The 144,179-nt window shown below is 37.9% G+C and overlaps 2 protein-coding genes, 1 long non-coding RNA gene and 1 pseudogene across 4 annotated transcripts; 3 read left to right on the top strand and 1 right to left on the bottom strand.

Annotated features, from left to right (window-relative positions):
• Positions 1-26,142: 26,142 nt before the first annotated feature.
• Positions 26,143-38,404, top strand: LOC140848029 (uncharacterized). 2 transcript variants are annotated; one of them, XR_012128476.1, is made up of 6 exons: positions 26,143-27,023; positions 31,665-31,810; positions 32,394-32,570; positions 33,790-33,959; positions 34,488-34,595; positions 38,142-38,404. It is a non-coding gene; the product is annotated as an uncharacterized lncRNA (long non-coding RNA). The 2 variants fall into 2 exon arrangements; XR_012128475.1 differs by having other exon boundaries at positions 28,676-31,810.
• An 899-nt stretch (positions 38,405-39,303) lies between these two features.
• LOC140848028 (sperm-associated antigen 1 pseudogene) lies at positions 39,304-49,073 on the bottom strand (annotated as a pseudogene).
• Positions 49,074-50,142: 1,069 nt separating this feature from the next.
• LOC140845710 (serine/threonine-protein kinase TAO1-like) lies at positions 50,143-106,521 on the top strand. Its single transcript, XM_073220533.1, has 14 exons — positions 50,143-51,372; positions 56,672-56,743; positions 59,333-59,434; positions 60,457-60,502; positions 61,059-61,155; positions 62,588-62,701; positions 73,635-73,671; positions 79,777-79,980; positions 83,443-83,679; positions 91,367-91,495; positions 93,998-94,201; positions 96,148-96,387; positions 100,687-100,869; positions 106,195-106,521. The coding sequence occupies exons 1-14, from the start codon at positions 51,241-51,243 to the stop codon at positions 106,519-106,521; spliced, it is 2,124 nt and encodes a 707-aa protein (XP_073076634.1). The 5' UTR covers positions 50,143-51,240.
• Positions 106,522-128,051: 21,530 nt separating this feature from the next.
• Positions 128,052-131,070, top strand: LOC140848025 (cullin-3-like). Its single transcript, XM_073230078.1, has 4 exons — positions 128,052-128,284; positions 128,860-129,036; positions 130,255-130,425; positions 130,948-131,070. Exons 1-3 carry the CDS (start codon positions 128,150-128,152, stop codon positions 130,420-130,422), a joined length of 480 nt encoding a protein of 159 aa, XP_073086179.1. The 5' UTR covers positions 128,052-128,149; the 3' UTR covers positions 130,423-130,425; positions 130,948-131,070.
• Positions 131,071-144,179: the final 13,109 nt, after the last annotated feature.

The following is a 144,179-nucleotide window of genomic DNA, read 5'->3' as shown; positions in this document are numbered from 1 at the left end:
TCTTACACCAAGTATTTAATATATTAGATAAATACTCAGATTCTACATCTCTGATGTATTCTCAGAGTGGCTGGAAAAGGGGCTCAGAAAAGCTTCCTCCACTAGCTTTTGGTGCTAAAGAAAGGTTTTGCTAAAATGGAAGTCACATTAACATAGCAATGCCTTCAGGGCCATGCAGGTAGTAAATGAGAGAATAAGAAGATTATTACAAGTGGCCAAGTCAATTCCCTGCTACAGGCATTCAAATTCAGTTGTTTGTTTGCTTATATCACTGACCAGTCAAATCAAACACAGCTAAGGGCCATCTTTGGTTGTGAGCTCAAGGGTTTGCAAACACCCTGCCCAGTGGTCTTTCAGGCAAGTGGAGTGTGCTGTGTTCCCCCCACGGGGATGTCCGTCAAGTCCTGAATCTACCTCCCAACTCAGGCCAGCACTGCCCTCTTGGTGACTTTGGACATTTGCCTTCCCCTCTGTGAGCCTAGGTCTCTTTCTTTGTGAAATGGAGTTAACACCCACCTCATAAACTCAGTGTGTAAGGGCTAGGTGAGGTTCTGCCCTGAGAGTGTTTGCCATCACACCTGGCACACATTTAGAAGCAGCAAAGAACCCACAAGCCACACTCACACATCAATCCCCCAATACAAAGCAGTTCTGGGCACCCAGGCAGGTTGAATCTAGAATGTTGGAGTTTTAGCTTGCACGCCTGTCTGGCTGCCCACCAGCCAATCTGTTTCTGGGTCTCCCAAATTCCAAACCCCTGCTTCCTCTCTCTCCTGGGTGCATAAGCCCTCCCAGACCCCAACTGCATGTTTAGCTTCTCTGGCTTGACTCTGGGGCTCTTTCCTGGAAGAAGGTTTACATACATCCTCCAGATGTGCCTAGAGGGACCTGAGCTGGCTCTGCAAGGGATATCTGGATGCAGTTAGTGGGATCCCTTATGTCTACGTTCTGAGGGGCCCAGTCTCCATCACCCATCGGTAGGGGAGAAGATTTTGAGATTGAGACCAGATGGAAGATTTGGTACAGACAGGCTCTGCTCACATGGCCCTTCTTGGGGTTCCAGCAGTGGCCAAATTCTCTACGACTTCCAAAGCCTGGCACAAGCTTTTTGCTTGCTCCCCTATTTTTCCTGACCAAATCCTACCCATATGAACAGTTTCGGCATATATATCCCTTTCTCAAGAAGCTGTTATGAGTCAAGCTTTGTATCCCCCCAAATTCATACTTTGAAGCCTTAACTCCCAAAGTGATGCTATTTGGAGGTGGGAACCTTTGTAAGGTAATTAGGTTTAATCTTCATGATAGGGTTAGTGCCCTTATAAGAAGAGAAAGAGACTAGAACCCTCCCTCCCTCTACCATGTGGACGGAAGACACATGACAAGACACAACAAAAAGGCAGCCTTGTATAAGCTAGTAAAAGGGCTCTCACCAGGCCCCGAATCTGCCAGCACCTTCATCTTGAACTTTCCAGCCGCCATAATTGTGAGAAATAAATGTTTATTGTTTAAGTCATTCAGTCTATGGTATTTTGTTATAATATCCAGTAGTAACTAAGGCTTCTGACTGACAATTATAAATTAGTGCTCCTCCAATTCTGTTCTCTCAGGAAAAGTTTTCTGTATGCTTCTTTCATTGCATTTATTATAATGTGCACTTATACATATTATAACTTGAGTGATGAATTGTTTGCTGTTTTCTCCCCTGTATTTATTAGGATGTGTCTATGAAACTCTAAATGGCTTAACAGAAGTTTTTTCTTGCTTGTGTATAAAACTTGGAGTTGGTGTGGCAGCTGTGCTCCAGTCACTAGTTTTGTCGTCCGTAGAGTGTCACCTCATTTGTATGGTTTGAAATAGCTCATCACAATATCCTCATTCTTGCCAGTGGAAGGAATAGAAGAGGAAGGGGGAGTCACACCTTTTCCCTTTAAGGGCTTGAGCCAAAAGTGGCATGTGTCACTTCCATTCAAATCCCGTTGGTCAGAACCTGGTACAATGACCACATGTGGCTATTAAATAAGCTGGGAAATACAATCTTTATTCTGGACATCTATTTACCCAGCTAACAATCAAGGATTCTGTTGCTGTACCTGAAGGATAAGTGGATGTTGAGGGACAATTAGCAGACTCTACTTACCACCCTCTCTAAATATAGGAAACATGAGAGCAGGGACTAGATTTCTGTCACAGTGTCAGGTCTAGCTTATGGTTAAGTGAGAGATGGGCTAGGTGGCAGAGTGGAAATACAGGGGAGTGGACAGGTTTGGGATATGAGTTAGAGGTGGGACCAGAAGGGTTTGCCCATAGGGACAAGACCAGTGTCTGCAGGAACAGTGGAAGGACACTGCCCAAATGTGAGTTTTCCTCTTGGGTGATTCAACTCCTTAAGCATTTATTCCTTAGCTATCCAACTAAATTCTACTTTTTCTAAGCTGGAAGCCCAGGTAGAATATAAACATGGGTTCAAATCTCATTTCTCCTATTGAACTAGCTGTAGGGACTTTAGCCTCAATCTTACTGTAAACTGAGGATTAAAATACCACATCAAGGATGAAACGGGCTAATGTACGTCAATGCTTAGCCCCATGCCTGATGTATATTGAGTACCCCAGAAATCAATTATGGCTGTTACACTGCTATGTAGTCCCTTACCCCTCCTAGAACCTAGCACAGGGGGTATCAGTCCCTGTTTGCTGGTGGATAGGCATGTAAATAGGGCAATATCTATGCTCTGAAAAAACCACTCAAGGTTTTCTGGAGAAGAGCTGGTGTCTGCTGGATCTCTACCTGGCTTCTGGCTCAAGGTGGGCTCCTCTTTCCCAGGAGGCAGCCTCTTCTTCCTGGATTGCACAGGCTGAGTTCTAAGGCAATGACCCGTGGCTGATTTTCAGAGCCCAGCACCCACACCCAATTCAAATGTCACCTCTTCTGTGAAGCCGTCCCTGAGCCTCTTCCTCCCATTGGCTTTGTGCCCAGGAAGGCCTGGAAGAATGAGTCACTTCCTCTGTACTCGTGCTGCTCTCTGCCCCTTGTGGCTCAAGCTTTTATACCAGTGGTAAGGGGGAGATCTCAAGCTGGCTGCATTTGGCATCACCCAGAAACAAGGCTGTGAGGCTTTCCCTTCTGCCCCTTAGCTGCTCAGAGCCTTGGGCCATGAAAAAGAAGGTTAGGTTAGTCGTAATGCCAAGTCCTGAGGGCACACATAGGTGCCACTTGTGCTGATTAACAGCGGACAGCATGCCGGTTGCTCATGAGAAGGGCAGATGCCAAGGAGAAGGACCAACAGGCAGCCACTGCTGTTCAGAGGCATAGGAAGGGCACAGGCTACAGCTGCTCATCAGGAATCAAGCTTCCGGGAAAGCCCCTGGCTCTGAGGTTGGATGATGTTTGCTGGAATGGAGACCAGCTGGTCCAGTGAATCCTGGCCCACACGGCTCCTTACATGGACCCTCTGGGTTGGGACCTTTCATCTGTAGCCCCACAGGCCCCACGGACCCCTCCTCCTCGGGGTGACCACAAAGACTCATTTCCAATCTCAGAAGCTTGACTCTATTTCCCTTTGTAATTTCTAAACCTCTAGAGTCTCAAGGACAGGCTTTCGTCAAAACACTCAAAACCTTTTCCTCTCCTACTGCTGGGCTCCTCTGTGGAGGCACAGATGCAGCATCAATCCAGTTCTGAAAGAAAAGGGGTCCCAAGGCAGCAAGGAGCACTAGCGGGTGCTTGGAGGATATATGGGTTAAGATTTCAAACATCTTCGGCTCCATCACACTGTCTTCTAATGGCGCCTCTCGTCTCCCCCATCAGACGCTCCCGGCAGGCTGAGACTGGGCATTACTGGTTTTGCTTTCAACACCTGCAATGGGCCACCTTTTTGGTAAGTATTTAGTAAGTGCGTGGCCATAAACATGTATGAGAATTCTTTGTTGGAAAATGATCGCAACCTACATTTGTAAACACTTTACAGATGTGTCTCCATTATTTTGTTTAATCTTTAAAATGATCTCAGTAAGGAAGGACAGGCATTATTATTTCTTACTTTATGGCAACCAGAAAATTAAGAGACTTGCCTGCAGTTCCCTTACTGGCTAAAAGCAGAGCTGAGACTGAGACCAAGGGCTGCTTGCGCAAGGTCCACGTTCTTTCTATTAGGAGGGAGAGCAGGAAAGGGTGAGGGAAAGGATGTGTCATTATCGGAACCCTGGACCCCTCTTTTCATGCTCAGCTGTCCTTTAAAGTCCCTTATTTCAGGGTCTTACTGAAGCCCAGAGTTGGAGAATAATCCAGAAAAGGATGCTAATGCTGGGTAATGGATCACTTGCTCACAGTGGCTAGTGGGACCTTTACATTAGCATAAAGCAGTTCTCCAACTTTTTGGTCCTTAAAATATTATTCTTAAAATTTATTGAGGACCTCAAAGAGCTTTTGTTTATATGTGTCATGCCTATCGATGTTCATAATAATTGAAATTAAAACTGAGGAATTTTAAAAATGTTTATTAATTAAAAAATACACATTTAGTGTAAAGATCATTTTATATTTCTATATTTTTAACATGAGAGATGCTTTTGTTGTTTTCAATAGATTAAAAAAAATTGTATCCAATAAGCAACATCATCTGCCTGTTCCTTCACGGGAAGTGGGTCCCAAGTAAAGGGGCCCAGTACCCCTTTAGGAGTTTGGGGCAGACACCTGGGAGGCCTTCAGTCTCAAGTTCCCCCAAACCCCCACTGAGTGTGAGTTATATTTAAAATATAACCAAGTAGATTTCATCTACTTGGCCAAAGTCCCCTAGGAGCAATAGAGAGTGTAGGAGTGCTGGAACCCCTGTGCTGGGACAATTAGAAGTTTGGAAACATCCCTGATCTCCTGGGAGCAGTTAGAGATTAGAGAGTGTTGCTCTCACCCCCAGGAGATGTTAGAAATTTGCCAGGGATAAGGGTTTGGGACCCTAGTTTTGGGAAAGAGTGAATAAGAGATTGAGGAAATAAGCTTCTCAGACAAGAGTTTTAAGTTAGCGGTGGCCAAGGCTGGTTGGGGCTTAGCTGTGCATTCAGCTGTGTGGATTAGTGGAAGACGGCTCGATTCTCCAGTTTGCCTCTGCGTTCAGTCTCTGTGCATTTCTCTCAGTTGAAGTATGCATAGAACGTCCAGCCTCTCACAGGTGAGTGGCAGGAAAAGTGAGGAAGATTTGGATATCCTCTTCAGATACTGTGGGGGCTCTTCCTCTGCTATTCCACAACACTCAACAAGAGGAAGTTTCCTAAAGATGAGATGCAGTGTGGAGTCAACCCGTATCAAAGAAGTGTTCATACTCTGTCATGCTAAAACCCATTAATTGATCTTACACTGTCGATGGTTTGATCCATGCTGATTTGTTCCATCATTTGTGGGTGGAAACTTAATTTCCTGAGATATCCAGCTCCTTTAAGTGTAAGCACATTTCTTGATGCAATTTCAAAAAACCCACACTGATGAATACACTGATATCATGGGAAAAGACTAAGTATTGGAAAGCTGTCCAGCTCACAGGTCAAATGAATTTTTTCCCTAAATTCTAATTCTCACTCAAAAGTTCAAATTTTATCATTAGCAACAAATATTGTCATTGCTTTTTCTTGTGTGACAGCCACACTTTGTTCGTTAGGAAAATGTCTGCCAAATACCAAAATCTGAATAACTACGGTTTGTCAGTCATTCAAGTAAAAATTATATTCCATGGAGGAAAAAAAAGAATGCAGCTCAGTGGCCAACTGCAGAAACATTTTTCTAAAAGACAGCCATCTGATTTTGGTATGCAGCAGAAATGCTTTTTGCATGGTTCCCATTTAATCACAACATTACTGTGAAAATCTTTTTCCCTCTGCAAGTGCATGGGGGTGAAGAATACAGTGACAACCAGTAGACTGGTGTCTGTGCCTTGATTCATGTGAAAGTATCAGCAGTTTTACCCACAGTTTTTGCTTTTGTACCATTAGTTAGAATATCAACACAGTGACAAGGCAAATAAGGTCTTAGTATTAAGGAAACCACGGACCATCCTTTGAGAACCACTGACCCCAAGCAATAACTGGTGGTGAAAATTCAGAGACAACTGGTAGAGGAGAATAATTGCGATTCTTAATATAAAGAGATTTATGTTCAGTCCCAACCCTTCTCTGGGTCCCAGTTTTATCTTCTGTAAAAGGGGGTAATAATATAATATCTTTCTTATGCAGTTGTTATGAGTGAGTCAGTCACGATGATGCCGTAAAAGCTCATTGCTGGTGTGAGGTGATATCCCATTGTGGTTTTAATTTGCATTTCTCTGATAACTAGCGATGTGGAGCATCTTTTCATGTGTCTATTGGCCATCTGAATTTCTTCTTTGGAGAACTGTCTGTTCAGCTCTTCTGCCCATTTTTTAATTGGATAAAGAAGATGTGGTACATATACACAATGGAATATTATTCAGCCATAAGAAGAAAACAAATCCTACAATTTGCAACAACATGGATGGAGCTGGAGAGTATTATGCTCAGTGAAATAAGCCAAGTGGAGAAAGACAAATACCAAATGATTTCACTCATCTGTGGAGTATAAGAACAAAGGAAAAACTGAAGGAACAAAACAGCAGCAGAATCACAGAACCCAAGAATGGACGAACAGTTACTAAAGGGAAAGAGACTAGGGAGAATGGGAGAGTAGAGAGGGATAAGGGCAGGGAAGAAATAAGGGGGTATTATGATTAGCATGTATAATGTGGGGGGTGGGGGAAAGGGAGGGCTGTGCAACACAGAGAAGATAAGTGGTGATTCTACAACATCTTGCTATGCTGATGGACAGTGACTGTAATCTGGTTTGTGGGGGGACTTGGGGTAGGGGAGAGCCTAGTAAACACAATGTTCTTCACGTAATTGTAGATTGATAACAAAATTTAAAAAATTAAAAAAAAATATTGAAAAAAAAAGCTCATTGCTGTGGATAAAGCTCTGGGTGAATAAAAAGACAACTCATTCGGGGTCTGTGAGTATTTCCCAAGGGAGGGAGAAACCTAGGCCTCTGTTCATATTGCCAAGATGACCATTTGCTGTGCCCATGTAGGTCAAGCTAGAAGGGCAGGGAGCTTCTACCATGTCGTGCCCCCTCCAGTGAGTAGCCACTGCCTTGAAGCCTCTTCCTTGTCCCATCCCCTTGCCACCCACCCTTGAGTCTCAGGTGGGCCTCAGTTCTGCCCAGAAACCCTGCCTTTCTGCAGTCAGCTTATTCTCCCACTTTCTAAAACAACTCTGGGAGAAACACCAGGGGCTCTAGGGCTAAGCAAAGAGTTCTTAGACTTGACACTGAAAGTACAATCCTGGTTTAAAAGGAAAAACCAGTAAATTAGAATTCATCAAACCTCTGAAATACTGTTAGGATGAAAAGACAAGCCACATACCAGGAGAAAATACGTGCAAGTCACTCAACTGACAAACAGCTTTGTCTAGAATATATTAAGAACTCTCAAAATTGAACAACAAAATGTTAGAAACTGAAAAACAGGAAATGAGCAAAACTCAAACATTGCATTGAAGAGGATACACAGATAGCAAAAACAACATAAGAAGCTGTTCTATGTCATTTCCATTAGGAAAATGCAAACTAAAGCCACCAGGAGCTGTCTGGATTGTGAGAGTGTACCCTAGTTTACAAGATGTTACAACTGGGGGAAAATGGGGAAAGTGTGCACAGGATTTCTCTGTATGATTCCTTACAGCTGCATGTGGATCTATAAGTTCTTGAGATAAAAAGCATAAATAAATAGATGACATCACAACCCTGCTCCAAACCTCCAAGCGTTTCTTACTGTGCTTAGAATAAATCATGCCTTTCAAGTCCTACAGAGTCTGGTCCCTACCTCCAATTTGATCTCCCACCACTCTCTGTCTCTCTCACTCACTCTTCTTGGATCTGGCCTTCTTGTGATCCCTTGACCATTCAAGAACATTCAAGGCCTTTGTATTTGAAGTCTCCCTTGCTGGGAACCCTCTCTCCTCAACCCTTTGCATGATTTTCCCTCATCACCCTGGTCTTCATCAAATATCATGTCTTAGGCCTATCTTGATCCCTCTCTCCAAACGCATCCCACTCTCTTGCTTCTCTCTCACATATTCTGATGGTCTATTTTGTATAGTATTTGCTTGTTTGTATATTGCCTGCCTCCCTAAAAATGGTAGGGAGGCTCACTGTGGGTAGGGTCCTTGCCTTTCATGGTTAGCGCTGCATCCCCACAAGCATGGTGCATGGTAGGTGCTCAATAAATATTGTTGGAATGAATGAATATCAAATGGCAAATTGATGTAGGTAAATGTTTGCTTTGACACATTACTCGGTACTAAGCTTTACATTCCTTGTAAAGCAAATCTTCTTAGGCATAGGAAAATATTCCAGAAAGACCTAGGTTTGAGTCCCACCTCTGACATTATACTGACTACGTGAATTTGAGCAAATCACATGAGCTTTTTGAGTGTCTAGTTCCTCGTCTGAAATAAGGTTTGGCCTAAAGAGCCTACGAGTCATAAGATATCAATATCTCTCCCTCCGTCCTGCTCCTCCTCCTGGTTCTCATCTCAGCACATGGCACCACCATCCACCCATGTGTCCCAGCCAGGGAACTGGATGGTTCTGTCTCTGTGCCGTCCTTCTTCACTGCCCCCAGACCCTATCAGTTGTCAGGTCTTCACAGTCTACTCAGAAGTCTCCCCGACATGTCTCTTCCACGTTTCCCTTTCACATACTCATCATCTCTTGCTCAAACCATTGCAATATCCTCCCTTATTGGTCTTTTCCACTTATCCACTTATCCATACCACACTGATGGATAATTTTTCTATTATGCAAATCTGATTATATCAGCACCTTACCCAAAACCCTTGAATTGTTCTCCATTGCTATCCAGATAAAGAGCAAATCCCTTACCTTGACCCTGATCTGGCCCCTGCTCGCCTCTTAGTCCCATTGTTTAACCCTCCCCAACACTTTCTGTAAACTCCAGCCACATGCTGAACCAAGTCACTCTCAGTCACCTCTCCCTAACCTTGCACATATTGATTGTTCCATCTGTCTGGATGCCCTTCTATGCTGCCTGACACCTACAAGATTGTGAAGGTTCAGTTCAGCCTCACCTGGCAGTACCTGTGTCCTTCTCTACATTTCCATCACAATCCATCTAACTATATCACAACACAGGGCTTAATGCATAAGGAGGCACTTAATCTTTATCAAATGAATTTGTTAAACATTAATAAGAATGTTAAACCTGCAGATTCTTGTACAAATAATGAGTTTGTAAGGGATTTTTTTTCCTTTTCTCTAGCACTTGAGTTTTTGTAATTTTCTGGAGATAGTTTGGCTTTGGCCCTGCCCAGGGGCAAAGGGAAGGACAAAGTGACCTCTGAAATCACCCGTTCTAGAGTTCTTCCAGCTCAGTGTGTGAGCTTGACTAGGGAGCCATGTCTGGATTCAGAGAAACATGGGTTTGAATCCCGACTCTAGTAGCTGAAGGACCTTCAGCCTTAACCTCAATAAGGAGAGTATTGGGACTTCTACAAACTGTTGTCATGAGGATTCATGAAATGATGCAGGGAAAGCACATATACTCTTGCTGGGCACATGCTAAGCATCCGGTAAGTTTTAGTATATCTCCACCTAGTGGCCTTGGCGCAAAAAAGAAAGGCAAATAGACCACTGAGGGGCAGGACTGTCTCCCTCAGGAGAGTGAAGATGGGTGAGGAGGAGCAGACAGTGTGAGCTTTGCAGGAAGACCTGCGGCTCCTTCAATCCAGAGCAAATGAAGTGGACACAGAAAGGCAAGCAGGGACGTGGGCAGGGAGGAGCTTGCTGGAGTAGCCCTCACTATAAACAACTAGAGCAGCCCGGGTTTAAAGGACTGAGAGGCTATTCCCAGAAAGCAGGTGGATCTGTAGGCGCTGAGGTATTTTCAGAAGAAAGAAAGAGGAGGCCTAGGCCCCCTCCCGCCTGTGGCAGTCATATCTAACAGCCATTCCCCTGCGCCCCATCTGCCAAAAGATCGCAAGCACCTAGTCAGCACTGAATCTTGGCTGCGCCAAAGGGTGGGCGCCAGGGTGGGGACTGAAAGGGAAATCCAAAATGGGCAGCCAGGGGAGCTGCAAGGGGCGCAGGCTTTGCAGGCTGAAAGGCCTGGGCTGCCCTCTGGGGGAGCCACACACCAGCTGTATGACATTGGCTGCATCATTTAACTGCCCTGGCCTCCAATTTCCTCATCCGTAAAATGGGGATAAACTACCTACTTTGAAATATTTTGGAGTATTAACTGAAATAAAGTTGCAAGCGTTTAGTACAAAATAGACAATCAAAATTGCGATTCCTTCCCTTTTATCCAAGTTGCTTGGCTTTCCCTTATCTTTAGCTTTTACGACCTAGTAGTTTCTAGAATTGTTACCAAGTCCAAGCTTGCTCTCCTCACCACACGACAGGCCAATGAGTAAAGATGAAATGTTGGGGCAAAGAAAGTGATTTTTTTCGGAAAGCCAGCAGACCAAGAAGATGGCAGACTCATGTCCCAAAGCCCTGTCTCAATGCAGTGTTGATTTCAAGCTTCTGTTATGCTAAGGAGAGGGGAGCAGAAGGGGACTGGGGTCGGGCGGTCATGGTGGACCTCAGACATCTGGATATCAGCGAGGGGCTGAGGAGGACTTCTTGTCCTTGGTTAGTCGACTCCAATCATTTTATTGACATGGATCTGGCGATGTTGCACCTATTAAGTCCTTTACAATCTGATCGCCATTCTTGGGCAACCTTCCTTATCTTTTGGGCAGAGGCTGGTTTCAGGTGATTGGTTGCATCAGTCTTAAACTGGGAGCCAAACTCCTTTCAATGATTAACATGCCTGTATGCAGGGCTGCAAGGCTGAGCAGAAACTTTTTGTTCCAAAGATTAAGGCAGCAGGTGGAGAAAGACAAATACCATAAGATTTCACTTATTTGTGGAATATAAACCAAAGCAAAACAGAGGGAATAGTAATAGACTCATAGTTACTGAGAAGTGACTAGTGGTTACCAAAGGGGAGTGGTTGGGGCAGGTGGAGAGAGAGAGTGAGGGGGGTCAAGGGGCACAATATTTCTCAATGACAATATAACTTGGTCCCAGGGATGGTAGTACAGCATGGAGAATGCATTCAGTGATTCTGTAACAACTATGTTGATAGTAACCGCACTAGAGGAGGTGAGGATTTAATAAAATGGGTAACTGTTAAATCACTGTGTTGTATATCTGAAACCAATATAAGATTGTATATCAATGATACCTTAATAGAAAAAGAAAAGGTTAAGGCAGGAGACAGACATAATACATGAAGGCAGAGATGCCAAACTTTGCCACTCTGTTACAGAATTTGCTTGTTTTTACTATTTTATGTGTCCCACCCTGGAACACGAATCTCCTGGGAGCAAAGCCTTTGTCTGGTGTCTTGTTTGCCACTAGAGTCTTGGCACTCAGCAGTGGCTGGTGGTATTAAAAAAATTGAACCAATAAATTCTGTTCAATTAACTTCCTCCACTAGAGTGTAAACTCCATAACAATAGGATTGTTTATCTGTTACCTATTGCTGCATAACTAATCACCCCCAAATTTAGTGGCTTAAAACAACAAGAACCATGGCATTTGGGGATCAGAATTTTGGAGTTGCTTAATAGGGCAGCTCTGGCTCCGAGCCTCTCGTGAGGTTGAATCTCAGATGCCAGCAGGGCTATTGTCACCTGAAGGCTGGATGGAGTCGGGAGCGTCCATTCACAAGGTGGCTCACTCACACTGCTCACGGTTGCTGACTCTGCATTTCCTCACCCCATGGATATTTGGTGGGACTGCATGGCCTATCTTTCTGCTATGGCAGATGGCTTCCCCTACAGCAAGCAATCCAAGAGACTGTGAAGGGAGCTGAAAAGACCTTTATGACTGAATGTTGCGATACAGGGCCTTGGAGTCATTACTCCCCCCATATTCTGTCAGTCATACAGTCCGATCTCGATTCAGGTGGGAGGAAACCATAAAAGGGCATGAAATGCCAAGAGTGCAGAGCAGTAGGAGCCATCCTGGAGGCTGGCTGCTGAAGGACAGTTTCTTATGGCTGTAACCCCAGTGCCTGGCACATAGTGGGCATTCAAAAGCATGTGCTGAGCTGTGAGTAAAGGTACATGTTATTGTACTAGGCATAGCAAGGGGCTCATGCCCTGCCTTCAAGGAGCTGGCCTTCTAGTGGATGAGACAGACGCATAAAGAAACAGTTATAATTCTGTGTCCTGTACCAGAAGATGGCTTACAAATTCCTGGGAGGCACATTCAGTCAGATGGAGGTAGAGATCAGGAAAGGGGATGACATCTGGGCTGAATTCAAAAGGGTGAGTTGAAGTAGCCAGGGGAGGAAAGAAAGGAAGTTATAAGGAAGGGGGAACAGCATATGCAAAGATCCAAAGAACAAGAGGGAGACATGGCCAAAGGGAAGGCGAAAAGGGGAGAAAAATCTGTGTCATCAGAGTCATGCTTATTTAACTTTTATATGCATCAACTTCTGTTAGTGCGTTTGTCTATTGTAATTTTAGTGTAATACATAATATATATGGTGATAATCAGTAATATAATAATAAAAATAATGAGGGAAGTACTGAAAAGAAAATCTGAAACGTGTTACTAAGTTGCACATCTCATAGTTGTTCTCATTCAACACGTATGGGGTATCTATCAGGGGCCAAGCTCTGTACAAAGGGCTGAGAATACAAAGAGTAGTAGCATAAATGGTCTTTCTTTGTAAGCAGCTAAGGATTTGAGGGGCTAAGGCTAAGGCATACACACAAATTGCTATAAGGAGACTCAGTAGCAGAGTCCCTGAGAGGGGTACACAACAAGGGCTCAGAAGGCCAAAGTGGGGCACTGATGCAGCCATCCGGAGGGACTACCGGCCACACACAGGGCCCTGAGAAATCTAAGAGACCAAGGCGATCTGAGGTCAACAAAGACAGTTCTTTGTAGAGACAGGTCCGGTCCTTCTCAACACCCTTCCTGCAGGTCTTGGTGAACCACCGAGAGGAAAGGGCAGTCCCTCTGTGTCCTTGCAAGCTCCAGGAGAGATGGCCTGGTGGGCAGCTCGTGGCAGGCCAGGGCAAAGCAGGCTGGACCATCATCCCGCTGGACTCCTTCAGTGTCAGGCATCCCCACGACCAGCTGGAGAAGCACAGCCACGCTCTCCATGCCCCAGTTCCCGACAGCCTGGGCTTAATTTATTGCTTAATGTTAGTCCTTCTCTGTTGAGCTTCTTTAGTCCTAAGGAAATGAAAATAGTTCTTACATGTCCACCCCCACCCCGGCACCCATTACCAAGGGCACTGCACAGAGGAGCGAGTTAACTGCACCATTTTAAAATGAAGGATGTTGAAGCCAGGAGGCAGTAGCAGACTTGGCCCAGCAGTGAATTAAGGTGTGAAGCTGGGCTTCTGACGCCAGAGAGAAAAGCCCTTCATAGATGGCCTGGGAATGGAATCCCAAAGGAGCAACCTGAGAAGGGACTGCAGGGATGGACCCCACCCGATGATGAATGCACTGTGAGGCCACAGGGCCTTAGGGGAGAGCCACAGCAGAGCCTGGACCCCGAGTCCCCATCTGGCACTTTCCACTGCATATCATGTGCTGGCTGTAGTCTTACAAGAGCCCGCTGAGAATTTGAGGACTTGAGAACCTAGAGGGCAGTGGCCAGTTCTTCCCACCTTTCTGTTGTCCCAGGTAAGCTACTCTTCAGGCTCTGAGGGTCTCCCTGGTCTCCAGGCCATGCCACAACCCAGGGGCCTCAGTGAGCCTCCAAAGCACATTCTAAGGGACGTTAAGTTCACACCCAATCATTATCGACCATACCATGGAACAGTGAGAAACACCCTCTCCAGGCAGCATGAAATAATGAGGCTGTAAGCATCCACAGTCACAGTATCCATAAAGCACTGGTGCAAGGAGAGGATTCATGATTCAGCCCCTGACCTCACCCGGTGAGGAGCAGGAGGCCTTCCCTCACCCAAAACCAGAGCAGGAAATAAAGAGCCCCCTGAAGTTCTTGGCTGCATCGGCCATTAAGAATGCTGGGTTTTCTGTAAATTAAACTTCAGTTACTAGCAAGGTCATAATCCATGTGCCTGGCTACAGTGAAGCCCAAGGGAAGAAGAGATCAGCTCTCCAAGGGGTGGGCACGGGAACAATCTGGACAGCTTCATTCAGAAAGTATCCTTTAAGTTGCATGGTGGGAGCTGTGTCTACCAGACAAGCTGGATGGGGAAGGCATCCTGGGAAAAGAAACAACTTGAACAAAATAGAGGAGCATGAGGCATGGGCACCTTTGAACAGTTATAGGCGGCTACACAAGACTCATCCCTTGGGGGGTGTCAGGGTGAAGCACAGCAAGTGACAACCTGGACAGAATGAGCCTGGGTCACAAGGACCTTGTGTCCAAGCTGAAAGTGTGCATTTTACCTTGAATATCATAATTTGGGGTCATTAAGTGTTGTAAACCAGAAGGTAACAATGGAGCATTTAATGGATGTGCGATGTGGAGAAAATGAAGGTTCCTATAGCCAGGATTCTCACTGGCCTGCTTGCTCACTACACACATGTGGGCAATATGTTGTTATTGACTCTATACAAAGAGCTCTGCCCAGGGCTCTGGGCCGCTGCAGCAGCTGCAGGAGAGCAGAGACTGGAGTGGTGGCAGTGCTGGGACAGAGACTGAGATGGTTGCAGGGGCGGAGAGACCCAGAGGCAGAGACCGGCTTGCTTCATGCAGACTTGCTTTGAGTGGACGGGACTCTAGTGACTGACCTGCCACTGTGGGAATAAAGTTGGGTATAAACCCTTTCACCCCAAGAATCTTCCACCGTCATTTTTTCAGTCTCATTGAATCTGTAGTGAAACTTGTCTGGGGCTGAAACCCACTGGCAAGACAGTGGCGAGGTACCTCTCTGCACTTCTTTCCTTAGCTGTGAAATGAGGATAATGAGAATATCATTTTCTGGAGCTTTTAGAGAGGTTTTTAAAAGAAATTATACATGTGAAGAGCTCAGCACGATGATTAATATACAGTAAATGCTCCACAAGTCATAAACTCTTATCATTAGTGCATTTTAGAAAGATTGCTCTAGCTAATAGGTGCAGAATAATGTAGAAGGAGCAAGAATAGATCAAGGGGACCACGTGCGAGGCCATTGCTATGGCCCAGGTGTGAAATGATGGGGGCCTAAATTGACATGGAGGCACTGGAGAAAGCACAGGACTAAATGGGAGACATTGAGAACAGAGAACCTTCTGGAATGAGTGGCCCTTGGGTAGTAGAGGTGGAGAAGTAAAAGCAGGAATGTAGATTTGCCTGCTAGTCATTGAGATAGAAAAGACAGCTTGGGAATGGCATAGTAGCTGTTGACATGTTCAGTTTAAGAATGTTGACTACCCAGCAGGAAGCAGTGAGTTGTACACGATATACCTCCACTGGAGAAAGGTCATCTGGGGACAGCCCTGAGGGCCAGCAGTGCACAGCCGGCTGTTGAAGCCATCAGGGAAGACAAAAGGGCTCAGGGACTGTGTGTGGCTCGGAGACAGCCTCTCCAAAATCTTTGAGGGAGTGGGCTGAGATGTTCTCTCTTCTGAAACCAGAGCAGAAAATAAAGAGCCCCATGAAGCTCTTGGCTGCATCGGCCATTAGGAATGCTGGGTTTTCTGTAAATTAAACTTCATCTTCCCTGCCCTAGAAGAGTTTGAAAATAGAAGTGGATAATGAACTCTTAGTGTGGACTATTTTCTAAATATCTTCATATCTTGGGTGTCAGGACTCTAACATTTGAAATTTGAAGCAGGACGTTGCCTGTGCCTTGGTTTTAACCCCGTGCCCTCTGCCTTCAAGGTCATCAGAGAAGCACTTCCCCTCTCTGCTGAGCCAGAGCCCACCTGTCTCTTCTGACCCACCACAAATGCCCCTCCTCTACCACTTCCTCTCCCACCCAAGGCAGCCAACATGGGAATAATTCTGACTTATGTCCCACAGCAAAAGCAATGAGATGTAACTTTGAGTAAAGCAAATCTCTCAATCTGTCTGCAAATCAGAATTATCTGTGGAGTTTAAAAAAGATACACCTGCCTGGGACCTTTTTTGAGGCTATTAGAATCCCTGAGGGGACTTGCTGTGAGGCCAGGATCAAGAGCCATCAGGAGCCAGTTTTCCTCATCTGAGTAGCCTGGTGACTGGTTACCGAGAGGGTGACAGCAACGAGACTTGGGTGGAGATGGGTAGTCCCAGCCGCACCCCCCCAGGTCCTGGGCCCTGGTCTCTGGGGAGAAGCTACTTTTCTGGCCCCAGACCTCATGACAGTAGCCCGCTCTAGCTCAGCGTGCCAGGCCCGAGGAAGTGGTGCTAGCCTCTCCACATCTTTTCCAGACCGCTGACATCTGACATGACGTGGGAAGGGCTGTGAGCTACAGTCTTGGCTCCTCCCTATCCCAGCTCATCTCCCCATGATGGAGTCTCAGAAAGATCCCTGGCTGGAGTTTCCCTTCAGTGATGTGCATCCGAGGAGCCTCTGGACAAGTGTCTCGTCACTTCCTTCTGCCCTGCGTGAAGGGCATCCTCATTCACACTGACGTTTGGGGCCGGGTCATTCTTTACTGTGGGGCTACCTTGCACACTGTACAGCAATTAGCAGCCCTTCTGGCCTCTGTCCACTAGATGCCAGCAGTAGGACCACCCCCTCCAGGTGGAACAACCAAAAATATCTCCAGACATGGCCAATGTCCCCAAGGGGTGCCAAATTGCACCTGCTTGAGAACCAGGGAGAATTCTCTGAGCATGGGATTCATATCTAGTTCAGCTCTGAGTTTCTTTCCATGCTTCACATAATGCCTGGCACTTGGTAAATGTCCCCTCGGGGATGGTGCTATGAACTCCTTTGGGGGATGGTACACGGGCAGAGACGTGATGATGACCTCAGTCAGAGGTGACATGTGAGTTTTCTGCTGGAGTCTCTCTTTCCTCCTCCCACTCAAGCATGCAGCAGGCCCTGCACGGAGACTAATGTCCAGACTCTTGTTTCCAAAAGTCCATTGAGGCAAACAGGGTCCGAGAGCAAAAGGATTTTCCTCTGGATTGAGAGCTTTCCAGAGACTTGGGCAAGAGATAACAGAAAGGTGGGTGGTTCCCAGGAGTCTCCCGAGGCTGTGGCTGGAAAGGATGCGCCAGAAGACATGGTCCTGGGCAGAGGCTCACAGACATGGCCAAGATCTTGGGTTCCAAGTGAGGCACACCAGCACAGAAACCTCCTGGGCTGACATATGGACTGCTGAGTAGATGGGGGATGAGAACCCACAGAGCTTTTCAGAAACCTTGGTATTATATAAGACCTCAGTCCCCTGGCACAAATCCTAAAAGATTTGGGGAGGACAAAACTCAAGAAAGACCAACGCAGTAGGAGGTTGGGGACCAAGTCAAGTTGATTTATTTAAATTAAAGAGATGCTAGTATTTCTGGCACACCTGAGTTTCTGGCTTGGATTCATACCACAGTAAGTACAAAGTGCCCAATTAATAATAGCTAGTATTTATTGTTTATTTTGTACCAGACAGTGTCCTTTCAGCTTTTGGTGAATCATCTCTTTTAATTTTCACAGTAGTCCTATTAGTAGGTCTCACTGTAATCACCAAGTTAGCGGTGAGGAATTGGAGACATATTCTAGCTGGATGACTTGTGAGGTCTTACAGCATCTAAGTGAAGAATACAGAGTGATAATAGCAAACACATAGACCACTTACTGAGCTGGGCACAGTATCATGGGCTTTACATGTATTAGTTTATTTAATCCTCACAACAAAACTATTAAAGTACGCATTATCACCATTCTCATTTTATAGAGCCACAAATGGAGGAACATATTAAATATTTTGTCCAAGTTTCCTGACCCATAGTTGGCAGACTTGGAATTTGGACTTGGAAAGCCTGGCTGCAATGCACATGCATTTAACCACTGGGCCATGCTTCTGAGACTCCAGGACCCAAGCTTTTAACCGTACTCTGCCGGATGGGCACCTGAATATTGGCAAGTGACTGAACAGTGAGACAGAACTGCAGTAGGGACCAAAGAGTGGTTAAAACCAAAATGGTCAGTTCACATTCTAAAGAGAACCAGGCAAAGCTTTGAGGTTTGGGCCCAGCTCTGGAATTTACAGCTAACACGGGGCTGAAGACCAGGTCATCCACCTGTGAAGCTATTTCTAAAATAAGGACATCAGTCCTGATGTGAAGGCTGATAATTGACGATAGCAACTCCTTATGTGTACCAGAGACATTAACCAACTGCAGCATGCTAAGAGGAGAAGAGTGGGAAGGAACCATGTCACGGGCAAACAATGGGAGGAATTGAGAATGTTCCACTTGGAGATGTCTGAAGGAAAATGCAGGTATTTTCAAGAACCCCAAGGCTCTGGGATCAAACCAACCAGGAACTAGTATATATGCTCGACTGTTTGCAACCCCCAAAGTGCTCTGGCCTCATGCTTTGTCAGTTCATGCTCTATTGCAGGCTCCCCACATAGAATCAATGGAAAATGTTTAAGCCCTCATCTGAACTAGTGGCACAGACAGTTGTTGGGGCTTTTTGTTGTTCTGCTTTGTTTTAAAGAACCAGACAAATATACATCTGGACTCCAGTATTTTGTAATATTAACAAAATAATGTTCTTCTTAATAGGTGTGATACTGACATTGGAGTTGTGCAACAAAATGCTCAGCCTCCCTACCTACTTTTTAAAAAACATGTATTTAAAAGTGAAGTTATTTATTATGTGGGATTTGCTTTAAAATACTTCTGAAAAAATAGTTGGGATAGATGAAACAAGTGTGGCAAAATGTTGATGGATGTTGAAGCTGGAGGAATGACCAGGTTATTGTCCTCTGTTTTTGTTTATGGATGGAATTTTTTATAATAAAAAGTAACAGATTTATTCATATGTAATTTTCATCCATAGTTATTTTGACAATTAAGAAATATAGAGGTTAGGTGGCTAAGTTTGACTCTGAGATTCCTGATACCTCGTGGAATAGAATCCAGTAGCCAAAACAAGCATTAAAGGGCAAGGGTCCCAGGCTCAGTCCCTCCTACATTCATTTCTACACTTGCTTAAGCCTCCCCTTCAGGCATCTTAATGAACACATTCCAGGCAAGTCAAGGAACATTCTCTAAAGGAATTTTCTGTGTCTCAGGCAAACAATCAAATACAATCAAATACATCCTCCTTCACGGTTCATGACAGCTTCTCAGCAGGCACATTTATGCCCAGAGACAAACGCTTCATCAGAGGCCAAATTTCGGGTGGCCCCAATCACACAGGAGAAGCCAGCCATAGGATTTGAAACTTTAACAATTTAGCATGGAGTCCAGGAATTATCTCCTGTATCAGTCTTTCCTCTCCACTGAAGGCAGACTCTTAGTGCCTGGCACAGAGCTTTGCATAGAGCAGCCACTCTGGTACTTCACTTACTACAGAGGGACAGGAATCTTGCCTTCCATGTGCACAACAGTATGCATGTAATGACAACTTCTGTGTAAAATGGTGTAGATACATATACATCAATATGCATATATAAACAGAGTTACTTATATTTTCAAAAAGCAGTAATGAAAGAATAGCCCCAAAACTAATGAAAGTGGCTATCATAGAGGGAGGCAGGCACAGGGAGGAGAGATGGAACTGAAATTTCTTTGACAGTACCAGCTATTCAGTATTATGTTTTGCAGGATTAAAAAGTAAAATTAAACTCAACAAAACAAAATAAAAACTACCTGGCTACCTATTTTGACTCTCAATGTAAAGGTTTTTATGTAAGTTTAAAGAATATTAAACAAGTAAAAAGCTATCTCTGAAATCTGAAAACCTCTGAAACAAGAGAACCTAGCTATACCCCAAGGTGGTGCAGAGTCATACAGGGAAAGGAGTAACTTCAAATGACCTCAAACTTGGTGTTTTGGCTGTCATGCTAAGGCAGTTGTCCGCCCACGGCAGTGGGGTCTCCCAGCCGGCATTTCACAGGGCCTGGTGTTTGTGGCCGTCACACCTCGAGGGTGGCTACTGGCTTCTAGCAGCAGGGAGAGCAGAGCCCACAGTGCACAGGGTGTTCCCACAACAAATAAATAAAGGAATTGTCTGTCCCAAAACGTAGGGTTGAGACTGAGAAGTCCTGCCCTAAAGGAGTATATTGTACAAACAAAAAGAACTAAAGGTATCTTCTCAAGATCACAAGCTCAATGTTCTGCTAGCAATCTGGACTTCTCTCTTGCTATTTGCAGCGTGTACAGGTATATTGTAAGATAAAGAGAATAAGTGGTTATATTAATATCATTAAGATTCAAGATTTTAAGCATAAGAGAAAGAGATACAAGAATAAAATCAGCGAAAAATCAAGTCAAAACTCTGTGATTCTCGGCGCTGCTGGGCCGGGTGTGCCAGGACTCCTCAGCCTTTCTCTCCAAGGGCACTTCATCGTCCAGGGCCTGCCCCTCCGGGCTGTGCCGGCTGCTTCCAGCACAGGGGTCCCGGGGTTTAGAGGAACTTCCTACACAGTATCCGGCTTCCGAGGCCGAAATCAAAGCCCCCAGGTAAGTTAAAGGCTGTGCCTGAATGGGGCACAGTGTCCCTTCCAGTGCATTCTATTAGTCAAAGTGGCTCCTAGGCCTGCCTGCCTTCACGGCGGCAAAACAGATGCTACTTCCGGAAGGTGGAGCGGCAAGGTCACAGTGCGGGAGAGTGTGAGGGGTGGGACCTACAGTGGGGTGCGGGACAGCCGCCTTCGGAAAACAGCCCACCACAGGGCGGTGGTGCATGAGCGGGGCGCAGGGCCCAGCCTTCCCACGCGGAGCCTCTGACTCCCCAAACAAGCAGGGCTTCTGACATGAGTAATACAAAATTCCCAGCCCAGTTTCCTCCGGACATTAGCTTACCAACCCTTTCAGATTTATCAAGACTCTTCCAGAACTTTGAGTTACTCCTGATTTCCAGACCCGTCTCAACTTCCCCCATGTGCAGTGTGGTTGAGTGGGCAGTACTGGGGACCCGAGGAGAAATCCACACAAGCCCTGCCCTGGGGGAGGCTGAGTGTAGACACGCCAGACCAGAAGAGGACCGGCTGTCTTCCTGACCTGCGGGCCAAGGGTGAGGGTGCCTCTGGGCTGCCAATGAAAGAAAACAGCTGGGCCAGGAACCTACCTCTTAAAACCACTCAGCGTCTGCACTGCCCTGCTCTGCTCTGCCTGTGGGCCCGCATCTGCCTTTCAGTCCTGCTGGGAAGGGAAGATGAGGCAAAACTGGACAGCTCGAGCATAACAGGTGCCTGAGGAACCTGTGGCAGGTGGTTGCAGGAGCTGGGACGGCGGCGGGGCATGATTTCAAAGGAACATAGGCTGTCCATGTGCTTTACTATCTGGCAGCTTCTCAACCACGTGGAGACCCACAGCTTTGTGGGTGCATGCTGCATATAAGACCGAATACAGAGGGAGGGGAAGAGCCAATTGGAGAAAGTGGGGTCGCGTGGGGCAGGAGAGGACTGTGGGCACAGAGAAGTGGGGTGCAGGCTGGCACACTCCCAGCTAGGCTGGTGTGGGAGGCACTGGCCTCTGCCCAACCCCATCCCCTCCAGGGGATTTAACTTTATCTCTGCTTGTTTTCTGCCAAGCTCAGCTCCTCTCTTTCTGCTCAGAGCCCAACTCCACGGCCCCGAACAGGGTAAGGACACTGGTATGAGAATGACTCTTTTGGAGAGGGAGGCAAAGAGAAAGAGGAGAAGAAGGAGGGAGGAGTTTGGTCCTCAGTTTCCTCTGGCTAGGGGCAGGACCAGGGGTGCGCCATGGGCAGGAACGTACCACACTCAGATGGACTGCCGTCAGTTTTGAAGAGCAAATAGCTTCTTTCTCTCCATGTGGTCTCTATCCTGGCCTGCCCTAGTTGTCTGAAGTAGCAGTGAACTCGTAGTAAGGGGCAGTTAAAAAGTATGGCCTGTGCTTTGGCACATCCTATTGAATAAAAGCAGAAGCAAGCATTACTTAGTAGTTCCACTGTCTTTACCAAGCCTTCCGGGTCCTGAAGAGCATTGCTGCCCTGCTGGTGGCCAGATGTCTTTGGTGTCTTTCACTTTTGCTTGCAGCACAACCTTCCCCTTTCATCAGAGAGCACCTCCCTTCATTTATTGGGAAGCTGACTCTTCTGACTTTGATGTGGTCCACGCTATGGTGGCTAAATGGCTCAGGCTAACCACAAAACTCCCTCTCTTGGGCATAAAGACTGCTTCAGGGTATACATGTGACATCACGGACCAATCAGGAAATTCCCTGAGATTTTCTATATTGTTGCTGGAAGAGATTGTGTATGTCCTCCTCTAAAATCAGAGCCTCTGTAAGTTTAGAACTGTTGGTGGGGCTTCCCCGAGTGAGGAAACGCCCAGAGCAGAGCACAGCTAAGAGACGGAGAGAGAGAACTAATCTGATGACACAGTTCGGGTCCTTAGGGGGTGATCTAAGGAGTTTTAGCAAAAACTAAGGCTTCATCCCCAAGCCTATCTCAAGCACTGCCACCCAGAGTTCTCTGCTAGATAGCAGCAACAGAGATGGAACTAAAGATGTGCCTCCCAGTGCAAGCCTGTTTGTTCAGATGGGCTCAAGACAACTGCTCTTACATTGACCCTGGGGCAGAGCATGGAGGTTTGTAAGTTACATTTTTAGGCTGACCTATGCCAACCAGATCTTGGCTATTTTTTTTTCTTTTTCACAGTAAATAGATCTGAAGCAAATAGACTTAAAGCCTACGTGCGGTTTCTTGGCCCAGGGAACTACAAGTCTAACCTGGCAAAGCCCTTAACACCAGGTGCAGATCTAGGCTCCAACCCCAGGCCTGCAGAGAGGGACTGTGAGAGCCCAGCAGCCCCCACCAGGCTCTCTGAATGCCACTTCAGATGAACAGGGAGGACCCTCCCAAAGGGAAAAGTCAAAGGCCATACAGCCTGTCAGTCATGGAGGGTTTGTTTCCCTGCGGTCAGGGGGCAGAACCGGGGTGACAGGCAGAACCGCCATGTGACTCACTCACTGACAGAGAGGTGAGCCTTTTCAGGTCCTGCCCAGTGGAATCTGATCTATTCTATGGCCCAGTAACTTAGGTTGTGTTTTCCTTTTCTCCCTTTCTGAAGGGGATTTTCTATTGCAGTTTTCCTGTTCCCATGAACCACTGGATATTGGTGGTGGAAGATGTGAGGGGGACCACTTGTTTCTTCCAGTTGTGGTACCACCAACCACCAGGAACCCCACCCTCCTGATTGCTTAGCACTCAAGAGTTCCTAGCTTTACATCTAAATCAAAGCATTTGAGATGGGGGACCTGTTCCCCTCCAGAGACAGGATAAACGTGTCTGCCTTGGAAGAGGAGTTCCCTTAAACACTTGGGGGCCAAAAGTGCCTGTTAGCACCCAGAGCTAGTGTTTCTCTTCTTTTAGGCTAATAAGACACTTGGATTTTTTTCTGGGCACTTGGCCAGGATATCTTCAACCTCCCTTGCTGCCAGGTGTGGCCAAGTGCCCAAATTAAAATGAACAGGAGTGAGGTAAATAACAGGCCCTTACAGGGAAGGGGCGCATCTGCCCCTTTGTTCTCCCTTTCCCGCCACTGTGCTGCTGGAGCTCAGATGGGCTTGGGAATCATTTGGACATGCAGCCTAGGATAACCCTGGGGACGGCGATGATTCTGTGTCTCAACTCCCAAACCTCCCAACCAGCTGGCCACAGGTTGTATTCTTTTCCTCTTTTGGCTTTGTAAGTCAGCAACTCGGTCTGGGAAGTATAGAAATCATGTACTACAAAAATTACGGTAATACTGGAAAGATATAAAGGTAGCAAATTTGGAAAACTGTAAAATTAAGAATGAGGTTTACAATGAAGAGAATAAAGAAGTTAAATTCATGTTATTAGTACTTTTATTACCAGTCTTAGCGGTTGAAGTGTATGCAGCTTACAGGTGGACTACATATTAGTGAAAACAGATTTCTCAGGCTCACGTTGGCCCTCCCTCTCTCTGCTAAGTTCCTGAGGGAATTAGCCACTGACCCAGATTGTGGTCACAAGTCTGAGGCCATCAAGACTTGGAGTAGCTAAGCACATGGATGGCACACCCCTTGGCCCCAGAGCTCTCAAAAGAAGTGTGCCCCTCTGGGAGTACAGCTGACCCTTGAACAAGATGGGGTTGAACTGCACGGGTCCTATACTTAAACATGGATTTTTTTCCTATAAATGTATTGGAAGTTTTTTTTTTTTGAGATTTGCAACAATTTGAAGAAACGTTTTCTTTTCCCTGGCTTACTTTATTGTACAAATGCAGTATGTAATACATCTAATATAAAAAACATGTATTAATCAACTGGGTTATCAGTAAGGCTTCCAGTCAACAGGAGGCTACCTGTCGTAGTTAAGCTTTAGAGGAGTCAAAAATTTTATGTGGATGTTTGACTGCAGGGGGTCGGTGCCCCTAACCTCTGAGTTGTTCAAAGATCAGCTGTACTGTCCTCCCAGTTGGGGACTGACAGAGCTAAGGGGCTCATTTCCAGGGTACCACAGCCTCTGCTGTGGGAATGTGTTGCTACAGGATTTTATCATTTCAGGAAGAACTTATGCCAACCATCCATGCACTTAATTCAAAGTAAGTTCACAGCCCACCTTCTAGCTGTTGAGCCACATGGCATCAGCAAGGCCCTGTCTCGCCCAGGAGGAGGAGACAACAATGTAGGTTCTCTGGCACCCGTGAGCTCTGTCCTCCCTCTGGCTTTCCAGCATGTCAGAAAACCATTTCCCCACAGTATAATCATTTCTGTCATCCAAGTTACATTCTGTGCATGTGTCGCCTGCTCTTAAGGGGCTTAGGGCATGTAAAAGAAAGACTTATTGGATTCATAGTTTTAATTATTTGTTTATATAAGAGCTTGATTACGAATTTGTAATCAATGTCTAAATGTCCGGGAAAATTTAATGTTAAGTGCTAAGTTTTTATGCTTTGGTTGATTATGTGCAAATAGTGAATAAATATTTAGAAATGGGAATGCTAAATATTGAAATGCTGTTTTAGAGATTGATGAGTTTGCACATTCACCAAATAGAAGGTGAGTTTTCTGTTTGAATAGCAACTCAGAATAGCTATGCTTAGACAAGAAGAAGTCTAAGATAAAAAAACTAGTTTATTAACCTCTTTGCATCTCAGTTTCCTTGTCTATGCAGACAAGGAGTTGGACTCATTCACTGCCAAGGCTTCATCCATCTCTAAGGATATTGGCTGTCATAAAAATTCAGGAACTCTTGCTCATATTTATCAGATTTTTGCCATCCTGGAACAATCAACCACACAGATAAATGGAAGTCATAGCCTCCATAACAACTTAGACCTCCAGCACACCTTTCATTCTTTGTACCACAGCTGCCTCTGGGTAAATAAGACTGTCCACATCTCAAGGCACAAGTATCATTGATAGGTTTGCCAGGCACGCTTATAACCAAAACTCAGCCCATCTCACAGATAATTACCAGCTTCAGCACACCTCAGTTGCGGTCACTCAACTTACTCTGTGCAGCAGCTTCCCACAGCAATGGAAAAAAATCTGAAATGACCACTGCTTATGACATTTCCATCACAATTTTACCAAGACTGCACATTTGAATAGTGCTTCACTGTTCAAATTTCCCTTTCTCACAATCACCCCTGTTTTATAGATGAAGGAACTAAACTCAGGCCAAATGACTCCTCAAAATCATACAGGTAGTAAGTGGCAGGGCAAGACTCAAACCTAGGTGTGTCTGACTTCAGGCTCGATGGCTTTTCCACAAAAATACTCCCAAAGGAGAGCAACATCTCTGTACCACATAGGGTTGGCATGAAAGTTGCTTTCCTGTTTGCTAACATTTTTATGCAGGTTTCCCAGTATTATAGAACCACTGAGTGACACTAATTCTAATACTTTCATTATATTAGCTCTAGCAAAGGTTGTTTTTAAAGGCTAGACAGGAAAAACAGAAAAACAAAACAAAAAACTGTGGGTTTAATTACAATATCAGTCAATAAAGACAGTAAAGAGGAATTCTGACATGTTGATGCTTTTCTGTCTGCTGTCTGTGCCGGGGGCTTAGCTCTGCTGTCAAGAGTATGATCAAGAGTGAATGTTTTCCTCCCAACTGTTTAACTGCCAACTGTTAACTGTTAACTGCCCCAGGTTGTGTCCCTGATGCCACGCCCAGCCATGTGACCTGCTTTGGCCAATGACATTGAGAAGTGAAATGTGCCATGTAACACAGAAGCTTTAAAGGGCCATTACATATTTCTTCTCTGTCTCCTTTCCCTCTGCATGAGGTTAGCATGTTTTGGATAGAAGCTGTTCTCACTAACTTGGTCCCATAAGGGTACTGCCCTGTGTCCCAGAGGGTGGCCCCCTGCAGGCTCCTAAGCCTTGGCCAGCAGCCCATCTGTCTTCACTCCATGACCAACTTGTGTTTACTCAGTTAGCTGGATGGTCTATTCTTTCCCGAAGGATTATTTGATAACCTCTGCCAAGTAACTATCACATGCTATACATGGCATTAATGAACTTAGAGATTAAAAAATATGTATGTCCCTTCAAATTGTGCAGAGCAGTATTTGTGACCCAGGTAGATACACCAGACGAAAATTATGAAGAGCCTTGAACCTGCTCTTTCCCACCAATTCAAGTTGGTGGTTTCCTTTTCACAACTGCCCTAAGTTATGGGCACTTGGGGCCTGGACTGTCAGACTAGCTTTTTAGCTGGCCTCTCTACATCCAGAAATTTCTACAACCTATTAGGATAACATCTTTCCTGATACTTTTCAGCAGCGCATCTGAAGTACCTCAAGCTGGTTCCCTATTACCAATAAAATCCATGTAGGGTCCTGATGCTGGAATCAAGGAAAGAGTGAGTTACCTGTTGGTAAGTGCTATAGAGATGTTAATTAAGCAATGTAATTAGATACTGTTGAAAGGTCTGAGCTATAAAACTTTATATGATAAAGAGGCTGCCTATTCAATGAAATGGGTACCTATAATTAGATGTAAAATTTCTCTTTCTGCTAACCCAAGCCCAAACCTACTGGTCCGGGTGTTTCTTTCATTTATTTATTTATTTTTGCTGCAGGCCCCCATATATTTGTGAAATGAAGGAACATATTGGGTTATTTCACTGCCACTACCTGGTAACTGGACTCATCCTTCATTTCATGTCAACTGCCTCCTGACCCAAGAAGCTATTGTTGAGCTTGACCCTCACATTGCACACTGGGTTAGCTGGATCACTGCTATTGATTTGCTAACCATCCATGTGCCAAATGCTATGTTAGGCAATGTTTTCACCAAGTCAAATGTACCATGGCCTCTGCCTTCAAAACTTTCCAATGTAATGAGAAGACAGGCAAGTAAATTAGTGAGGGTGACCCATGCCAGGATGCTATGGTAGAAGAATACTCAGAATGCCAAGGGATAGACAAAAGGGGCACCTCAATAAGACTAGAGGGTTCTGGCCAGACTTCCAACACATGACTCTTTTGCTAAATTTCTGTAGGTAAGAGTCAGTTAGAAGGAGAAAAGCAGTATGTTTTGGGGTGAAGGAGGTGGAACCTTTTAGTCCCATGAGATGGAAATCTGTGAAGTGGATACCACATGGCTGTGCTGACCTAGGCAGGCAGCGGGCTCTGGGGAAGATGTATTGGGCAAGGATTTGGGGCTCCTGCCTCATCTGTCTCTGATTATGTGATCTTGAGAGGATCACCGCCCCTCTGGGTTTCAGATTCTGTCTTTTGCTGGCATTTAGTGAAACCTGAACTCGTCTTAATAGTCCAGACTTTCTACTTTTTCCATAATTATCCAGCCTCTATACTCACTGTCTCCTAACACCAATATACTGGGTGCTCACTTTATGCCCAGGAAAGCACCAAGTGTTTTAAAAGATACAATTAGTGGGAAATGTAATCTTTGCTCTGGATGCATTTATAATTTGGAGAGGGAGAAAACAAGCCTTAGGAAAACAATTTAACACCTTTTACATCTTACACTAACTGTTTCACATGTGTTGGTCTTGTTGGCCCAATTACATGCTTGAAAAAAATCAGCCACCCCAGGATGGCAGTACACATGCCCAAGGCTGAGAACCTCAGAGGAGGCTTCACTTTTTAGGGGTAACAGTCTTCACTACAGTGGTCCCTTCAGTTACTAAACAAGTAAGCAAACAATAGCAAGCTCAGGAGAGGGGGAATCCAGAATTTTTATAATATATTGCCTGAAATGCCCAGTTATTAACAAAGAAATATGAGGCACATAAAGAAATAGGAAAGTGTGACCCATACTAAGGAAAAAGATCTGGCAGCAGAAATAGTCTATGAGAGGGACCAGATGTTAGATTTAACAGACTTCATAGTAGCCATTATTAACATGTTCAAAGAACTGAAGGAAACTATGATAAAAGAGGTAAAGAAAGGTGTGATGTCAACATCACAACAAATAGAAACTATCAAAGAGCTAGAAATTACAAATGAAATGGAAATTCTGGGGATGAAAAGTACAATCATTGAAATGTATCATTTATTAAAGGGGCTCAACACTATCTCTGAACTGAGACAAGAAGAAACAGCAAGCTTGATGATAATTCAATAAAGAGTATGCAATCTGCAGAAGAGAGAGGAAAGGGAATGAACAAAGGTGAACAGAGCCTCAGATTACAAAAGGTTGAAGAGTACCTTGGAAGTTACTCCTAGTTCCCTGTTAGGAGAGGCCAGCAGATGCCGCCCTGGTCAAGTGATCTAAGTGAACATCAGCAGGAGCAGGATCGACTGAAGTCGTGCCCCAGCCGATAGCAGCAACGAGAAGGACACAGCAATACTTCCATGGTATTTCCTCCCTAGATACCCCACCTGACTCACATCATGAGGAAACACATGAAACCAGATGATGAACATTCTGTGCACTAACTTGCCTGTAATCTTTAAGGATATCAAGGTCATGGAAGTCGAGAGAAGAACTGTTCCTCACAGAAGGAGAGTAAAGGGCCTTGACAAGTAAATGCAGTGTGTGCTGCTGAACTAGATCCTTTGGCTGGAATCACTGACAAAACTTGAATGAGTTCTGGGAATTAGATAGTGGTAATTACCACTGCCAGTTTCCTGATTTTGACATTTATATTTTGGCGATTGAAACATAAGTAAATCCTTATAATTCTACCAGGTTCTCAGTAATTTTTTTTATTTTTCTATAATTAAAATTATTGTAAATGTCCTATCATTAATTTCTCACTATTATTACTTTGATAAGTTTTAACAGTAAAGCTTTATACTTATGAGAATTTTAGGTATTTCTTGTGAATTGAATTGGTGCTTTTTTTCTTTTTTTTCATCTTATATTTCCTAATTTTGCTTTTTAATCCAGAGGTGAGTCTAGTATTGTTGGTGACGCCCATGAGCTCCTCATCTACTCCTGTACTCTGTTTTCATAGGCCATAGGGTTTGCACTCTCTCCATTCCTGTATATGCTCCTGTAATTTTTGTGATTCTTTGAAAATCTGAAGTTCTAATCTTAACATTTTTGTTTTCTCTCCTTTGGGAGTTAGTTGTGATGAGAGCACCAAAAATGGAAAAATGTGTGTCTTCCATGTCAGTGTATTTAGATAAATTAGTGGATTGGTTTTGGGAACCCTGAAGAAGAACCCTGGGAATCACTGTGTACTGTGATCTTTGAAAAGAATTGTTCAAGTATTTGAAGTGGTAAGAAGAACTTTGCCAAGAGTAAAAAAGGAGAAAAGAGAATTACATAAAAATAAACATTTGGAGTAACTGTAGCCTTTACTCTTTTGGGGTATTTCCCTTTACTTTCCTGAAAACAATATTTTTGTGACAAGTACTTTAGAAGAAATTTCAACTAGAATAATTAACAGTGCTGTCTTCATTCTTAATTTTCTAAAGCTTTGTTTTAAAACTGTGGCTCTTTAAATCACTGATGTATAGTATTAGAAAATAAACATGATACTCTTAAACTCATCTCCTGCTTCTTAATGAAGTGTTACTGTTTTAGCCACTCATTTCTTATAAAAGAAATATACCTAGGGAATGAAAATAAAAATTTTAAGTGAAAAAGAGAGAAGTATATAAGAGAAGGGAATAGAAAAATTGTGGAGAGGTTGTACCTCTAGTGGAATCGTAGCTTTGTGTTTTGAAGACTACTATTTATATATTTGTGTTAAGTTCCTGAAAAGTTGTATGTAAATTTGTTGCTTTATTAAAACAGAGAAAGTTACATTTTCAAAGACCCTTCTGCTGTTTTGTAAAAGCAAACAAAAACAAAAATTAGTCATTTTTAAGTGTGTTTGTCATGTTTTCTTCTAGATGTCTAAGGTCTAAGTTGGGTTAGCACACAATTTTTGCAAAGGGCCAGATAGTATATATTTTAGTCATGTGGGTCATGCAGTAAACTATTCATGTCTGCTGTAATAGGAAAGAAAGTAGGCATACACAGTAACACAAATGAATAAATCTTCACTATGTTCCTATGAAACATTATTTGATTTCTTCTTTCAACCACTTAAACATGTGAAAACTATTTTTAGTATGTGAGCTGTACAAAAACAGGCAGTGGGCATAGGTCCGTGGGCTGCATAGTTGACCTCATTTTCAAAAGTTCCTGATTGTAAAACTTTTTTTATATGATTGTCAAGTTCTGACACTATAGTCTCCCAGTAAGCTCTTTAGAGAAACACTATACATATAGAAAAGTATTTTAACTCCATACTTTAATCTTGTGAAGCAGATTTAAAAACATGGACAGAGTCCAGACTTTTCATTTTAAATAAAAACAATATAGTGAGATAAACCATTTTTTTTTTAAAAACAGATGTTACTGAGTTAGGCCATTACCTGGGAAATAACTAGGAATTGCTTTGAGGAAAATATTAAAGAATAGAAACTTATGCTTTTGAGGAAAATATTAAAGAATAGAAACTTATGCTTTAATTCATAATTTCATATAGACTTTACCATGATGTATAATGAAATAAACCTTAGTATATTTTTATTTGTTTGTTGTCCTGGTTGGTGTTTGAACTTTTGAGATAGGAATGTTGAAAAATATTTGTACGATTTTAAGTTGGTTTTTAAATTTCTTCCTTATTAGGTTGACTACCAGTTGTATCATAATTAAAGTTGTCTTTTTGATTGACATTTTGTAGAATAACCAGGTTCTAGATTAGAATTATATAGGATAAATTACATAGAAACTCAAAACAGTTTTCATTTATTTGTGCCTTTATTGTTTACAGTCTTTGGGCATCATCTTTTCCATGTAAAGAAATTTGTTAGCTATATTTTATTGATATTTCAAAGCACTAATCTGAAAGCTGCATTTCATGAGTTGAAGTAATAATCATTAGCCCTGATTTTCTTTCCCTTTTCAGTTTGGTGGAGGTTTTTATTTTTCCTTTCAGTAGTTTTTCCTGTGCCAAGGCCTCTTCAAGTATCACAGATCAGCATGATGAGAGATTACCATATTTTTCCTAATCTTCAATGTAGCTGGTTTTTGTGTTTTCTGATTACAGACCTTGCTTGCATGTACAAGTTATTTAGTCGTGTGCCAAATGGTTTGAAGACCATGTGTGAGTGTGTGAGTTCCTGTTTGAGGGAACAAGGTAAAGCCCTTGTTTCTGAGGAAGGAGAAGGAAAGAACCTCGTTGATTATATTCAGGTCAGTAACTATAGAAGATTCTCTTTAAGTTTATGACAAAGTGGTTTTGACAAGTGCTAAAAAAGTCACTTTTACTAAGCTATATATTATATATTTTTGACTTTGTCCCAAGGGTAAATTAATATGTGTAAATTATCCAAAAATCTAGAATTTTGCAAAGTAGGGGTATTTGTATTGGGTAGTAGGACTCAGCTGCTCTTTTCACTTACTAACCTATTTGATGAAGCCCTTATATGCCTTAGTGTTCATACACCTCCTGTGTAGGAAGAAAAACTGTTTCTTACTGTTTGTTTCAAAATGGTTTTGCTTTCAGTTAGTATTATGAATAAATTTTGCTGCAGTTTTTCCATGTTTTAAGTATAAATAAGAAGTTTTTTTGAATATTTTTAAAGCTCTTGTTGGATTCACCCATTAGTTGAGACAATGAAATGAAAAGAAGTTTGAAAACAAAATAGAATCTATGAGTTTAACACTGAATGCACACATTTATCAGCAAAATGATAATAATCATACATGATCACAAGTATATTGTTAATAGAAATATTATTAATAATATATCCTAATTTCTTTTGTTTTTTGAAAGGGCTTATTGGATCTGAAGAGTAGGTTTGATCACACTTCCTCCAGGAATCATTTAATAATGACCGGCTTTTTAAACGAACTATTGCAGGTGACTTGGAATATTTTCCCAAGTGCAACTCCAGGTCCCCTGAGTTTATCATTATTTATTGATGATAAGCTGAAAAAGGGAGTAAAAGGGGTAAGTATAAATGTGTGTGAAAACACGTTAAATTTTATTTGTAAATACAAAATTACTGTATTTCATAAGTACGAAATTAAGCATACATTATTCTTTGCTGTACTGTGTACTTCGCTTACATGTGTACTGTGATCTTTGAAGAGAATTGTTTAAGTATTTGAAGTTGTAAGAAGAACTTTGCCATTTGCCTTACTGTGTAATTGACATAAAAACAAAGAACTACATAGCATAGTTACTGACCAGTCTACAGACAGCAAGAGTCAGATATGCTATAGAGATGTAACTAGAAAACAGCTACCTGCAGCACAGAATGTTCTTTGCTGTCATCTGGTTCTGGGGTCTGTGTATCAAACAATATCTGGATGCAGAGAATTTGAAGGCATAAACTAGAATGGCTATCAAAAAATAGTTTGAAAGCATATATTGAAGCTCATTTTTAAGCCTTTATTATATATACTGGGACCTTGGAAGCTCACCACAGCATAGAAAATCATATTAAACATATTGTGATCACACATAACATTTATTTTTTTTTAAACTTCATTTTGGAACTTATGAAGCAAAAAGGAAAAACAAATGTCTGCAGGTCCTCAGGCAGGCAGCTGCAACAAAGAAACAGGAAGAAGACGACCATGGACACAGAATAGAAAAGACACATCTGTTTGGTCTTCCATAATTTTTAATACAAGTTTTATACCAACTGCACCACTATCATCTTGTCCTTCCTTAAAAGATAAGGGCAACGGGCAAAGGGTCTTCTGACTTTTAATTAATAACAAATTATTACCCTTCTTTGGCAAAATTTAGGTTTTTATTGAGCTTATATGAAAATAAGCAGTCTTTTTGGCTATGGAAGTTTCTACCCAAGTATTATGCAAAGTCATTGCAAGATTTTTGTGATTAAAATTTCATTGCATCTGTTAAAGTCATCCTTTAATCCTGCTGCGTGTCACTGCATGCCTCCATCTCAGTGGAGCCCTGGGGCCGGGAACTCCACTCTGCCCCCGGATGAGGGCTGTGCTGGGCGGGGATGTGGGAGCTGTGCTCGTGCTGTCTGAAGCAGGGGGCCCTCTCTCAGGCCGGTTCCCTCCTCCTTAGAGTTCTCAACCCGATGATTTGTTACCAAACAGTACTGGTTTTAAATATAGATGAACTATGGTGCTATTTGGTAGAACTACAATGTTTTAATTGTTAAATCTTCTTTTCATTGATTTTTCAGCAAACAGAACAAGAAGTAGAAACAGTATTGGATAAGGCAATGCTCCTTTTAAGGTTGATGCAAGAAAAAGATACATTTGAATGTTATTATAAGCAACACTTGGCAAGGAGACTTCTCACAAATAAAAGTGTTTCTGATGACTCTGAAAAAAATATGATATCTAGTGAAAGGTAAGGGGTACATAAGATGGAATGGAGTCTGTCCAACCAACTGATGTTTACCACATGATTAAACACTAGTAGCATATGATTAGAAAATACTTAATTTAGTTAAAATATTTTTTAATTAGCAAAGGTAGATTTTTTTTTTTTTTGAGCAGGCTATACTTTTGTTCAGGTTCTGGGGCATTCAGAGTTGGCTGGAAATTCTCTTGGTATGACAGGGCACGTTCATGGAAATGGGGAGTATCACCATATAGTTCTGTTTCACAAAGTGTGGTCCGTAGACTACCTGTACCCATTACCGCCTGAGATGCTTGTTAAAAACAGAGTTCTGGGCCCTACCATCAGGAAGGCATATCAGAATCTGAAAGAGTCTGGGAATCTACATTATAAATAGAATCCTTGGGTTATTCATAGAGCAACTCTTAGAAAGATTTAGAAAAGATGGCAGTAGTGTGGAATAGTTTATTTCTTTGTACATTTTCTCATCCAAAAATCCCTCATTTATTTATGTGTATTTGTGTTTTTCCTCCATAGACTGAATGTGGATGTCAGTTCACATCAGAACTGGAAGGAATGTTTAGGGATATGAGCATCTCAAGCATAACTATGGATGAATTCGGGCAACATCTACAGACAACTGGGGTAAGATTCTCCACTTATTTCTACTTTTAAATGAAATTCATTCATGTAAAGTCTTTTTGTTTTTAATTAAAGCATCGTTGATAACAATATTACATTGGTTTAAAGTATATGACACTGTTATTCATCAGCTCATGTAGTCTTCTGCAGTGGGCATTTTCATCCTTTATCAGAACTGAATTGCTGGGGTTGGTTCCTTAAATGTCATGAGAGATAACATATGTATTGTCCGAGTGCTTTAAAAATCATTTTCCCCCAGATAAGTTCTTCTTCTAACTATCAATGTTAAAATACTTATTTCTCACTCTTCTAAAACTAAGTTTATCCTCCCCACTTGAAGGAATGCAGTGAAAATTTAATGAACAATGATTCTGCTGCTGTAACCATTCTAGATCACGGAAAGAATCATGGGCTGAGGCAGGCGTCCTGAGTTTTAGTGCTCTTGCTTTCACTCGCCCTCAGCACCCAGCGCTGTGCTGTAGGAGACTTGTTTCCCCGCTATCCTGTGCCTCAGTCTCCTCATTCACATCTGTAAGATCAGCCTAAATGGGCCTGATGTCTGATGAACTGAGTATTAAACACTGACACCAGTGCATTTTAAATGTGATTTTGTATTGTGACTCCCAAAAGGCAGTAAGCTAGAATCTATACAGCTTTGGAGTCCAGCGGGGGTTTTGTGAGGATTCAGTGAAGTTCAGAATTTTGTTTCTTTCTTACTGTTTTTCAATTTCACCTTTAACCTTAAGTTTTAGAAAACTCCAGCTTTTCTTTGACATTTTCTCTCTCAAATAGTATATACTGCTTTGTAATTAAGACATGTCACACCCATGAAAGAAATTTGGAGATCTTTCCTCTGATATTTAAATATGAGATCACTTCTGCTGGTTCCACAGTCTTCACAAGTAAAATATATGAAAATACCTAATTCTATAGAAATGGGCATTTATATATATTAACGCATTACTGGGACTTCTGGTCCCTCTCCATTTTCAATAGTTGTATGATTTGCCTCATATTTGTAGTGTAGAAGGGCTGAAAGCAGGAAAGATAAAAGTCTATGGTAAATAGAAATTCGGGTGGGGAGAAACTGAATAATGTGATGATCCTAGATACTTTTGTCTTTTTTAGATTGTTTAGGGATTTGTAACTTTATTCTAATACATTGATACATATTTTCATGTGATTCAGTTTTTTTTCTGTTCATTCTTATTCTTCAACTTACTTTACATATATTGAGAGCTACAGGGAGAGAACTAGTTGGAATAAATACTCTGTTGAAACTACCTATAAGGGAAGGTTCAACACCCTTACTGTTTTAAGTATTGTTGAAAATTACCTGGGCTGTGATCTTGAAGGCCCTTTGACAAGAAAATTAGGTTCTTTGCTCTTGACTACTTTGTTGGGGTTGTCTCATTTAAAAAGAGGGAGAGAATGATTATTCAACATAATGATTTCATCAGATCTGTTTGCCTTTCAGTTGTTTAAAGTTTGTGAGTTTTTCAGGCTTAAATCTTGATTGTTCAGACATATCTTTCACTCTGGTAGAGTATTTGTTTAGTAATTTGTTAACTACAGTAAGGAGAGTACTTATCAAGATGCTTCATTTTTTCTGTTATTTGATTGCAGTTTCCACTTAACTATAAAGCCACTATTTACAAGGAATTATTGACTTTTTTATAATTGTTTATGCTAAGGACCTTAAGCTCTAAATTTCCGAAGCCTTAATCTGCATTAGACAGATTTGATGAAAAGTGACAGATTAATCAAAACAGATCTTGAGCTTTCTGAAATCTTCAAGCTCTTTTAAAATATCACCAATCCTGCAGCTGATGATTCTTTGAAACTTTCTTAAAGATTCTCAGTCTGTTGAAATATACCAAGACACTGGCTCTTCACTTTCTTTTAGAAGTCATAAAATAAGTACTTTCTTGAAATTCTAATAATAATTGTGGTACATTTTATTTAGATAAATCTTAAGCTGAAATAAATTTAAGTATTTGTCCATTTTTTCCTCTGTTTTTATTTTTAAAACAGGGACAGGGTAAGGAAAATCATCTTACAATCATACTTCTGTTTACATCACAAATCACATCAGATCCTAACAGACTTTTCTGGTACCTCTGTCTGTGTATTTGCCCCTGTCATGTGCTATCTGAATATAGGCTGAGTGGCCTCAAAATATTGCTAAGATAGTTAGAAAGAGATGACACAAACTTGTAGTAATAGTACTTTAAGGTTTTTTTTCCCTTCTATTTAACAAGTAATTCATCAAGTGTTTTCTGTGCAAAGCATTGTTGTAGAAGTGGGTATACATAGCAGAACAAAATAGACACAAATCCTGCTATGATGGAGCTTACATTCTGATCTGGGAGACAGATAATGAACCAGATAAATAAACATAGCACCTTAGCTGCTGATAGGAGCTGCAGACGACATCTGCAGCAGGGAAACGTGGTTAGGGAAGGCTTCCTTTAGAAAAAAATGACATTTTGAGCAAAGACTTGAATGTTAAGAAATTGTGTGGATATATGGGAGAAAGATAAAAAGACTTTATTGTCTAGGATGTATCAAACCAAGTTGTGACCCCCAACTCCCAGTCCCCAATTTCGACAAATACAGTTATCCGACCTACTCTTTTCATCCTCTGAGAATCTCTGCTATGATCATCTCTCCTATGCATCATCTAAGATTTCTAGTTGCAGTTTTTCTAAAGTGGAGTAAACAATGAGTAGATATGTGGGGAGAAATCTGACCATGGAATACTTGTTTATATTATTCAATTCCTCTCTTTCAAGAATCTGTTATCACCAAATCATGAAGGTTAGATAAAAATGGAGTAATGGTTTAGAACAAGCTGTGAATATCAATAATAAAGATAATACTTCACCCTTAAAAATTCCTATTGATACTTTATTGTTTTCTTAAAAATTAAATTTTTTCAAAGAATAAACAATCGTGACAGTATTTCTAATGTATATTTTCTAGAGGTAGTCATACATTATACAAATATTTAGATCACCTACTATGTAGGACTGCATATACAGTGTCCCGTGGAGAGGTTGTTAAAATGTGAACTCCATGTAAAAAACAAGTTTTGTCAATGTAGTTGAAATGTGAATGGGATAATAGAAATAAGTTGTTTGTATGTTAAAATGGTTTAAAAGATTTAAAAGCTGAGATAAAAGATACTATTGTAGAAATTTCTTTAAAATGATGGTGATATATGGTCCCTTTATATTTTATCTGTAAATTAGCTTACAAGCCAAAATTTTACACTTCTCAGTGACACCAATAAGACTTTGTTCACATGCACAGACTTAACCTTTGATTAGTATTTTATAAAGCCAACAACGTAAGCAATAATTATAAATATTTGCCAAGATACTTAACATTTGGAATACACTGGGATGGGTCTAACCTTTAAGAAGAGTTATGTGCTAGATATTGGACATGGAGCTAACTACTTTGATAATTCTAACACAGTGTGAATATGGAATGGGTAACTAATCCTAGTTAATTGGGGGGCATATGTCTTTCTCTTCTGCACAGGTATCTTTAGGTGGTGTTGACCTCACAGCCTGGGTGCTAATGACAGGATACTGGCCCACTCCGTCAGCCACACCAAAGTGCAACATCCCACCAGCCCCAAGACATGCTTTTGAGATATTCAGGAGGTAAACAGAAATACAACTTTGCTTTTCTGAGTGCAAATAATTGTTCAAAATTTAAATAAATTTGAGGATTGGTAGTTTCCCTGATTGAGTCTATACTCCATTTTTAACCTCATGTTCTAAAGGAGAAGTTATTATCCCTATGCTTTTCAACTTGTAAGAAAGAGCTGTATACATTCTTTTCAGAGGAATGTTTCTTAATGTCTTTTCTTCAGTATTCAGTGCATGGTTAGGAGTATATTTTGTGTTGTTGATGTCTGCCAGTGGCTTAGGGTGAATTGATTATGAAGAAAGGTGGTCTTTAGAACAGCAGTGACTGAGCAGAGGCCAGGGGCAAGTGTACCAGTAGAAATTATTTAGTATGCTTTGTTTATCATTTAATACCTAGCTCAATGAATCACTTAGGTCTTTTTCCCTCTATCTCTGTCTCCCTCCCCCCTCCTTTTTTTTTGAGACTTGAATGTTTTATTTTAAGAAAGATCTTTATTTTGACCCAGTTGACAAAAAGGAGCTTTCAATATAATAAGAGTTCTTCACTTTTCCCTTTTACATTAAGGGAATAAATATGGTCATGCTTGTATGAGAAGACATTGAAATGTTTGGGAAAATGTAGGGGGTGACACTTCAAACAGAAACCCAGGCTTAGTTTGTTTTTCTATATAGTGGTCCTTTTGTTACTGCTTATATAAGCATCATATATGGGAAAGTAGCTTTTTAAAATCTAGTAAAAAGTGGTAGAAATTTTTCGCAATTTTTCTTAAGCAATGCTTTCATATTAGAAAAAATATCTTCCTCTAATAGTTCTAAATTGATAATCACAATTTATTTAATAATCATTTCATATTATAGACTTAAATGTTGAAATTCATTTTAGCAAACTGTAATCCGTACTAGTATAAAATGAGATTTATATATATATATGTCTTAGCATGAAATATAGGTGGTGTAGAAATTACTGTTAATGATTTTCACTTTTAAAAATGAATTTTAGAGAAATATATTTCTATCAAACTTGAGGACACATTCACAGTTAAAAGAAATGTAATTTAACTGAAATTTTTAATGTTACTAAAAGAAAATGCAGAATATAAATTAAAATGTATTTTAACAGTTGTAAATATAATTATTAAATATAAAGATGTTAGCTCTGGTACATAAGAAAATACTTACAACTAATAAAAAATGGATTGTAGAATATACATGTTCTATGTATAAAAATAAGTAAAATATTTTATAGTCCAAAGGGTATTTTCTAAGCCAGGTTATCCATGCAACTCTATTATAATACCATCTCATTAGCATTAGTGGAGCACATAGAAGCATGGAAGAAATCTAACAATAATCGTGATTTAAAGCTCATATTGCAACTTTAGCGCCTGTACAACTTGTAAAGTAAAATGTTCATTTGGTGTGTCTGAGAGGTCATCAAAGAGCTGTTCAATTTGCTCCTTTTGGCTCTTGCTAATTAGTGTCAACATCATCTTAAACCTTTCTGCTTTGCTCAGATAGAAAAGATGCTGATACACCAATGAGAGATCTTTACCGATAAGATTGTTTTTCAGACACTGAATGAGGAGGAGGAATATATCGCCTTCAAGTTTGTTACTCAACAACATTGGCAAATCTTTTGGTTCAGTGATGGCTAAAAGGTGTGCACAGGTTTCTTTATCTTTCCTAGTACTGAGAGCATTTATAACCTGACCAAATTCACAGGCATTGTTAGGCTTAGTGATCAGTAGCTTTCATAGTGTTCCGGTGGTGTATCGCTTGGGTCTCCCTCTTCAGGAGCAAGGCTGGCTGTGGCCACCTCCTCTGAGGTCCTTTCGGGCTCCTCTTCATGGCCTGCACTTACCTCTTGAATCTCAATTTTCCTTCTCTCCTTGTCTTTATTGAGTGATGCTGTATTATCCTTAATATTAAGGAATCTGGTTACTCCTTCCAGTTCCATCTTTGCCTCAACAATACTTGAGTCTAGTAGAACTTTATGGAGAGCGTTTAAACTTTTCTGGTAGTTCTTGAGTCCTTTATGAGCAAGAGCTCGTCTATAGCAAGCTTTCACATTCCTGTTATCTGTCTGCAGTGCCTGATCACAGGCCTGCTTTGCCTCTTCAAACTGGCACAGTTGCAAGTCACAGAGAGCTCTTTGTGTAGATGGCACATTGCTTGTTGTTAATGTTTAAGCATTCACTGTATTTACTGAAGGCATCTTTATGGTTTTTATCTTTACACATTGATTTCCTTCTTCTTTAAGAATTTTAAACATTTTTTCATCTGTGGTGCCTTCTTGGTGGTGGCTGCAGGCATCTCCCACTTGGTCTGGGGGTGTCTCTGCTGTAGGCGGCCAAGCCCGCAGCTGCACAGAAGAGGGCAGAGCAGGAATGGGCAACAGCTTCTCCCTCCAGCTTGGTCCATCCAGATCCATTAAAATTCTTGTTATTCAGCAGAGAGGAAGCGGCTGAAAAGAGATGTGTTGCCAGGGAGAAAAGAAGCATATGCAGGGGAATTTAATATATACAGATTCCTTCCCATTCTCACTCAGGGGGTGAACACAGGTCATAATATAAATTAGATCCAAATTCTTTGCTATTTCAGCATTATAAATTAATACTCATCCTAGATGAGTGTCTATTAAAGGGTATATAACACAAATATCTAGCAGGCTCATGGAGACATCCATTCTGAGAAGAAACAACAGATACGTTTCCACTGACAGATGTGGTGCCAGTGAACATGTGCAAATCCTGTTAATACAGTCATTTGCTAGCTGGATTCCACAGTCTATTTGCAACACTGTTTTATAATCCACATAAGCTTTCTGATACTGCTCTAAAGTTTCAGAGGCCATTGCTCGTCGAAGAAGAGGTTTGATTGAGAATGGATGAAGTTCCAGAGCCCTGTTACAGTCGTGAATGCATCCACTGCAGTTTCCTTCTTTTAGGTAACATGCTGCTCTGTTTGAATATAAGATACTCAGATCATCTGCACTTCCACATACTGCAGGCTCCAGCTGTGCGATCGCCGCCGAGTATTTGAGGGCCGCCTCCGAGAACTGCCCGGTTTTGAAGAGCTCGTTGCCCCGGCTCTTCAGGCCGGCGGGGCCCAGCTGCAGGGCGCCTGGCTCGGGGGGCGCACGGGCGGCAGCGGGGTCCCCGGCGCCGCCTCCACAGCCCTAGTGTCCGAGGGCAGTGCCCACCGCCGCCGAGGCCCGCGCCCGGCCCCGCCTGTCCGTGCGGGCCCCTGGCGCCCGCGCCCGCCTGCCGCCCTCGCCTTTGCCGGTCAGCCTCTTCTGGATGTTGCCCACGGTGGGCGGCCCGGTGGCGCCGCCGGTTCCTGCCGGCTCCGGGGCCTCTGTGGGGAGCGGATGCGGGAAGTGAGCGTTTGCATCACCGGGAGAACCCACGGCGGAGGCCGCCGGGAGCCGCCGCTCCCAGGGGCGGGTTCGCGCCGATGCCTCCCTCCCATCTCCTTTTATTGTTTTCTTTTCCTTAAGTTACTGGAGCTGAGCTTGATTCGTAGATTTCCTTTAGCTTTCAAATCGCCCTCTCTGAGGATGCCGCACCGCCCAGTGGCAGCTTCCCCGCTCAGCTCAGCCACTCTCCAGCCTGCGCCGCCCAGCGTCCCGTGCCCCCTGCTGCGCCTCCAGCCCCAGACACCCCTACTGTCACTGTGCCTTGATCTTTTCGGCAGCAGTGCGCTGAGGGCCGTGCTGCAGGGGCTGAGGCAGTGGAGGCCGGTGCCTCCTTGAGCTCTGAGCCTGAGCCGCCACAGTTTGTCATCTGGGTGGAGAGGCAGCTCTCTATTCCTCATTTTTTTTGATGAATTATGTCAATTTTAATAATAAAAGAACAACAAAATTAAACACATCTGTAATATTTTGCATTAAACATAAAACAAGACTTGGTTTTGATTAGTCAGGTAGGTGGCCTCAGAGCTCTCCACTTTAAAAAAACAGTTCTTATATTTGATAGTATTTAAAGTATTAGGAACGTGTATGCAGTCTTCAGCACTTAAGTGTCATGAGGACTTTTAATATGGGAGTGTTGTTTTACAACAAGAAATCATCAATATTTCTATTACTCTTTAATCATTATCAAGCAGTAAGGATTTGGTTATTCATTTTCTGCTTCATTTATAAAAGGCTGCATAGGATTGCCCCTTTTTAAAATGCATGGTCTTTAACTTTATTTAATGCAGAAGGTAGAAACAGATGAAATGAAGGGCACTGATCTACAAATTACTCAAGTAAGACACCTGCGTCATCTGTGAGTTTTCAAATGATTCATTGTTTAAATGATTAAGTGAACAACCAGACCTATAACAGGAAGTCCATGTAGGCATGATCATATCATATCATGTAGGCATGATCATATCATGTCTCCAGACTGGAGTAACTTGAACTTGGTTGGCTTGATGATATTAAATATGAAAAATCTAGCAGGATGTCAATGAATGTTAACCTTCTCTCCCTTTCTAAAATCAAAGCCATTCAATGATGATTTATTACTTGGCTTTGATTTTTCCCATGTTCTACATCCATAGGATGTAGATATGAAATATTGATAAGGAAGAAAATACTAGAACATATCAAAATATGACTGTTCACAGTACCTGTTGAACACTGGTGTTTTAGAAATCTGTAAGAAAATAGACCAAATGTTAATGGCAGTAGTGTCTCTGAATGGAGGAATTATAGGTGGTGTTTTATTTTTTTTTTATGTTGTCCAAGTTTCCATAATGATCATGTATTACTACCAGATTATAGGAAGTTTTATCCTTAATAAGAGTAGATGAAAAGAAAGAGAAAGAACATACCTCCTTTCACTTATTAAATATCTTTAAGAAAACATTTTATAATTTGTTTTAAAAAGGCTTTAAATGACCAAAAGAAGCTAACTACTGTCCTAGCCTTTTTCCCAGCCATGCTGAACTACTTGTACTTCCACTCGTGCATCATGCTGACTCCCTTGTAGATGCTGTTCCTAATGTCTTAAATACCTTCCTTGTGTCCTTAAAGTAACTAACTCCAAGATGTCTTTCAAAACTCATCATCACCTTATCCAGGAAGCCTTTCTATTCTCCCCAGTGCAATATAAATGTTTGTCCTTTGGACAGTCTTCTATAATGACTGCAGAAAGTGTTACTCCCAAGTGACTTAGCATAGCACGTACTGAATAAAAAGAAGAGTGAATAGAGAAGCCACTTTGACATTTCTGTAATATGAGCAATGGTTAACCTTTGTTCTTTCTCTCACTTAAGTGACTGACATCAGAGATGCATTAAGTGATTGGTCCTTTGACCAGAGTGGTTAAGCCAAACTAGGTGTCTGGACACCTTAAAAAGGGCTACACTTATGTAGACTCAACCTGTTAATTTCATAATATCTGTTCAGTAAATATTAATTGACGGCATAAATTCCAGGTTCTGTGTTAGGCACTGGAATATAGAATGGAGAGACAATGCCTCTTCTCCCAGTGAGGTTAGAGTCTCATGAGGTCAGAGGGAAAACCTACAGTTCTGGAGGGTGACAAGTGCTTGTGTTGAGGCATTCAAATACTGTAGCAGCAAAAAAGAGGTGGTGGGGATGGGGACACACCTTCTTCACCCCCTCCCCCAACAATGTATAAAATTAAAATGCAGCTGTGTCTACAAAGGCAAATCAAAATAAGAGACTGGACTGGACAACCATCTGAGTAACATAATCAGTGTAAACAATGTCCTGTAACGTGAATAGACAAAGCAAACAGCAAAACCCGCTGTCACAGCTCCCGCTCACAGTGGAAGATTGGAAGACAGGCTGGCTGCCCCTCACTGCAGGAAGTCCAGATCTTTCTGTACACCAGCATGTTCGGTGCTTCATCTGCCACCCCGTTGCTGGTCTGCCCATAATTATTCCCCTGGGCCATGTCACCGCACACTTGCTCCACTCTCAGACGCAAGAATTCCCAGTCTGCCCTCCGTGCCAAGGTCACGGCCCCGAGGCGGCTCCCGGCACGGGCGCTGTCAGATGGCGGCGAGCAGAGCCTCGCGGCAGGGCAGCTGCGTCACCCGCGGCGGATGCGGAACCGCGCGGGCTCCCGCCGTTCGGGCCAACACCAACCCCGTCGCGTGCACGGGCGGCTGGGCAGCCCGCTCGCCGCTCGCTCCGCCCGCGCCTCCCTCCCAGGCAACGGCCCCGCCGAGCGCGCGCCGGATCCCGGAGCCGGCTCGTGCGCGCGCCTGCGCAGGGAGGGCTCTCTGTTGCTTCTTGAGTGAGTTTTGGTAATTGAAAAGCACCACTACCAAATAATTTGCCTAGTAAAGCTATTTTGTCAAATTTATGAGTTTAGAGCTGTTAATTGCATTTCCTTATCCTTTTACTGTCTTTAGGAATATAGTGATATGCCCTCTTTTGGGTAATTTGCTCTTGTTTTCTTTGGTTAGCTTGGAAGAGTTCTTTCAGTTTTATTAACTTTTTTTCCCTGCAAAGAACTAGCTTTTGATTTTACTGATTTTGTTGTCTACGTTCATTGATTTCCATTCTGTTCTTTAGTATTTCCTTCCATATTTAGCTTTGGTTTTATTTGCTTTTCTCTTTCTAGATTTTTAAGATGGGAGCTTAGAGTATTCATTGGAGTTTTCTTTCTACTATGATTTAGTGCCTTAATTTCTGTGTAAGAATTCTGTAAATTTTATGTTCTATTTCTATTTTCACACAATTCATATTATTTTCTCTTTGCCCTTGAAATGTCTTTATTGACCCATGGGTTACCTTGAGGTGTATTTAATTTCCACACTTGAAGTCCTGTTTTTTATTAACTGTTTTGTTACTGATTTTAAGTTTACTACCCTCTTATCAGAAAACATCTTCTGTGAATTGAAATTTTTTCACTTAGGATTAGTTTTATGACCCGGTATATGATCTCACAGTGTATGTCATAATGCACACTTGAGAAGAATGTACATTCTGTGACCAGGCTACATACTGGAATGTCACTAGGACCTGCTGGTTGGTAGTGTTGGTCTATGGTGGTGGTGTTCTAGTTACAGACTTTTCTCTTTTCAGTTGTATCAATTTTTGCTTCGTGTAATTTGAAGCTGTTTTGTCAGGTGAGTATACATTTAGAATTTGATGAAGGAAATCACAACATTATGTAATGTCCCTCTTTACTCCTTGTAATTTTCCAAGCTCTGAATATTTTATCTGGTATTAATATAGCCTTTAGCTTTCTTTTCTTTAATATTTTACATTTCGCTTAATGGAGGTCAGATTCTCTTAGCTTTCCATTATCTAACTCTCTCTCTCTATTATTTTTGAATTCGTTCCACAAATCTTTTGCTTAGATAAAGGATTCTCTTCTGGGTTGGCAGTTCTTTACTTTCCTCACTTTAAAGACACTATTGAACATTCTGTGGCCTCCACTATATTTTATGAGAATTCTGTGATCAATCAAATTTTAGTTTATCTTTGCTTTTTAGCATTATGACATGTTTAGGCTTATCAGGCCTAGCTGTTTGTTACGGATTTTGAGTTTATGCCTTATTGGGCCTAAACTCTTTGAATTTGCTCAGTTTGGGACTTGCTGAGCATCTTGAATCTCTAAATTTAAGTTTTTGTCAAAGCTGAGATCTTTTCTGCTCTTAGTAAGAATTGTTTTATCTAAAAAATAAGTTTTTCTTTTCTTTTATAGAACACCTATAATGTGAAATTTAGACAATTTGATACTGTCCCACAAGTTTCTAAGGATGTATTCATTTTTTCCAATGTTCTCTCCTGTCTTTTCTTCAGTGTAGATAATTTCTGCTGCTCTGTTATTTTCAAGTTTACAGACCCTTCTATTATCTCTGTTCAGTGGTTGAGCCCATGCAATGTCTTTTGAAATTTTTGGTAATTATATTTTTCAGTTCTAAATTTCTCGATGTGGATCTTTTTTTATAGTTTTTATTTTTCTGCTAGAAGTTTAGTCTTTCCAATTTTTAAGAGTATTAAGCATTACCACATTTAATATGGTTATAATAGCTGCTTTAAAGTCTTTATGTGATAATTACAACATGAGGCATCTCAAAATAGGCATCTGTCCTTTCTTTTCCTTGAGAATTTGTCACATTCTCCAATGGTGTGTGTATGTGTGTGTAGTTTGTTTTAGCATGTGCAGTAAATTTGGGATTTTATTCTGGCCATTTTGAATATGATCATGTCATTTCTGAGTCATGTTTGTATAGGTGCATTCAGACTATTTACATTTAGGGTGATTATGGATAGGTATGTACTTATTGCCATTGCAGGCTTTAGATTCGTGGTAACCAAATGTTCAAGGGTAACATCCTTACTATCTAAGAGTCTAATTTAACTCACTTAGTATGCTATTACAAACACAAGCTAAACGTTCTTTTTTTTCCTCTCCTTTTCTTCGTCCTCCACTCTTTATATATTGGGTATCACATTCTGTACTCTTTCTCTGTACATTTTTATTACCTCTGGTGACAGCTATTTAACCTTAGGAACACTTCCATCTATAGGAGTCCCTCCAGAATACACTATAGAGATGGTTTGTGGGAGGTAAATTCTCTCAGCTTTTGCTTACCTGGAAATTGTTTAATCCCTCCTTCAAATTTAAATGATAACCTTGCCAGGTAGAGTATTCTTGGTTCGAGGCCCTTCTGCTCCATTGCATTAAATATATCATGCCACTCCCTTCTGGCCTGTAAGGTTTCTGCTGGGAAGGCTGATGATAGCCTGATGGGCTTTCCTTTGTGTATGATCTGTTTACTCTCTCTGGCTGCTCTTAATAGTCTGTCCTTATCCTTGATCTTTGCCATTTTAATTAGTACATGTTTTGGTGTTGTCTTCCTTGGGTCCCTTGTGTTTGGAGATCTGTGCACCTCCACGGCCTGAGAGACTATCTCCTTCCCCAGGTAGGGGAAGTTTTCAGCAATTACCTCCTCAAAGACACTTTGCCTTTTATACTCTCTTCTTCTTCTGGTACCCCTCTAATACGAATGTTGTTCCATTTGGATTGGTCACACAGTTCTCTCAATACTCTTTCATTCCTAGAGATCCTTCTTTCCTGTTGCTCTTTCAGGATTAGTTGTGTTAATTATATTTTCATACTATATGTGGTTTTGGGGGGAGGCCTCTGTCTCACCTCTCATGCTGCCATCTGCAAACCGATCCTGTCAGTAGTGTGGCTTCTTTATACTGATGTTGTACTCACTGAGGGCAGTGGTCAACTCCTCCATGGTTAAGTGTACTCCCTTCATTTTTTGTGGTGCCGCAGAGCATCGTGGGCAATATCTGAGATGAATTTATGGGCAGCAAGGGAGATGAGCTGCATTCCATGTGTGTTCAAGGCCTCAAAGCCAGCATGGTTCAGGAAGTATCCAGTCATTACATCTGGGAATAGAGATGTGGAATCCTCCAGCTGCAATCAGGAAGTCCACTAGAGGTGTGCTGAACACCATCGGCCTCACTGCTCCATGGGCAGTGTTGAGCAGCGGGTAAACGCCGTTAGGCACGGCCCCCTCTGAGGATGCTGCACCGCCCAGTGACAGCTTCCCTGCTCAGCTCAGCCACTCTCCAGCCTGTGCCGCCGTGCGTCCCATGCCCCCTGCTTCGCCTCCAGCCCCAACACCCATACTGTCACTGTGCCTTGTTCTTTTTGGCAGCAGTGTGCTGAGGGCCATGCTGCAGGGGCTGAGGCCTTGGAGGCTGGTGCCTCCTTGAGGTCTGAGCCTGAGTCGCCACAGTTTGTCATCTGGGTGGAAGAGGCAGTTCTCTATTCCTTCTTGAGTGCGTTTTGGTAATTGGTAAGTACCACTACCAAGTAATTTGCCTATTTCAGCTATTTTGTCAAGTTTATGAGTTTAGAGCTGTTTATTGTATTTCCTTATCCTTTTAATATCTTTAGGAATATAGTGATATGCCCTCTTTTGGGTAATTTGCTCTTGTTTTCTTTGGTTAGCTTGGAAGAGTTCTTTCAGTTTTATTGACTTTTTTTTCCCTGCAAAGAACTAGCTTTTGATTTTACTGATTTTGTTGTCTATGTTCATTGATTTCCATTCTGTTCTTTAGTATTTCCTTCCATATTTAGCTTTGGTTTTATTTGCTTTTCTCTTTCTAGATTTTTAAGATAGGAGCTTAGAGTATTCGTTGGAGTCTTCTTTCTACTATGATTTAGTGCCTTAATTTCTGTGTAAGAATCCTGTAAATTTTATGTTCTATTTCTATTTTCACACAATTAATATTATTTTCTCTTTGCCCTTGAAATGTCTTTATTGACCCATGGGTTACCTAGAGGTGTATTTAATTTCCACACTTGAGGTCCTCTTTTTTTTTTAACTGTTTTGTTACTAATTTTAAGTTTACTACCCTCTTATCAGAAAACATTTTGTGTGGTTTGAAATTTTTTCACTTGTTAAGATTAGTTTTATGACCCAGTATATGATCTCACAGTGTATGTCATAATGCACACTTGAGAAGTATGTACATTCTGTGGCCAGGCTGCATACTGGAATGTCACTAGAACCTGTTGGTTGGTAGTGTTGGTCTGTGGTAGTGGTGTTCCAATTACAGACTTTTCTGTTTTCAGTTGTATCAATTTTTGGCTTGTGTAATTTGAAAGTCTTTTGTCAGGTGAGTGTACATTTAGAATTTGATGAAGGAAATCATAACATTATGTAATGTCTCTCTTTACTCCTTGTAATTTTCCTAGCTCTGAAGCTCTGAATATTTTGTCTGGTATTAATATAGCCTTTAGCTTTCTTTTGTTTAATATTTTACATTTCCTTTAATGTAGGTCAGATTCTCTTAGCTTTCCATCATCTAAGTCTCTCTCTCTCTCTCTCTCTCTCTCTCTTTCTTTCTCTCTCTCTCTCTGTTATTTTTGTATTCATTCCACAAATCTTTTGCTTAGATAAAGGATTCTCTTCTGGATTGGCATTTCTTTTCTTTCCTCACTTTAAAGATAGTATTGAACATTCTGTGGCCTCCATTGTATTTTATAAGAATTCTGTGATCATTCAAATTTTAGCTTATCTTTGCTTTTTAGCATTATGACATATTTAGGACTTATCAGACGTTACTGTTTGTTATTGATTTTTAGTTTTGACCTTATTAGGCCTAAACTCTTTGAATTTGCTCCTTTTGGGGCTTGCTGAGTATCTTCAATCTCTAAATTTATGTTTTTGTCAAATCTGGGATTTTTTCTGCTTTTAGTAAGAATTCTTTTTCTAAAAAAATAAAATTTTCTTTTCCTTTATATAACACCTTAATGTGAAATTTAGACAATTTGATACTGTCCCACAAGTTTCTAAGGATGTATTCATTTTTTGTAATGTTTTTTTCTTTCTTTTCAAAATTTTTACAAAATTTTACGTAAAGTCATGCTTGTAATAAAGGTACTATAATTTGATAATTCATAGTTCTTAAATAAATTCTTAAGTACATAGAAGGCTTTTTGTTTTTCACAGGTGTATAAATTGAATAGGTACACTTTATATAGAATTTAGTTCAATCTCCTCATTTTAGGAGTGATAAGTTAGATGACTTTTCTGTGGTCACATATTGTTGGAAGAATTGTAATTGAAGCATTGTTCCAGGGAACTAACTTCCAGAGCAGTGTGATTGGTAAAAGTGAAGAATATGGTGCAGCCTTGAAAAATGTTAGAAAAGGAATACAAACTAGTAATTTGAATTTTTAGTGCAATGTACTATTAATTTAGGGAACTGCAAAAGATATGTAAATGTGTTTTATGTAGTTAGATATTTAATAACAAACATTATAATTGGTTCAGTTGACCAGTAAAAATGAGACAGGCTTAAAAAATTCTCTGTCGTTTAAAAATTTTTTTTAATTATTAAAATTAAAAACGTTCAAAAATTAAAAAAATATGCTTTGGGCATGGAAAAAACTGGCTAGGGCTTTATTTTCCCTTATGAGTTTAATGAAATCAATTTTTGGAGTTTTAAATTTTAATTGGTAAATTGAAGGAGGATGTGTCAACTAACACTTAATGTACTGCTTACTGTACTAGTCTACACTTAACATTTATTAACTCATTTAACCCTCACGGTAGGTTATTTCTTTCATTTCATAGACTTGGAAAATGAGGCTACCTAAGTTCATAGTTGGTAAATAATTGTTGTCAGGATTCCTATCTAGGCAGTGTCATTCTAGAACCAGGTTCTGAAGCCTCTCATTTATAGCAGCCATTTTTGAAATTTGGTAATCTGATACAAAGGAACTGATACCAGAACCACCAGGGAGTTCTGTAGTGTATCTACGTACATAATAAAGCAGATTTGATTAGGCCATATGTTAATATGAATCAGGTTATGGAGGAAACATTTATCTATCTATGGTAAATTCATTATTTTCTCTATTTGCATTTTTCTTAGGAATGTCTGTGTTAGACTTGATTAAGCACTGCCATGTGGTATCTGAAAGGGAAAGAAATCTTTCTGAATTAAATCTATTACCTATTTTCTTGCCTTTGAAGGTCATTAATAGATGGGAATCTTCCTGTTGTTAGAAACATATAATGGGTACATTTTGAGTTGTTGGGCCTGTTTTTAATGGTCTTCCTACTGTATTATCTCTTTTGCTGATGAGCTTATTGCATCATAGATAAATCTTTAAGTACTGACACAGTACATGACGATTGATCTAATTTTTAGAAGTGTATATATAGTATGTATTTACATACTATGTATAGTGGGAATCTTTTTTTTTTAACCAGCGCAGGTGATTGTGATGATGAGCTGGGTTTAAGAGTCCTGCACTAGTAGGCAACACTTTTTCAGTGAAATTCCACATCTAAGATAATTTTATATATGCAGTCAGAAAATGATATACTAATTATTCTTAGCAACTTTTGCTTTTGTTTTTTTCTTTTTTCTTTCTCTACAATTGTTTATGCCAATGTGGCTTCGTTCATTCCGATTTCCCAAGGATTGGGAGAGCAGCATAAAATTAGAATCAGCCAGCTGATTGCCCAGCAGGATGTCCTCAACTATCCAAGCACAGACCCTGAAGGACCCTGAGATTGCAAAACTCTTCTCCAAAGAAGATCCAGAGAAGCGCTTCACAGATCTCATAAAAGTTGGCCAGGGAGGCTTTGGAGCAGTGTTCTTTGTAAGTGTTAAAGGCTTAATGTCAGTGACCAGCATTTATTTAATATCCAGTCCTGGCAGAGTAAAAATCAGTAATACCAAAAGACATAGGCAATAGTCTGTTTTACAGTCACTTGCATTAGGTGTATATAAAAAGAGATCATTTTATTTATTGAGCTTCTTAGATTATTGAAAAAAAGGGAAAGATATTCGGCTTTAATTTCCATGTTGTCTATACTACTTTAGCAGTTTTATGACTTACATTGTTATTGAATCAAATATTGCAAAACACTGACTTATGTAAAGTCCCATACACACATTTCATTATTATTCATTCATTATTTCTTCCTATTAAGAATGCTTTTTTTTCTCAGCAACAAGTTTTGTATAGATGTTTAATATTTTGGTAGTATTACAGATTTAGCTTTTTCATTTTAATGGGTACCTTAAGAATAAAAGAGAAAATGTGTTCCAAATTCTTAACAGTTTGAACTTTTCACTTAATTCTCATTTGTAAATCAGAGGTAAAAATAAGGTAGTAGAAACTCCCTCTGCAATTTTCCTACCCAAAGACGGCTGCTGTTAACATTTAGATAAACATCCTTGCAGAATCTTTTTGTCTACGCATGTTTTATGTGTGTGTGTGTGTGATGTAGGTTATGTTTGTTTGATTTCTGGATTGGACACAGAATAAGGGAAGAGGCACTCAGAAAACAGGTATTTTCATAAACAACCTTTTTTCTGTGTTACAGTTTTGTCTGAATGTAAGCTTCTCCCATTGTTCTCCTTAATACTACTCTGGAGAGAAATATAGAATAAAAAAGGAAAAAAATATACAGCCTCTTAGAAATGGGCCCAATAAGAGAACCCTGTTGAAAAAATCCCTGTCATGTAGCCATTCAATGTGTGTCAGTAGTATTTTTTAGTTGACTTATTAAGTATAATTTATATACAGTAAATACAGATATATTAAATGTATAGTTTGATGAAATTAGACAAGTTATATGCCATACAACCAACAACTCAAGATACAGAATGGTGATAGTTGTGGGGAATAGAAAGAAGTAGAAAGAGGATAGAATGATAACTTGTTTTACCTCTTTTGATAATAAATAATTAGTATATTTGAAAGTTAAGATTGTCATTATGTATGGGGGAGTCATTAATAGGCAAGCAGGAACAATGAATCCAACTGTATTTGGGCTATAACCACATTGGAGTAAAAACCAAAACTAATATGAGTAACTTTCATACACAGTATTTTAGCTGTATACCCTCTGTCTGGTCAGGAAAAGGAAACTGCAACCAAATCTTGAACTCTTCTCCATAAACTTGTTTCATATTGGTATGGGTGTGACAGTTCTGAAACTGTGTGTTAAAAGATTGAGCAGTGAATACTTTTGATGTCATTTTGGACTCAGATCCTAACTGAAAAGAATGATAGAAATAGGAAATTGGCAAATGTAAGGAAGAACCACGTGGGACTAGATAGGTATTGGATAGGAATTTGTGGCATTAACATGAACTAATTACATGACATATATATTTCCTAGCTCTCTCTTCTGTAAGATTCTAGTTGCGTTGATATCTTAGTAGCAAGCAGCACACTTAGCACTCAGATCTTGGATTCCTCACTACATGGATCAAGAGCTCTTGCAGTAATGGTTCATTCTACTGTGGGGACAAGGATCATAAAAGATAAGCTTTAGAATAACTTGAACCAGAAATGTAAAACATGCTTTTAAAATGAAAAATAGGACCTTTCAAGAGGATGCTAGAACCAGCTTGAAGATGCTCCCACTGGCCCCATCTGGAACAATTTGAGCATCAATATAGACATCTATTGATTATAACCCATTGAATAAAATAGGAATTCCTAATTTCCATGACAGATATAGGATGGATAGATAGTTAGAAAGGGAGGGCTTTTCTTTATAATAGAATGCTGACTGATAAATGTGAAGGGAATGGTAGAGTTGGGAAAAACCAGCATTTTGAAATTATCATTGCAAAGATTGTTTGGGGCTAGAATCTTCAGTGGTTGCTAAAACTAGGGGGAAAGTTTGATGAGCAGAATATTTATATAGTTTAAAAGTATCTCTCCACAGATTGCTTGTTAGATACAAGGTAGAAAACAGTGATTATAACTATATACATTGGAAAGAAACAGTCAAACACCCTGAATGGGTGATGAAAATTTGTAACCAGTGATGAACAGACATTGTATGCATCCAGATATGATACCCTGAAAAGGACACAATATTACTCATGTAGTATTTCAGCCAGAGATATGTAACCAGAATCTAATCTTGAAGAAGCTTCAGACAAACACAAATTTAGTAAGGTAAGTACTGCTGTGTAGTCTCAAAAAATGCCAGTGTCATAAAAGACAAGGAAGAGTTGAGGAAATTCTTCCAGATTAGAGGAGATGAAGGAGACATGATAGGTAAGTACAACTCGTAATCCTGAAGGGACAGAGAAACATGACTGTGGACATTAAATATTTTTCTGTTTTTTTGTGTGTGTGTGTGTGATAGGCAAAAATAATCTCATTTTAATCTGATTTAATTTTAATGTAATCATCATTACTAATGAGCTTGGATTTTAATAAATTACAGTCACTTTAACTTACTATTTTAAAGTAATACTAGAGCTGCAGATTTTGCAATAATAATTGAGTTTACCCTATAATCTCCCAGATCCTTTAAAGTTTACAAGTTTCATAACCACAGAACCTTTATCAAAACTAAGAAATCAACATTGATACACTGATACTATTAACTAAACAATACACTTTATTTAGATTTTCCCAGTCTTTGTGCTCTTTTCTGTTCTGGAATCTACTCCAGGTGACCGCACTGCATTTAGTATACCTACCCTCTTTTGAACTTTATTTTGTGCTAGTTAGAAATGCAGCTCTTTAGCAGAAGAATGAAATTGGACCCTTACCTCATACCATATGTGAACATTAAAATTATAAAACTCTTAGGGTAAAACTGCATGACCTTGGTTTTGTCAAAGGATTCTTAGAAATGAACAAAAGAACAGCATAGTTATTGGATTTGATCAAAATGTAAAACTTCTATGCTTCAAAACTGAAAAGACAACAATAGAATAGGAGAAATTATTTGTAAATCATATGTCTGCTAAGGGACTTGTGTCTAGAATATATAAAGAACTCTTACAACTCAATAAAAAAAGGCAACCCAATTTTTAAATGGGCAAAGAATCTGAATTGACATTTCTCCAAAGATGTACAAATGGCCAAAAAGGACATAAAAAGATGCTCAACATTCACTGGTCTCAAACCTTGAAAACATTATACTAAGTGAAAGAAACCAGTCACAAAAGACCATATGTTATATGGTTCCAAAGTGTACAGAATGGGCACATCTCCAGAGACACAGAAAGTAGATTAGTTGTTCCTTAGGGCTGAAGGGGTGAGGAATAGGGATAGGAGAGTGATAGCTAAGGGGTGTGGCGTTTCTTTTTTCTTTTTTTTTTAATGGGGAAAAAATTTGAGGTAAGGTACACATAATATAAAATTTACCATTTTAACCATTTTTAAATGAAACAATTTGGAGTTTCTCTTTAAGGTGATGAAAGTTCTAAAATTGTAGTTATCGGTAAATTGCATATATCTATCATATCGATCGGTATTGCCATGCATCTGTCAGTGTACTAAAAGCTATAGAATTACACACATTCAAGTGGGTGAAATGTGTGCTATGTAAATTATATCTCATTAAAACTGTTAGAAAAGAATGTAGCTGGTTAGACCCATTTAGTGAAATCAAGGGGCTCACAAATTGATGAGTAGAGAACATTTTGGAAAAATAAATTCATATTCAAGATCTTATGCAGATAGATCCACTTCACCCATTATGTTAGGCAGTTCACGTTTTCCTTAGCCAGTCTGCTAGTAATTGAAATTGGAAGGTCATTAGTTGTTCCAAGGACCCACTTAAAAGAATATGTATCTATATATATATATATTTTAAGGAACTCTATTTAGGTATAATTTACATACCTGCTTGTCTAATTTTTTAACAGCTTTTTTTAGATTTAAGTTACATACTCTCAGTTCACCAATTTTAAGTGTGCATTTCATAGATTTTTAGTAAGTTAGATTTTTGTAGCCATCACCATAATCTAATTTTAAAACATTTTATCTTTGGGAATTCATTAAAGACTGAATTGAAGATGAATTCTTCCACAGATGACTAGAGATGATTAACCCTTCTTACTGAACTCATATGAAATGTTTTGCAGCTATCCTCTTGTGCCTTCTTTATATATCATCTTTTTTTAAACACATAATGAGAATTTGGCTCTTCTTTTTAAAGAGTTAACTTTTATGTTTCTGTTATGCTTTTATATTTTTATCAAAATTCCACAGCAGTGGTAAATAGTAATGGTGATAGCATTTTAGCTGTCTTGTCTTAAATCTAGTTAATAGTTGTTTACAATAGACATGATTTATCATGTTGAGGAATTACCTTTCCCATGTGGGTTTTCTAAGAGTTTGGTCTTCCCTGCATTAAATACATTTAGAGTTGGGCTCTTTCTACATTTTCAGCATTTATTAAGCATTTATATGTATAAGTATATATTTTTCCCCTTTGATTTGTAAAAAAATATGGCAAATTATGAAATGTTTTCCTGTATCAAAATTTTGCATTTCTGTGGTAATATATTTTATCCAAATGAAATATTCTTTTAATGCCCGGTAATATTTGGTTTTAAAATTTTATTTAGAGTTCCCTTGTCTACATTTATAAGTCAGATTGGTACCTAACTTTCTATTTTGCGCTGCTTGTGAGGGTTTAGTTGTTGGGTTAGACTGCCTCCTTACAGATAATGGGGTAGCTTTCCTTTTTCTCCCCTTTTATCCTGGGAAGTTCCCCTGGTGAAACTGCTCCACTCACAACAATTTTAAAGACAATTGCTATTCTTTTCAATCTTCCACCTCTGTTTTACTCAAATTTTCTTCTCTAGATCAATTTTAGTAGTTCTTTCCTAGAGAATTGTCCATTTCATTGAAATTTTGACATTTACAGGCCTAGCATAGACTTGTACTAGTCATTTTTTGTTTGTTTATAGTTCTATTCAAATTTCTATATTTTTCCTCTCAACTAGCTGATTCAAAGATAAACATGCATTATTTTTATTTCTAAAGTACGAGCTCCTTGACAATTTGATACGCTTTTTGCTATCCATTTACTTATGTTTTCAATGTTCTTTAAAATCAGTTTTGGTATCTTTTTGGACATGGTAGTTTATAAATGTTAACTTTTACAGTGGTCTTCTGTCTTTTTTAGGCACGAGATGTGCACACCTCTGACGTGGTGGCTATCAAGAGAATACCTTATAGTGGAAAGTGGGCTATGGAGGTAGGTAAAATATATATGTTTGTATTGGCATGTTAAAGAGAGCTATACCATTTTTAATTGGGGATAGGTGGAAATTTTTTCAAAAAATGTTGAAAAATATACAAATACTAAGGTTTATCTCAGTGAATTTTCTTCCACAGACTCAATGTGCCCATTTAACCTGTACCTAGAGCCATAAACAACATTCCTGACATCCCAGAAACCTCCCAACTGTGTCCCTTACTTTTAAATTTTTTAGATATGTGCTGCTGACACGAGTTTAATTTTTTAAATTGTTTAGAAGATTATTCTATAATAGAGGGATTATCATGTCTGAGAAAGTAAATTAGAATAAGGTACATTGACAGTAAGTATACTGGATATAAATTTTTAATGGTTGAGAAATTATTTAATGGCTGTTTCAAATAATCATCGGCAGCAATATATCTAATCTGAAAAATAAGGCAGTGGGTAATAATCTGAAAAATAAAATTACTGATACTTTAGTTCATCAGTGTTCTGATTAGTCCTTCCTTAATAGCATAAATTTATAAAATTACTTGCTAAGTCTGTTCTCTTTGTCTTTCTTTAATCTTTAAAAAATTTATTTATTTTTAATTGTGGTAAAGTACACAAAACAAATTTACCATATTAACCACTTTAAGTGTAAGTTCAGTGGTGTTAAGGACATTCACATTGCTGTGCAACCATCACCACCATTCATCTCCAGAATTCTTTCATTTTGCAAAAGTGATATTCTACACCCATCAAACAATAACACCTCATTCCCTCCTCCCCGCAGCCCTTGGAAATCACCTCTCCACTTTCTGTCTCTATCAATTTGACTACTTTAGGTATCTCATGTAATTGAAATTATGCACTATTTGTCCTTTTGTGACTGGCTTGTTTCACTTAATATAGTGTCCTCAAAGTTCATCTATGTTGTAGTGTGTCAGAATTACCTTTCTTTTTATAGCTGAATAATCCCGTGTGTGTGTGTGTGTGTAAAAACACCACATTTTGTCCATCTACCAACTGTAAATGGACACTTAGTTGCTTCTACCCCTTGGTTACTGTGAATAATGCTGCTATGCACATCGGTATACAAGTATTTCTTTGAGTTCCGCTTTTAAACTTTCGGGTATGTGCCCAGAGGTAGAATTGCTAGATCAGTCTTAAATTTTTAAAGGTTTTGGCTTTCTACATTTCTGTAATCTCCGTTTTGTGGTAAATGTTGTTTTTTGTGATAATCATACTTATGGGTATGATAACACTGTTGTGATTGATCACTGTTCCATTATGTCGATACCGAAAAATCTCTTAATAGTTTCTAAAACCCCTAAAAAACCTCCGTTTTTTACAAGTTGAATTTTATTTGCCATTCTACAGTATAACATTAAAACCAGCTTTCATAGCAGACTTGTGCTGGAGTCTGTTAATTAGTCATGCCTAGAACAAAAAGTTTCACCTAGGGCATCATCTTCTCTCATGTAATATTGTGTCCTTCCTGGAAGTTTTTTTTACATTGAAGAATACAGGTTTTAGCTTGGTTTTGTTTTGAGAGTTTGCCTCCCAGAGCACTCAAATTTGAAATGTAAAGCCCATAAAACACTTTCTGAAGTTAGCATCTTACAGCTTACACATTTTACACTGTGAATATCTTGCTCTATTTTCTTGAGGGTTTATAAAAAACATAGGAGATACAGGATCTTAAATTCTAGTGCAAAACATTTTTTAAAGTTCTGTATTCTAGTTCCCCTACCTTTAGAAATATGATACAAGTCAGCAGTAAAGCTTGGAAAAACTGAAACAAGAACAAAAAACAGATTCCAAGTTCCCATCCCACATCCACTAAGCCTCTAGAGTCTCTGGGTATGGACCCAAGCACCTGTATTTTCAGTTCCCTGATTGCTTCTGACAAGTCACCCTACTTAGGATATGGCCTAAGTTTCTGAAGTTGTCATAGAGTAGCTTTTATTGCTGAAGGTTTATCTGTTACTTACTAGTAGGCGTCAATGGGAAGGCTCTTCGGGAAATCCTGTAGGAAAATGTTTCCATGCTGCTTGGTTTTTCTGTGAACTTCCCTCTGTTATAACCTAAGTGTTCACTAGCATTTTAGAATATGTGCATTTAGGAATTTAGGTAATTACTTGATTTTAGTTTAAGCAGCAGAAAAAACATAACATTTGGTAGACAATATAAGCCAAAAACACAACAGCTGAACTTTAAGGTATGTGAATTACACAACAATAAAGCTGCAAAAAAGAAGAGGGAGGTTGAACTTTTGAAGAAAAACCACTCAATATAGTATATAGTTTTCAACAGGCTTGGTGTGTGGTTGTCAGATTTTTATAAGACTCATTGATAATAAATTTTATAAAAATAAAAATGTGTCCTACCTGGAATGAATTTTATGTTATTGAGTTGTAAACTATATGAATGTAATTTCCTTAAAATAAATTAGTTTGAAATTTAAATGTTACAAATAAAGCAAAATTGTATGTTCTTGTTCACTTCTTAATCTAATAATTACTTTTGTACTTATATAGTTTTCTAAGGAAAGGCAACTGTTCCTAATTCTTTCCTTTATTCTTTTTTTTCTCCCCACAGAGATGGCAGGATATTATTAAGGAAGTCAGGTGCCTACGAACATTAAAACATCCCAACATTGTAGAATACAAAGGCTGCTATTTACGTGAGCAGAGAGCATGGGTAGGTATCTGCTCTCCCCTTGCTGTAATTTTAGTAGGTTTAGTTTATAATTAATTCAAAAATGTCTCAAAATAGTTGAGTAAAGCCATGCACAAACACCTTGAAATGTTAGTTTATACTGAGAAAAGAGGAGCAGCTTTTCCTGAAACTCATATGCAGTAAAAGATAAGAGAACTTTTGGAGTTGACTACAGAGATTCAGCTGACCGTTACGTGCACGGGAAAATGTTCTGATGTATGATAGCGGTATCATTCTTCAAATGCTTTATCAAACATTTGTTGAGAACAATTCTATCAAAGGATGAAAATCAGCATTTATTTTTGACATAAATGTAAGCTATTTAACCACAAGGATCTTGGTTGGAATATTGGTGGTGAATCCTGGTGAAATCTGAGCTGATTGTGATTCTTTGGCTGAATAATACTAAATTAGAAAATTGGGACATTTTATTGCAGAAAATGGAAATTACTTTTGCCCCATTGTTGAAACTAAGGTAAGGTAGTAATCTTACAACGGTTTAGGCATAGTAATTATGTCTTTTCAGAGAAAGGCTAATTTTTCTTTAAACAGGAATGACCTTTTATTTTTAATAAGCTACAGCTGATTATCATTTTAGTATACAGAACTTAGATTTATTTAGATTTGTAATGTTTGGTTTAATTTGATGGTGATGGTACTCCTAAATTTGAGTCTGTGGTAACAGAAAAAACAGTGGCAGAGAGGGTAGGCTGCCTCTCTGTCTTTCAAGTTTCTCCATCTGTAAAACAAAGATGATAATAGGGTCTCCTTCCAGAGGAGTTATATGTTGGCATTACAAAAGATTAATGTAGCATTGGCTTAACTTCATGTATGCATTTGACAAGTTTCAAAATGTATACTTATATTTAAAGGTAATTGATAACTAGAGTTTGTTTCACTTCAAACTATCTTCTCAATCTCCTTGGTGAATTAATTTTATCTCATATAGAATCTATTTATTTTAATAGTGTATTTTAATGTTTTTATGATTTTTTCCCCTGTAGCTTGTAATGGAATATTGTTCAGGATCTGTTACAGATTTGCTGGAATGTAAGTTTCCTTTATTTATTAAGAAAAGAAAAGTATTAGTATAATAAAATGAGAATTCACTCACTAAGAGATTTTTAAAAAAATGTTAAAACTTTCCAGGAAGAGTAAAAACCTTTGTCTTTTCTAGAGTCTCAGCGTGGTATACAGTGTCTTCATTAAATACTACATTTTAGTATAACAGATGAGTTTTCTTTCATTATGATTTAACAGGCATTTTTCTGCCTTCTTTATCATTAAACTTGATTTGTTCCTTCTGTTCAGAATGAAGATATGTAGGAATATAAAAAGGGAAAGCTTCTCTTTCATTGTTTTTATAATCATGAAATAATTGTTAAATGTTAACTTAGAGGAAAATTGGCTGTGAACTATAATAACTAGGCACAACTGCACACTTATTAAGTTCAATTTCTTTGTTTATTATCTTGGAAAGCAAAAAATTCCTTCTTGCTAAATGTTAGTTTTTTGAAATTTGCCCATACATTAGATATATGTATATATATTTTAAAATAAAAATGTTCTATAGAATAATTATTTTCAAATAAAATCTTATTTTAAGTTCACGAAATGGCATTACAAGAAATGGAAATAGCAGCAATTATACATGGTGCTCTTCAGGGATTAGCCTACTTACATTCTCGTGCCATGATCCATAGGTAAGTACTTTAAAAATTACCATATATTAATAAGCAAATTTATCAGACCTAGAATTTATTAATCCTGAAAGCTTTGTTGGTTTTAGCTAAATAAAAGTATTCTGGAGTTCTACAAACTCATATTTTCTTAGGTATCTGTGTCTTAAAATGAATATACTAATTTATTTGATCTCTTGGTTGAGAATAATTTTTATCTTTTTCTACACATGCTGCTGGGCTTTCTGAAGTATGTGCACTTTATAGATTTTTGATAGAAATTTAATTATAGAAAAGTTTAGTTTATGAAGTGGAAAAGACGATAGGGATTATGTATTCTTACTTGTTTCATTTTACAGATGAAGAAACTGATGCCCCAATTTGTGACTCACTTCTCAAAGCTGATGAAGCAAGATAGATTAGACTAGAGCAAACCTAGACCTTTTGTCCTCCTGGTGACTCCTAATGCCGGGTTTGTTCCATTGATTCCATGACAGAGACAAGTAAAAGCTACCTGACACTCTATGCTTTTGAGATAATCCTTGATAATGGATAGTAATTTAAAGATTAAACCATCATAAACTACATTTTTAGCATTGGTATTGGTTTTGCCTGTTTTTAGAAGGAAGCTAGCATTTTTTAAATTATCTATGTCAACCAGACAATACATAGTAAACTTATATAGTAGAGTCATTGTAAATTAATGGGTTATCAGTTTTTTAGATGAGGATAGTAAGGTCCAAGAGAAATCCACATGCATAGTAAATAAGAGAATGAAAGAGTTGGAAGCAGAACCTAAGCTCTTCTCAACTTCAAAGAACTTTCCATTTTTTAAAAATTCTTTTTGAATGTTATGGTGCCCATCGGGCATACAATCCCATTATAATTTTCTTAGTTCACATGTACATTGCTGATTTAGAAAAGAGCTTAAAAGTAAATTTGGGACCATTGATATTACCTTACCCATGTATTTCAGTTTTCATTTCATATTTAGGTAGGAGAACTATGCAAAAATTTGGAATGATAGGAGTAATTAAAAAAAAACAAATTTGGGGCATCAGGTTCTTTTTTTTCCATTATATTGTTAAAGGTATACTCAGAAATTTTACAGTCATATAAGAATGTTCAGCTAAATTTTTAAAACCATTATTTGTACCAATAAACAGGCACTCAAATATCGAGTATGTGCTATTAATTACCTAATTTTTTTCTTCTGTTTCTGCTGCTATTTTATCTTCTCTTTTAGAAAATTGTTACTATATACTTATAGGAATTCTGTGTATCTCATTTCTCAGTTTGGATCTTAATTCTCATTATCCCAACTGAGAGATTATCCAAGGCCTTAATTATTCTGATTTCTCCTTCCCTATATTATAAATTTTTATATGATCTTTATCATTTTCAGTATAATCTTACAAAGGAAAGAAAAATAATTTTCTGTGTTCCTTAAACCCAGAGACATCAAAGCAGGAAATATCCTTCTGACACCAGAAGGCCGGGTGAAACTTGCTGACTTTGGATTTGCTTCCATGGCCTCTTCTGCCAAGTCTTTTGTGGGGACGCCGCATTGGTAAGCGTAGTCCTATCTGGTATTGATCCTCATAATTGAAATGGGCAGTGTGTGGTTGTACTTTTATCAGGTGCTTTATGTTTCTCCTGGAAATACAGTGCTGCTTTAGATATTACTCTAAGCACTGTAGTTTCAGATACAGATTTGGATTGCTGCCCTTGGATCTCCTATTGATTTATTTGTCCCCTCTATGTTTCTTTCCTGTTATCATCCACATCATGTATTGAGAGTAGGAGTGAAAAAATTTAAATCTTTAAGAAGGGAGAAGATAGAAATGCTAAGTGGAAATTTTCTTTAGATTTATACTTACTGTGTGTTAGTATCTTCTGTATAAGAGTACCTGAAGACTGGTAGCTGCTTAGCAACTTTTTGTTTTCATTTTTTATTGTGGAGAATTTCAAGTATACAGGGAAATAGACAAAAATATAACGAAGGCTCACACAGCGGTCAGCTCAGCCTAACAGCACTACCCCAGGGCCTGGCTGCCCTGTGTACTTGACCTTCTTGCCCTCCCTCCCACCTCCAGTTATCTGAAGCGACTTCTAGACATCATCTAATTTTATTCATAAATAATTCCATATTAATGTCAGCAAGTCTGAAGGGAATTATTTTCCACATCTTCAACTTCCATAGATGTCCTCTCTCTGTATATGTTGAGAAGTGTCTTAGGTCTACAGCATCTTCTTTTCCACCTACCTTTCAAATCTCCCAACGCCCAGTTTGTTAAAGAAAGGCTTCTCACCCATCCTGACGAGTAGAGTGATGCATTGTTCTGAGAATTAAAAGCCTCAAACCATCCCCAGAGGGACAATCTGAGAACACGTAACATCTAGAATATATAGCATCAGAAATATTGAAGAGTTAGGACACCAAGTTTTGGCAAAGGGCCTTCTGCCTTCGCAGTCATCTCTCTTCAGTTCCTTTTACTCCTTGCTCTTTCTTTTCCCCAATTACCTTTCCACCCATCTTCTTTTCTAGTGAATCACAAATTATCTCATTTATAACTGGGACATTTGTTGTGAGGACACATTAACATGTTATTTACAATGAGAAATAAAGTTTGGCATTTTCTGACAGAAAATAATTCTGATTTGAATGGTTCATATGACCGTGCAGACTGGGTTTGCTAATTAGTTTATTATACAGCAGTGTTTTTAATGAATGGAATGAGCGAGGTCCTCAGCTCCAAGTTGTAAATATCTGTAAAGCACATATACATATGTGTGCATTATATCCTTTTCAACTATTAAGTTTATAAAATTTAGATACCAACTCAAAAATGTACAAGCGGATACATTTTTTAAATGAGTTCATTGGAAGTAAGAAAATAAAATGTTTGAAGACCACTGTTCTGTATGACCAAAAATTTCTTATGTAGAACCCTAGTTTAGATAGAATCCTCTTCCCCTGTATAAAAAAAAGGGTTCTTTGGACAAATAATGCTTCTTAATGGTCACCCTCTTTACAACTCAGTGATCAATATTAGATACTAGAAAGGAGCTAGAAAGTTGTGCATTAAAAACAAAACTACCTTTTTAACTTTGTTGTACTTGGTGACTCCCCAAGCTTACTTCAACATCTTAACACATTAGAAGCCCTCTATTATAGGCAATTGAAATTTGTATATGGTATATTAGGAACACAGCACTATGTACATATTTACATATTTTTACACACAGGAACTCACATACGCCTAGTGACAATCTTATTAAGCAGTCAGAAACTGTTCTGTTTGTCTGTGCTTAACAAGTAGAAAGGAAGTATAAGGTAAAGCACCAGTGAGAACATTAGAGTCTAGCTGAAGATGCGAATTAGCGTTTCATTTTATAGCCAAGACGCCTCCAAAGTTAATAATTGTATGATTTATTTAGTTATGAGTGGCTGTCCTAGCCACTTTTATCACAGAACACTACTCCTATTTGCAAAGAAGACTGACAAACTGCTTATTCATTGTTGCTTATTATGGCAGATATTTTCTCAGCTAAATGTAGTGAGTTTGTTTACTTCAAGAAAACAAGTGCCAGTGATAAAAATTTTGACTTTTGTAATAAGATGCTGAAACCAAAATGTTTGAGAACCACTGGCATTAAGGATATACAATATTACAATCTGCAAACTTGAATTGATGCAGAATGCATCCCTGCTCTGGGGAGTCTTTCCTCCAGGATGCTGGTACGTGATCATGACAAATGGTGAGAATAAGTGTAACACTGTGTATGCAATGGTAAATATTTACCTCACAACCTGTAATGCATTTATTTCCCATTATAAGAATTCTTATGTCAGACATATCATCTAGAATTCACACAGGTATTCTCCATGTGGATGGTCATTACATTTTTAAAGAATAGTATACTTTTCTTTTCTTTTATAACTTTAAGTAACATTTTATGTTTTAGGATGGCCCCAGAAATAATTTTAGGCAGGAATGAAGAACAATATGATAGCAAAGTAGATGTATGGTCTCTGGGGATAACATGTATTGAAATAGGTAAGCATTGCTCTTTATTACTGTGTAGTAAGTTTTGATCAATGTTTCACCTCAATTTCTGTATCAAAGTACAGTTTTTCATTTTTATGTCAATGTTTAAGGGGAGCAATAAATCTATCAAGGTTGTCACTTTGGTTATTTGGCAATTTGTATATATATATATATGTTAGTTTAGGTATATTATATTTGCTGTATTAAATTAGGTCTAAAATAGTTTCTGCTGTGGTATTAATTTTGAGGTATCTGTGTCTAAAATTTAATGAGTATTTGTTAAACACCTAGAATATGTCTATGGTTATAGATTTAACATCTATGAAGGCACTCTAAAGCATTCACGAATGCTTTATAGTAGTAGTACCGCTACTAAGATTACTTAATACTTCATGTTAGGTATGAGGATTAGGTTATCAGGTTGCATACCTTATTGTACAGTTTGATTTTTTTTATTTTGGTATCATTAATCTACAATTACATGAAGAACATTATGTTTACTAGGCTCCCCCCTTCACCAAGTCCCCCCCACATACCCCTTCACAATCACTGTCCATCACTGCAGTAAGATGCTGTAAAATCACTACTTGTCTGCTCTGTGTTGCACAGCCCTCCCCGTGCCCCCACACACTCTACATGCTAATTGTAATGCCTCCTTTCCTTTTCCCTGCCTTTATCCCTCACTTCCCTCCCATCCTCCCCAGTCCTTTTCCCTTTGGTAACTATTAGTCCATTCTTGGGTTCTGTGATTCTGCTGCTGTTTTGCTCCTTCAGTTTTCCTTTGTTCTTACACTCCAGAGATGAGTGAAATCATTTGGTACTTGTCTTTCTCCACCTGGCTTATTTCACTGAGCATAATACCCTCTAGCTCCATCCATGTTGTTGCAAATGGTAGGATTTGTTTTTTCCTTATGGCTGAGTAATATTCCATTGTGTATATGTACCACATCCTCTTTATCCATTCATCTACTGATGGCTTTTAGGTTGCTTCCATATCTTGGCTATTGTAAATAGTGCAGTGATAAACATAGGGGTGCATCTGTCTTTTTCAAACTAGAGTGCTGCATTCTTAGGGTAAATTCCTAGAAGTGGAATTCCTGTGTCAAATGGTATTTTTATTTTGAGCATTTTGAGGCACCTCCATACTGCTTTCCACAATGGTTGAACTAATTTACATTCCCCCCAGCAGTGTAGGAGGGTTCTCCTTTCCCCACAACCTCGCCAACATTTATTGTTGTTTGTCTTTTCGATGATGGTGATCCTTACTGGTGTGAGGTGATATCTGATTGTGGTTTTAATTTGCATTTCTCTGATGACAAGCAAGGTGGGGCTTCTTTTCATGTGTCTGTTGGCCATCTGAATTTCTTCTTTAGAGAACTGTCTATTCAGCTCCTCTGCCCATTTTTTAATTGTAATATTTGCTTTTTCTTTGTTGAGGTGCGTGAGCTCTTTATATATTTTGGATGTCAACCCTTTATCGGATCTGTCATTTTTGAATATATTCTCCCATACTGTAGGATACCTTTTTGTTCTATTGATGGTGTCCTTTGCCGTACAGAAGCTTTTCAGCTTGATATAGTCCCATTTGTTCATTTTTGCATTTGTTCCCTTGCCTGGGGAGATATGTTCAAGAAGAGGTCACTCATGTTTATGTCCAAGAGATTTTTGCCTATGTTTTTTTCTAAGAGTTTTATGGTTTCATGACTTACATTCAAGTCTATGATCCATTTCGAATTTACTTTTGTGTATGGGGTTAGACAGTGATCCAGTTTCATTCTCTTACATGTAGCTGTCCAGTTTTGCCAGCACCATCTGTTGAAGAGACTGTCATTTCCCCATTGTATGTCCATGGCCCCTTTATTGAATATTAGTTGACCATATATGTTTGGGTTAATGTTTGGAGTCTTTATTCTGTTCCATTGGTCTGTGGCTCTGTTCTTGTGCCACTACCAAATTGTCTTGATTACTATGGCTTTGTAGTAGAACTTGAAGTTGGGGAGTGAGATCCCCCCCACTTTATTCTTCCTTCTCAGTATTGCTTTAGCTATTTGGGGTCTTTGGTGTTTCCATATGAATTTTTGAACTATTTCTTCCAGTTCATTGAAGAAAGCTGTTGGTAATTTGATAGGGATTGCATCAAATCTGTATATTGCTTTGGGCAGGATGGCCATTTTGACGATATTAATTCTTCCTAGCCAAGAGCATGGGATGAGTTTCCATTTGTTAGTGACCTCTTTAATTTCTCTTAAGAGTGTCTTGTAGTTTTCAGGGTATAGGTCTTTCACTTCCTTGGTTAGGTTTATTCCTAGGTATTTTATTCTTTTTGATGCTGCTGTGAATGGAATTGTTTTCCTGATTTCTCTTTCTATTAGTTTATTGTTAGTGTATAGGAAAGCCACAGATTTCTATGTGTTAATTTTGTATCCTGCAACTTTGCTGAATTCCGATAGTAGCTCTAGTAGTTTCGGAGTGGAGCCTTTAGGGTTTTTTATGTACAATATCATGTCATCTCCAAATAATGACAGTTTGACTTCTTCTTTACCAATCTGGATTCCTTGTATTTCTTTGTTTTGTCTAATTTTCATGGCTAGGACCTCCAGTACTATGTTGAATAACAGTGGGGATAGTGGGCATCCCTGTCTTGTTCCCGATCACAGAGGAAAAGCTTTCAGCTTCTCTCTGTTCAGTATGATGTTGGCTCTGGGTTTATCATATATGGCCTTTATTATGTTGAGTTACCTGCCCTCTATACCCATTCTGTTGAGAGTTTTTATCATGAATGGATGATGAATTTTATCAAATGCTTTTTCAGCATCTATGGAGATGATCATGTGGTTTTTGTATTTCTTTTTGTTGATGTGGTGGATGATGTTGATGGATTTTTGAATGATGTACCATCCTTGCATCCCTGGGATGAATCCCACTTGGTCATGGTGTACAATCCTTATGATGTATTTTTGATTTCGGTTTGCTAATATTTTGTTGAGTATTTTTGCATCTACGTTCATCAGGGATATTGGTCTGTACTTTTCTTTTTTGGTGGGGTCTTTGCCTGGTTTTGGTATTAGGGTGATGTTGGCTTCATAGAATGAGTTTGGGAGTATTCCCTCTTCTTCTATTTTGTGGAACACTTTAAGGAGAATGGGTATTATGTCTTCTCTGTGTGTCTGATAAAATTCCGAGGTAAATCCATCTGGCCCTGGAGTTTTGTTCTTTGGTAGTTTTTTGATTACTGCTTCAATTTCATTGCTGGTAATTGGTCTGTTTAGATTTTCTGTTTCTTTGTGGGTCAGTCTTGGAAGGTTGTATTTTTCTAGGAAGTTGTCCATTTCTCCTAGGTTTCCCAGCTTGTTAGCATATAGGTTTTTATAGTACTCTCTAATAATTCTTTGTATTTCTGTGGGGACCGTCGTGATTTTTCCTTTCTCGTTTCTGATTCTGTTGATTTGTGTTGACTCTCTTTTCTTCTTAATAAGTCTAGCTAGAGGCTTATCTATTTTATTTCTTCAAAGAACCAGCTCTTGGTTTCACTGATTTTTGCTATTGTTTTATTCTTCTCAATTTTATTTATTTCTTCTCTGATCTTCATTATGTCCCTCCTTCTGCTGACCTTAGGCCTCATTTGTTCTTTTCCATTTTCGATATTTGTGACATTAGACTATTCATTTGTGATTGTTCTTCTTTCTTTAAATATGCCTGCATTGCTATATACTTTCCTTTTAAGACTGCTTTTGCTGTATCCCACAGTAGTTGGGGCTTTGTGTTGTTGTCGTTAGTTTCCATAAATTGCTGGATCTCCATTTTGATTTGGTCATTGATCCATTGATTATTTAGGAGCGTGTTGTTAAGCCTCCATGTGTTTTTGAGCCTTTTTGCTTTCTTTGTACAGTTTATTTCTAGCTTTATGCCTTTGTGGTCTGAAAAGTTGGTTGGTAAGATTTCAATCTTTTGGAATTTACTGAGGCTCTTTTTGTGGCCTAGTATGTGATCTATTCTGGAGAATGTTCAATGTGCACTTGAGAAGAATTTATATCCTGTTGCTTTTGGATGTAGAGTTCTGTAGATGTCTATTAGTCCATCTGTTCTAGTGTGTTGTTCAGAGCCTGTGTGTCCTTACTTATTTTCTGTCTGGTGGATCTGTCCTTTGGAGTGAGTGGTGTGTTGAAGTCTCCCAGAATGAATGCATTGCATTCTATTTCCTGCTTTAATTCTGCTAGTATTTGTTTCACATATGTTGGTACTCCTGTATTGGGTGCATATATATTTATAATGGTTATATCCTCTTGTTGGACTGACCCTTTATAATTATGTAATGTTCTTCTTTAACTTTTGTTACTTTATTTTGAAGTCTATTTTGTCTGATACTCGTATTGCAACACCTGCTTTTTTCTCTCTGTTATTTGCATGAAATATCTTTTTCTATCCCTTGACTTTAAGTCTGTGCATGTCTTTGGGTTTGAGGTGAGTCTCTTGTAAGCAGCATATAGATGGGTCTTGCTTTTTATCCATTCTATTTCTCAGTGTCTTTTGATTGGTGCATTCAGACCATTTTCATTTAGGGAGATTATTGAAAGGTATGTACTTATTGCCATTTCAGGCTTTATGTTTGTGGTTACCAAAGGTTCAAGGTTAGCTTATTTACTTACTGTCTAACTTAACTCGCTTATCGAGCTATTATAAACACGGTCTGATGATTCTTTATTTCTCTCCCTTCTTATTCCTCCTCCTCCCTTCTTCATATGTTGGGTGTTTTGTTCTGTGCTCTTTTTAAGTGTGCTCCAATCTAGAGCAGTCCCTGTAAGATGCCCTGTAGAGGTGGTTTGTGGGAGGCCAATTCTCTCAACTTTTGCTTGTCTGGGAATTGTTTAATCCCTCCTTCATATTTAAATGATAATCTTGCTGGATACAGTAATCTTGGTTCGAGGCCCTTCTGTTTCATTGCATTAAGTATATCATGCCATGCTCTTCTGACCTGTAGGGTTTCTGTTGAGAAGTCTGATGATAGCCTGATGGGTTTTCCTTTGTAGGTGGCCTTTTTTTTCTCTCTGGCTGCCTTTAATACTTTGTCTTTGTCTTTGATCTTTGCCATTTTAATTATTATGTGTCTTGGTGTTGCCGTCCTTGGGTCCCTTGTCATGGGTGTTCTGTGTGTTTCTGTGGTCTGAGAGGCCATTTCCTCCCCCAGCTTGGGGAAGTTTTTGGCAATTATTTCTTCAAAGACACTTTCTATCCCTTTTTCTCTCTCTTCTTCTTCTGGTACCCCTATAATGTGGATATTGTTCCGTATCGATTGGTCACTCAGTTCTCTTAAAATTCTTTCATTCCTGGAGATCCTTTTATCTCTCTCTGCATCAGCTTCTCTCCATTCCTGTTCTCTGTTTTCTAGTCCATTAATGGTCTCGTGCATCTTGTCCATTCTGTTTTGAAGTCCTTCTAGAGAGCTTGTTTTATTTCTCTATTCTCCCTCCTTAGTTCTTGTATATTTCTCTGCAAGTCCATCAGCATGGTTATGACTTTTGTTTTGAATTCTTTTTCAGGAAGACTGGTTAAATCTATCTCCTTGGGTTCCTTTTCAGGGGGAGATGTAGCAGATGTCAAAGCTGTCTGGGTTAGTCTTGTCTGGATCAAATTTTTTTGCCTTTTCATGTTGATAGGTGCAGTGGTGAGCTATTGGCTTTCTGTCAGATGGGAGAGCTAAGGCTTTCCACTTGCTCCTGGCCTCTTTACTGGGACAACTGCTACCCCTAGTGGCTTGTGTTGGGTAATTGCGTGTAGACTGGGTCTTTATATCTTGCCCGTCCAGTATGGAGGAAGCTCCCTTGCTGTGGGAGTTGCCAGCCTCAGCCTGCTACTATGCTATGGCGGGGTCCCGGAGGGGTAATGGACGGGGGGCTGTTTGGCTGTTTACCTCTGTGAGGGGTCTCAGAGCTATTGCCCCGGGGGTTAGTGTGCCTGGAGTTCCCTGGAATTTCCAGCTGCTGGACTGTGACCCAGGATGCTTCCATCCAGCTGTGGCATCCCTGTCCCTTTAAGACTTTCAAAAAGCACTCGCTTTTCTTTGTCACAGGGGCACCAGCTTTGGGACCTGCTCACAGGTCTTGCTGTCCTGTTTCCCTAGTTTCCAGCACTCCACGCATGCACTGTCTGCTCTCTGGTGCGGATGGCTAGGGCTGGGTGTTCAGCAGTCCTGGGCTCCCTCTCCCTCCCCGCTCCGACTCGTCTCCTCCCATCGGGAGTTGAGGTGAGGGGTGTTCAGGTCTCACCCGGCTGGGCTTCTATCTTACCCCTTTCACCAGGCGCTGGGTTCTCACAGGTGTGGATGTAGTCTGGCTGTTGTCTTCTGGTCTCTCTTTTAGGATTAGTTGTATTTGTTGTATTTTCAAAAATATATGTTTTTGGGAGGAGATTCCCACTGTCCTATTCATGCCGCCATCTTCAAACTACTCATTCTTAAAGCTGTTGGGAGGACAGTATAAAGTAGGTGTCCATGTCACCTGCTGAGCCATGGTAGCCCAGCGTGGCGTGTCAGAGTCCTGTGAGGAGAGGAGGGAGTTCCCACAGACAGAATGCCTTGTATGTGGAAGCATAACCTGTGCAGGGAGGGTGGCAGTCAAGTTTGGAGATTCAGAGTCCTGGTGGAGTAACCAAAGCATTCAGACCTAGAAGTAGCCTAGCATGGGGTGTCAGAGGCCAAGGAGCACGTCCATATTTGGGGTGGGTCACCTGACACAGTGGCAGTGCCTGATTGAAAGGAAGGGGGCTTTCAGAAAGTGATCCAGTTTAGATGGGGTGTCAGAAACTGAGTGGATGAAGTGTACATTCACAGTGTAGACAGGCTTGGAATGGGGTTTGAAAACTTGATGGGGAAAAGGGGAAAGGGTGGTGGCCAAGATGGGAGACTGGCTATGTACAGGGGTGAGTCACCAGATATATTAAAGATAATGAGAGTGAGGTTTCTTACTGTCCAAGAAGGGTGCTACAAATAATGGAAAGAGAAGGCTCGAATAAATAGTACTATAGCATTGGATTTGAGATATTGTAGTGAACTCAGTTTTCAATAAACAACTAAAGATATTTAATGTACAAGTATGAATACAAATAGATGAGGGACGTGTGTGTTCCCTTCCTTTATCCACTGACAGGATCTAAGAGAAGTGACACGGGCAGTAGCAGTGAGCACACTGCCTGCCACAGCTCCTTGGAGCCGTGTCTACAGTAGGGAAAGCATAAGATGATCCTGGAACATCTTAGTGGGCCAGAGAGCAAGGAGCTAAGCAGGGAATGATGGAGCCATGCCGGAAAGGCAGAAGTCGGCTAAAAAGATTCTCAACTGCTCAAAAATGAAACAATTTCAACATCAAAATAAATGATAGTAGCAGGTTATAAATTATTAAATGAAGAATCTAAATCTATACAATAAGAGAATAAAATGATCTTTATGCAAAACAGAATATTTATATAGACGCAAGTATCTTTTCACAAATACTTAATAATTACAAAGGAAAAAAGTGAAACTTCACCATGAAACCTTGTGGAATGGCCGTAAGTGATCAAAGTGATCACCATCAATGTCAAGACGATCTGAAACCATGGACCTGTTCTATAGGATCATCATAGAATACACTGAGGAAAGCGTGACACTTGCTTCTGTGATATTCCTGCCAGAGATGTGGAAACTAAATTTAATAACAGCACAAAGCCAAACTGAGGGATATTTGAGAGTCAAAATTGTATACTTGTGAATTGTCAAGGTCATGACTTCAACTGTCACCTTAAGACTAGAGAAAGAAGGGCAAATTCAATCCACAGTAAACAGAACAAAGAGACCCAGAAAAGATCAAAACAGAAATCAATTAAAAAGAAAATGAAAACAATAGAGAAAATCAATGAGATCACAAATTATTTCTTTGGGAAAATTAATGAAATTAATAAACCTCTGGCTAGATCAAACAGAAAGAAGACACAGACAACCAATATCAGGAATGACAGGGGACATGACTCCAGATTTTACACATATTGAAAGGATTATAGGAATATTTTATGAACAATTTTATGTAAGTTTAAAATTTAGAAAAAATGGAGAATTTCCTTTAAGGATGCAGATGATCAAAGGTCATTTTTGCTACAAAGGACATTATTGGGACATCTGATTGAAACTACAATGAAGCTTGAGGATTAGATAATAGTCATGTATTCACATTAATGGCCTGATTTAATCACTATATTAGGTTCTCTTAGAATGTTCTTGTTTATTGGAAAAATACACTATTTAGAGATGTTGTGCATCAGGGCTGCAATTTTCTCTCTATTGACTCACTTAACTAAGTTCTCTGAACTCTACTTGCAACTTTTTTCCTAAGTTGGGGTTTATTTAAAAAAAAAAACTAACATTGCTTCCATGCTCCTATATAACAGGCACATATTTAACAGGAAGTTTTCTTTCTTTTATAGTGGAAAGGGAGCCTCCTTTATTTCATATGAATGCAAGGCATGCCTTATATCTCATTACGAGAAATAACCCCCCTACACTGCAGTCTAATGAATGGTGAGTATGGCTGAGAGATACATTGTTCAACATGGTAAAATTTAAATACTTTTTCATAATGTTATCAAAAGGATTTCATTTCAATTAGGTGAAGTGTATATAACCTGAAGAAATATTAAAATAGCTTTATTTTATCCTTACATCATGTTTATCCTTTATTATCTCTACTTTTTATAGCATGTATGTAACTCAGTTCAGAAATAAAAGATAGATGATGCTACATGGGAGCAAAAAGTAAGGCTTTTGTATAATAAGTACTATATTTTTTGTACCTTAGTGACACATACAACCCTGATTATATAATAAATAGCATGATTTAAACATTCATATTTTAAAACTGCAGTATATAGATTGCCACAACCTGTACAGATATTTAATTGGGGAATGGTTTATAATTGATATGATATAAAACATACGTAAAAATGATTTGATAATTTATCAGAATTACCAGATAATTCATAATTTTTGGATGATTCTAATTGTTATTTATTATTCCGAATGTGCTTTGATGTTGCATCTCCTAGTGCTTCTTTGATAATACTGTGTTATTCATGTAAAGAAGTTTATTGAGAACAGATGGACAATTTTAGGAAAGAAGGATTTTTATCAGTGATAGAAAATTTTAATAGGAAAGTCTTCAGGCGTATCTAGCATTTGAAACATTCTAGGGGACTACCTACAGTACTTAACAAATACTTTAAAATTCACAAGTAAGATGCATAAATTAGCAATAATTTATTTTTTATCATTACATTATTAAGGCAAGTTCACAGGTTTTTGCTGCTTCTGTAGAGATGTTTTGAAGAAATCTTGGCTCAGAGTTTATTATGTTACATCTGAATAATAAATACACGAAAGACAGGCTGTCTATACTGGTTGATACTTTGGGGATTCAAAAAAGAATTCTTGTATAAAAGAATTAAATCTTATTTGAATATTGATGACAAACATTGATGGAATATTTTTTACTTACTGCCTTAATGAACTCTCATCAGTAACACTATATAATAGTATGTTACAGAATTCTACTTTTTAAAAAAATTTTACTGTTTTCTGGAACTTTTGTCCATTTGCTCAAGGACACTAAATACTTAGGTATAAAAATTGTTATTTCCAAAACAAATAGCGTGATGTTCTGAAACATGCTATATGGAAGATGATCCAAGGGTCAAGCAAGAAAGAGACGTGACTAGAGAAAAGAAAAAAAAATACTAAGAAGAATATTATCTTAGATTTGAATGCAAAAAGGAAAATAATTGACTTCCCTAATTTACCGCAACGTAGAATGAGTTGTGATACTTAAGTATGTGAGAGCAGGATTTTAAAATAATGTGTGCAAATCTATCTTTTGAAAATGGTAAAGATTCATTAGTTGCTTTGCATAGCTTTTTATAGACTTACATGATGAAATACATAGTGCATTGTGTCTGCTTTCTTTTTATTATTTCTATTCTCCCTCCCACCCATAGGGACATGCCTTGATTTGTGGATGTGTTTTTAAAGGAAACAGCAATATGTTCACTTAATACTTTCCTTTACAATAGGTCCAGTTCTTTTCGCAACTTTGTAGAGTCTTGCCTCCAGAAAAACCCTAAAGATCGTGCTACATCAAAAGAACTTTTAAAGGTCAGTTATACTCTGTTATGTACACCTAAGAAATTATTTTAAAGAATGTGTTTTATCCTTTGATTCCAAATCAGTGTTAAGTATGCTCTACTGGGTTTTGCTAAAATACTAATTTCATAATACCATTCTTTCTTGGAAATTTTCTTAATTGCTAAGTTTTTCGCTTGTTTTTCAAAATTAACTGCTTTTACCATGTCTGAATAGAATATATAGTTAAATATTCAGTATAGTAGTACTAAATGACTTAATTTTTATATGTGCAAGAATATATTCACGAGTTACAACTACAAATTTTAACTCATGTGGTACAATGTCATTTCAGAGGTGGCAAAGCGTAGTTTAACTTTGGATTTAATTTTTGTATCTACCATACTTTATATATCGATCTGTCCTATATAAAGTAATCTGAAAGAAAGAGAAATGATGTGTAATACATTTACATAAATACCTTGGGAGAAAAGAGATTTCAAAAGAACTGTTAAAAATGGATATCACGTTTTTATTTCCTTTTGAGAAATATGTTTTTCTAACTTAGCAATGAAAATATTTTAAAAGTAATGTGAATTCTATTCATTTTTCAATAGGTTTGGTTATCTAATTTAAGTAAATTATTAGTATATGCTTTCTGTTCTCAAAAATGTTTTCATTTAGAGGTTGACATCTTATTAATAGCAATAATAGTATTGTTCAATTTAATATAGTTCTTAAAACATTTAGATAAGGCATTAGTGAGTAGCAGTTGACTATCTTTTTGTGGCCCCTAAGGAATTTTGTGGATTTTTCACTAGAAAATTAGACTTTCAGCATGAATGTTTTAGAATTTCAAAGAAGTTCAGTTTATTCTCACCAACATGCAGTTCAATATGCAAGGATATTGAAAGGATCCTGTACATATACAGTAGGGTTATTTGCAACTACAGTATGTAGAAGAGCAGTATAAAGTTTCAGTAACACTTAGGGCATTCTAGGCCCTAAGCACACTTACAGTCTCAAATGAAAGCCCAAAAACTAGGTATTCACAATAGCAACAAAAGGTTTAGTATAGCTATGAGTTATGTAAATGAAAAACAAGCAGGATCCATTTGTAGAAAACTATTAAATAACTTAGAATTACAAGATAGATTATTTTCGGATAAAAAACTGAATATTATAAATTCTGGTACATATCAAGCTAAGGTTCAGGAAAAGGAAGAATGTGACTGGCTTCTTACATTTGCCTAATGAAGGCAAAAGAAGCTCTTTTGGTAATAACCCAACCCACCAGGAATGGATACTTGACCTTGGGTGATCCCAAACCTGCATATGTATTCATGTACCTGGCCCATTTTGTATATTGACATTATTGGAAGTGGTAGGAAGAATCTGTCAAGTGCATCCTTCCCTTTGGCCTAATCACATTTCTGTTGCAGTCTGTCATAAGGAAAAAAAAAATAAAATGGAAAAAAGTGACTTACTGTATGAAGCTATTTATCTCAGAATGAAAAATTGAAAATAATTATCCAGAATTAGAATAATGGTTATGTAATTTTGGCATGAACATTTGATGAAATAATCTGTAGGCATTATGAGTTGAAATAACATCATACAGCAATAAAAAGAATAAAATATAGTTACAACTCTTTAAAGAAATAAATTTGAGCTAATAAAGGAGGTAAAAGTCTTAAAAGAATTCATGATCATCTCATGAACTCCAGTGCACAAGTCATCTTTCTGCAGTCTGTGCACTAACTACAAAACAAAATCTATACATGGAAAATTTCTGAGAAGAAATAAATATCCAAAAAATACCAAATGTAACAATGATAATCTTATAGTAGAATTGTTCTTTCTACTTTTCTGTATTGGATAATGTTAAGCTTTATTAAATATTAATGGTAAAAAATCACTAATACATAACGTCTTTTAATCAACTGCTAGTGTTTCATGAAGATTCATTTAAGCAACATAAAGAACCCATTATACCCAAGTAGTATGTTATGTGATTCACCATCAGTAAATACATTCCTGTTGAAATCTAATGTAATTCAGAACTGATAGTGTCTCCTCTATGAGACCAGTTCTAAGAATTTGTAAGCGTTTACTTAGGGCTCTATGTGGCCTTAATTCCTAATGTTTACTTAGACTCTGATTATTTCAACTCTGCCTTTTCATTTGGCCAATAAAGGTGTCATGTTCAAAGTTTTCATAAAAAGTACAGGGGAAGTTATGTAGGCACAGAGTATATAAAATAAATTAAATTTTATAAATATAAGAAGTAAAAAGCATAGCATAATTAGATAACTATAGATTACATGCATTTTTATAATTATTTAGGATAGTAACTCTAGGGTCCAAGAAGGGATTCATTTGTTCTGAATGAAAAAATATATAGGTCTCAACCTGACTTTTGCCTTCTACTCTTAACCAGCACCCGTTTCTTCTTCGGGAGCGCCCTACAGCAGTGGTAAGAGATCTCCTTCAAAGGGCAAAGGAAGAGAAAAAAAGAGTGCTGGAGAATCTGCGCAATCAAAAGACAAAGAAGGTCCTTTCCCAGGAGGCACATAAAGGGCCAGCAGCAGAAGCACAGGAAGAAAAGGTAATAACTTAGAAACGGCTCAAGTATTGGGGTCTCCTTATTGGCTTCTTTCCTTATGGAACTTTTCTTGCCAGGAATCTTTTATATCAGTGGTTTCCGGATTGTGTCTTCACAGTGATTCTCTAAGGTCCCAGGTGGAGGAAAAGGTTTTGCATTCTTTAAACCAGCCTCTTGGTAGTGTACATTAGCTAGTAAAGCTCTGTGAAGTCTTTTATTAGAGAAACCTGTTCAACTTTAATTTAATCTAGTCCCTCCCAAAATTCTGGTCTACTGAACACTTTTTTGCCTGATTGTCTGATGGCATGGGACACGCTTTTGGAAGTATTTGAAATTACAGGCTTTGGACGTTGACGATGCTCACAGAGAAGCCATTAGAATTACCAACCATTCTCCTTACCTTGTTTATTGTATAAACCTTTCCCCCAGTGCCTTTTGTGTAATGTTTGATATATGTTTATTAAATTGGAAATTTCTTGCTTTTTAAAAAATAAGTAAGTAAATAAATAAAATAAACATGTGGCTTAGCTAAATTTATCCTGGGGGGAAAAAATTACCAAGCATTCTTATTCTGTTAGTAAGAACACTTCATTCTTTTCAGTTGTGTATAGGGATTAATTCCTCTAGATGGTTCTAAAATACTCATTTTATAGGTGAGGAAAGCAATGCTCAGAGTGGTTAACTAACTTACTGTAGAAGCATATGGGTTCGGATTCATATATTACTCTTGAGACCAAGTTGTTTCCAAGTTGCCATGTTTCCAAATTTGCAGTAGAAATGTTACAGAACTTCCTCAAAGGAAAATATAAAGCTTATGATTTGTGGAGCTATCTTTTTTAGTCTAAGTATTTTCTGTTTTCTTCTTTGCTCATGTCCCAATGCCAAAGCTTTGATTCTTTTTTATTGCTTTCTATTGAGAAAGATCCCTGCATTCTGAAAACAGGAGTAGTAGTTACTTTTCTTTTTAATAACACTACATAATTAATGAACTATAAAATAGAAGACTTTCTTACATACAATTTTGGTATTTTTGATACTGGTTTTACTTCTAAGAGTAGTCACAAGAAAATTGGGGCTATTTTAGGTATATGAAATGCTTTAGTAAAGTGAAATTAATAAAATTCTAATGTCATTAAACATTAGAATAACAGCAACTTTTTAAGGCTGTGGATGTAAGAAAAGATCCTCCATATACCATGGGTCTGTATTTATTATTCTGCATATCTTAAAGAGGTTTGGTATGGTAAGACTATAATATTGGTGCCCAAATACCAAAGTTTGCTGGGTTTCTTGGGAATAACAGTCTTCCAATTATGATTAAATATATATGCAATATTTAATTTTACATAAAAATAGATAGGAATTAATATTAAATTACTTAGTGGAAGAAGTTTAGGCTAAAGACTACATTCTGAGAAGAAAAGAAATATGAAAGGCTTCAATAGAAAATAACTAAAAGGGATGTTTATAAGATTAAAAGAAAGATTGGGGTTTGTTTTCACCATTGGAATCATTGAGAAATGAGCGGCATCTCTGTGTATACCCCATGAGATGTGTAGGAGAAATGGATTTCAAAGTAATGTAAAAAATTTTAGAAAAAGACTACACTTTGGAAATAACTCTGATTAACTTTTTCACAGAGTTGGTTTGGCTTTTTGGTATTTACTCGGTCACATTTTTAATTTGTCAACTAACAACTGATAAACTTTCTGGTCTTGGCAAATACAAGGAATTTCCCAAAATAGACCACTAACATTCTGAAGACTGTGTGTGCTAAGCGGTGTGCTAGGTGCTAATAATCAAGAATTCAGGAGATAAAGATACTTGAATCTAATACTCTTTTCCCTCAGGACCAAGATCACGGTGTTGGACAGACGGGAGCAGTGCACAATATTGGAAGTCATCAGTCTGTACCCCGTATGTCCAACAGGACCAGGAGTCAAAGCGGTAGGGTTAACATTCTTCAGGATGCCTCAGATAACAAGGATGAGCTACACGTGATGGAGGGATTCGAAACCATCATATCTAATAATTCTGCCATCCGTTCAAGACCTGTGAGTATTCGATTTCAGTGAAAAAAATTTCAACTTTGGTAACTAATTTTCGTAGTCTGGTTAGTTTAAGAGTTTGGGTTTTTTTCTCCTTTGATGTATCAGAAGTTTGGAACATAATTTAGGCAACTTATTTTAAAATGGCAAAAGGCTTTTTAATTCCCAGTTTAATGTCTGCATTTAGGAAACATGTTTTGAGAATGCAAAAAGAATATTTTAAAAATCTTACAATAAATAAATAAATAAATACCATATAATGTATTATTTGAAGTTACTTAGATGAAAATGAAGGTATTTTAAAATAGTAAGTATACAACATGATATTAGTGATAATGGTTGCCTTTGGGACGTGGAGAAAGGTTTAAGGTGGGTGATAATGAAAAGTGATTTTTGCATTTTCCATAATGTTTACATTTTAAAAATAACACTGGGTGTAATTGTAGAAAATTACAACTTCTCAGTTTGGGAAATGTGGATGTTTGCTACACTTTCACGTGTAAGATTTTAAATATTCTTGGAAATATTGGGAGGTCAGGTAACTCCTTTTCACAATTGATAGGAATGCTTCTTTTTTAACTTCACTGCTTTCAGTATTACCAAAAGTTACTAGAGTTACTAGGCACAATAGCTAAAAGATGGAAACAACCCAAGTGTTCATCAACACATGAATGGATAAACAAACCATAGTATACACACACACACACACACACACACACACACACAATGGAATATTATTCAGCTGTGAAAAGGAACAGTGTTCTAATATATGCTACAATGTGAGTGAACCTTGAAAAAATGCTAAATGATATAAGCCAGACACAAAAGGAAAAATATTATTAGAATTCCACTTATACAAAATATCTTAAATAGGCAAATTCATAGAAAGTAGATTAGAGGTTGCTAAGGGGCAAGTGGAAGATGAAATAAATACTTTTAATTATTATTTTATCATTTTTGTGTCATTAATGTACAATTACATGAGCAACACTATGGTTACTAGACTCCCCCTATTACCAAGTCCCCACCACATACCCCAGTACAGTCACTGTCCATCAGCATACTAAGATGCTACAAACATGTATATGTCTTTAAACATGATGTTTTAATTTCTGTGACAAATACATAGGATAAAATGGTGGAGTCATACTGCATATGTATGTTTGACTTTTATAAGAAACATACAGGTATTTTATCTCAGATATGTCCTGCAAAGATATTTTTTCTCCATCTGTGATAAATTAAAATTTTTAGTTTTAAAATCCAATTCAAACAACCCACTAAAAATGAGTAAAGGCCATGAAAAAGCTAAAAACCTTTCCTCTAAAATCAGGAATAAGACAAGGATGCCTACTCACAACACTTTCATTCAACAGAGTATTGGAAGTCCTTGCTACATTATCAGGCAAGAAAAAGAAATAAAAGGCACCCACACTAGTAAGGAAGAAGTGAAATTTTTGTTGTTTGGAGATGACCTGATACTACATAAAAAAAGCCCTTAAGCCTCCACCAAAAAACTATTCAAATTAATATATAAACTATACCTCAATTTAAAAAAATGTGTTAAAGACTTGAATAGACATTTATCCAGAGAATATATACAAATGGCCAACAGCACATGAAAAAATACTCAATATAATTAGTCATTAGGGAAACACAAATCAAAACTACAATGAGTACCACCTTACGGCCACTAGAATGGCCAGCTATTTTTTTATTGTTGTTGGTAAGGTATCATCGATATACAATCTTATGAAGGTTTCACATGAGCAACACTGGTTACTACATTCACCCATACTATTGAGTTCCCACCTAACACCCCATTGAAGTCACTGTCCATCAGCATAGTAAGATGCTATAGAATCACTGCTTGTCTTCTCTGTGCTATTACTGCCTTCCCCGTCTCCCCCTCTACACTATGTGTACTAATCATAATGCCCCTTAGTCCTCTTCTCCCTCCCTTCCCACCCACCCTTCCCACCCCTTTCCCTTTGGTAACTGCTAGTCCCTTCTTGGACTCTGTGAGTCTGCTGCTGTTTTGTTAGATGGCTAGCTATTAAAAGAGAAAAACAAAAACAAATATGGAAAATAACAACTAGGGAGAACGTGGAGAAATTGGAACTCCTGCTGTATATTGCTAGTAAGAATGTAAAATGTCAGCTGCTGTGGTAAACAGTTGATGATTTCTCAAAAAGTTAAACAAAGCGTTTCCCTATGACTCAGCAATTCTACTCCTAGATATATACCCAAAAGAATTGAAAGCAGGTACTTAAACAAATACATATACACAAATGTTCATAAAAGCAGTATTCACAATAGCCAAAAGGTGGAAACCACACAGAGGTCCAGCAACAAATAAATAGATAAACAAATGAGGGTATGTGCATACAGTGGAATATTATTCAGCTATAAAAAGAAACAACTGTTACATCCTATACAATATGGATGAACCTTGGAAACATGCTAGGTGAAAGAACCCAGACACAACAGGTCACATGTTATATGAAACATCCAAAATAGGTAAATCCATAGACAGAAAATAGATTGGTGGTTACCAGAAGGGGAGATTAGGGAGCAACTGCTTAAAACATACAGGGTTTTCTTCTGAAGTATTATATATGTTTTGTAACCAGATATGGGCAGTCTTGCAGAACATCACGAATATACTAAGTACTACTGAATTGTTTACTTTAAATCACTAGTCATACATTATGTGAATTTTGTCTCTAAGAATCCAGTTTGTACATTTTTTCTTTACAATGGGGCAGTGATTGCAGAATATCATGAATATACTAAATGCTACTGAATTGTTCACTTTAAATGATTAATCTTACATTATCTGAATTTTGCCTCTATTCCAGAATCCAGTTTGTACATTTTTTTCATTATACTCAGTGTTTTTTGTGTCATACCCAAGAAATATTTGCTGACCCCAAGGTCATAACAATATTCTGTGTCTTCCTCTGCTCCATGATTCTGGATTTTAGGTTTAGGACAAGTGATTTCTGTGTATAGCATGATTAAGCATTTATTTATTTTGAATACAGAGAACCAGTTGTTACAGCAGGATTTGTTAAAAACACTTTCCTTTCTTCTTTGAATTAACTTGACATTTTGGTAGCAAATCAATTGACTGAATATATGTGGGTCTGTTTCCAGATTTTACTGTGTTCCTTTGCTTTATTCAGCCTGTCCTTATACCAATACCACACTGTTTTGATTACTGAAGTTTACATCTACCAACTTTTCATACCCACTCAAAACTTTGGCGATTCTAGGTCCTTTACATTCCCACTTAAATTTTAGAACCAGCTAGCTTGTCTGCTTTTTCAGATGAAATTTTATTAGAAGCTGTTGGGTGGGATCTCCTACATGAATTACCTACTTAGTTGATAGTAGACTGGTCTGAGATGGTTTTGAAAGAAAAAGGTTATGCTTTACTTCATTCTTTCCTCTCTATTGTTGTAGGATACAAGGGAAATGCCAGAACATGAGCAGGAAAGTCAGCTCAGAGAACAAATGTCTGTCTGTAAGAGAATGACAGAGCAACATCAGAAACAGCTCATGAATCTGGAAAAAAAGTTAAAGGCTAAGATGGATGAGCATAGCCTCAGATTAGAGAAAGACCTTGAAACTCAGCGTAACACCTTTGCTGCAAAAATGAAGAGGCTTCTCAAGAAACATCAGGTGGCAGTGGAAAAAGAGGTAGCTGACCAGTATTACTAATGTGTTTATTCTCCCTTGTGACGATTTCAAAATTAACCAAGATGGCATTTTGATGTTAGAGTATCTGTTCCCCAGAACTAGCAAGTCAATTGGGGAAGAGGAGAAATATTTATATAATAGGTAAAATATCAAGTGCTGAGTCGGGAACCAGTAGATATGGAATTACATCCTGATAACTTGATACTTTCATCATGTAACAGTGGTTAAGTCAGATCAGATTAAACATGATGATGTGAGAGGTGAGACAGAGGCCTCCTCCCAAAAAAATATAATACAAAAATATAGTTAATACAACTAACCCTAAAAGATCAACAGGAAAGAAGGCAGCACAAGACTGTGTACACCTGGAGAAAAGAACAGACCTCAAAAAGGGTAACATACCAAAGCCATGATCTGGGGGAACCCATGCACTTCTCCCACCCCAGCTCACTGGAAGAAGGAAGAGAAATGGAGTGGAGATGGGGCTGAGGCCTAGGACCGCTGAACACCCAGCCCTGGAGATCTGCTATGGGAGCAAGAACCTATATTGCATGGTGCTCAAGATTAGTGGGGTTGGAAAGCTAAGACAGGAGGAATAGTTGGATAGACTGAGATTCCAGCTGTTGTGGAAAACAGGGATTCACATCCAGCTGCTCTGGGACAAAAGAAAGGCAGACAGTATGAGAGACTTCCTAACAGTGAGAGGGCTACTAAATGGACAAGGATTGCACAGGGCTTGTTGCTCAGGAGAAAGGACAGGTAGACAAAATTGTCCAGATGCACTCTGCCCAGCAGGTTGGAAACTTTTCAGGAACTTCAGGCACTCCATCCTCCTGGCTGGCTACACAGCTCCGAAGCCTTCCACCATGATATGCAGCCTGCTGCACCTTCTGGCAGGCTGGCACTGGCTTACAAACCAGCTGCCCCTGCTCTGGCATCAGTCCATCCAGAGGGAGGTCCTGCCTACAGCAGCTAAAAATACAAGGCATAGAGGGTTACACCTGTGTGTTCGGCTGATGAGTCTGGCTGTGGAGAGATGCACAGTAGCCGGGAAGCAGGAAACAGCTCTTCCCAACCCCCAGTCACCAGTGTCGCTCTGCTGAGACACTGACATCACTCCATGGGCTAAGTAACTCCAGGGAGTATGCCCTCAGGGTCCTAGAGGGTGCCACATACAAATATGAAGTGCCAAAGGAACCTGGTTCAAACCAAAATCCCTAAAACACCAGAAAAGAGGTCAAGTGAAAATGAACTCATCAATCTTCCTAAAAGAGAGTTTTTAAAAATCATAAACACATCCATGTAGGTACAGAAAAATACTCAAGAATGCAGGAATGAATCCAGAACAGAGATCCATTCATTATGGAATACAATGTGGGGATTTAAAAGCAGATTAGATATGGTGGAGGAGACATTAAATGAAATAAAATTAAAGAAGAGGAATGCAAAGAAGCTGAGGCACAGAAAAAAAGATCTCTAGGAATGAGAGAATATTGACAGAACTGTGTGACCAATCCAACCAGAACAATATTCGTATTATGGGGGTATCAGAAGAAGAAGAGAGAGGAAAAGGGAAAGTGTCTTTGAGGAGGTAATTGCTGAAAACTTCTCCAATCTGGGGAAGGAGATAATCTCTCAGGCCATGGAGGTGCACAGATCTCCCAACACAAGGGATCCTAGGAAGACAACACCAAAACATATAATAATTAAAATGGCAAAGATCAAGGATAAGGACAAAATAGTAAAAGAAGCCAGAGAGAGAGAAAAGATCACATACAGAGGAAAACCCATCAGGCTATCATCAGATTTCTCAGCCGAAAACTTACAGGCCAGAAAGGAGTGGCAGAATATATTTAATGCAATGAAGCAGAAGCAAGAATACTCTACCTGGCAAGATTATCATTTAACATTGAAGGAGGGATCAAACAATTTCCAGATAAGCAAAAGCTGAGAGTATTTACCTCCCACAAACTGTCTCTGCAGTGTATCTTGGATGGACTGCTATAGATGAAAGTGTTCCTAAGGCTAAATAGCTGTCACCAGAGTAATAAAACCACATTAAAGAAAGCAGAACAATTAATTACTAAGCAAATGCAAAATTAAATCAGCTATCCCAAAGTAGCTTAAGGGATAGACAAAGAGTACAGAATATGATACTTAATATATAAACAATGGAGGAGGAAGAAAAAGGAGGAGAAAAAAAAGAATCTTTACATTATGTTTGTAATAGCATACTAAGTGAGCTTAGACTCTTAGATAGTAAGGAAGTTTCTCTTGAATCTTTGGTAACCACGAATCTAAAGCCTGCAATGGCAATAAGTACATACCTATTGATAATCACCCTAAATGTAAATGGACTGAATGCACCAATCAAAAGACACAGGGCAATAGAATGGATAAAAAAGCAAGACCTGTCTATATGCCACTTAAAAGAGACTCACCTCAAACCCAAAGACATACACAGACTAAAAGTGAAGGGATGAGAAAAGATATTTCATGAAAACAATAGGGAGTAAAAAGCAGGAGTTACAGTACTTGTATCAGAGAAAGTAGACTTCAAAACAAAGAAAGCCACAAGAGCAAAGGAGGACATTACATAATGATAAAGGGGTCAGTCCAACAAGAGGATATAACCATTATAAATATCTATGCACACAACACAGGAGCACCTACATATGTGAAACAAATACTAACAGAATTGAACATGGAAATAGAATGCAATGCATTCATTTTAGGAGACTTCAACACACCACTCACTCCAAAGTACAGATCAACCAGACAGAAAATAAGTAAGGAGACAGAGGCACTGAACAACACATTAGAACAGATGGACCTAACATATCTACAGAACACTCCACCCAAAAGCCGCAGGATACATATTCTTCTCAGGTGCACATGGAACATTTTCAAGAATAGATTATATACTAGACTACAAAAAAGAATGTCAGTAAGTACAAAAATATTGAAATTGAACCAACCAGCTTCTCAGACCACAAAGGTATGAAACTAGAAATAAGTTACTTAGAGAAAATGAAAAGACCCTCAAACCCATGGAGGCTTAACAACATGCTCCTAAATAATCAATGGATCAATGACCAAATAAAAACAGATCAAGCAATGCAAAATCTGTGGGATGCAGCTAGGGCTGTGCTAAGAGGGAAGCATATTGCAATACAGGCCTGCCTCAGGAAAGAAGAAAAATCTGATATGAACAGTCTAAACTCATAATTAACAAAACTAGAAAAAGCAGAACAAGTGAGGCCCAAAGTCAGTAGAAGAGGGACATAATAAAGATTAGAGCAGGCTTAAATAAAATCGAGAGGAATAAAACAATAGAATCAGTGAAAGCAGGAGCTGGTTCTTTGAGAAAATAGGCAAAATAGGAAAACCCCTAGCCAGACTTATCAAGAAAAAAAGAGTGTCTAGAAATGAGAAAGGAAAAATCACTATGGGCACTACAGAAATGCAAAGAATTATTAGAGAATATGGTGAAAAACTGTATGCTGAGAAACTTGATAACCCAGAGGGAATGAACAACTTTCAAGAAAAGTACAACCTTCCTTGGCAGACCCAGAAAGGAACAGAAAATCTGAACAGATCAATTACCTGCAACAAAACTGAATTGGTAATAAAAATCTACCTAAAAATAAAACTCTTGGACCAGATGGCTTCACTGCTGAATTTTATCAGACATTTAGTGAAGACCTAATACCCATCCTCCTTAAAGCTTTCCAAAAAGTAGACAAGGAGGGAATACTTCCACCCTCATTCTATGAGGCCAGCATCACTCTAATTCCAAAATTAGGCAAATACACCACAAAAAAAGAAAATTATAGACCAATATCTCTGGTGAACATAGGCACAAAAACACTCAACAAAATCATAGTAAAAAATATATCAAACAGATCGTCTATCATGATCAAGTACAATTTATTTCAGGGATGAAAGGATGGTACAACATTTGAAAATCCATCAGCATCACCCACCACATTAACTAAAATTAGGACAAAAAGCACATGATCATCTCCATAGAAGCAGAAAAAGCACTCGACAAAATTCAACATCCATTCATGGTAAAAAATATCAAGAAAATGAGTATAGAGGGAAAGTACCTCAACATAGTAAAGGCCATATATGACAAACCCAAAGCCAGCATCATACTTAACAGTAAGAAGCTGAAAGCTTTTCCTCTAAGTCGGGAACAAGAGAAGGATGCCCACTGTTTCCACTTTTCTTCAACATTAGTACTGGTGGTCCCAGCCACAACAATCAGACAACACGAAGAAATAAAAGGCATCCAGATTGGTAAGGAAGAAGTTAAACTGTCACTGTTTGCAGATGACATGATGTTATACATAAAATATCTTAAAGAATCCACCCCTAAACTACTAGTACTAAGAACTGAATTCAGCAAAGTGGCAGGATACAAAATTAATACACAGAAATCTCTTGCATTCCTGTACTCTAATGATGAACTAGCAGAAAGAGAGATCAGGAAAACAATTCCATTCCCAACTGCATCAAAAAGAATAAAATGCCTAGGGATAAACCTAATGAAGGAAGTGAAAGACCTATACACTGAAAACTACAAGACATTTAAGAAAAAGAAGATACTAATAAATGGAAATTACATCCCTTGCTCATGGATAGGAAGAATTAATATTGTCAAAATGGCCATCCTTCCTGAAGCAATCTACCAATTCAGAGCAATCCCTATCAAAATGCCAACAGCATTTTTCAGTGAACTAGATCAAATAGTCCTAAAATTCATATGGAACCACGGAAGACCCCAAATAGCCAAAGCAATCATGAGAAGGAAGAATAAAACAGGGGGTGGATTATGTTCCCCAACTTCAACCTCTACTGCAAAGGCAATTTGGTACTGGCACAAGAAAAGACCCAAAGACAATAGAACAGGGTAGGGATCCCAGATGTAAACCCAAGCAAATGTGGTTAATTAATATACCATAATGGAGCCATGGACATACAATGCGGAAATGACAGCGTCTTCAACAACTGGTGTTGGCAAAACTGGACAGCTACATGCAAGAGAATGAAACTGGTTTATTGTCTAACCCCATACACAAAAGTAAATTCAAAATGGATCAAAGACCTGAATGTAAGTCATGAAACCTATATTATAAAACTCTTAGAAGACAACATATGCAAAATCTCTTGAATATAAACATGAGCAACTTTTTCCTGGATGCATCTCCTTGGGCAAGGGAAATAAAAGCAACAATGAACAAATGGGACTAAATCAAGCTTCTGTATAGCAATAGACACCATCAGCAGAACAAAAGGCATCCCACAGTATGGGAGACTATATTTGTAAACAACATATCCGACAAGTGATTAACATCCAAAATATGTAAAGCATTCACATTCCTCAACATCCAAAAAGCAAATAACCCAATTAAAAAATGGTCACAGGATATGAACAGACGCTTCTCCAAAGGAGAAATTCAGATGGCCAAGAGGCACTTGAAAAGATGTTCCATATCACTAATTATCAGGGAAATGCAAATTAAAAGCACAATGAGATATCACCTCATACCATTTAGCATGGCCAACATCGAAAAGACTAGGAACAACAAATGGTGGCTAGAATGCAGAGGAAGGGGATCCCTCCTACACTGCCGGTGGGAATGTAAACTAGTTCAACCATTGTGAATAGCAATATGGAGGTTCCTCAAAAAACTAAAAATAGAAATTCCATTTGACCCGCGAATTCCACTCCTAGGAGTTTACCCGAGAAAAAAAGTTGTCAGATTCAAGAAGACATATGCACTCCTATATTTATCACAGCACTATTTACAACCTAAGTGTCCATCAGTAGATGGATGGATACAGAAGAAGTGGTACATATGCACAATGGAATAAGAAAGAAACAAATCCTACCATTTGCAGCAACATGTATGTAGCTAGACAGTATTATGCTCAGTGAAATAAGTTAGGGAGAGAAAGACAAGTACCAAATGATTTCCCTTATTTGTGGAGTATAACAATGAAGCAAAACTGAAGGAACAAAGCAGGAGACTCACAAACTCCAAGAAGGAACTAGCGGTTACCAAAGGGGAGGGGTGCAGGAGGGCGGTTGAGGAGGGAGGGAGAAGGGCATTGAGGGCTATTATGATCAGTACACATGGTGTGGGGGGATCATGGGGAAGACAGTGTAGCACAGAAAAGACATGTAGTGATGTGGCATCTTACAACACCGATGGGCAGTGACTGCAATGGGGTATGGGGGGAACTCGATGATATATGTGGGTGAATGTAGTAATCACATTATTTTTCATGTGAAACTGTCATAAGAGTGTATATCAATGATACCTTAATGAAAAAAAAAGTCATTAAGTATTCTGTTCTAGGCCTTGGGTACTTTGGTTATCTGAGAAGTTTGATAAATCAGTTAGTAGGTGATTTAGGTGTCAAAAAGACATTCATCATTCTCTATGTACTTTTTGGAAACCTTAAATTTATAGTAGCATTTTTATATCAGAAGAATTGAAGAGTACTGTAATATACAGAGAATGTTAAATTAAGAGGAATTAAGAGGGTTTCAGATTCAGATTTAGCCCATTTGTTTACTACAAATAAGTATCATTCTACTGTATGATAAAGGTGCATTTTTTAGGAGTCTTTTGTGGAAACTGGTTTCTAATTTCCTTGGTGTCCCATTAGTTTCAATTTATTTTGATAATCACAGTTGTCAAGTAAAATGTAAACTTCTCAATAAATTGCACCATATCTTCAAATATGTCTGGCTAGTCTGCCCTGGGGCATTTATAGCCACCCTGTTCACCCTTCCCTGCAAAAAAAAGTAGAATCGCTCTCTCACAGAAACAGAGAATTTAGCAAAATAATTTCTGTTGTAAATGAATATTTGATTTTGAAATAATTTGGTGAAAGAATCTATAGTTCACCCTCGAATAACATAGGTTTGAACTGCACAGGCCCATTTATACACATTTTTTTTTCAATAAAGGTCTTGGAAAATGTTTCGGGAGACAGTTTAAAAGATCATTTTCTTTTTTCCAGCTTTATTGTAAGAATACAGTATAGAATTTATACAACATACAGAATATGTGTGAATATCTGTTCATGTTGTTAGTAAGGCTGCCAGTCAGCAGTATGCTTTTAGTAGTTAAATTTTTGGGGAATGAAAAGTTATAGGAGGATTTTTTTAGTCTGTTGGGAGTCAGCACCCCTAATCCCCATGTTATTTAAGGGTCAACTATTGCATGTATCATCAGAAATAAAATATATACAGGTATTTAATTTTTAACATTTTCATATTATTTAAAATACAAATTAAAAGTCAGAGTTTAATACACAAGTCAAGCTAGATAAAAGGTCATAACTTAATTACATTTGTTTTGTTTTATTAGTGGCGTGGGTCAGGCAGCATACTCCACTTAAATGGGGGAAAAAAGGTAAAAACACTGACCCTGTAAAAGATCAGCATTTTAAAGATGAGTTCCATTTTAGTGGTTCTCTGAAATTCAAATCATAAGGATGCTGAGTAATACTTGTTAATAATTTATTGGATGTTCTTGTTTTGGTAATGATTATACTGATTTTACATTCTTGGTTGGGAGGAAATATCCTTGCTAATGTGTATTAAACTGCTGCTTTGAAGCTTATCTTCTTAGCTTATTTGATCCATTTAAAAATTTTCCTATAGGCTAAAGTGATGTCCAACGAGGTGAAAAAATTGCAGCAATGTATTCAGGCTGAGCAGAAGAAAGAACTGAATAGCCTTTTGAAGACGCAGAAGAGAGAATACAAACTTCGAAAGGCACAGCTTAAGGAGGTATTTACTTTATAAAAATTTCCAAGCCACTTACCTGCTTACTGGCTATATCCAATATTGATCTACTCATAGAACCATTAAGATAAAATTTTCTTTTGTTTGTGGCCACTGACAATATATCAGTTTAAGTGAGGACATTGATTATAACCTATTACTTTTCAATGGCTGAGATCCTCAGTTGAGTGGGATCTAAAAAGAGTGATCTCTTGAAAATGTGAATTGTTTTATAAAGCTATTATTTAGTAGCTTTCCTAAGCACTTCTTAAGTAATTGAGTCACTACAAATAAAAATATTTCAGCTGTGAAAAAGAGCCATACATCTCTTCCTTTAAAAGTAAATCATACCTTCTTACTTTGGGCTCGGATTACAATAATTTGTTGTTATTCTGATTTTAACACAGAAGAAGGATAAGAGGCATTTCTTCTCATCCCATTTTCTTTAATAGGAAAGCATGCTAATTATGTCTTTATGACTACAGGATTTCATGTGTGTTTGCCCTTTATGTGCTGCTTTCTTGAACTTATTTTTATCGCAGATCTAGTCTAACTGTGAGGAAAGCCATGTTGTCCTAAGGCAATTTCTGAAAGAGGATTATTATTCAGGATAGTGGTCAGGACAGGAAAATGGTATATGTCAACTATAGCATATTTATTATATTGCAGAGAATATAAATCAGCCATCTTTTGTAGGTATAAGATGATTTTTCAGAGACTATTGACCTTATGGTTCTTCACCTGTTATTCAAGAAAGAAACCAATTCTTTATTACTTTTGTGGATAAGATAATCAAACACATAAATATAAAAAGCGCATAAACTTGTAGTTGTCAACTAAAGGATGTCAATGAGAAGACAGAGAATACAGGATATACACAAAGAATCATTTGACTATGTTTTTCAAAATCTTTTGCCAAGGAAATTCCCCACCCACCAAAACTTCCCCAGTTTACACCCTCTTTTACAGACTGATGGACTGAAATTTTTAGTCCATGTAATTAATTATTAGCACACAGATAAATTAATCTTGATAAAATAACCATAATCTCTTTGGTATAGTGCTTTTTTGTGTGTAGGAATTTGACCTATAATTAGACATATAAGTCTTATTAAGGACATTGGTGGCACAAAGCCTTGTTATATATATCCTGCCGAGTGAGGTTCATTGATAAGATTTTTCCAACTTTAAAGAATATAACCTGCTATGTATTCCCATTACTGTAATCTAAAAGCTAAACTCAATACTAGAACATGGGATTTGAAAAGATGGTAAATAGGATTCCCAACTCTAAATAAATATCCAAAAAATGCAGTTCTATTGTTGTTTCCTAGTGAAATCAGGTTTTAGTTTCATAAATGAATATGTTGTTTTAGATAATCCTTTAAGCATATAATTCATAGTCTAACTAATAAATTCATTTTCTTTTAGAAGGTAGTTTTGTGTCTGTGTGTGTGTGTGTGTTCATTTAGAATGATTATTATCAGTGTAGAGGAAGGGACATACTATAGTCTTAGTGGGTGGGAAATTTCCTTGGCCAAAGATTTTGAAAAACATAGCCAAGTGATTCTGTATATGCCTGTATTATCCCTGTCTTCTCATTGACATCCTTAAGTTGAGAACTACAAACTTATGTGTTTTTTATTTTTATGTGTTTGAATATCTTATCAATGAAAGTAATGAATAATTGGTTTCTTTCTTGAACAACAGATGAAGAACCATAGGTTAACAGTCTCTAAAAAATCATCTTAGACCTGGGAAAGATGGCTGATTTATATTCTCTGCAAGGTTGATTCATTTTAGGTTGAAATATACTAGTATTAATTAGCATCCTCGGGTTTGCATCATTGAATGTATTGTCAATATTCTCATCCTGTCCAGTATAAATACATTTTTTTAGGTAGTTTGTGAGATGATATTTAAAATGCTGTAGAAAACATTGGTCTTGCCTTGTTCAGTGGTTACAGTGCTGAATATTAAATCTATTCTAAAAGGTCTCTATTTTCCTGTGGTTTTGTTGATTTTCCATTTAATTTCCGGACTTTTATACTGAACCCATCCTTAACTTTTCTAAAAACTTAGTATTTCTATTGTTGAAAACCAACAAATGAGACATAACTATATTTTAACCTTAATTTTAATTCATGTGTGATTTTAACTTGAAAGCACTGTCTTCTTCCCCTTTTTGGGAGGACTTTAAAGAAAGATGTTTTACTTCATTCACCAATCATTGCGTGCTTTCAAAGCTACGAGCCATCCTAAATATAGCCGTGCAAAGCTAAAAAGTATGCGTGTTTTCTAGTGTATGTTTTCTCTTTTCTTGTCCTACTTCATGGATAACTCCAGGACAGAAAAATACTACCTACCTCCTTTAAGGTCATTGCCCTGCCTGCCCATGAGAGAGGGCACAAATTAAGTACTTTTACTGAAGATTACCAGCCACCAAATAGTATATTCATGTAGTTAATTTTTATGTATTTTGAACTCAGTTGTTTTTTATCTTGCCAGGAGCTGAATGAAAACAAGAGCACCCCAAGAAAAGAAAAAGAGGAATGGCTTTCAAAGCAGAAAGAGAACATACAGCATTTCCAAGAAGAGGAAAAGACCAATCTTCTTCAGCGTCAGAGACGGTACCTAGAGCTGCAATGCCATCACTTCGAAAGAAAGTTGTTACTTGGGTGCCACAACTTGGAGCAGGACCTTGTCAGGGAGGTATGTGTAAATGGTGTGAAATTAGAATCTTCCTGAAAATATGTCAGTCACATCCCACCCTCAGGGCCTTAGAGCGCCTCTGCTTGCCTTTGCCTAAGTCCTTCTTCCCTGAAACCCAACCCACAGGGTTCACCTTCTCCCTCACTTCATATCTCCTCAATTCTGATCTCCAAATCCTCCTCCCTTCTTTAAATATTCTTGCACTCCTCTCTCTCTCTCTCTCTCTCTCTCACACACACACACACACACACACACACACACACACCACACACATACATGCACACACTTTTTATGGGGATCTCTCTCTCCCCAAGTAGAATGGAAATTAAATGAAGTCCCAGGTTCTGTTCAGGGCTTTTATATCCAGTGGCTAGATATATCCAGGCCTTGTAGCTAGTGGCTGGCCCATAATAGGTATTCAATAAATATGTATTAAGTAAATATTTAAAAAATATTAAATCCGTGAATGAAAGAACTGTTAAATGAAATGAATCCGTGAATGAAAAAACTGATACCTTTTCATCCGAAATGGGTGCCATGAAGGTATATACTACCATTTAACATAATTTTATAATCATGAAATTATTCATTGGGAATACGTAGAAACTTACGCTAATGAAAACAATGGTTCTCATTTTCAGGTATACCTATGAGCATAGATCAATTTATTTCCAAGAATGGCTTAAAATAAACTTCAAGTATAACATAATTATTCAAATTCACTAATAATTAAAGAAATTCAAATTAAAACAATTGCATCAATTAGATAAGATCGGTCTAAAAAATTGGTAAGTCCTAGTAGTGGCAGGAAAAGTGGTCAATGTTGGTGAGAATATAAACTGACACTGCCATTTTGGAGCATAATTCAGCAGCTTTAACCATTTAATTTGCATGTATCTTCTACCCATTGAATCCGCTTCTAGAATTCTATCCTAAAGAAATAGTAACATAATTATATGGTGTATCATGTGTAGATGTTTATTGAAAATTTGTCATTAGACAAAAAATAGAAAAACTATGTCATCAGAAAGCACAAGCTTCCTATAAAAATTTTTCAAAAAATCTGTATTTGTCCATTATATTTTTAGGTAAAGAAAGCATATAATATGCCTATAATATATATTGTTATTCAATTTTAAAACTGTATGCTTTTGTGTAATAGTTGTGTCACGATAAGCGTGGGGAAGGTTGGGAAACATATGCACCAAATGTTGGACCCTGGAGAAGGGGCAGCAGTGGCAAAGGGGGCACATCTGACTTCCTTCTACATAGAAAAAGAGAGAGTGTGTGTGAGTGTACGTGTGTGTGTGTGTTGTACATTTGATCTTATAAACTGAAAAAATTGTAGTAACATTTATTGACCATGAGGTAGGTATCCTGACAGCTTTCCACTTATGAACTCATTTCACAGCTATGTTATGGTCTCCATTTGAGAAGTAATGAAATGGCAGCACAGAGAGTTTAAGTAATTAACCCAAGGACTCACTGCTTGTCAGTAGCAGAGCCAGGATTCAGAAAGCAGGCAGCCTAGCCCTAGAGTCTTGTGTTCTTAACCACTGCCCTATACTGGGTATACTGCATGTAATAGAATTGAATGTATACTCTGAAGAAATTCAAAGGATGACTTAGAAATCCTGTTCAATACAAAATTAGGAAACATAAATGATGGAAAGAGAGTACAAAGGACATTAAGTCTCTTGGGACAGATTTGATATGTCTTAAGCTTATTGCTAAAAGTAGTATAAATAGTAAATGAACAGATAAGGCAATTGTACTACTAATTGCCCATTTTCTACAGTTCCAGTAACAAAAGTCTAATATTCACTGTGCAGCCATTATTAAATCACAGGATTACATGTATATCCTGGTTATTCTGTTTCTTAGGATTTTTTTTCTCCAGGCATGGTACATCAGCAAATTACGCCTTTGTCTTTTTTATGGATTAGGAATTAAATAAAAGAAAGGCTCAAAAGGACTTAGAGCATGCAATGCTACTGCGACAGCATGAATCCACACAAGAACTGGAGTTCCACCACCTCAACACAGTGCAGAAGATGCGCTGTGAGTTGATGAGTCTGCAGCATCAAACCGAGCTCACTGACCAGCTGGAGAGTAATAAACGGAGAGAGCGAGAACTTAGGCGGAAGCATGTCATGCAGGTTCGACAGCAGCCTCAGAGTCTGAAGGTACCTTTAGCCTAAGCTTCTTGGCAAAGGAGAACAGATAAAAGGTATCACATAAACAGTAAAAGTCTAAGCCAGATGTCTGTCATCAAGAAATTGAATAAGCTTTTTTCTTTTCATTTTCAGCATGTTTGGTTAGTGTTGGTGTAGAGGGTCTATGGCTACAGACTTCTGCTTGTGTATTTCTCAGCAGAGTACCAAAAAATGGCCAGAACTTTTTAACTGTGGAAAGTGTCATAAATAAGATTCAAAATTCTCATTTTAAGTGCACCCAAATGTCCAGTGTTGATACCATAATCTACATATCAACATACTAACCTGCTGGCTTCTCTCTGTTGTTCCAAGTTTTATAGTTTTGGAATCTTATTTCCTCTGAATGTGATTTGTATCTGAAAGAGGTGGTAAGTTCTTAATTAGTACAGAAACCAGTGAATGAAAAATGCCTTTTTACTCCCTCTCCTTTCATTGTCAATACTCATCTTTAGAGGAATAGTGGAATTATCACACTGTTACTCCCATTTTTTCTGTGTTTGGTAACATAGGTAAGACCAGGGCATGTGTAGGTGGAGTGTATTTTTAATTAGCACATCAGAGTGAAGCAAGGTATTATATGCTCTCTTGTAGACAAATAAGGAAAGACAAGTGTTGGTGATAAATAATATCAAAGGACTTTAAATTTTGTATTTGCTTTGATACAGAAATTTATTTATATGATACAAAAGTCAAAAGATGCCAAAGTGTATTTATTATAAAGTTAAAGGTTTCCCTCTCCTTGTTGTTTAGGCCACCTGGTCCCCTCTACCAACATCAACCAGAGTTAACAATTCCAAGGAATTTTCAAATTTTATAACTTGTAATGAATATGTGAAGTATAATCACATGAATCTTAATGAACAAAAAACCAAAATGACCCACTATATATGTTGTCACCCACAGTAGTACCTCAGTTAGTCTGCACATTGTAAACTTGTATTTACATCCAATAAGGCCCCGGTTCCACACTATCTTCTTTATCCCCCTTTTCAAACTCTTTGACAATTTAACTATAAAACTATCAGGTAACAACACTTACCTGAATAACTCTCGTGAAGTGAAGTGAAATTCACTCACAGAAGTAATCTGTGTCCAAACCAGAAGCTAAACCACACCTAGTGGTGTCTCTGATTCCTATTCAACTCCATTCATACAAGTTGTCCTGAACAAAACACAGAACCAAAGCTAAGATTTGCCCTTTCCTTGTGAATCTAAGTCAAATTTTATACTTTGCTGTATCTTCAAAACAGCTAATGAACATCGTTTACAGAGTGGCTCGTATGTTGACTAACCTCATAACCGTCATTAGTTAATGCTTATCACAATCAGAATTCATAATGATTTTCCAGATTTACTTTGTCTTTGTAGTGGTTACATAGTAGGGTTTCCCACCAAAAGATATTTAAAGCATGTTTATAAAATGAATTACAGTTTTAAAGTGAGCAGCACCCAGAAGTAAACCAAACTGAAAGCTTGTTTAGTGTCTTTCGTCAGACCGTAAATCTGATACGACTTCATTTCTCTGGGGCTTGGGAGAGGTTAGTTGTTTGCGGTTTACCCCTTCCTTTTGGTTCCCTGCTGTGGCAGCCTTCTCAGTTTGAAAGCTTGTAGACACTAGTCTGATTTTCACAGATACTGTTAAAAAATCAAGTGGAAAATAATGTCTCACAGTCGTAGTCAGAGTTCAGATAGAAAACGTCCTTCTCATGATACATAAGCTCAAGATTTTCCATAAAAGAAATTGTTCTGCTACTTTAGTGGGAAAGAAAATCACCGTGTTCCTCTTAGTTGTATATATCTATCTACTTGCAAAATTTGAACAAAACAGACTCTTTTTTAAAAATTAAGGTATCATTGATAAACAATCTTAAGAAGGTTTCACATGAGCAACATTGTGGTTTCAACATTTATTCATACTATTAGGTCCCCCCCACCCCACTGCAGTCACTGTCCATCAGCGTAGTAAGACACTATAGAGTCATTGCTGTCTTCTCCGTGCTGTGCTGTGTTCCCCGTGACCCCACTATATTGTGAGTGCTAATAAGAGTGCCCTTAATCCCCTTCTCCCTCCCTCCTCACCCACGCTCCCCAACCCCTTCACTTTGGTAACCCTAGTCCCTTCTTGGAGAAAATAGACTCTATTTTAACATCATGTCATTTCATTTACATAAGTAATAGTTGCAACTTTTTAAGGTAAATTGGTACTTGCTAAGTAGTAGTTCAACTTCAATAGTTGCAACTATTCCAACTTTCTCCAAGACTTTAAGGGGGATAGGAGGACTTCAGTTTGCACACTTAGGTAAGCTGACAGTATTTGTAGACATTGGGGTACCATTTCTGAGGAATGACTTGGGTAAACACCTATTGTTTATCTGCCATTTCTTCATCTGCCATTAGGTGACATTTTGTCAGTATTAAGTGATTAAGAAACAACTGGAACATGTTTATCCTACTTTCACTTGAGTGAAACATTGAGGAATATAGTTTGTTCTTGGTATAAGTATTAATCTTGTTGAAAAAATTTTCCAGGGCATTCCTTTTTGTCATTAGCTAGTGATATGGAGTGACTATAGGTTTCTTGGCAATATATTTGAATATTTAAAAGTTTTTTAAAGAATGGAGGCTGTTACACAAAGTCAGAAGAGAATTCTAAATTTCATTGTTCCATTTCTGGCTAACTTGGAGGAATTTTATTAACCAAGGGCAGTATTTAAGAGCAGTGCTAAGAGTAACTAAACCAAGAGTTTGTCTTTCTAGCTAGACATTTCTTGACCCTTCACAGAATAAAGGTACATGACTATGACTTAGTACCTCAATTGGTGTAAAATGCAGAAAAGGATATATATTTGATTTTGTAGTATGGGAGCAAAGAATGTGAACTAGTTCCCTGACAAGAGTGTTTGGTCATACATGCATTTGCACACTTAGTCAACCATTCAATATCTGGCAGTATATATATTGAGGTAAATAATTTCAACTGTAGGTTCTGCCTTTGTGTAGCAAATGAGTGTTGTTACTTGTAGGCCTGATGGGTACACCTTATCAAATAGATCTCATCTTGCTAAGTTTTGTTGAAACTTGAGTTCATAGAATAATTAACCTGTGATTTAAAGCCAGAGTTATTCTGTTTCTGAACTCAAATTATTTTATCTCAAAAATGTTTATGTAGTTCATGTCTGCTATCATTACCTCAAGAAGGGTTGTCCCTTCTCTTGCCTCATAACTTTTCTTTGACCTTTGAAAGTTTAGTTAGCTGACTTTCAGGTTTTTGCTCGTGGTGCTAAAGAGTAAACCCTAAGGAGAAGCAGACCCAAAACTTAGCCATCTTAACTGAGCAGTATGACCACAACATTAATGAAATGCTCTCCACTTGAGCTGTAAGTTTATTTTACTTAGGCAAAACAAATTTAGTGCCCCTTTCCTTCCACCACCTGAATAAAATCCCAAAAATTGAAATATTAAGTTGGAAATGAAAACTCTGCTGCACCTTGGGAAATAGTCATGGTGGCCCATATTCTTCTTGTTCTCAGCATTGCTTGGAAATATGCATGATGCATATGTAATTCTCTTTGATACATTTGGACATGAGGCTCCACATAGGCTCTCTGCTGGTGCCTTGCAGAGGTTCAGTACATATACCAACAGTGTATCAAGATTGGAGAAGCAACTTTGTTAAGCAGTGTTCAAAAAGTAGTACTTTATCGGGAATCCAGATGGTCACATTTGAGTGCAGCTACAAAATAGTTGCTATGTAAGTTTACAGACTTTTTCTTAATGGGCCAGATAGTAAATATTTTAGGAGGAAAAGTTGAGGTTATTATGTGGGTATTTACATAGCCATTTAAAATGTGACCATTTCAGAATGTAAAAAACCATTCCTAATTAGTGGACTATTGAAAAACAAAAACAAAAAATCAGGTAGCTGTTCAGATTTGGCCCATAAGCTGTAGCATTAAATAAATAACCTGTTCTATACTTATTTCCATTGGAGAGAAGAGATTCACAGTCTTATATCAATCAGATTTTATGTTTTTCTTTAAAAAATAATGATTATTTAGGCATCATCCAAATAGCTTATGATAGCTTTATCCTTATAACGCCGTCATTGGTTGCTGTGTTTTCCTTTTCCAGAGAGGTTTACCCCAAGATGTAAAAGAGAACAGTTGTGCCCTATGGAAGAGTAGTCGGTCTTCACTTACACCTCCTCCTTTCCATAGGTCATGAGAAGGCAGCTCACAGGAGGATATATGTTTTCTTTCTCTCTTTCAGCGGCATTTGGATGAAGCACAGGAGGCAGAGTGCCAGGCTTTGAAAACGCAGCTGCAGCAGGAACTGGAGCTGTTGACTGAACTTCAGAGCAAGATCAAAATGCAGGCTGAGGCACAACACGCTCAAGAGCTTCGGGAGCTTGAAGAGAGGGTCTCCCTCCGCAAGGCACTCTTAAAACAACAGGTATACGTAATAGAAAAAAGTAATTGTGCCAGTATTTGCTTTCATCAAAGTCATTTCATAAATATATTTTCATGATGACAGAGGTGGCATTAGATTGTCTTGACAATACCATATTTCCTTAATTCTAGTGGTAGTATTTTCTTTTTCTTTAAAATTACTGATTCAGTAATGAACCTTAAAATTAATGAGTGTGATAAATTAAAGGAATATACTTAAGTAGTAATTGCTAGAGTAATGATGTGGAGTTATGTGAAGACAGTTGAATTGTAAAAGGATAGCTCTGGCTCCGTCTTCCTCACTTCTTTGTGTACCTAGTTATACCTAAAGAAATTGGAGAGAAACTTGGATAGTGAAGGAAAAAACTTTAGTAATTGCTTGAGAGAGACAAGGAAAAGGGATCAGGAATATACTTTATTCATTCATCCCTGGTCTCAAACTGTACAGATTGATGCATTACTAGAAAAGAGAAGGTAAAACCAGTTTTACACAGATGAAGAGTCAGGCTGAAAATATTATTTCTAGATGTAGCTTTATTTATTTTACTTATTCTTTGTCATATATATTAGAACCTGAATACCTAAATTCACTTGTGTCCTTTAAGGTACTGAGGCTGTGTGTGTGTGTGTGTGTGTGTGTGTGTGTGTGTGTGTGTGTATTGGAGAAAGAACAATGGGTAGAAGCGTTTGAGAAAGAAAGAGAGGAAAGGCATTTGTCCTGAGTAGTAGTAGAATATCAGTTGTATCCAGGATTGAATGCTATGTTCCAGAATTCCTGAGCCATAAGTTCCTAGCAGCTGGCACAGTCTTAGGTCCATTGTGAGTTAACACGTGCCTAATGGTTTTGTCTATTAAAAATTGTCATTGCTTCTGGACCATTAATTGGCCCATAGATTTTCCTCTACTTTCTATAGTTCTTGTGATAAAAATAGAATACCTCATTTCTATTTAAAAAATGTTCTTAAAAACTCCACCTAAATAAGGTGTTGCTATTTCTCTGGCACAGTTGTCTTTATTACTGGCTCTTTAAGAGTTACATGCCTTTAAAAATTATCTTGATTGTGTTTCTCATTCAAGATGGGAAGGCAGAAACACATATAAATTTTTAGAAAAATGTAGTTGTCCCATGTACAGAATTCATAAATCTGCCTGATTTCAACTTGCATATTTAAAATTTAATCTAAAGTTCCATCTCTTATGCTTCAAAATTATCACTAAAAGAGAAACCTATAGTATTTCAGTAACAGTGTTATGAGAGAAATAGTGGTACTATTTTATTTGTATTTTTAGCTCCACCTAGTGGGTTCGAGTTAAAAAGTGCTGATTAGTATCTTAGATGTAGTCTTATTTCAATATATGAGCTAAGGCCTTTATTTTCTACAAAATCAGGTAAAATGTTGGCATAGGGCTGATACCATTGCCAGAAGTGCAGTGGCACTCTCATACATTGTTAATGCATTTTGGAAAGCAATTTGGAAGTATATATTGATCTTTGAAAATGTTAAGCAAAGAATTTAGAGAGTTTAGAGAAAAGAAATCCTGAATACAGGAAAAGCAATACACATAAATATGTTAATTATGGCATAGTTTCTAATGGTTTAAAACATGTAACCATCTAAAATAATTAAGTGCTTATGACCAAGCCACTTAATAAAATCTTACTCAACCATTTAAATAATGGCTATAAAGATAGTATTAATGTGGAAAAATGCTTATTAGGTGTTGAATAAAATAAAGACAAATCACACTTAAAGTGAGTTGAACTAATACTTATAATGGCTATATTAATATGGTAGATTGGTTGTGGTGGTTTGTATTTGATAATAGACATGCATAAGATTATTTAGTATTAAAAATAATAAAAGAAACAGTGGAATGAATCAACAGTGCTTTGAGTTGCTACTTGATTTTTAGGGCTCATGTTTATATTTCAAGTGAAGTGCATGACTATAAAGCAGTTTGGGGTCAGTCACTTGGCAACTACCAAGGCAGTGATATACCCATGGTATGATTTGAAAACATTGTAACATCCGTATTTTCTGTACTTTGTGCCTACTGGTTGTACAGATAAGAAACAGTCATCTGAAAATAGAGGTGGAACCAGAGAGAATGTTAGTTGTTTCTAGATGTATAATAATTCTGTTTGAAGATTGCTTTCAGCCTCCAAATGAACGAAGAATTGTCCTCCAGGTCGAGACACCAGCAGAGGACGCCTCAGTTGAGACTCACATGAGGTCTTACTGCAACTTTCCTTGTGCTTCATTTACATTAAAGTTTCAGCAAAATGACAACATGACTATAAATGTTAAATTCTATGTGCATTTCATACATGCACAGAAAGTGGCAGTATTTCCAAAGTATAAATGGGCTTTTCTTTGTCTTAACATTTCCTTTAATTTTCCCTGAATATTTCACTTAATATCAACAAGATGGTTGGTAGTTTTTAAATAAGAATTGACAATTGGAATATCTTACAGGACCTTCTGAACTGAAAATGTTCACACATTTGATTTCAGAGAAGATTGGTTAGGAGAGAAGTCTCAGAAGTTTTATATCCAGTGAAACTACCTTTCTTATTTACAGTAATTAATATTTTCAAAGAAATAGGGGTTAATATAACCTATCACAAATCTTAGTTTTAATTTTTATTGAAAAATATTCTGAGTTTCTTAAATGACAAAACTAATTCAGCAAACAAAATTGAAGCTGTGTTTACTGGATAAAAGTGGATAAGCATTAATGTGTTTAATATTTTTATCATGAGTTTCCTTCAAATAATATACAGGGCATTCAAATTAGTTAAATACTCAGTACAAGCCTATCCTTTATTAGGTCCTTGAATTAAATGTTCTTAATAAATGGATTTTTGAAATTTTAAAATAGAAAAGATTTAAAAGAAAAATTTGAAGTTATTTGAATCCTTACAGATATATAAATTTAATTCTATAAGAATTGGGTATTTTATATGTAGATATTAAAAGAGTGGAAAAATTATTTTACAAATACATATTTTTTTAATTTGGCAATTATAGAGAAACAAATAGAAATTAAAATGTCTTTAATCTCACCACTCAGAAATCACCAGTTAACAATTTGATATCTTTCCCGTAGAAGAAGCATTGTGTCTAATCTAGGTTCTCTTTCAACCTTCATTAGGAAGTGCCCTCTCTAAACCTTTGTAACACTTTAGTACTTAGAGTTTAATAATTTTCAAACTCACCCTACCAAAGTCCATTCTGGCCTATTTGTAATTCCCCACACATATTTTATCATTCTGCATGCCTTTGCCCATGTTCTCTCTGCTGAAAATATCTTTCCCTTCCCTTGTCTTCTGGTAAACTTGTGCTTTTCCTTCCGAATCCAGTTTCTGTCACCTTCTCTGAGAAGACTTCTTTGCCCTACTCCTCTTCCCCTATAGAGTGAAGTACTCCATCCCTTTGTATTTCTGCTTTACCTTATAAATCTGTTATTACATCTTGTCATATTATGTGGCAGTTTTTTATTTGCATGTGTTTCCATGCTAAATTGTGTGTTTTTAAAAGGGCACTTTAAAAAGCAACACATAAGAGAACACTTGATGATATGGGTGAATGTTGTAACCACAATGTTGCTCATGTGAAATCTTCATAAGATTGTACATCAATGATAACTTAGTAAAAAAAAAGATACATAAAAATTAAGCACATTTGTTGAGCTAGATTTCTGTGTAGAGAACAATGACTATTGGCTTAAGTCCTCAAGTATCTTGAAACCTAATTTAATACTTCTTTACAAATACTCTTTATTTCCTATTTTTTAAAAACTTTGTATCATGGAAATTTTCAAACATACAGAAAAAGTATTCGTGAAATTATTAAGAACTAGTACAATGAAGTCCCCAAATACTCATTACCCAACTTCAACAGTTATCAGTATCTTGTTTATATTTCATTTGTTTCCCGACTCTACATGCGGCTTTTTAGGGGAGCAGAATAGGGGGCAGAGTATCTGAAATATTTTAAAGCAAATCCCAGCATAGAATCATTTCACTCCCAACACAGATAAGGAAATAAGGACTCTTTTACTTCGACATAGTCATAATTCCATTGTGTTAACTGACAAGATTATAATAAATGTTTAAGATAACCTAATACTCAGTCCATACTTAGATTTCTCTTTGTATCTAAAAAAAAGGTCTTCTTGGTTTATTTAGATTGGGGTCCAAACATGGTGTAGACATTGCATTTGATTGTCTCTTAAGCCTTTTAGTCTCCTGTGCCCTTTTTTTATTATTGTGGACTGGGTCACTTGCTTTGTAGGAATTCTTGCATTTGAATTTGGCTGATTCCATCCTCAAGGTGTCATTTAATGCATTCCTCTTTACTTTACATTTCCTGTAAACTGGTAATTAGATCTAGGCGCATGATTAGATTTACTTTAATTTTTTTTCCTTTTAAAATTTTTTGTGAGGAATTTTCATAAGGGTTACTGTGTTACACTTCCTTTTGCACCACATCAAAAGATATATCATGTCTAGTCCCACTTTGAGGTCATATTTGATGAGTGGGCTCAGATATTCTCATTCATTAACAATTTCTCCATCAACTTCTTCCCATTGTCATTGACTTTATTGTGTATTTTTTCACACTAAAAACTATTTCTAGTCAGCTATATATATTTGTAAACCTTTGAGTTATCCAAAACTGGTTATGATGGCTACCCAACCACTGATTTCTACGTACACAGAGTCTCCTAACTTTCTAATGGAAACTTTATGGGTTTTGTTTGTTTTTCACTTAATGCTCTGATCTTTCTGGAATATGGTATCAGATGAGGTTCCATTTTTTTTTTCTTCCAGATGGTTAGCCACTTGTGCCTGTGTTGCTTTTCCCATTAAGTTAATTAGTGCTTTTGTCCTGCATTAAAAACTTACAAACTTCATTCTGTTTCTATGTTACTAATTACTGGTTCCTATACCAATACCATATTTATTATATAGAGTGACCTTATGGTTTATCTAATAAGGCTAGATTCTCTTTACACATTTACTTTTTCAGTCTTTTTACCTAATGGATTTGGTAGCCATTGATGATAATTGCCCTGATTTATTGTTTCAATAGAAATTATTACCTTTGCTTTTAAGAACTTGATTTTACACATTTTAGCAATATAATTTATATATGATTCCTACAGTACATCTCTTTGATTTTTAAATGTACATCCTTTAAAATAGCCAGAGTGGACATTTTTATGATTCACTTTGAACCAGAATAATTATTGTTTCTGTAGTTTATAGATTTTTTAAAATAAATGAGCTTTCTTTTTGCTTCCCCCCACCGACCCACAACAGATGAAAGAAGAGATATTGACATCACAGAATGAGTGCACTGAAAGGCTACGAAGCCTGCTGGAGTGTCGAGCAAAAGAGCTGAAAGCTTTCAACTTTGAAAGCGAGAGACTAGGTTTTAGAAACATCCATTCTAATATTGCCCCTGAAGCATTCAGCCACAGCTCCCCCAGTGCTCCTCACAGGGGGCATCCCATAGGTGGCCTACCACAAGCCTGGGGCCATCCAATGCAAGGTGGGTCCCCAGCCATGCAGGTCACCCTGCTGAGCCAATGCATGGGGTACCCCGAGGTCGCAGTATCAGAGTTTGCAATAGCCTTCGGGTTCTGATGCAGACAGCTGTCGGGGGATGGACGGAACATGGCACGAACAGAAGCACCAGCGTCACTTGACAAATATCCAATGGGTCACACATGTCTTACACGTAACTTAGTAATTGAGAATGGCGAGGAGGATCCAAGATGGTGGTGTGAGTAGGAAAGCGGAAATCTCCTCCCAAAAACATATTTATTTTTGAAAATACAACCGTTCCTAAAACAGAGATCAGAAGATATAGTACAACAGCCAGGCTACATCTACATCTGCGAGAACCCAGTGCCTCGCGAAGGGGGTAAGATACAAGCCGTGGCCTGGCAGGACCTGAGCACCCCCCACCCCAGCTCCTGGCGGGAGGAGAGGAGTTGGAGTGGGGAGGGAGAGGGAGCCCAGGACTGCTAAATACCCAGCCCTAGCCATCCGCACCAGAAAACAGACACACAGTGCATGGTGTGCTGTATACTAGGGAAACTGAACAGTAAAACCTGCGAGTGGGTCCCCGCAGCCGGTGCACCTGGGACAAAAGAAAAGCAAGTGCTTTTTGAAGGTCTTAAAGGGACAGGGGCCTCACAGCTGGATGGAGGCATCCTAGCACACTCAGCCGAGCAGCTGGGAATCCCGGGGAACTCCAGGCGCCCCAACCCCCTGGGTGACAATGCAGCTCAGAGGCCCCTCACAGTGATAAACAGCCTCCCACCCATTCCGCCTCTGGTGCAGCCCTACCAGTGCAGAGCAGCAGCCTAAAAGTGGCCATGCCCACAGCAACCGTGCAGAGCTTATTCCACAGTAGCAGGGCAAGAATCAGAGACCCCATCTGCATGCAGCTGCCCAGTAAAAGCTGCTAGGGGTCACCGTTCTCCCAAGAAAGGAAGGCCAGGAGCAGGTGGAAAGGGACTTTGATCTCCCAGCTGACACACATGCCAACTGCCTACAACTACCTCTATCACCATGAAAAGGCAGAAGAATTTGACACAGACCAGACTAACCCAGACATCCTCCTCTGAGAGGGAATCTGAGGAGATAGATTTAACCAATCTTCCTGAAAAAGAATTCAAAATAAAGGTCATAACCATGCTGATGGACTTGCAGAGAAATATGCAAGAGCTAAGGAGGGAGAATACAGAAATAAAACAATCTCTGAAAGGACTTAAAAGCTGAATGGATGAGATGCAAGAGGCCATTAATGGAATAGAAATCAATGAACAGGAACGCAGAGAAGCTGATGCAGAGAGAGATAAAAGGATCTCCAGGAATGAACGAATTTTAAGAGAACTGTGTGACCAATTGAAATGGAACAATATCTGCATTATAGGGGTACCAGAAGAAGAAGAGAGAGAAAAAGGGATAGAAAGTGACTTTGAAGAAATAATTGCTGAAAATTTCCCCAAACTTGGGGAGGAAATAGCCTCTCAGACCACAGAAGCACACAGAACTCCCAGCAGGGACCCAAGGAGGGCAACACCAAGATACATAATAATTAAAATGGCAAAGATCAAAGACAAGGACAGAATATTAAAGGCAGCCAGAGAGAGAAAAAAGGTCACCTACAAAGGAAAACCCATAAGGTTATCATCAGACTTCTCAACAGAAACCTTACAGGCCAGAAGAGAATGGCATGATATATTTAATGCAATGAAACAGAAGGGCCTTGAACCAAGGATACTGTATCCAGCATGATTATCATTTAAATATGAAGGAGGGATTAAACAATTCCCAGACAAGCAAAAGTTGAGGGAATTTGCCTCCCACAAACCACCTCTACAGGGTATTTTGGAGGGACTGCGCTGGATGGAAGCACTCCCAATGCTAAACAGATGTCACCAGAGAAAATAAAATCACAGCAAAGAAAGCAGATCAAATACTAACTAAAGGTAAAAAATAAAATCAACTACCCACAAAAGTAGTCAAAGGAAACACACAAGAGCACATATGCACACACACACACACACACAAAGCACCTAACATAAAAAGAATGGAGGTGGAGAAATAAGAAGGGAGAGAAATAAAGAATCATCAGACTGTGTTTATAATAGCTTATATGTGAGTGAGGTTAGACAGTAAGGTAGTAAAGAAGCTAACCTTGAACCTTTGGTAACCAAAACCCAAAGCCTGCAATGGCAATAAGTACATATCTTTCAATAATTGCCCTACATGTAAATTTACTGAATGCACCAATCAAAAGACACAGAGTAATAGAATGGATAAAAAGGCAAGACCCATCCATATGCTGCTTACAAGAGACTCACCTCAAACCCAAAGACATGCACAGACTAAAAGTCAAGGGATGGAGAAAGATATTTCATGCAAACAAGGAACAAAAAGCAGCTGTTGCAGTACTAGTATCAGACTAAATAGACTTCAAAACAAAGTCACAAGAGATAAAGAAGGACATTATATAATAATAAAGGGGTCAATCCAACAAGAGGATATAACCATTATAAATATATACACACCCAATACAGGAGCACCAACATATGTGAAACAAACACTAACAGAATTAAAGGAGGAAATAGAATGCAATGCATTCATTTTGGGAGACCTGAACACACCACTCACTCCAAAGGACAGATCCACCAGACAGAAAACAAGTAAGGACACAGAGGCACTGAACAACACACTAGAACAGATGGACCTAATAGACATCTATAGAACTCTACACTCAAAAGCAACAGGATACACATTCTTCTCAAGTGCACATGGAATATTCTCCAAAATACACCACATACTAGGCCACAAAAAGAGCCTCAGTAAATTCCAAAAAATTGAAATTCTACCAACCATCTTCTCAGACCTCAAAGGCATAAAACTAGAAATAAATTGCACAAAGAAAGCAAAAAAGACTCACAAACACATGGAGGCTTAACAACATGCTCCTATATAATCAGTGGATCAACAACCAAATCAAAATAATTGAGAATGGCCATTCTGCTGGAACAGTCCACCAAAAGAAACTCCCTGTAGACATCACAAGCAGCCTCCTCACTTGGGTACTACCATGTGGAAGCTGAGTACATATGGTATATTTTATTCATTTTTGTAAAGCGTTCTGTTTTGTGTTTACTAATTGGGATGTCATAGTATTTAGCTGCCAGGTTTTGTGTTTTGTTTTGGCTTTAACTTTTGGGGAAATTTTATGTAAAGGGGAATTGGTGTGTATGTGTGTTTATCAAATATGCACACACATGCACACATACAGTGCACGTGGTAAAAAGAAACTGGTTAGATGGGGGTATTTTCTGAAAACTGCAAAAACAATCCAGCAACGTGGCTTGAGTCATCACTTTTGGACAACTCTGTCCTAAGAAATTTGTGAAAAGATCTAAAGCCTTTCTCTGTATACCCAAGGTTCTTATGAGCCACTCACAGCAGGCAGCAGATGCTAAAACAAGTTATTATGGAAACACACCTGTATACCCTCACCAATGTATTTTGTTTATTAAATAAATGTATTTTGTCTGACTTTTGTTGATTAAATTGGCCTCATTTGGAGTAGGACAAAAGTGGAAATCCATGAACACTAAAGGGTTGCACTGACTCTTTCAGAGAGTAGAAGACAACCTAATTCTTTTTCTGAATGCTGCAAGCTTGTCAGTGATTTTTTTTTGGTCCATTCAAGTGTGCCTTCTTTGTGGCATGGTGAGATGGAGGTGCTTCAGGAGACCACAGGTTTTGTGGAAATTGCATCATCAAACCTGTGAGCCTCCAAAGGGGAAGACAAAATGGTGAGAGGGGCCCCTGAAAGCTCACATGATGGGTTTGTTCACTAGTAGAGTGTGGAGATGAAGCCAGTATATATCCTGACGTTTTGTTGCTAATGCTGTGATATGTCATCCTAGCTGAGCTAAGCTCTGTTAACTTCCAAGACCCCAAACAGTACTTTTACTTTGTTTATACAAAAACAAAGACATATAGCCAATACAAATCAAATGCCAGAGGTATTTGAATGGTGCGGTATTTACAGATTCCACCATCTTCTGGAATTCTCGTCACACTACTTAGACATAATTTGATTACCCCCTTTTGGTTTATGGGGTTTCCTGTTTACAAGTAGAATAGCGCGTTAAGTGCTTAGTTGCCATAGTGAGCCAGGAGTCACTGAGCCTGTGACTTTACCAGCTGCTGACTAACCCTCAGCACCGCTGTAGGTTTTGCTGCATGTGCAGGTCCTCTTCTTTTTTTTTTAATTGCTGTTTTTGTTGCTGCAATACTTTACACACTTCCAGTTCCTTGAGACTTAGTGATTGCTTGGCATCATGTGAACATCACACGACAGAAAACACCACTTCCAGAAGTCTAAAGCCTCGGTGCTAAAGTACTACTGAAAAGGAACCAGCAAGTTTGGCAAATTTAAAAAAACAACAACAAAAACTATAGTGAGTTATGGTGGTCAGGAAATCTCTTGATGAAAACTAACTTCTCTTTTACAGAAGGGTATGTTTTGTTTTATTTTGTTTTGTTTTGCAATGAAGGATCCACCCGATGCTGACAGGTGTGACTTGGGGTCCCACCGCCAGTGTGGAGACTGAGCTGCAGGTGGGTGGGGAGCCATGAATATGACTTGAAGGGAAAAAATGTCCTTCCCAGTGAGCGCTCAAAGTTCCTTTAGGTCACTGTCCTGCCCTCTCCCCAGTTGTCTTGAAGAACCAGGAGCCCTGCTGCTGACAGATTCCTGCTTTTCACAGAGGGCTCCCAGGTCGAATTCTCCAAGGCCCTCTCAGTGATGCTCTCCGCCTAGAGCAGACTAATCACCATTGAAATCTTGGTTTTCTCCACCAATGTAAGTCTTCTCCAGGCACGTCAGTCCAGTCTGCCTGAATCCACCCCTTTAGGAGTTTCTAGCATTCCTTTAAAGGGAACTGGGAGAAAAATTAATATTTTAGTGTAAATATTTTTAAAACCAAATCACAGTAGAATTCACACACAGTCATAGGCAGTGTTCCATGTAGCGCTCTGGTCCGTCGTCCTCTTGGCCACGGTTCAGATGACCAGTTTTTAGGTCGACATAACATGTACTTGTGTCTATTGAAAGGGACTTTTAATTATTTCAATGTCTCTTCTGCATTCAAATATTGTACAGTATCTCAGACAAATTGAGATATCTACATGTTTAGAGGAAAATGATAGGACCAAGCTTTAGAATTTATAAAATGTCCAAAAATATAATGGAATTTGATACCTTTTAAAAAATTCTTACTAGATCTGGCTCCTTTACACTACTGAAGCAGACCAGTTTTGCATATAAAACTCTAAAATCGAAATGGACTTAAATTAGTCAAACTGATTACTGAGTTCATGCAGACTGTATATATGTACTTGTGACATCGTGATTGAATACTGACTCCAAATGTCTGTCCAGTAGGGCTTTGTTTTTGCCACACAAATCTGATTGAATTGTGTGGCAACCAGTTTTACATCACTATACCTGGATTATTCCATTAAGTTAATTTGAATTAAATATATATAGTTTGCAAAAAGATTCAAATCAGTTCAGTTTAATCATTCAGATTGGTTTGTGTGTGTTTGTAAGATTAACTTCTGAGGAATCTCAATCATGGTAGGAATCATGAAAGAGTAAAAGCAGGAAAATTTGAAGGATTTTGAAAGATCCTGAAGAAAGAAGCAGGCACTTTCTCAATCAGTGTACAAATGTCAGCCTTTGTTTAAACTAATACTACCTCCTCCCCGGTGTTGGTGTTCACTTAATATATGTGTGTTTAAGAAAATAAAAAATATGGGAAACTTGTCCAGCATATCAGAAATTTGTAAATGCTATATCTGGTATCCAGAACTTGGCAGTAAAAAGTTTCCTGTGTTCACTATCTCTCCCTTTTTTTAAGTTAACATTTTGAAAATGTAAAACCTCATACCTTGAGATAATCCTTAATTGGGTTCCCTTCCTTTCATACATATTTTCTCTCCCTTTTTTAAAACCAGATGTATCCCCAAATTAGTGTCTACAGGTATTTTCATTGGTACGTAAGGTTAGCTGGAAAATGTATTTATATTATTTTTATTCAGAGCTGCCATTCATTTTTAGTAATTTCTATACCTGGGAATGAATAGCCCTGCATTTAAAGCCACATGCACAGGTACAATGTGCTTAGTACTCTAAGCCAAGGATTTACCATAAATTGAACTTTTTAGCGTAATCATGATGACGTTCAGCTGCCTAGACATCAGGTAAACACCACTCAGCACACTAAGAAACTGTCCTTGACACTCTTTCCCACTCCCGTATGTTTCCTCACCCCCTTTTCAAAAACCAAAAACTCTATTATGAGTGTCTTTATCAGACCATAAGACAGACTTTAGCAACTTTCTGCTTTAAGTACTAAATGTCTGGCATTTTAAACTTTCATAGAGTACATTGTGTTGGACACTGGAATAATACTCTTTATGTTCATTTTCACCTGTGAAATATGACTTTATTGTACTTGAAACACCTCTTTTCCATTTCTCCATATGTGCCATTCACTAGTGGAAATAAATTGTATTATACCATGATCTACTGGCTTTTTAAAAAGCTGTTAAGTACGCACATTTTTGGTATAGCTATTATCATTTGTATGTATATATTGTTTATACACATGAGTGCCTATATGTGTGTATACATAGCTGGATGTATCTCATACTGTACATTAACATCAGGGCACTTAAGGTTCTGTTACTTGGTTATTTCTGTCCTCAGTTAAGGCAAGAATGCATGTGTTTCTTAAGAGTGAGTACTCTGGGTTGATATTTATGAAAAGATGGTCATCAGATGCTATCTTTTCTTTTTTAATACCCTCTTAGCACTTGTGGAAAGAAAGTTGGGTAAAATGTGGGTCCATAAGTTGCAATGCAGTAAAATAGTACAGGGGATGGAGCCAGTTAGTGTTTCCATGGGTCTGTGTTGTGATACAGTAAAAAATAAGTGATGCAGAGAGAAATGAACCATGGAAATTGAAAAACACTGCTGGCGATTCCTCTGCAAAGATGATAACCAATCACATAATCTTCATGTGCGCTATCTCTACAGTTTTCTTAGTGATGCCATTGATCCTTGTGCTTCCTGTACTCCATTAGTACTAATAACTATTAATTTTGCTGAGGACCAAAACAGGCAAGAAAGGAATTACTGCTCAGGCATCTAAGGGTCCCCTAAACTAAAATCAACAGGCAGTGGCCACTGGGAGAGGGATGTGGTGTTGGCATGGGGTTTTCTCTCTCCAGCTGCCTCTTCCTGGTTGCTAATAGTTCTTCATGCACCCTCTGCCCCTTCTGAGCCGCTACCGTATAAGCACAGATGTGGCCCAACACAGCAGCCCTTTCCTAGGAATTTTACATGGTCCTGCATATTTTTGTCCCATTCTCCCAATGTAAAGTGTCTAGTGTGTATTCAATTCAGGAAATCATATGTTTAAGTATATAAGTATGACTCTCTATTAGTGATGTAAGGAGGTTTCTGTTCTTTAGATAAACTTCTTCCTCTAAGGGGAAAAGTCACATCTTGGGTTGCCATCTTTGAGCTGCTTACCAAATTACAGATCATTATTAAGGAAAAACAAATTTGCTATTCTGTTTTTCCTCATCTAACGTGATAGGGCTCCCACCAGTTTGTAGCATTGCCTTTGAAAAGGCCCTCTGAGGTGGGAAGAACTGGAAGTTTCTCAGGCTCAGATTCCTTAAAATGATGAAGAGTGTGCTGTACATTTAGCAGACTTGCCTCTAGTGCACAGGGATTACTGATTGAAGTCCATTTTGCTGTGTGTCTGGTTTTGTTGTCTGAACTTTTATGAAATCACTACAATAGGTCTGCATTGGAAATGATTCTTTGTGAGAAACTAATTTTATTGAACACTGTCTAGAAAAAGAAACTGAAGCTGAGAACTCTTCCTTTATTGACATTTATAATTTCTACTGAATTCTGGTAGCCCTCTTTAAAGTCACATTGACTGATTTTTCCCTCATTTATATTCAGATTTACAAAATCTCACTCATACAAGGGAAGAGAAACCATTTGGCGTAATGGTAGTCTTCAGATCACAAGTTACCAAGAAAGGACTTACAGTTACCAAAGGGAAAGGGACTGGGGAGGATGGGTGGGAAAGGAGGGATAAGGGGGAAAAGGGGCGTTATGATTACCACACATAATGTGGGTGGGGGGGCCACGGGGAAGGCAGTATAGCAACCACAATGTTGTTCATGTAAGTGTATATTAATAATACCAAAAGATAATAAAAATAAAATAGATTTAAAAAATAATAAATGTGCAATGTAGGGAACTGAAACTCATTACATTGCTGATGGGAGTGTAAAATGGTACAACTATTTTGGAAAACTTTAAGAGATGCTTATCAAGTTAAATAAACATTTACTATGATAGAGCAGGTCTTTAACTAGTTATCATTTACTCAAAAGAAATTATAACACTCGCACACAGGATCTAGTAGATAGCAGCTTTAGTCATAATTGCCCCAAACTGCAAATAATACAAATATCTATCAAAAAGTAAATGTATTATAGAATTATGGTATATTCACACAATGAAATACTATTCATCATAATAAAAAGGTGTAGAGTACTGATACATGGCTGCAACACAGGTGACTATGGAAAGCATTATGTTCAGCCAAATCCAGAAACAAAATAGTACATACTATACAATTTCCCTAAATTCTCTAACAGGTAAAATTTGTCTAAAGTGATAGATCTATGGTTGCAGCTAGTAGGGGACAGAAAAGGGGATGTGAATACAAAAGGAGCCACAGGAACTTCACAGAATGATAAAATATTCTACGTATTATTGGGGTAGTGAATTATGCAAGTGTAGACTTTACAAAACTCCAACTGTACACTTGTGGATGCATTTACTGCATGTAAGTAATACCTCAGTGATATATATATATTGAAAACTTATGAACAAAGTATGGAAGGATCTGTATGAATTGCTAATATTGCTCTCTTAAAGTAAGTAGGGCTGTGAAGAGCATTACCTGTTAGCCCAGACATCTGTATTACCTAAATTTTTGTATCAATCACTTTCATAAATTTAAGAAATTTTGTTCTAAATTTGAGAAAAATAAAACAATATTTTTAAAACTCCAACACATACTCTGATTAGGGAGACTATCCAAATGGCTGTTAGCAAAGTTTTTTAATCTACAAAAGACTAACACATTTAAAAAATTTCTATGTCAAAAAATTTGAGTCAAACACAAGAATGCAAACATTCTGATTAAGGGTTAATTAAGGGTTAATATTCCTTAAGTATATACATATCATTCAAATCACTCAGAAAGTACCTAATCCACCAATATATAAATGGCCAAGGGATATCAACATTCCATAAACAGGTAATATAAATAATTGGGAGGAGAAGTCAAAACCTGAAGCATAATGGGTGTAGTCATGAGTTTTCTGATTCTGTTTTCCTCTATCTCCTGGCTTTGGCCTAAGAGTTGCCTGAGTAACTATTTTGATAGTGCTGATGACAAGAAAACCCTTCAAAGGAGTCCCCTTCTTCTGTCCCAAAGGGGACCGACCCTGTGATCTGGAGATCGTGAGGAAATATGCTAGTTTTTTTCCTGTTCTTTTACCTCTTAGCCCTAGACTTGCAGTGCCAGAGGAACAGGAAAAACCTTTCTCTCTGGCCAGAAAAGCTAGAAACAGGGCCTCTGTCATCCAAACAGTATGAGGGGAATTGCCATTATGTTTTATTTCCTTTTCCCTCCTCTTTCTGCACTTTATGCAAGGACAGCCCCAGTTACGGGGGAACTGTACAATGCAGAAGTCCAAAGGCATCTGTGTCTTTCTGATCAAAGTAACTGGGAAAAGGCCACTGGAAACTGAAGAGAATGGGGGAAATCATGGAGAAGAAAGAACTGGAAAAGACATCCCTATTCTAGGTATAAAGTAATACAAATAACAACTTGTGTTTGTTTAAAATAGACTCATAAAGTATAGCAAAGGCTATGAGAAAGAGAACTAATAATGTATGATATATACTACTGCCTAAGACCTAGACTATCACTGAGAGACAAAGCACAGGGCAAATGCAAAGAGCACAGGGAAAGTTTTGAAAGTAGAACTGGTATTAGAACCACCACCCACAGAAGGTGAGACAGAACGTGTCATCTACACTGGTTGGTGTCTGCTAAAACAAACAAATCAACCTTCTCCAGAAGATGCAAACATGACTCAGAAATGAAAATATCATATTCAAAATGACCAGAATAAAATCCAAAATTTACTGCACATGCTAAAGCAAACATCACACACATACACCACTGGAGAATGTGACAAATTCTCAAGGGAAAGAAAGGACAGATGCCTATTTTGAGATGCCTAATGTTGGAATTATCACATAAGACTTTAAAGCAGCTACTATAACCATAGTAAATGTGATAATGGTTAACACTCTTGAAATAATTGGAAAGACTGAAGTTCTTAGCAGAAAAATAAAAACTATAAAAGAAGACCCACATTGAGAAATTCAGAACTGAAAAATATGATTACCAGAAATTACAAAAGAAATTGCATGGGCTCAACCACTGAAAAGACATTATAGAAGGGTCTGGAAACTTGAAGACAATAGAGCAGCAGAAATTATCTACACTGAAGAAAAAAGAGGAAAAAACATTGTAAAAAATGAATACATCCTTAGAAACTTGTGGGACAGTATCGAATTGTCTAAATTTCACATTATAGGTATTCTATAAAGGAAAAGATTTTATGTTTTAGAGAAAAGTATTCTTACTAAAAGCAGAAAAGACCCCAGATTTGATAAAAACATAAATTTAGAGATTCCAGATGCTCAGCAAGCCCCAAACAGAGAAATTTCAAAAGAATGTAGGCCTGATAAGGCGTAAACTCAAAATCAGTAACAAACAGCTAGGCCTGATAAGCCTAAACATGTCATAATGCTAAAAAGCAAAGATAAACTAAAATTTGAATGATCATAGATTTCTCATAAAATACAATGTAGGCCACAGAATGTTGAATGATTAAAGTGAGGAAAGGAAAGAACTGCCAACCCAGAAGAGAATCCTTTACCTAAGCAAAGTCTTACAGAATGAATGCAAAACACGAGAGAGAGAGAGAGAGAGAGAGAGAGAGAAAGACTTAGATGAAAGAAAGCTAAGAGAATCTGACCTCCATTAGGGAAATGTAAAATATTAAACAAAAGACAGCTGAAGGCTATATTAATACTACATGAAATATTCAGGGCTTCAGAGCTAGGAAAATTACAAGGAGTAAAGAGAGACATTACATAATGTCATGATTCCATTCATAATATTACTTAGGCCAGCTCTAATCTTTATTATGTCCCTCCTTCTACTGATTTTGGGCCTCATTTGTTCTTTTTCTAGTTTTGTTCATTGTGAATTTAGACTGTTCATATCATATTTTTCTTCATTCCTGAGGCAGCCCCGTATTGCAATATACTTCCCTCTTAGCATGGCCTTTGCTGCTTCCCACAGATTTTGCAGTGTTGAATTAGTGTTATTATTTGTCTCCATATATTGGTTGATCTGTTTTTATTTGGTCTTTGATCCATTGATTACTTAGGAGCATGTTGTTAAGCCTCCAGGGGTTTGTAGGCTTTTTCATTTTCTTTGAGTAATTTATTTCTAGTTTCATATCTTGGTGGTCTGAGAAGCTGCTTCAATTTCAATATTTTTCAATTTACTGAGTCTCTTTTTTGTGGCCTAGTGTATTGTCTATTCTTGAAAACGTTCCATGTGCACCTGAGAAGAACATGTATTCTGTGGCTTTTGGGTGGAGCATTCTGCAGATACCTGTTAGGTCCATCTGTTCTAATGTGTTGTTCAGTGCCTCTGTCTCCTTACTTATTTTCTGTCTGGTTGATCTGTACTTTGGAGTGAGTGGTGTGTTGAAGTCTCCTAAAATGAATGCATTGCATTCTATTTCCATGTTCAGTTCTGTTAGTATTTGTTTCACATATGTAGGTGCTCCTGTGTTGGGTGCATAGGTATTTATAATGGTTATATCTTCTTGTTGGACTGACCGCTTTATCATTATGTAATGTCCTTCTTTGTCTCTTGTGACTTTCTTTGTTTTGAAGTCTACTTTGTCTGATACAAGTACTATAATTCATGCTTTTTTCTCCCTATTTGATGCATGAAATATCATTTTCCATCCATTTATTTTCAGTCTGTGTATGTCTTGGGTTTGAAGTGAGTCTCTTGTAGGCAGCATATAGAGGGGTCTCTATGTCGTTGGATTAGTACATTCAAACCATTTACATTTAGGGCGATTACCAATAGGTATGTACTTATTGACATTGCAGGCTTTAGATTCATGGTTACCAAAAGTTCAGGGGTAACTTTCTTACTATCTAAGAGTCTAACTAAACTCACTTAGCATGCTATTACAAACACAATCTAAAGATTGTATTTTTTTTCTCTTCCTTTTTCTTCCTCCTTCATTCTTTATATATTAGGTATCATATTCTGTACTCTTTGTCTATCCCTTAACCTACATTGGGGTAGTTGATTTAATTTTGCATTTACTTAGGAATTAATTGCTCTGCTTTCTTTAATATGGTTTTATTACCTCTGGTGACAGCTATTTAGCCTTAGGAATACTTCCATCTATAGCAGTCCATCCAAGATACACTGCAGAGACAGTTTGTGGGAGGAAAATTCTCTCAGCTTTTGCTTATCTGGAAATTGATCTCTCCTTCAACGTTAAATGATAATCTTATTGGGTAGAGTATTCTTGCTTCTGCTTCATTGCATTAAATATATCATGCCACTCCCTTCTGGCATGGAAGGTTTATGCTGAGAAGTCTGATGATTGCCTGATGGGTTTTCCTTTGTATGTGATCTTTTTTCTCTCTCTGGCCTCTTTTAATACTCTGTCCTTACCCTTGATCTTTGCCATTTTAATTATTATATGTTTTTGGTGTTGTCTTCCTTGGGTCCCTTGTGTTCGGAGATCTCTGTACCTCCAAGGCCTGAGAGACTATCTCCTTCCCCAGATTGGGGAGGTTTTCAGGACTTACCTCCTCAAATACACTGCCTTTTTCTCTCTCTTCTTCTTCTGTTACCCCTATAATACGAATATTATTCCATTTGGATTGGTCATACAATTCTGTCAATATTCTTTCGTTCCAAAAGATCCTTTTTTTCTGAGCCTCAGCTTCTTTGTATTCCTCTTCTCCAATTTCTTTTTCATTTACCATCTCCTTCACTGTATCTAATCCACTTTAAAATCCCCCAGTTGTACTCTCTAATGAATGGATCTCTGACCTGAATTCATTCCTAAGTCCTTGAATGTTTTTTCTACGTCCATGGTCATGTTTATGATTTTTTTTTTTGAAATCACTTTCAGGAAGGTTGATGAGTTCATTTTCATTTGACCCTTTTTCTGGTGTTTTGAGGATTTGGGTTTGAACCAGTCTCCTTTGACATTTCATATTTGTATGTGGCACCCTCTAGTGCCCAGAAGGTCTACTCTCTGGGGCTGCTTAGCCGATGGAGCAATGTCGGTGGTTGCTGGGTGTGGTGCTGGTGACTGGGGTTTGGGAAGAGCTGTTTCCTGCTTCCGAGCTACTGTGTCCCTCTCCACAGACTGACCAGTGGACCAAGTACACAGATGTAATCCTCTGTGCTTTGCCTTTGTAGCTGCTGTAGGCAGGGCCTCCCTTGGCTGGACTGATGCCAGGGAATTGGCAGCTGGTTTGCAAGAAAGTGCCAGCTGGCCAAAAGGTGCAGCAGGCTGCATATCATGGTGGAAGACTTCAGGGCTGGGTAGCCAGCCAGGGGGATGGAGTGCCTGAAGTTCCTGAAAAGTTCCCAACCTGCTGGGCAGAGTGCACCTGGACAATTTTGTTTACCTGTCTTTTTTCCTGGGCAGCAAGCCCTCTGCAATCCTTCCCATTTAGTAGCCCTCTCACTGTTAGGAAGTCTCTCATACTGCCTGCCTTTCTTTTGTCTCAGAGCAGCTGGATGTGGATCCCTGTTTTCCACAAGCAGCTAGAATCTCAGTCTCTCCAAATATTCCTCGTGTCTTAATTTTTGAACCCCACTAATCTCCAGAGCACAATGCAATATAGGTTTGTGCTCCCACAGCAGATCTCCAGGGCTGAGTGTTCAGTAGTCCTAGGCCTCCACCCCCTCCTCACTCCATTTCTCTTCCTTCTCCCAGTGAGCTGGGGTGGGAGAAGTGCATGGGTAGCCCCAGATAACAGCTTTGGTATGTTACCCTTTTTGAGGTCTGTTCTCTTCTCCAGGTGTAAGCAGTCTGGTGCTGCCTTCTTTCCTATTGATCTTTTAGGGTTAGTTGTATTAACTATAATTTCATATTATATGTGGTTTTGGGAGGAGGCCTCTGTCTCACCTCTCACATCATCATCTTTAATCTGATCTACCTGACTTAACTATTGTTACATGATAAAAGTATCAAGTTATCAGGACATAATTCCATATCTACTCATTCCTGACTCAGCACTTGATATTTTACCTGTTATATAAATATTTCTCCCTTTCCCCAATTGAGTTGCTGGTTCTGGAGAACAGATACCCTAACATCAAAATGCCATCTTGGTTAATTTTGAAATAGCCACAAGTTAGAATAAATACATTAGTAATATTGGTCAGCTACCTCTTTTTCCACAGCAGCCTGATGTTTCTTGATAAGTTTCTTCATTTTTGCTGCAAAGTTGTTATGCTCAGTTTCAGGATTTCTTCTCTAATCTGTGATGATGCTCATCCATCTTAGCCTTTAGATTATTTTCCAGATTCACCAGCTGTTTCTGATGTTGCTGCGTCATTCTCTTACAGCCAGATATTTGTTCTCTGAGCTGTTTCCTGCTCATGTTCTGGCATTTCTCTTGTAACCTACAACAATGGAGAAGAAAGAATGAAAAGCAAAAACTTTTCTTTCAAAACCATCTTAGACCAGTCTACTATCAACTAAGTAGGTAATTCATGTAGGAGATCCCACTCAACAGCATCTAATAAAATTTCATCTCAACAAGCAGACAAGGTAGTTGGTTATAAAATTTAAATGGGAATTTGAAAGACCTAGAATAGCCAAAATTTTGAGGGGGTTAAAAAGTTGGTAGATGTAAATTTAGTGATCTAAACAGTGTGGTATTGGTATAAGGACAGGTTGAATAGAGCAAAGGAACACAGTAAAATCTGGAAACAGACTGACATATATTCAGTTAATTGATTTGCTACCAAAAAGTCAAGTTAATTCAAAGAGGAAAGGAAAGTTTTTAACACATCCTGCTGTAACAACTGGTTCTCTGTATGCAAAATAAATAAATTCTTAGTCATACTATATATAGAAATTATTTGAAAAGAGTCACTTGACCTAAACCTAAAATCCAGAATCATACAGCAGAAGGAAACACAGAATATTGTCATGACCTTGGGTCACCAAATATTTCTTGGGTAAGACACAAAAAACACTGACTATAATTTTAAAAATGTACAAACTGGATTCTTAGAGACAAAGTTCACATAATATATGATTAATGATTTAAAGTAAACAAGTCAGTAGTAATTAGTATATTCGTGATGTTCTGCAAGACTGCCCGTATCTAGTTACAAAACATATATAATACTTCAGAAGAAAACCCTCTATGTTTTAAGCAGTTGCTCCCCCATCTCCCCTTCTGGTAACCACCAGTCTATTTCCTGTCTATGGTTTATTTATTTTGGATGTTTCATGTAATATGTGACCTGTTGTATCTGGCTTCTTTCACCTAGCATGTTTCCAAGATTCATCCATATTGTATAGGATGTATCAGTACTACATTCCTTTTTATAGCTGAATAATATTCCATTGTATGCACATACCCTCATTTGTTCATCCATTTATTTGTTGCTGGACCTCTGTGTTGTTTCCATGTTTTGGCTATTGTGAATACTGCTGTTATCTTAAAGATACTGAAAACGGAGCCAGGTGTTGAAGCTTTGATTATTGCTTTTTTCTCCCCATACATTTACCTCTCCATGTGATTTTCTCCCATACTTTATTCTGTGATTTCCCCACTCCAACTATGTGGACATTTTGCCACCATACCCCTCCCTTTTTATATGCCTCAGAAAAGTTAGTACACACACACAAAATTATAAACCAATCTCTTTGGAGAGCAAGAGTTAGATGAAATAATAACAGCTCCAATCAGTCAATATATAATAAGAATAACATGAATTATCAAGATGGATAAATTTCAAGAACACAGGGATAATGTAACATTAGAAAACTGGTTAATATTAATGAAGTATATTTCATAGATCAAAGGAGAAAAATAGGACCATCCTAGTTTTTCAAGTCTTAGTAAACTGAATCTTAAGGAATACTTCCTTTGCATCATAAAAATTTATATTTAATTAACGCTTATTAAGAAAGAGCATATGCAAGGCATTGTATTATGTTTTAGTGATTCAAACATTAAATAAAGCAAATCCCTGCTCTGGAGAACCTAAAACATGTGGTATTACTCACAAAACATTCACAGTCTCCTGTTCTGCAGCAGACTATCTCACACCTGGGAGTTAATCCAAAGGAAGTAATTCAAATTAAGATACTTTCATAAGTTCATTGCAGTGTTATTTTTAGGAGCAAAATCTCTTAACCTTAATGTCCCACAATAGGGGAATAGTTGTGGAAATTTCTTCACATTAACTCAATGGACTATGATGCATCCATTAATAAGTTTCCTTCAGTACCCACAATGTGCCAGCAAGCTAGCACATAGACTAAATTAGTTCAAAGGCCCTGCAGTAATATTGAACTCTATATGTGAAGTAATATAAGTTGTACAAAGTATAACAGAGTTTTTCAACTGCCGCGTCACTGACATTTTGGATCAGGTAATGCTTCCGTGGGGTCCAGGGGTTTGTCCTGCACACTGCAGGATATTTCACAGCCTCCCTGACCTTCACCAGTGGTCCAGCACACCCTCCTGCTTGGTTTTGGTAACTGAAACCATCCCACATGTTCCCACATGTCCCCTGGGGGGCAGGCTTGCTTTGGTCAAGTATATTGTGTATTTGACATATAACACAGTATTCTATATATAGTTTGACTACAACTATATAAAAACCAATATTGAAAAGAATAAAAGTTGGGAGAAACAATGAGGAAGTATTGCTTTCTATAATTATTTGAGGTAGGGCAGGGATATGGGACAAGCATCAAGATTAAATTTCCTAAAAATGCTGAGATAGAAATAGTATAGGAAGAACAGGAGGAACCTTTTAGTCCCATGAGATGGAAATCTGTGAAGTGGGTACCAGGTGGGCTGTGCTGACCTAGGCAGGCAGCGGGCTCTGGGGAAGATGTATGGGGCAAGGATTTGGGGCTCCTGCCTCATCTGTCTCTGATTATGTGATCTTGAGAGGATCACCGCCCCTCTGGGTTTCAGATTCTGTCTTTTGCTGGCATTTAGTGAAACCTGAACTCGTCTTAATAGTCCAGACTTTCTACTTTTTCCATAATTATCCAGCCTCTATACTCGCTGTCTCCTAACACCAATATACTGGGTGCTCACTTTATGCCCAGGAAAGCACCAAGTGTTTTAAAAGATACAATTAGTGGAAAATGTAATCTTTGCTCTGGATGCATTTATAATTTGGAGAGGGAGAAAACAAGCCTTAGGAAAACAATTTAACACATTTTACATCTTACACTAACTGTTTCACATATGTTGGTCTTGTTGGCCCAATTATATGCTTGAAAAAAAACAGACACCCCAGGATGGCAGAACACATACATACCCAAGGCTGAGAACCTCAGAGGAGGCTTCACTTTCTAGGGGTAACAGTCTTCACTACAGTGATCCCTTCAGTTACTAAACAAGTAAGCAAACAATAGCAAGCTCAGGAGAGGGGGGATTCCAGAATTTTTATGACATATTGCCCAAAATTCCCGGTTATTAACAAAGAAATATGAGACACATAAAGAAATAGGAAAGTGTGACCCATACCCAGGAAAAAGAGCTGGCAGCAGAAATAGTCTGTGAGAGGGACCAGATGTTATATTTAACACAGACTTCAAAGTAGCCATTATTAACATGTTCAAAGAACTGAAGGAAATTATGATAAAAGAGGTAAAGAAATGTGTGATATCAACATCACAACAAATAGAAACTATCAACAAAGAGCTAGAAATTATAAATGAAATGGAAATTCTGGGGATGAAACGTACAATCATTGAAATGTATCATTTATTAAAGGGGCTCAACACTATCTCTGAACTGAGAGAAGAAGAAACAGCAAGCTTGATGATAATTCAATAAAGAGTATGCAATCTGCAGAAGAGAGAGGAAAGGGAATGAACAAAAGTGAACAGAGCCTCAGATTACAAAAGGTTGAAGAGTAACTTGGAAGTTACTCCTAGTTCCCTGTTAGGAGAGGCCAGCAGATGCCGCCCTGGTCAAGTGATCTAAGTGAACATCAGCAGGAGCAGGATCGACTGAAGTCGTGCCCCAGCCGATAGCAGCAATGAGAAGGACACAGCAATACTTCCATGGTATTTCCTCCCTAGATACCCCACCTGACTCACATCATGAGGAAACACATGAAACCAGATGATGAACACTCTGTGCACTAACTTGCCTGTAATCTTTAAGGATACCAAGGTCATGGAAGTCGAGAGAAGAACTGTTCCTCACTGAAGGAGAGTAAAGGGCCTTGACAAGTAAATGCAGTGTGTGCTTCTGAACTAGATCCTTTGGCTGGAATCACTGACAAAACTTGAATGAGTTCTGAGAATTAGGTAGTGGTAATTGCCACTGCCAGTTTCCTGATTTTAACATTTATATTTTGGCAATTGAACATAAGTAAATGCTTATAATTCTACCAGGTTCTCAGTAATTTTTTTTATTTTCCTATAATTAAAATTACTGTAAATGCCCTATCATTAATTTCTCACTATTTTTACTTTGATAAGTTTTAAGAGTAAAACTTTATATTTATGAGAATTTTAGGTATTTCTTGTGAATTGAATTGGTGCTATTTTTTTCTTTTTTTCATCTTATGTTCCCTCATTTTGCATTTTAATCCAGAGGCAAGTCTAGTATTGTTGGTGAGGCCCATGAGCTCCTCATCTACTCCTGTACTCTGTTTTCATAGGCCATAGGGTTTGGGCTCCCTCCATTCCTGTATACGCTCCTGTAATTTTTGTGATTCTTTGAAAATCTGAATTTCTAATCTTAACATTTTTGTTTTCTTTCCTTTGGGAGTTAGTTGTGATGAGATACCAAAAATGCTTCCATGTCAGTGTATTTAGATAAATTGGTGGATTGGTTTTGGGAACCCTGAAGAAGAACTCTGAAGTCAAAGACTAAAAAAGGAGAAAAGAGAATTACATAAAAATAAACATTTGGAGTAACTGTAGCCTTTACTCTTTGGGAACATTTCCCTTTACTTTTCTGAAAACAATATTTTTGTGGCAAGTACTTCAGAAGAAATTGTAACTAGAATAATTAACAGTGATGTCTTCATTCTTAATTTTCTAAAGCTTTGTTTTAAAACTATGGCTCTTTAAATCACTGATGTATAGTATTAAAAAATAAACATGATACTCTTAAACTCATCTCCTGCTTCTTAATGAAGTGTTACTGTTTTAGCCACTCACTTCTTATAAATAAATATACCTAGGGAATGAAAATAAAAATTTTAAGTGAGAAAGAGAGAAGTATATAAGAGAAGGGAAAAGAAAAATTGTGGAGAGGTTGTACCTCTAGTGGAATCCTAGCTTTGTGTTTTGAAGAGTACTATTTATATATTTGTGTTAAGTTCCTGACAAGTTGTATATAAATTTGTTGCTTTATTAAAACAGAGAAAGTTACATTTTCAAAGACCCTTCTGCTGTTTTGTAAAGCAAACAAAAACAAAAATCAGTCATTTTTAAGTATGTTTGTCATGTTTTCTTGTAGATGTCTAAGGTCTAAGTTGGGTTGCACACAATTTTTCCAAAGGCCCAGAGAGAAAATATTTTAGTCATGTGGCCCATATGGTAAACTTCTCATCTCTGCTGTAATAGAAAAGAAAGGAGGCATACACAATAACACAAATGAATAAATTTTCACTATGTTCCTATGAAACATTATTTGATTTCTTCTTTCAACCACTTAAACATGTGAAAACTATTTTTAGTATGTGAGCTGTACAAAAACAGGCCGTGGGCATAGGTCCATGGGCTGCATAGTTGACCTCAGTCTAAGTGCTTGCTGGCAGACTAGGACTTTATGAAAAGCCATTTCCTCCAATTAAAGAATTAGAGAATCAGTAAATTTTCTAACATACTTTTTGGTTATTGAGTTAATGTTCCCTTACATACTTTAGAGAGCTGGGTGGGGAAAGATTAAATGGGTTGAAGATTAGGAAACTAGGTAATGTTTGATGGAGAGGTTGTTGGGCATGCCTGAATTTACAGCAAATCTGTAACCTGCATGGAGACTTGTGGCAAAGGCACTGAGTTTGCCTAACACATGGCAAGCACTTAGTAAGTACATAAATGTAGAAATAGCAGCATAGCTACTTACTGTAGTTCTCTATTTAGTACTAAATATTTTCAGCAACTAACCAGTTGCCTGTGATTCTAAATTAAAGTTTTAAATCCTAGTTCCAGTTGTCCTAACTTTCCACTAGCAATCTAAGTGCAAAATGTCTTAGTTGTGCTAGGCCATGCTCTTGAGCAGTGTGTCAAGGTATTACTACCTAGTACTTTATAGAAAAAATCCTTGATCTGGTAACCACTGTTCTAACTCCCATTTTCAAAAGTTCCTGATTGTAAAACTTTTTTATATGATTGTCAAGTTCTGACACTATAGTCTCCCAGTAAGCTCTTACTTTAGAGAAACACTAAACATATAGAAAAGTATTTTAACTCCATATTTTAATCTTGTGAAAAATGATTTAAAAACATGGACAGAGTCCAGAGTTTTCATTTTAAATAAAAACAATATAGTGAGATAAACCATTTTTTAAAAAACAGATGTTACTGGCTTAGGCCATTACCTGGGAAATAACTAGGAATTGCTCTGAGGAACATATTAAAGAATAGGAACTTATGCTTTAATTCATAATTTCATATAGACTTTACCATGATGTATAATGAAATAAACCTTTGTATATTTTTATTTGTTTGTTGTTCCTGGTTGGTGTTTGAACTTGTGAGATAGGAATGTTGAAAAATATCTGTAAGATTTTAAGTTGGTTTTTAAATTCTTCCTTATTAGGTTGACTATCAGTTGTACCATAATTAAAGTTGTCTTTTTGATTGACATTTTGTAGAATAACCAGGTTCTAGATTAGAATTATATAGGATAAATTACATAGAAACTCAAAACAGTTTTCATTTATTTGTGGCTTTATTGTTTACACTCTTTGGGCATCATCTTTTCCATGTAAATGAATTTACTAATTTATGATATTTTATTGATATTTAAAAGCACTAATCTGAAAGCTGCATTTCATGAGTTGAAATAATAATCATTAGCCCTGATTTTTTTTCCCTTTCCAGTTTGGTGGAGGTTTTTTCTTTCCTTGTAGTAGTTTTTCCTGTGCCAAGGCCTCTTCAAGTATCACAGATCAACATGATGAGAGATTAACATATTTTTCCTAATCTTTAATGTAGCTGGTTTTTGTGTTTTCTGATTACAGACCTTGCTTGCATGTACAAGTTATTTAGTCATGTGCCAAATGGTTTGAAGACCATGTGTGAGTGTGTGAGTTCCTGTTTGAGGGAACAAGGTAAAGCCCTTGTTTCTGAGGAAGGAGAAGGAAAGAACCCCATTGATTATATTCAGGTCAGTAAATATAGAAGATTATAAGTTTATGACAAAGTGGTTTTGACAACTGCTAAAAGGTCACTTTTACTAAGCTATATATTTTGTATTTTTTACTTTGTCCCAATGATAATATGTGTAAATTATCCTAAATATTTTAGAATTTTGCAAAGTAGGCCTATTTATATCGGGTAGCAGGACTCACCTGCTCTTTTCACTTACTAACCTATTTGATGAAGCCCTTATATGCCTTAGTGTTCATTCACCTCCTGTGTAGGAAGAAAAACTGTTTGTTACTGTTTGTTTCAAAATGGTTTTGCTTTCAGTTAGTATTATGAATAAATTATGCTGCAGTTTTTCCATGTTTTAAGTATAAATAAGAAGTTTTTTTGAATATTTTTAAAGCTCTTGTTCGTGTCACCCATTAGTTGAGACAATGAAATGAAAAGAAGTTGAAAACAAAACATAGAATCTGAGTTTAACACTGAATGCACACATTTATCAGCAAAATGATAATAATCGTACATGATCACAAGTATATTATTAATAGAAATTTTATTAATAATATATCCTAAATTTATTTTGTTTTTTGAAAGGGCTTATTGGATCTGAAGAGTGGGTTTGATCGCTTCCTCCAGGAATCATTTAATAATGACTGGCTCTTTAAACAAACTATTGCAGGTGACTTGGAGTATTTTTGCAACCGCAACTCCAGGTCCCCTGAATACGTCTCATTATTTATTGATGATAAGCTGAAAAAGGGAGTAAAAGGGGTAAGTATAAATGTGTGTGAAACACATTAAATTTTATTTGTAAATACAAAATTACTGTATTTTGTAAGTCTGAAATTAAGCATACATTATTCTTTGCTGTACTATGTACTTCCCTTACATGTGTACTGTGATCTTTGAAAAGAATTGTTTAAGTATTTGAAGTGGTAAGAAGAACTTTGACATTTCCCTTAATGTGTAATTGACATAAAAATAAAGAACTAGATAGCCATAGTTACTGACCAGTCCACAGACAGTAAGCATCAGATATGCTATAGAGATGTAACTAGAAAACAGCTACCTGCAGCACAGAATGTTGTTTGCTGTCATCTTGTTCTGGGGTCTGTATATCAAACAATACCTGGATGCAGAGAATTTGAAGACATAAACTAGAATGGCTATCAAAAAATAGTATGAAAGCATATAGTGAAGCTCATCTTTAAGCCTTTATTATATATACTGGGACCTTGGAAGCTCACCATAGCATAGAAAATCATATTAAGCATATTGTGATCACACATAAAATTTTATTTTAAACTTCATTTTGGAACTTATGCAGCAAAAAGGAAAAACAATAGTCTGTAGGTCCTCAGGCAGGCAGCTGCAACAAAGAAACAGGAAGAAGACGACCATGGACACAGAATAGAAAAGACACATCTGTTTGGTCTTCCATAATTTTTAATACAAGTTTTATACCACCTGCACCAGTATCATCTTGCCCTTCCTTAAAAGAGAAGAGCAACAGGCAAGGGGTCTTCTGACTCTTTTAATTAATAACAAATTATTACCCTTCTTTGGCAAAATTTAGGTTTTTATTGAGCTTATATGAAAATAAGCAGTCTTTTTGGCTATGAAAGTTTCTACCGAAGTATTATGCAAAGTCACTGCAAGATTTTTGTGCTTAAAATTTCATTGCATCTGTTTAAGTCACCCTTTAATCCTGCTGCGTGTCACTGCATGCCTCCATCTCAGCGGAGCCCTGGGGCCTGGAGCTCCACTCTGCCCCCGGATGAGGGCTGTGCTGGGCGGGGATGTGGGAGCTGTGCTCGTGCTGTCTGAAGCAGGGGGCCCTCTCTCAGGCCGGTTCCCTCCTCCTTAGAGTTCTCAACCCGATGATTTGTTACCAAAGAGTACTGGTTTTAATTACAGATGAACTATGGTGCTATTTTGGTAGAACTAAAATGTTTTAATTGTTAAATCTTCTTTTCATTGATTTTTCAGCAAACAGATCAAGAAGTAGAAACAGTATTGGATAAGGCAATGGTCCTATTAAGGTTGATGCAAGAAAAAGATATATTTGAATGTTATTATAAGCAACACTTGGCAAGGAGACTTCTCACAAATAAAAGTGTTTCTGATGACTCTGAAAAAAATATGATATCTAAGTGAAAGGTAAGCGGTACACAAGATGGAATGGAGTCTGTCCAACCAACTGATGTTTACCACATGATTAAACACTAGTAGCATATGATTAGAAAATACTTAATTTAGTTAAAATCTTTTTTAATTAGCAAAGGTAGATTTTTTTTTTTGAGCAGGCTATACTGTAGTTCAGGTTCTGGGGCATGCACAGTTGGCTGGAAATTCTCTTGGTATGACAGGGCACGTTCATGGAAATGGGGAGTATCACCATATAGTTCTGTTTCACAAAGTGTGGTCCGTAGACTACCTGTACCCATTACCGCCTGAGATGCTTGTTAAAAACAGAGTTCTGGGCCCTACCATCAGGAAGGCATATCAGAATCTGAAAGAGTCTGGGAATCTACATTATAAAATAGAATCCTTGGGTTATTCATAGAGCAACTCTTGGAAAGATTTAGAAAAGATGGCAGTAGCTTGGAATAGTTTATTTCTTTGTACATTTTCTCATCCAAAAATCCCTCATTTATTTATGTTTGTGTTTTTCCTCCATAGACTGAATGTGGATGTCAGTTAACATCAGAACTGGAAGGAATGTTTAGGGATATGAGCATCTCAAGCATAACTATGGATGAATTCAGGCAACATCTACAGACAACTGGGGTAAGATTCTCCACTTATTTCTACTTTTAAATGAAATTCATTCATGTAAAGTCTTTTTGTTTTTAATTAAAGCATCGTTGATAACAATATTACATTGGTTTAAAGTATATGACACTGTTATTCATCAGCTCATGTAGTCTTCTGCAGTGGGCATTTTCATCCATTATCAGAACTGAATTGCTGGGGTTGGTTCCTTAAATGTCATGAGAGACAACATATGTATTGTCCGAGTGCTTTAAAAATCATTTTCCCCCAGATAAGCTCTTCTTCTAACTATCAATGTTAAAATACTTATTTCTTACTCTTCTAAAACTAAGTTTATCCTCCCTACATGAAGGAACGCACTGAACATTTAATGAACAATGATTCTGCTGCTGTAACCATTCTAGATCATGGAAAGAATCATGGGCCGAGACAGGCGTCCTGAGTTTTAGTGCTCTTGCTTTCACTCGCCCTCAGCACCCAGCGCTGTGCTGTAGGAGACTTGTTTCCCCGCTGTCCTGTGCCTCAGTCTCCTCATTCACATCTGTAAGATCAGCCTAAATGGGCCTGATGTCTGACGAACTGAATATTAAACACTGACACCAGTGCATTTTAAATGTGATTTTGTATTGTGACTCCCAAAAGGCAGTAAGCTAGAATCTATACAGCTTTGGAGTCCAGCGGGGGTTTTGTGAGGATTCAGTGAAGTTCAGAATTTTGTTTCTTTCTAACTGTTTTTCAACTTCACCTTTAACCATAAGTTTTAGAGAACTCCAGCTTTTCTTTGACATTTTCTCTCTCAAGTAATATGTACTGCTTTGTAATTAAGATATGTCACACCCATGAAAGAAATTTGGAGATCTTTCCTCTGATATTTAAATATGAGATCACTTCTACTGGTTCCACAGTCTCTTCACAAGTAAAATAAATGAAAATACCTAATTCTATAGAAATGGGCATTTATATATATTAAGGCATTACTGGGACTTCTGGTCCCTCTCCATTTTAAATAGTTGTATGATTTGCCTCCTATTTGTAGTGTAGAAGGGCTGAAAGCAGGAAAGATAAAAGTCTATGGTAAATAGAAATTTGGGTGGTGAGAACCTGAATAATGCGATCATCCTAGATACTTTTGTCTTTTTTAGATTGTTCAGGGATTTGTAACTTTATTCTAATACATTGATACATATTTTCATCTGATTCAGTTTTTATTACTGTTCATTCTTATTCTATGACTAACTTTACATATATGGAGAGCTATAGGGGGACAACTAGTCAGAATAAATACTCTGTTGAAACTACCTGTAAGGAAAGGTTCAACACCCTTACTGTTTTAGGTATTGTTGAAAATTACCTGGGCTGTGATCTTGAAGGCCCTTTGACAAGAAAATTAGATTCTTTGCTCTTGACTACTTTGTTGGGGTTGTCTCATTTAAAAAGAGGGAGAGAATGATTATTCAACATAATGATTTCATCAGATCTGTTTGCCTTTCAGTTGTTTAAAGTTTGTGAGTTTTCCAGACATAAATCTTGATTGTTCAGACATATTTTTCACTCTGGTAGAGTATTTAGTAATTTGTTAACTACAGTAAGAAGAGTACTTATCAAGATGCTCCATTTTTTCTGCTAATTTGATTGCAGATTCCACTTAAATATAAGGCCACTATTTATAAGGAATTATTGGCTTTTTTATAATTGTTTATCCTAAGAACCTTAAGCTCTAAATTTCCTAAGCCTTAATCTAAATTAGACAGATTTGATGAAAAGTGACAGATTAATCAAAACAGATCTTGAGCTTTCTGAAATCTTTGAGCCCTTTTAAAATATCACCAATCTGGCAGCTGATGATTCTTTGTAACTTTCTTAAAGGTTCTTGGTCTGTTGAAATATCCCAAGACACTGGCTCTTCACTTTCATTTAGAAGTCATAAAATAAGTACTTTCTTGAAATTCTAATAATAATTGTGGTATATTTTATTTAACTAAACCTTAAGCTGAAATAAATGTAAGTATTTGTCCATTTTTTCCTCTGTTTTTAATTTTAAAACAGGGACAGGGTAAGGAAAACCATCTTACAATCATTTTTTGTTTATATCACAAATCACGTCATATCCTTACAGATGTTTCTGGTACCTCTGTCTGTGTATTTGCCCCTATCATGTGCTATCTGAATATAGGCTGAGTGGCCTCAAACTATTGCTGAGATAGTTAGAAAGAGATGATACAAACTTCTAGTAATAGTTCTTTAAGGTTTCTTTTTCCTTCTATTTAACAAGTAATTCATCAAGTGTTTTCTGTGCAAAACATTGTTGTAGAAGTGGGTATACATAGCAGAACAAAATAGACACAAATCCTGCTATGATGGAGCTTACATTCTGATCTGGGAGACAGATAATGAACCAGATAAATTAACATAGCACCTTAGCTGCTGATAGGAGCTGCAGAGGAAATTTGCAGCAGGGAAATGTGGTTAGGAAAGGCCTCCTTTAGAAAAAATGACATTTTTGAGCAAAGACTTGAATGTTAAGAAATTGTGTGGATATATGGGAGAAAGATTAAAAGACTTCATTGTCTAGGATGTATCGAATCAAGTTGTGACCCCCTACTCTAAATCCCCAATTTTGACAAATACAGACAGTTGTCCAACCTTCTCTTTTCATCCTCTGAGAATCTCTGCTATGATCATCTCTCCTATACATCATCTAAGATTTCTAGTTGCAGTTTTTCTAAAGTGGAGTAAACAATTAGTAGATATGTGGGGAGAAATCTGACCACGGAATACTTGTTTATATTGTTCAATTCCTCTCTTTTAAGGATCTGTTATCAACAAATCATGAAGGTTAGATAAAAATGGAGTAATGGTTTAGAACAAGCTGTGAATATCAATAATAAAGATAATATTTCACCCTTAAAAATTCCTATTGATACACTTTATTGTTTTCTTAAAAATTAAATTTGTTCAAAGAATAAATAATTGTGACAGTATTTCTAACATACATTTTCTAGAGGTAGTCATACATTATACAAATATTTAGATCACCTACTATGTAGGACTGGATATACAGTGTCCCATGGAGAGGTTGTTAAAATGTGAACTCCATGTAAAAAACAAGTTTTGTCAATGTAGTTGAAATGTGAATGGGATATTAGAAATAAGTTTGTATGTTAAAGTGGTTTAAAAGATTTAACAGCTGAGATAAAAGATAGTATCGTAGAAATTTCTTTAAAATGACGGTGATATATGGTCCCTTGATATTTTATCTGTAAATTAGCTTACAAGCCAAAATTTTACACTTCTCAGTGACACCAGTAAGACTTTGTTCACATGCATAGTTATCCTTTGATTAGTATTTTATAAGGCCAACAATGTAAGCAATAATTATAAATATTTGCCAAGATAGTTAAAATTTAGAATACACGGGGATGGGTTTAACCTTTAAGAAGAGTTATGTGCTAGATATTGGACATGGAGCTAACTACTTTGATAACTCTAACACAGTGTCAATGTGGAATGGGCAACAAATCCTAGTTCACTGGGGGGCATATGTCTTTCTTTCTGCACAGGTATCTTTAGGTGATGTTGACCTCTCAGTCCGGGTGCTAATGACAGGATACTGGCCCACTCCATCAGCCACACCAAAGTGCAACATCCCACCAGCCCCAAGACATGCTTTTGAGATATTCAGAAGGTAAACAGAAATACAACTTTGCTTTTCTGAGTGCAAATAATTGTTCAAAATTTAAATAAATTTGAGGATTGGTAGTTTCCCTGATTGAGTCTATACTCCATTTTTAACCTCATGTTCTAAAAGAGAAGTTATTATCCCTATGCTTTTCAACTTGTAAGAAAGAGCTGTATACATTCTTTTCAGAGGAATGTTTCTTAATGTCTTTTCTTCAGTATTCAGTGCATGGTTAGGAGTATATTTTGTGTTGTTGATGTCTGCCAGTGGCTTAGGGTGAATTGATTATGAAGAAAGGTGGTCTTTAGAACAGCAGTGACTGAGCAGAGGCCAGGGGCAAGTGTACCAGTAGAAATTATTTAGTATGCTATGTTTATCATTTAATACCTAGTGGAATCACTTAGGTCTTTTTCCCTCTATCTCCATCTCCCTCCCCCCTCCTTTTATTGTTTCCTTTTCTGTAAGTTACTGGAGCTGAACTTGATTCCTGAGATTTCCTTGAGCTTTCAAAGTCTCCCTTCCAGACACATTTGTTAAAGTTGTTATCCTGTGGTTATAATTTCTCACGTATAAATTGCACGATTCTCTGGAACCTTATTTGATTTGCTGAAGGTTTTACTTAGACAAACGCAGTGGCCGACAGCTCACGCTCCAGCATCATATGGTTTCTGCAGACCTCAATGCCACCTTTTATGGATGAGGTAAGAAGGTAAAAATTGATAGTTTGAACATATTTATATTAAGTAACTTAAAAGTAGTCTGTAGAAGTGATTTGTGGATTTTTTGGACATGCATAAATTATTAAAAATAATTTTTAGTAATTATTAAATAGGGTATATTTTTCTGTTTCAAATATTAAATGGGGGGAACATAGCTCCTTGATTTATTTACTTCTATTCCTTTAGTTGTTAACTTAATTTGACAGTATAAAGCCTACACCAGCAATCTTCCTTAAGGAAAAAATAATAGATACTTACACATTTTATTTATGTGTAAATTATTAGACTTGAAATAGTATTGCATAAAATAAAATGAAAATTGATTTGATGGATACAAAACTGTGAGTCTTTTTAAAATTCTCAGTACCCTGTAATCCTTACTGCCAATAAATAAAAATCAGGAAAGTTAATACTTGAGATTTGTGAGATGTACAAAATGTTACTAAAGTGAATATTTAAAAATTAACAATATTCTAGTGAATTGAATTGCCTTATTTTTACAATGTGATTGCTTTTTCATATCTAAAATCATGAGATTTAGAGTAATGATTTACTTGTATTATTTGATGTAATCAGTCATTGACCATAAAAATAGAAAAATAAAAAAAACTCTTAAAACATTAAAGAAAAACTTTTACATGACATTATTGGAAATGTCTATATATATTCTAATTTTTATATTTAATGAAAATGGGAAATATTCCTAAAAATTCATTTAGGTGAATAATGTTTGACAGTATTATATATTCAAGTGGAAATGGGAAGGTCATACTGAAGAACATAGCTTTCAATTATTGCTTGTTTTTGTTTTAAAGGAGAGATTTTTTTCCTAAACAATCATGTTATTTTTGGAAATTTTAATAACAGATCAAAGGGTCTTAAAAACAATTAAATTGTTAATTATTGAAGATGTAAATTTCTACTTTCTACTTCATGAACTATAGAGCAGAAACAGACTTTAAAGAGGACAGTTTTATTTCCCCTGTCTTCTGTGGTTATTTGATCTCATCCTGTTTGTTTTATGTGCAATATCATGTCATCTGCAATGACAGTTTGACTTCCTCCTTACCAATCTGGATGCCTTTTATTTCTTTGTGTTGTCTAATTGCCGTGGCTAGGACTTCCAGCACTATGGTGAATAAAAGCGGGGAGAGTGGGCATCCTTGTCTTGTTCCTAATCTTAGAGGAAAATCTTTCAGCTTCTCACTGTTAAGTATGATGTTGGATGTGGGTCAGTCATATATGGCCTTTATTATGTTGAGGTACTTGCCCTCTATACCCATTTTGTTGAGAGTTTTTATCATGAATGGATGTTGAATTTTGTCAAATACTTTTTCAGCATCTATGGAGACAATCATGTAGTTTTTGTCCTTTTTATTGATGTGGTGGATGATGTTGATGGATTTTTGAATGTTGTAACATCCTTGCATCCCTGAGATGAACCCCACTTGATCATGGTGTATGATCCTCCTCATGTATTTTAGAATTTGTCTGCTAATATTTTCTTGAGTATTTGTGCATCTATGTTCATCAGGGATATTGATCTGTAGTTTTCTTTTTTTGTGGTGTCTTTGTCTGGTTTTGGTACTGGAGTGATGCTGGCTTCATAGAAAGAGTTTGGATGTATTACCTCCTCTTCTATTTTTTGGAAAACTTTAAGGAGAATGGGTATTATGAGTTCTCTAAATGAGAAAATTCAGCAGTGAACCCACCTGGACCACGGGTTTTGTTCTTGGGTAGTTTTTGATTACCAATTCAATTTCATTGCTAGTAATTGGTCTGTTTAGATTTTGTTTCTTCCTGGGTCTGCTTAGAAGGTTATATTTTTCTAGAAAGTTTATTAGCATATAGATTTTCATAGTAATCTCCAATAATTCTTTGTATTTCTGTGGTGTCCATTGTGATTTTTTTCGTTCTCATTTCTGATACTGTTTATGTGTATAGATTCTCTTTTTTGCTTAATAAGCCTGGCTAAGAGTTTCTCTATTTTGTTTATTTTCTCAAGAAGCCAGCTCTTCATTTCATTGATTTATTCTGTTGTTTTATTCTTCTCAATTTTTTTTTTGAGAGGACATCTCTCATATCTATTGATCAAATGGTTGTTAACAACAATAAAATTCAGTATAGGGGGGTCAATGCTCAATGTACAATCATTAATCCATCTCAAGCCTAATTCTCGTCAGTCTCCAATCTTCTGAAGCATAACGAACAAGTTCTTACATGGTGAACGAATTCTTACATAGTGAATAAATTCTTACATGGTGAACAGTACAAGGGCATTCATAACAGAAACTTTCGGTTTTGGTCACGCATTATGACCTATAAACAATCAGGTCAAATATGAATATTCATTTGATTTTTGTACTTGATTTATATGTTGATCCCACATTTCTCCCTCTATTATTATTATTATTTTTATTTTTAATAAAATGCTGAAGTGGTAGGTAGATGCAAGATAAAGGTAGAAAACATAGTTTAGTGCTGTAAGAGGGCAAATGTAGATGATCAGGTGTGTGCCTATGGACTAAGTATTAATCCAGGCTAGACAAGGGCAGCAAGACATCCACAGATGCAGAAGATTTCTCTCAAAGCAGGGGGGGGGGGGTGAGGTTCTGAGCCTTAACTCTGATGATCCCCAAATTCTCACCTGATGGCCCCCCTGCGACTGTGCCTGTCTTAGGTTGTTCCTTCCTTGAGGAATCTTACCCATCTCTGGCTAACCAGTCATCTTCTGGGGCCATACAGGGAAATGTAAAGTTGGTAAGTGAGAGAGAAGCCATATTGTTTGAAAAGGTTAGCTTTTTGCTTCTTTGCAGATTTATGCCCTGTGGCTTCTATGCCCAGCACTTGTCTCGAGGTATCCTTACCACCTGGAGGAATTATGATACTCGGTAACTTCGATATGAGGCACGAATTCTATTTAAGGGTTGTAATTAGGAAGGAAGAAGAAAAGCTATAGAGGTAGCATATGGAAGAAAACATGGGAGGATTGATTATTTCTTTGACATATCTTCTTGTAGAGTACCTTAAGTATGTATAGGTTTTAAACTACTAACTAATTTGTACACACATATTAACATAATAGGAATACAGTGACATAAACAAAGCAAATCTATAATTACCATCCATCTCCAGTGAAGCCAAGAAAACCATTTAGGCACCCTAGGGATTTGTGAAAATTTGTCTATGATATAATGGATATTGTCCAACTGTACTTGAACAGTCTGAGAAAAATCAGACAAATTAAAGCAGCCCATTTCTGGGATCTGTTCACCTCCCATATGTTCTTTTAACCGTAGATAGTCTATAGTCATAAGATTTTGGAGTGCTACGACTTGCACCCCTCCCAACTCCTGGTTGATTTCCAACAGTACAGATCCAGTCAAATTCGTTGTCTCACTGTATGCACATGCCAGCCTAGCTATCTCCCTCCTCATTCCAATGGCAAGTCCAGGAAACGGTGGGGTGGACGCAGCCACAACCACAGCATCGCCTGGATCCCTGTGGAGGCTTTTTGATGATCATCCCCCGGCACGAGTCTTTCAGAGAGTGCTGATCCCGGAAGCTCCTCCTCATATCGTATCTTAGTTCATTTTCTGGGTATCCAAGCTAGGCCTTGATCTTTTGCATAGAAACAAACAGACCCTTTGCCCACACTTTGACATGCCCTCTATACCACTGTGCAGAACTCATTGGAGGTCAGCACACAGGAACTGCTTTTTTTTTTTTTTATTAAGAGAAAGGAATATTATCAGAATAGAGTACCTCCAAAGCTGATCATCTGACACCCTTTAAGTGATCAACATTAAGGATATTTAAAGCATGCGTTGATCTTTGATTTACCAACAGTTTTATCCCATCAAGGAGTAATCCCCCTTTTCTTTCTTTCTTTCTTTCTTTTCTTTTTTTTTTAAATTTTTAATCTACACTTACATGAAGAATACTATGTTTACTATGCTCTCCCCTATATCATGTCCCCCCCTAACAACCACATTATGGTTACTGTCCATCAGCTTAGCAAAATGTTGTAGAATCACTACTTGTGCTCTCTGTGTTGTGCAGCCCAGCCTCACCTTTCTCCCTCCCGCCATGCATGCTAATCTTAATACCCCCTTTCTTCTTCCCCCACCCTTATACCCCCCTGCCCACCCATCCTCTCCAGTTCCTTTCCCTTTGGTACCTGTTAGTCCATTTTTGGGTTCTGTAATTCCGCTGCTGTTTTGTTCCTTCAGTTTTTCCTTTGTTCCTATACTCCTCAGATGAGTGAAATCATTTGGTATTTCTCTTTCTCCGCTTGGCTTATTTCACTGACCATGATACTCTCCAGCTCCATCCATGTTGCTGCAAATGGTTGGATTTTTCCACTTCTTATGGCTGACTAGTATTCCATTGTGTATATGTACCACATCTTCTTTATCCATTCATCTACCGATGGACATTTAGGTTGCTTCCAATTCTTGGCTATTGTAAATAGTGCTGCGATAAACATAGGGGTGCATCTGTCTTTCTCAAACTTGATTGCTGCGTTCTTAGGGTAAATTCCTAGGAGTGGAATTCCTGGGTCAAATGGTAGGTCTGTTTTGAGCATTTTGATGAACCTCCATACTGCTTTCCACAATGGTTGAACTAATTTACATTCCCACCAGCAGTGTAGGAGGGTTCCCCTTTCTCCACAGCCTCGCCAACATTTGTTGTTGTTTGTCTTTTGGATGGCAGCTATCCTTACTGGTGTGAGGTGATACCTCATTGTAGTTTTAATTTGCATTTCTCTGATAATTAGCGATGTGGAGCATCTTTTCATGTGTCTCTTGGCCATCTGTATTTCTTTTTTAGAGAACTGTCTGTTCAGTTCCTCTGCCCATTTTTTAATTGGGTTATTTGTTTTTTGTTTGTTGAGGCATGTGAGCTCTTTATATATTCTGGACGTCAAGCCTTTATCGGATCTGTCATTTTCAAATATATTCTCCCATACTGTAGGGTTCCTTTTTGTTCTATTGATGGTGTATTTCGCTGTACAGAAGCTTTTCAGCTTAATGTAGTCCCACTTGCTCATTTTTGCTGTTGTTTTCCTTGCCCGGGGAGATATGTTCAAGAAGAGGTCACTCATGTTTATGTCTAAGAGGTTTTTGCCTATGTTTTTTTCCAAGAGTTTAATGGTTTCATGACTTACATTCAGGTCTTTGATCCATTTTGAGTCTACCTTTGTATATGGGGTTAGACAATGGTCCAGTTTCATTCTCCTACATGTAGCTGTCCAGTTTTGCCAGCACCATCTGTTGAAGAGACTGTCATTTTGCCATTGTATGTCCATGGCTCCTTTATCAAATATTAATTGACCATATATGTTTGGGTTAATTTCTGGAGTCTCTAATCTGTTCCACTGGTCTGTAGCTCTGTTCTTGTGCCAGTACCAAATTGTCTTGATTACTATGGCTTTGTAGTAGAGCTTGAAGTTGGGGAGTGAGATCCCCCTACTTTATTCTTCTTTTTCAGGATTGCTTTGGCTATTCGGGGTCTTTGGTGTTTCCATATGAATTTTTGAATTATTTGTTCCAATTCATTGAAGAATGTTGCTGGTAATTTGAGAGGGATTGCATCAAATCTGTATATTGCTTTGGGCAGGATGGCCATTTTGACGATATTAATTCTTCCTAGCCATGAGCATGGGATGAGTTTCCATTTATTAGTGTCCCCTTTAATTTCTCTTAAGAGTGACTTGTAGTTTTCAGAGTATAAGTCTTTCACCTCTTTGGTTAGGTTTATTCCTAGGTATTTTATTCTTTTTGATGCAATGGTGAATGGAATTGTTTTCCTGATTACTCTTTCTATTGATTCATTGTTAGTGTATAGGAAAGCTACAGATTTCTGTGTGTTAATTTTGTATCCTGCAACTTTGCTGTATTCCGATATCAGTTCTAGTAGTTTTGGAGTGGAGTCTTTAGGGTTTTTTATGTACAGTATCATATCATCTGCAAATAGTGACAGTTTAACTTCTTCTTTACCAATCTGGATTCCTTGTATTTCTTTGTTTTGTCTGATTGCAGTGGCTAGGACCTCCAGTACTACGTTAAATAACAGTGGGGAGAGTGGGCATCCCTGTCTTGTTCCCGATCTCAGAGGAAATGCTTTCAGCTTCTTGCTGTTCAATATAATGCTGGCTGTGGGTTTATCATATATGGCCTTTATTATGTTGAGGTACTTGCCCTCTATTCCCATTTTGCTGAGAGTTTTTATCATGAATGGTTGTTGAATTTTGTCAAATGCTTTTTCAGCATCTATGGAGATGATCATGCGGTTTTTGTCTTTCTTTTTGTTGATGTGGTAGATGATGTTGATGGATATTCGAATGTTGTATCATCCTTGCATTTGTGGGATGAACCCCACTTGCTCATGGTGTATGATCCTTTTGATATACTGTTGAATTCTGTTTGCTAATATTTTATTGAGTATTTTTGCATCTATATTCATCAGGGATATTGGTCTGTAATTTTCTTTTTTGGTGGGGTCTTTGCCTGGTTTTGGTATTAGGGTGATGTTGGCTTCATAGAATGAGTTTGGGAGTATTCCCTCTTCTTCTATTTTATGGAACACTTTAAGGAGAATGGGTATTATGTCTTCTCTGTGTGTCTGATAAAATTCCGAGGTAAATCCGTCCGGCCCCGGGGTTTTGTTCTTGGGTAGTTTTTTGATTACCGTTTCAATTTCTTTGCTCATAATTGGTTTGTTTAACTTTTGTGTTTCTTCCTTGGTCAGTCTTGGGAGGTTGTATTTTTCTAGGAAGTTGTCCATTTCTTCTAGGTTTTCCAGCTTGTTGGCATATAGGTTTTCATAGTAGTCTTTAATAATTCTTTGTGTTTCTGTGGAGTCTGTCATGATTTTTCCATTCTCATTTCTGATTATGTTGATTTGTGTTGATTCTCTTTTTCTCTTAATAAGTTTGGCTAGAGGCTTATCTATTTTGTTTATTTTCTCGAAGAACCAGCTCTTGGTTTCATTGATTTTTGCTATTGTTTTATTCTTCTCAATTTTGTTTATTTCTTCTCTGATCTTTATTATATCCCTCCTTCTGCTGAGTTTAGGCCTCATTTGTTCTTCTTTTTCCAGTTTTGATAATTGTGATGTTAGACTATTCATTTGGGATTGTTCTTCCTTCTTCAAGTGTGCCTGGATTGCTATATACTTTCCTCTTAAGACTGCTTTCACTGCGTCCCACAGAAGTTGGGGCTTAGTGTTGTTGTCGTCATTTGTTTCTATATATTCCTTGATCTCTATTTTGATTTGTTCATTGATCCCTTGATTATTTAGAAGCATGTTGTTAAGCCTCCATGTGTTTGTGAGCCTTTTTGTTTTCTTTGTAGAATTTATTTCTACTTTTATACCTTTGTGGTCTGAAAAATTGGTTGGGAGAATTTCAATATTTTGGAATTTACTGAGGCTCTTTTTGTGATCTAGTATGTGGTCTATTCTGGAGAATTTTCCATGTGCACTTGAGAAGAATGTATATCCTGCTGCTTTTGGATGTAGAGTTCTATAGATGTCTATTAGGTCCATCTGTTCTAGTGTGTTGTTCAGTGTCTGTGTGTCCTTACTTATTTTCTGCCCGGTGGATCTATCCTTTGGGGTGAGTGGTGTGTTGATGTCTCCTACAATGAATGCATTGCAGTCTATTTCCCTCTTTAGTTCTGTTAGTATTTGCTTCACATATGCTGGTGCTCCTGTATTGGATGCATATATATTTAGAATGGTTATATCCTCTTGTTGGACTGAGACCTTTATCATTATGTAGTATCCTTCTTTATCTCTTGTTACTTTCTTTGTTTTGAAGTCTATTTTGTCTGATATTAGTACTGCAACCCCTGCTTTCGTCTCACTGTTGTTTGCCTGAAATATGTTTTTCTATCCCTTGACTTTTAGTCTATGCTTATCTTTGGGTTTAAGGTGAGTTTCTTGTAAGCAGCAGATAGATGGGTCTTCCTTTTTTATCCATTCTATTACTCTATGTCTTTTCATTGGTGCATTAAGTCCATTTACATTTAGGGTGACTATTGAGAGATATGTACTTATTGCTATTGCAGGCTTTAGATTCGTGGTTACCAAAGGTTCAAGGTTAGCTTCTTTAGTATCTTACTGCCTAACTTATCTCGCTTATTGAGCTGTTATATACACTGTCTGTAGATTCTTCTCTCCCTTCTTATTCCTCCTCTTCCATTCTTCATATGTTGTGTGTTTTGTTCTGTGCTCTTTTTAGGGGTGCTCCCATCTAGAGCAGTCCCTGTAGGATGCCCTGTAGAGGTGGTTTGTGGGAAGCAAATTCCGTCTGCTTTTGCTTGTCTGGGAATTGTTTAATCCCACCATCATATTTAAATGATAGTCGTGCTGGATACAGTATCCTTGGTTCAAGGCCCTTCTGTTTCATTGCATTAAGTATATCATGCCATTCTCTTCTGGCCTGTAGGGTTTCTGTTGAGAAGTCTGATGTTAGCCTGATGGGTTTTCCTTTATAGGTGACCTTTTTCTCTCTAGCTGCCTTTAAAACTCTTTCCTTGTCCTTGATCCTTGCCATTTTAATTACTATGTGTCTTGGTGTTGTCCTCCTTGGATCCTTTCTGTTAGGGGTTCTGTGTAATTCCATGGTCTGTTCGATTATTTCCTCCCCCAGTTTGGGGAAGTTTTCAGCAATTATTTCTTCAAAGAGACTTTCTATCCCTTTTCCTCTTTCTTCCTCTTCTGGTATCCCTATA

The sequence above is a fragment of the Manis javanica genome, chromosome 2 (assembly GCF_040802235.1).
Source record: "Manis javanica isolate MJ-LG chromosome 2, MJ_LKY, whole genome shotgun sequence".
NCBI classification, from domain to species: Eukaryota; Metazoa; Chordata; class Mammalia; order Pholidota; family Manidae; genus Manis; species Manis javanica.
Note: the sequence above shows the minus strand (reverse complement) of the source record. Positions and strands in the feature narration are given on the sequence as shown.

Bases quoted from the DNA above. Each gene is read 5' to 3' on its own strand.
- LOC140848025 (XM_073230078.1), top strand. From the start codon at position 128,150: ATGTACAAGTTATTTAGTCATGTGCCAAATGGTTTGAAGACCATGTGT. The intron at 128,285-128,859 runs GTCAGTAAATAT...GTTTTTTGAAAG, and splicing joins ACCCCATTGATTATATTCAG to GGCTTATTGGATCTGAAGAG. The intron at 129,037-130,254 runs GTAAGTATAAAT...TTGATTTTTCAG, and splicing joins TGAAAAAGGGAGTAAAAGGG to CAAACAGATCAAGAAGTAGA.
- LOC140845710 (XM_073220533.1), top strand. From the start codon at position 51,241: ATGTCCTCAACTATCCAAGCACAGACCCTGAAGGACCCTGAGATTGCA. The intron at 83,680-91,366 runs GTAGCTGACCAG...ATTTTCCTATAG, and splicing joins AGGTGGCAGTGGAAAAAGAG to GCTAAAGTGATGTCCAACGA. The intron at 91,496-93,997 runs GTATTTACTTTA...TTATCTTGCCAG, and splicing joins GAAAGGCACAGCTTAAGGAG to GAGCTGAATGAAAACAAGAG.